The 141,481-nt window shown below is 48.1% G+C and overlaps 5 protein-coding genes and 1 long non-coding RNA gene across 14 annotated transcripts in view; 3 read left to right on the forward strand and 3 right to left on the reverse strand.

The window, feature by feature from the left end:
* LOC123021048 (tigger transposable element-derived protein 1-like) overlaps positions 1-7,880 on the forward strand; it is a 19,213-nt gene extending 11,333 nt beyond the window's left edge. Inside the window, exons 8-11 of the mRNA XM_044425428.1 lie at positions 750-845; positions 1,301-1,402; positions 3,360-4,952; positions 7,525-7,880. Coding sequence (XP_044281363.1) covers positions 750-845; positions 1,301-1,402; positions 3,360-4,952; positions 7,525-7,880 — 2,147 coding nt within the window. The remainder of the gene's footprint in view (positions 1-749; positions 846-1,300; positions 1,403-3,359; positions 4,953-7,524) is intronic.
* A 9,330-nt stretch (positions 7,881-17,210) lies between these two features.
* LOC123021054 lies at positions 17,211-78,339 on the reverse strand. The gene is made up of 14 exons (XM_044425449.1): positions 78,239-78,339; positions 77,452-77,563; positions 70,198-70,807; positions 69,590-69,716; positions 67,543-67,616; positions 65,366-65,492; positions 61,287-62,639; positions 58,020-58,070; positions 41,530-42,413; positions 39,829-39,955; positions 36,109-37,169; positions 23,865-24,623; positions 20,960-21,089; positions 17,211-18,760 (listed from the first exon to the last, which is right to left on the reverse strand). Exons 2-14 carry the CDS (start codon positions 77,532-77,534, stop codon positions 17,700-17,702), a joined length of 6,447 nt encoding a protein of 2,148 aa, XP_044281384.1. The 5' UTR covers positions 77,535-77,563; positions 78,239-78,339; the 3' UTR covers positions 17,211-17,699.
* On the forward strand, positions 50,754-55,412 carry LOC123021052 (zinc finger protein 79-like). 3 transcript variants are annotated; one of them, XR_006414249.1, is made up of 5 exons: positions 50,754-51,663; positions 51,928-52,004; positions 52,444-52,570; positions 54,249-54,662; positions 54,794-55,412. XR_006414249.1 is itself a non-coding variant. In XM_044425447.1 (4 exons), exons 2-4 carry the CDS (start codon positions 52,537-52,539, stop codon positions 54,841-54,843), a joined length of 498 nt encoding a protein of 165 aa, XP_044281382.1. In that variant the 5' UTR covers positions 51,852-52,004; positions 52,444-52,536; the 3' UTR covers positions 54,844-55,412. The 3 variants fall into 3 exon arrangements, 2 of the variants coding, with proteins under 2 accessions (XP_044281382.1, XP_044281383.1); XM_044425447.1 differs by lacking the exon at positions 50,754-51,663 and having other exon boundaries at positions 51,852-52,004; XM_044425448.1 differs by lacking the exons at positions 50,754-51,663; positions 51,928-52,004 and having other exon boundaries at positions 52,242-52,570.
* Positions 78,340-83,378: 5,039 nt separating the features above from the next.
* Positions 83,379-97,943, reverse strand: LOC123021050 (zinc finger protein 665-like). Of its 5 annotated transcripts, XM_044425435.1 has the most exons (7): positions 97,766-97,943; positions 93,990-94,618; positions 91,680-91,878; positions 88,918-89,000; positions 87,359-87,485; positions 86,316-86,456; positions 83,379-85,050 (listed from the first exon to the last, which is right to left on the reverse strand). In XM_044425435.1, the coding sequence occupies exons 2-7, from the start codon at positions 94,434-94,436 to the stop codon at positions 83,663-83,665; spliced, it is 2,385 nt and encodes a 794-aa protein (XP_044281370.1). In that variant the 5' UTR covers positions 94,437-94,618; positions 97,766-97,943; the 3' UTR covers positions 83,379-83,662. The 5 variants fall into 5 exon arrangements, with proteins under 5 accessions (XP_044281370.1, XP_044281371.1, XP_044281372.1 ...); XM_044425436.1 differs by lacking the exon at positions 97,766-97,943 and having other exon boundaries at positions 93,990-94,873; XM_044425437.1 differs by lacking the exon at positions 97,766-97,943 and having other exon boundaries at positions 88,918-89,046; positions 93,990-94,124.
* Positions 97,944-120,176: 22,233 nt separating this feature from the next.
* Positions 120,177-141,481, forward strand: part of LOC123021049 (zinc finger protein 883-like) — a 58,006-nt gene continuing 36,701 nt past the window's right edge. For 2 of the 3 annotated variants that reach the window (XM_044425429.1, XM_044425430.1), the window contains exons 1-7: positions 120,177-120,253; positions 123,513-124,062; positions 125,841-125,946; positions 129,194-129,273; positions 131,641-131,767; positions 134,654-134,764; positions 137,602-138,323. In XM_044425429.1, coding sequence (XP_044281364.1) covers positions 123,601-124,062; positions 125,841-125,946; positions 129,194-129,273; positions 131,641-131,767; positions 134,654-134,764; positions 137,602-138,323 — 1,608 coding nt within the window. In that variant the 5' untranslated portion in view covers positions 120,177-120,253; positions 123,513-123,600. Of the gene's footprint in view, positions 120,254-123,512; positions 124,063-125,840; positions 125,947-129,193; positions 129,274-131,640; positions 131,768-132,811; positions 132,969-134,653; positions 134,765-137,601; positions 138,324-141,481 lie in introns of those variants that run through there. The other variant, XM_044425431.1, reaches the window with a different exon arrangement.
* The window catches only part of LOC123021053, an 11,136-nt gene continuing 8,121 nt past the window's right edge, over positions 138,467-141,481 (reverse strand). Inside the window, exon 3 of the long non-coding RNA XR_006414250.1 lies at positions 138,467-138,817. This is a non-coding gene — a long non-coding RNA (uncharacterized LOC123021053). The remainder of the gene's footprint in view (positions 138,818-141,481) is intronic.

A 141,481-nucleotide genomic window follows, 5' to 3' on the forward strand; every position in this document is an offset into this window, starting at 1 on the left:
AGTTGGTGAACCGAGGCACCACTCTATTTTAAATTACTCAGTGTTTAAAAGCGATGCACCTTGCATTTTTAAGTTGAAAAACGACCCTAGAAGGAGAGGTTTCATGGGATGGCATGGCTGCCAGCCAATCGGGGGTGGGCACAGATGCTAGCCAGTCAGTGTTATCAAAGCCCCTTTCGGGTTCAGTCTTGCAGAATTTGTGGTGCCTGAACTCAATCCTTTAAAAGAAGATTATCCCTGAGCTGCTGCAATATGGCACAGAGTGAGTTTTCCAGGAAGGAACAAATCATAGATTTTGCCTATATCCTTTCCTGCCTTGTCAATCCAAGAAAGTGATTGAGTGCCTGGCATCCGGTTCATTGTATTCTTCACCCACCACACCCTTCAAGCTCAAAAGAGCCTACCTCACAGGGTTGTTGTTGTGAAGATGAAATGGGTTCCTTGCAACAGGAAGAACAGTGGGATATAAATGCAATGTGGGGATGAGGATAAGGTTCAGGATGAGAAATCTTCTCCCAGTCTCATGATTTTTTATTTTATTTTATTATTTTATTCTACTGTATATATTTTAATTGTTATTGTTTTAATTTATTGTGTATTTTATTCAATGTTGTGAGCTGCCCTGAGGCTTCGGCAAGGGGCGGCATAGAAATGTTTTAATGAATGAATGAATGAATGAATGATAACTCTGGATGCATTAACAATGTGTGATTTGCTCCGCTTCTTCTCCAATTTGCCCTCCTGACCAGTCCTGGAGCTCACCAAGCCAGACGTGATCTCTCAGCTGGAGGAAATGGAAGAACTGTGTGCTAAAGATGTGTACCATTCCAAGGAAAAAACGGGAAGTATGTCATTCCAATGGAATTGTTGCACGGGAGAGGGAAATCCCACAATAACCTGGATTGGGACAGATCTCGAGATGGGTTGTGACAGCTGGTCCCCCACCTCTGGCAACCCTATGAAGGAAAAGCCTCCACGTGGCCAGTAGAATTATGCAATTGTGAAGTTGGAGGGGTCCATGGAGGTCACCTATCCCAACCCCCTGCTTCGCGAAACAATCCAGAGCCAGAGTGAACCCGACACATGGCTGCAATATCGATGTAACAGTACTGTCCTGCCTTACAGGGATGTTGTAAGGATTAGAACAAGATATTCTCACAAGCGTCTTGAAACAAAAATGGAATTGTCCCCAGTATACGGTGAAGTTGCTCCATTTTGCTGCTTCTTCCTCATAAGTATGACATCTCATCTCTCCTGCACCTCATTTCTCTCCCAATGTCTCTTCTTATTTCTCCTTTAGCCCTCCTAAGCCCGGATACGTTTTCTCCCTTGGACCAAGTCAGCGAGTTCTGGAGGCAGGAGGCTGTTTGTGGTTTGGAGGAGACCCCGAGCAGGTGTGCAGGTGAGGTCCTACAAAAACAGAAAACAGATTTTTTTGACTTCAGGGACAGGATACAAAGGGTCTTGTAGATGTTATGTCCTACGGTTTCCACTGTTCCTCACAGATGGTTTGCTGGCACAGGGCTGCGGGGGGTTGTCGTAGGCCAGAATATCTGGAAGGCCACCAGGTGTTTGAAAGTCTTTTTCAAATTGTTTAAAAGTCCCTTTGAAACCCGTTTTAAAGCCCTGTTAAAATGGAAAACTTATAGCCGGTGGAATTTGAAAACTTTTGTGAATTAGGCATGGAGTTTTACATGGAGGAGCCTGACCTCCAGTGATTTTTGGATTAAACTCCCGGGCAGGGGAGAATGGGTTCTCACTCTTCCCTCTGAGGCTCCTCAGAAGAGACATGATCAAGCCAAAGGTCCGTTTGGTCGTTTTCCTGATTTGCACAGTGGTGAATCAGATGTTTCTGGGACATCCACCGAGCAGGGCAAGGCTGAGGTGACCCTTCCAGGTTGTTTGACCTCCACAATTTGGCATCATCATCATCATCATCATCATAATCATTATTATTATTATTATTATAACATTTCTATGCCGCCCCTTGCCGAAGCCTCGGGGCGGCTTACAACACAATAAGATACATTGAAATACAATAGAACATAATAAATTACCACTAAATACAAAAATACAAAAAATACACTGAGATACAATAATATAAAATTAAAATTAACAGTATAAAATAAGTAAATAAAGAATATAGGAGGAGAAAAGAGAAGGAAGAAGAAGATACACCGCTCCTGTATATGGAAGTTCCATTGCAATTGTTAGAGCTAGTTCCTCATTATCTATTGCTTAACAATTTGTTTCATTTCTATACTGTACGATAGCTGAATAGCTATTACAGCAGTCCATAAAAATAAACCATAACATATGATACAGATATTTAAAAAATCATACAGTTGAAGCAGCCGTTAAAAACAAGAATAGAACAGCTAAACACAGTAAAAATGACCCTGTAAACATACAACACCCGGGATGAGTAATTTCCTCAAGCCCCTGGGGAACCAAGTACAGTGGTACCTCAGTTCACGAACTTAATTCGTTCCAGATTCTGGTCACAACCCAAATTGGTCGCGAACCAAGTCAAATTTCCCCATAAGGTTCAATGTAAATAAGGTTAATCCATTTTGTAACCAGTTTTTAATCACAAAAATTTGAATCAAAATGACAGACAACTTATCCCTGCACAAGCACGAATGTGATCACGGCCATCTCCCCTCCCAGCTCGTTCGTGGCCATCTCTCCCCCGCTCCCCGAGCACAACTATGATTGCACCCATGCAGGGAAGGGGGCGCGGTCATGATCATCATCTGATGCAGAGTTTGCGACCTCAGGCAAAATTTTTCTGAAATTTATGTGCACAACCTGATTTGGTTGTGAACTGAGGCATTCGTGAGCCGAAGTACAGTGGTACGTCGGTTCACGAACTTAATTCGTTCCACGATTCTGGTCTTGACCCGAATTGGTTGTGAACCAAGTCAATTTTCCCAATAAGGTTCAACGTAAATAAGGTTAATCCATTTATCTTCAGTATCTGGCCTTCTAAAGAGCAGTCGGGGTTGATCTTCTCTAGGACTGACCGGTTTGACCGCCTTGCAGTCCAGGGGACTCTCAGGAGTCTCCTCCAGCACCACAATTCAAAGGTCTCAGTTCTTTGGGGCTCAGCCTTCCTTATGGTCCAGCTTTCACAGCCATACATTGCAACTGGGAAAACCGTAGCCTTGACTATACGCACTTTTGTCAGCAGGGTGATGTCTCTGCTTTTTAGTATGCTGTCTAGATTTGCCATAGCTTTCCTCCCCAGGAGCAAGCGTCTTTTAATTTCTTGGCTGCAGTCCCCATCTGCGGTGATCTTGGAGCCCAGGAAAATAAAATCTGTCACTACCTCCATTTCTTCCCCATCTATTTGCCAGGAAGTGAAAGGACCGGATGCCATGATCTTAGTTTTCTTAATGTAGCACATACAGTACTGTACAGTATTATTCAATCCAGCATGGGCCTGCAGAGCGTGCAGAGCGATAATGAAGGTGACAAAAACGTGCAGAGCGGTAATGAAGGTGACCAGAACGTGCAGAGCAAGAATAGTAAGAGGAAGGTTTCAAAGAAAATAACCATTGAATTGAAAAAGGAAATTGTAGAAAAGCACGAGCGTGGTATTCGTGTGACTGATCTGGCCTTGGAGTACAAGATGGCGAAGTCGACCATCTCGACTATTTTGAAGCGTAAAGATGCCATCAAACGAGCTAATCTGGCAAAAGGAGTGACGCTGTTTAGCAAGCAGAGGACTCAAGTGCTGGAAGAGGTGGAAAAACTTCTGTTAGTGTGGCTGAATGAGAAACAGCTGGCAGGCGATAGCGTTACTGAAGCGATGATCTGTGAAAAAGCCAGGAAATTGCACAGTGATTTACTGCAAAAAACCCCCACTAGAAGTGCAGGGAGTGTTGAATTTAAAGCCAGTAGAGGGTGGTTTGATAATTTCCGCAGGAGAAGCGGCCTCCGCAGCGTGATAAGACACGGCGAGGCTTCCAGTTCTGACAAGGCCGCTGCAGAAGCCTTCAGGAAAGAATTTGCGGAGTTCGTGAGGGCGGAAGGATACGTCGCTCAGCAGGTGTTCACCTGTGACGAAACAGGCCTCTTCTGGAAGAAGATGCCAAACAGAACCGATATCACACAGGAGGAAAAGGCGCTGCCGGGGCACAAGCCCATGAAGGACCGATTGACCCTTTTGCTGTGCGCGAACGCAAGCGCCGATCTGAAGATTAAGCCACTGCTGGTGTACCATTCCCAGACCCCTCGTGCCTTCAAGGAGCAGAACGTGAACAAGGCCAGGCTGCCCGTCATGTGGAGGGCCAACGCAAGGGCTTGGGTCACGAGGCAGTTGTTCATGGAATGGCTGCACGAGGTGTTCGCGCCCACCGTGAAGAAATACCTTTCCGACAACCAACTACCGGAAAGGTGCCTCCTTCTGATGGACAGTGCCCCGGCCCACCCTCCAGCCTTGGTGGATGAGATGGATGCCGAGTGTGACTTCATAAAGGTCAGGTTCCTCCCCCCCAGCACAACCCCTCTTCTGCAGCCCATGGACCAGCGGGTGATCTGCAGCTTCAAGAAGCTGTACACAAAGGCGCTCTTCACCAGGTGCTTTAATGCCACTGAAGAGACGTCCTTGACTCTGAAAGAGTTCTGGAAGAAACATTTCAACGTCCTCCACTGCATCGACCTCATTGGCAAAGCCTGGGAAGAGGTCACACACCGGACCTTAAACTCAGCCTGGGGGAATCTGTGGCCAGAATGCGTCACTGAATGGGACTTTGGAGGGTCTGACGCGCAGGTCGTGGAGGAGATCGTGTCCCTGGGCAGGAGTATGGGTCTGGATGTCAGTGGAGCAGAGATAGAGGGCCTCGTCGAGGACCAAAAGGAGGAGCTTACGACGGAAGAACTCGCTGAACTGCAGAGCGAGCAGCAGAAGGCGCTTGTCGAGAAGCATTCCACCGAGGAAGAGGAAGGCAGGGAGGAGGTTAGCAGTGATGTGATACAATCCATTATGGGGAAATGGAACGAGTGCCAGGATTTCTTTGAGAAGCACCACCCCAACATAACTGTGACGAACAGAGTGTTGAATCTGATGAACGATAACGTGGTCTCTCCTTTCCGGAGAGTTGTGCAGCGCAGGAAAAAGCAAGTGACATCAAATGGATTTTTTGCCAAAATTTACCCTGCAGCTAAGAGACGAAGAAGAGAGGAAACCCCTGAAGGAGATCTCCCCGATGTCCTTATGGAGGGGGACTCTCCCTCCAAAAAATAACCTCCCCCCACCCAGGTTAGTGTTCTCTCTCTTCAAACTGTACTGTACTTTGCTTCAAATTTTTGTGATTTAAAAAAAAAACCACAGATGGATTAACCTTATTTCCATTGAACATCATTGGGAAAACTTGATTCGGTTTGTGACCAAAATCGGTTTGCGGCCACGTTCGTAGGGGTCAGAACGGATTAACTTTATTTACATTGAACCTTTCGGGTAAATTTGACTCCGTTCCTGACCAATTCGGTTCGCAACCAGAAACATGGAACGAATTAAGTTCATGAACCAAGGTACCACTGTATTGCAGTCCCAAGCCATGTAAGACTTTGTCGGTTAAAACCAGCACCTTGAATTGGGCCTGGGTGCATACAGGCAGCCGATGAAATGGGCCAGAACATTATGTGTTTGGAACGATGGGTCTCAGCTATTAATCTGGCTGCAGCTTTCTGTATCAGCCACAGTTTCTGAACTGTCTTCGAGTTTATACTCTCTTAGGCGCCAGGCCAAAACCTTTTTATTTAAACAGTATTTTAAAATGTAGCAGCTTTTAAGTTTAGGTGCGCTGTTTGTTTTGTGATTTATTGTTTTGTTCTGTTCTATTATTTATTGAAATTGTTGTTTTAAGTGTTTTTTTAAATACTGTAAGCCATCCTGAGATCTTGTATAATAGGACGGCATACAAGAGCTTTTAATAAATAAATACAATCAACAAGGGCAGCCCCATGTAGCGCACCTTGCAGTAGTCTAGTCTAGAGATAGCCAGCCATAGATTACTGAAGCCAGGCTAGCCCTGTGCAGTTAGGGGCACAGCTGGGCCACCAGAAGAAGGCACTCTGAGCCATCTGGGCCCCAAGTGACAAAGACGGATCAAGGAGTACCCTGCTCCTTCAGGGGGAGTGTGACCCCATCTGGAACAGGCTGGGCACCCTTCGTTATATCTAATAATCCCCTCTGTTTCTGATGTTTACACATCTCTCCCGTTGCTGATGTAGCAAAAAAATGGAACTGCCCGAGAGGGAGGTGCAGAACAAATTCAAGGGCGAAAAAGATGCACAGGGAAGAATCCCAAAATAGCCCAGGGAGGAAATCCGTTGAAGGAGGGAAGGGAATGGAGAAATGGGTGCCGGGGTAACGTAATGGAGCAGCCTGGAGGAGGGCATGGCTGGCAGAGCGAACTGTAACCACCACTGGGTCATTTGGCAGTTCTGAAAACAAAACGTGTGGTGGGATATTCTGGAGTCGCTCCGACATCTCCTGGTTCCTGCCTGCCGTTCTAGTGGGATGAGGGTGGGGTGGTTTGTTACATGCCTCCGTCTGTTTCCACTACCATCAGCACACATAGCCCTGGACAGAATTTCATAGGCAAGAAACGTCTGGACAGGTCTCTGCCTGCAAGGAGTTTACAGTCTAAAAGGGACACTGACAAACCAAGAAACAGAACATAAGGGTCCTATAACCCATGTGTGGGATTGGTCTGATTTGTGTCCTGCTTTACACGTCAGAAGCCCTACTTTCCGCCCCTTAAGCTGGTGGTATAGATATAGGATATAGGATATCGCTATACTGTACTATACCTCCTCCTCCACCACATTTCTAAGTAGCCAAAGTTTTCTAGGTGGTAAATGAAAGATTAAAACCTTTACAAATACAATATAAATACAATAACAGGGAGAGGGCATTGTCCAGAGTGGCCCCACACCGTTGTAACTCCCTCCTCAGGGAGACACATGGTCACATCATGGCCAACTTTCAAAAGCGAGTCAAGCCAAACCAAACCCTGAAGACTCGCTTATTACAGTCTTTGTTTGGTGCCTAAAAATCTTTAGTTGCACTGCTGCAACTTGAGTCTGTTCCACTTTAATTCGAGTGCTCTTGTTTTTGAAGTATGCTAAGCTGTCTTGAATTAAAAAAAAAAAAACATTTTTGATGAGTCATTAATACTGAATTTCAGATAGGTGTTCAGGGTGTCTCCTGACCAGATGCCAAGATATAGTCTCTTTCTTCCAGGAGTTGCTGAAAGAGTGAGTGAAAACAAGGAAGAGAAGCTCCAGCTGGAGGATTTTGAGTTGGCGGGGGCAAATGGGACATTGCTGAGAAACCCTGAAGAGGTGATACCCCAACTGCAGGAAGAGGAGGGCATCCCCGAGACTCTCCTCAGATCCAAGAAGGCACAAGGAAGACATCATGGGGAAATAGTGCACGAAACAGTGATTTTTGTGGGCCTAAGCAAGAATGTGGGGCATGAAACTCAAGAGGTATGCTCTGTGTGGGGGAAGGGATTCAGCAACCAAGCAAGTCGGTTAGACATAAGAGAATCCACACCGGGGAGAAATCCCACACCTGTATGGACTGTGGGAAAAGCTTCTACAGGAGAACTAACTTAATTACACATCAAAGAATCCACACAGGAGAGAAGCCGTACAAATGTGCAGATTGTGGGAAGAGCTTCAGTTTGAGCTCCAGTCTTGACAGACACCAGAGAATTCACACTGGGGAGAAGCCCTACCAGTGCTCAGTCTGTGAAAGGAGCTTCAACCAGAAGCCCTCCCTTGCTGTGCATGAGAGAATACATAGGCAAGAGAAGCCATACAAGTGCTTGCTGTGTGAAAAAAGGTACAGCCACGTGACATGAGCCTTATTGCTCATGAGAAAATCCATCGTGAGGAGAAGTTGTACAAATGCATGGAGTGTGAGAAGAGGTTCCGTTTCAGCTTGCAGCTGATCACACACCAGAGAATCCGTGCAACAGAGAAGCCATACAAATGCTCTGTCTGTGAGTGAGGGTTCAGTTGGCCATCAGGTCTCATTGTTCATGAGAGAATCCACACCGGAGAGAAGCTGTACAAATGCACCAAGTGTGAAAAGAGCTTCCTCTCGAACTCAAATTTGATTAGGCACCAGCTCACCCACTTGGGAGAGAAACTACACATGTACGCGGATTGCAGGAAGAGTACCAGCCGTCCCATAGGGAGGATCCACACTAGGAGGAAACAATCTCAGTGCGCAAACTGTGAGACACAGTTCAGCTTGGGTTCAGACCGTGTTTTGGGAGAGATTCCTCCCAGGGCGGGGAAATCCTGTGGCAGACCAAACAGCATCCAGCTTTGTGACATCAAAACTGGAGTTCTGGCCCAGATCCACACGGAGGGTGCTGCCTTCAGACAAGGCTTACAGCCTCTCCATTACCAAATTAGCTACATAGGATGGGAGTGAGGCAAAAAAAGGGAGGCCGAGAGGTCGAGAGGCACTTCCATAGAACTGAAGGGGAAACATGCTGGACGATGCAGTTGCTGCACCGGCGTTCATTTCCAGGGTGCTTGAGCCACAGAACTTTCCGTTAGGTTAAACTGGAAGCCAGGGGTGGGGGACTCCATTTTCCATCATCCCCAACCATTGGCCATTCTGGGGCTGTTAAGTTGGCAGGCCAACCAGATATGGGGGGCACAAGTTTTCCATGCATCCTCCACTCTTAACGCTGCAATCCTCTTCACACTTTTCTGGGAGTAAGTCCCAGTGAGCTCAGCAGCGCTGGCTTCTGAGTAAACTTGTGTAGGGTTACAGTGGAAGTGAGCAACACGTGTGTTACAATAGAAAAAAGATCTACTCCCAGCATGCCCCAGCCGCTAGCTAGGGCATGCTGGGAGTTCTAGACCTTTTTTCTGCTTAATCATATATAGGACTGTACGCTGAACCTTCACCGCTACCCCTCTTGTAAGTCCTCTAGCAGAGGCACGGGGAGGAAAAGCAAGCGAGCAAGGTCATTTCTGGATGTGGGCATATTGTGATAATTTCGATTTGGGGAAGACTTTCCTTGGTAAATGGTGATGTAGGAAATGCCTTCTCCCTGGAGACATCCAGTTTGGTGGTCATCTCGGTTCTGGGATAGATGGATGTCACAAGAGAGCCGCTATTGTTTTATTGAAGAGAGACTGCAGTTTTGAAATGAGATGACATGGGCTAAGAAAATTCGAACTTACAGATTATCTGTCTACACAGACGCATTCCCAACCCAGAGAGACAACAGTGCCTACATTGCAAGGTCTTGCCTTCCTATCTGATGCGCTGTTACTTTTGCATGTGAAAGGACACCCTTTTTCATGCACAAGGGAGGTGTCAGCTGGTCTGGGAGAATCCCACCTTTTCCAGAAGTACACTTTGTAGAGGGAAAGACCCTCTAAGGGTGTTGGGCCAGAGCAAGCCCCTCAAATAGCTTTAAAAAGACCAAGATATTCAGTGGTCATTTTAAACTGGCAGCACTCACTTGACTTGGTACTGCAGTATCTTGTTGCAAGACAGGCCTCTACGTGCAGACCTACTGTACAGCCTTTTTAAACATTTCTCTTTACATATCTCAGGTTTCCAAACTTCTCCAGTCACTCTGGTGTGATGCAAAGTATTTTTCTCATCCACTCTGACTCTGTGTTCAGTAGCCTTGCCAGGCGATTGATTTCATCATCATTACTAATTTTTATACACTGTCCCAGTCCCACAGGCCCTTGGCAGTTTAGAAGAATGGGACAGCGTATAAAAATTCGTAATGATCGATAACAAAATCAATCAGTGTACATGGCGTTTTGCCAAGGGATGCAAACTGCAGAGATCTTCAGTGTAAGGCTGGGAGAGAAAGCTGGAGATTCAAACAGGACAGGCCACAGTAAAATTTCCCCTTTACACAGCCAGCGAACATCAGAGGGGGAGGGACGAATCTAAGCCAGTAGGAATCCTCAGAATTTGGCCAACCTCGGGTCCCAAAATGGGGTGCACAGTTTAGGAGTGCTCCTCGATCCAGAGATGTCCCTGGAATCCCAGGTGGCGGTGTGGTGAGGGGCACTTTCCTCCAGCTTCGGCTGATGCATCAACTGCGCCCCTATCTGGATGGGCAGTGCCTGGCAGCGGTGACCCATGTGCTGGTAACCTCCCAATTGGACTACTGCAATGCGCGTTACGTGGGGCTGCCCTTGAAGATGGTCCGGATACTTCAGCTGGTCCAGAATAGAGCCACCAGGTTGTTATCAGGGACTGGCAGGTATGAACATACAATGCCAGTCCTTTTCCACCTACACTGGCTTCCAGTTGAAGCCCAGGCCCAATTTAAGGTGCTGCTGATGACCTATAAAGCCCTAAATGGCTTAGGGCCTGGTCACCCGAAAGAGCACCTCCTTCCCTATGTGCCTGCCTGCCCCTTGAGATCTGGGGCAGAGGCCCTTCCCCAGGAGCCCTCCTTGAAGGAGATTAGGAGGGTGACTACCTGGATAAGGGCCTTCTCTGTGGTGGCACCCCAATTGTGGAATTCGCTTCCCAGGGAGGTTCACCTGGTGCCGTCACTATTCTTTTTGGCTCCAGGCTAAATCCTTTTTATTTTTCCAATGTGTTAACATTTGGTTGTCTTAATTGGGGTTTTATGGTTGATTGGAAATTTTTTATTGGGATACTGTATTTTGTCTTACTGTTAAACTTCCCAAGACCACGGTAAGGGATGGTCTAGAGTTTTAAATAAATAAAATAGCCCTCTGGTGTTCATCAGGTGTTGGAGCAGCTCTTCTATGATGAAAGAGTACAACTACTGGGAAAAAGTGAAGGAAAACATGAGTGGTGTATGCGATCAGTGGCTCATGACCATATGATTCATCCAGTATCAGAGCCAGCATACGTGTGTAGAACTGTTGCTGGGGAACGTGGGTGGGGGAATACTGTTGCGGTCACATCCTGTTTGTGGGTTTTCCTGCACAGCTGGCCATGTTCTTATGGTCTGAAGGCTGTGTGCATTTCCCATTTTGCTTATACTTAAGTCTGTCCCCTCTCCTTTTCAAAGCATGATTGTACTTCTGGTTACTCTGAAATAAATTCCATGACATTCACCAGGACTTACTCCTTGCATACTTATTTTGGATTGTGCCCTGTCTTTGTTCTTAAGATGAGCAATATTTCCCCACCCAGGGATTGTAGAAAACAACCGGGCACCCTATTAATGTGTTGGCCATGCTGGCTGGGGATGGTGGGAGCTGCAGTCCAACAAATCTGGAAGGTGTTGGCTGGAGAGCGCTGGTAGAGAATAACCTGGGAAAATTCAACACACTTAACCAACTCAAGGCTTTTATTTAAAGGAATTCCAGACCAGAAGACAGAAGAAGGCATTTAGAAATAGAGAATATCTAAAACAATACCCTAATCCCAAGACTAATAATACTTATTTGCCAAGCACTTCCCTGTAAGTGCACAATCCCCTTCACATAGATTTTTTCAGAAGTCATACAACGCTCCTGTAAGGTAGGCCAAGTATTACTGACCCCCGTAGGACAAGCACAGGGCAAATACCCACTGGCTAAGATTTGAGCAGGACTGTGCCAGCTCAGGGCCCACCGTTTTAACTGCCACTCCGGACACAACATTCCTCCAAAGAACACACAGTCTCTTTTTTCAAACCCAGCCTAATTCTTGGCTCAAAAGAACAAAGTTTTCAGAGTCAGAAATGCTGCCAGTCATTCCCTGCCAGTCAGATTGGGAGCCAGGCTGACAAAAGGAAATTGTCAGCTTTTTTCTGTGGCTTCTGTTTGTTATAATCTCTGTGAGCACATCGGAGACTATTTTAATCTTTTACCGGCTATGTAATTTTATGCTTTTGCAATGACTCTCCACATGTCTGCCGTGTTTATCAGCAGATTCATTGGTTGACAGCAAAACTCAGCAATCAGATCCACGTGGTCAGTAAAACCTTCACATTATGGGGAGTAGTTGTGGCCTTGTATTGCCCATAAGGCCTCCGGCAATTGTGGTACCCCCCCCCCCCAAAACTTGGGTGCTGCCTTGCTCTGAGGACCCTTCAGGTTAGATGCTGGGGAGCCTGCAAATGGACCGAATGTGTCGAATTTGCACGTGCGGTTGATGTACACAGTCACACAGCATCCTTCAACCAGCTTGGCGCATTAACTCCCCTGCAGTGCCTCTGGGCTTCTAATGGTGAGGCTTACCAGTCTCACAGATACGATGAAGGAATTTCAGCACAACTTTTCGTAAGACTTGCCTAGATGGGAGCAGAAGGGGGAAATTGGCAAATGCAGCCGTTTCATCACTGTGTCCAGCCTTTGGCCAAATCGGTCATTCTCTGGCGCTAGTATCCCCCGAAAAAGCTGAGGTCACTGCAAACCCAACCAATTCCACAGCTGCTTTAAAAGTCATCCTAGGCTTTATCTGCCAAGGAGGGGGAAATTAACTTAACAGTTTACTGAGCTGAGCAGGGTTGAATTGGAGTCTTCCTGACTCAGGACATGGGGATTCCAGGACAAACCTATTCGGCAGTAACCACTGATCCCCACTGCCCCACAAAACACTTTGAGGGGCACAGTCCCTGCTGCAGCTGCCTGCTCTAACCCCAGGAGGCGTTTCTCTGCCTGCAAAGGAAGGTCCAAGAACTTCCATGGCTCCTAGGAGCCCTCCCTGGCAGGATGGGATTTCTCCCTTAGGATATGATCCAAGCTCTGTGAGGAATCTGCATGTGAAGATGGAGGCCGATCTGCAGAACTCAGTGCAGAGTGCAAGGCTGAGAAGCAGCGATCTCCACTGCTGCTCACCCTGTGCCTCGCGTTTCATTTGACAGACACGCTTGGCTATCTAGATCCATCAGTCTCTCTCTTTAGTTTGATTTTTTTATATACCACCCCATTCCCCTATGCACCAGTCAGTTTGCAAGAGATGAAAGCCAGCAATTCAAAATTAGACTAAAAACAAGCATACTCACGAAAACTAATCTGGGAACTAAGCTGGGAAGGCTTGTTGGAAGAGATACACGGTTGGTTAGCTCCCTCTGGAATCTAATCATCTGGGATAATCATCTCTCCCAGCAGGCTGTTTCCTAGTTTAGGGTGGCCACTGAGAAAGTCCTCTGTGTAGTTGGTATTAATCTTGCAGAAATAAACTTCAGAAGATTATTCCCAGCAGACCTTAGCAGACTAGGTGGAATAGGTGAGCAAAGGCACTCCTGTAGGACTCCTGGACCCATTTTAGAGGAAGTGTCCTGGAGAGGGGTGCTGTTCTGCTGTTGTCTCGGCCTCCTCCCCTCCCCACCAGCAGCACACCCTTTTTCCTCCTCTCTGAGGTTGATTTCTGACCTCAGAGAGGCTGAGGTTTGGCTGCAGGAGCAGGGCAGGAACTCCAGTCAGAGATCTCAGAGCTGGGATTCCAAATAAATTCTGCAGGCAATGTCGGGAGGCTATAGGACTGCACCCTTTATCAGTTCATGTAAAGGGAATATATACAATCCACTAAAATGAGGGCAGATTTTGCATCATCAATTCAAATGGAGACTTGCAGGAGACTGGAGTTTGGAAGGGCAGTGCTGAAGGAACAGATCACCCAGGGCGAGGACATTCCACTGGAGGCGAAGGCCAAGATCAGCTGCACTCTTGCGTTCCCAATCACTACAGTTGGGTGTGAAAGCGGGACATGCAATTGGTAGGCATGTCATGAATGGAGCTGGCTGGAGTCGGGGGTCAGACTAGATGGCCCAGGAGGCCCCTTCTGACTCACTCTATGAAAGTTGGGCAGTGAAGAAAGCTGACAGGAAGAAAACAGATGCATTCAAAACATGGGTTTGCAAATACCCTGGATGGACAGACAGAGGAACCAGGGACCAAATCAAGCCAGAACTTTCCTTAGAAGCAAACATACGGAAACTGAGGCTGTTGGGCTTTGGGCTCCTCGTGAGAAGGCAGGATCAGCTGGCGAAGACCATCATGCCAGGGAAATTCAAAGGAAAGAAAGAAGAGGAACTTGTGAAGGATGGACTCCAACGAATCCACAGCCTCGAGTTTGCAAGACCTGAGCAGGGCTGTCCAGGATCGGACATTTTGGAGGGCACTTGGTCATTGGCTCGCCGTAAGCCAGAGATGATTTGATGGCACGAAACCACAAGGACAAGGTAGGCAACAGATAACCCTGCAGGTATTGGGTACCACTGCCTATCATTCTTCACCGTTGCTTAGGACTAGTGGGAACTCCCGGCCACAAAATACCTTTGGGTTATTTAACTGGATGATGGCCCAGCCAATCATTATTCGACCATTTCCCCTAATTAGTACAAAAGCAAGTCTATGGCAGATGCCAGAATTTGAGGGAAGGACCCAAAGGATGAAGAGAAAGGTGTAGAAAAGGGGCTATGAGAGGAAGACAAGTTTGTTTTCAGCCATGGTACCCACCTTGTGCAAGCATTAAATGGATTCCCCACCCACCTTGACACAACCTTGTGTATGCTCTGTCAGCTTACTTATAGTTCATAACTTAAAAACAAAAACTCTCAATCAGCTGTTTTCAGGGATTCTGCACCCAGCCCTTGGCTGTCTACCATGCCAACAGCTAACCGTTAAGTCTCTGCCCCAAACTAAATACAGTTGCTTGTTCCTACATAACAAGTTAAGAGTGATGTACCACATACAGAAAAACATGCCCCTATAACAAGGGTGGGGAATTTGTGGCCCTTCACAGGTTGGACTAGAATTCCCATCATCCCAGACATTCAGCTAAGCTGGCTGGGGCTGATGGGAGTCAGCACCTAATGAACCTAAAGGGATCAAACTCAATTTGAGAGAATTTCTCAAGGACTACATTCTGGTGGGAGGCGGGGCTGAAAGCAAAAGGGGCGGGGCCAGACCATCAGCATAGCTTAATTTAAACGCTCCTACCAGGAGCAGTGTTAGGGGGTCCACCGGGGCTCCGACTCTCTGGAGGGTCCTCTGCCCCCTCTCTGGGGGGTCTTCTGCTCTGTCCATGGACATGTGCTGAAATAAAGCTATGGGGACATCGACAGTCTCTCCTGAACCCGATCCTCCTGAATTGGTTGTCATTTGCTCACACTTCCTGCTAATTCCCTTTCCTGAAATGCCTTCTTCTCCCATCTCTACATCCCTTTTGACAACACTGGTCTACACGGAGAAAGCCTCGGAAACGAAAGTAGCTAAATTTTACCAGAACTGGGTCACTGACAAAGGAAAACTAAGCCCTGAGAATGAATTGGCTCCAGTTTCCAAGATACAGCTTCAGGTCAAAATTGCATCGAAATAATTCAAAATTACCATCTTTATCATCATCTAAGTCTAGAGAATGGGGGTCTGGTGGATCTGGAATTTGCAAGTCCTCCCTACGGGGTACAGAACGCAGTGCAGGTGGAATGTTTGGCTATTCCACGGTCCACTTCTTTCTTGAGATCCCTTTTGCAATTGGGGGAACCATGGAGGGTGGAGGAGGGCTTTCTCAGCGGTGGCGCCTAAGTTATGGAACGCGCTCCCCAGAGGGGTTCGCCTGGCGCCGTCGTTATTTGTTTTTCGGCGCCAGGCGAAGACCTTTTTATTCAAGCAGCATTTCAAATGTTAGTATTATTGAATTTTTCTGGCCAGGGTGGCTTATTTTATATTGTATATTCGTAATTTATTTTAATGTATATATTTTAAAATGTTATTTAACTTATTTGTTGTAAGCCGCCCTGAGGCTTTGGCGAATGGGGCGGCATAAAAATGTTTTAATAAAATAAAATAATAAAAATAAAAATAGCAGTCGCCACTATGATTGGTGGGTTCCCTCCGCACCACTGGGATGGCGAAAGGCGTAGACCTTTTCTTCTTGTTTAGCCAACGATGCAGAGAAGTTGCACATGGAACACAGCCATAATGAGAGGCCCACCTCTTGTCCTGATCCCCCATTTTGCATCCAAAATAGAGGTGGGATGCCTTTTTGACCACTGCTGTCAGACGGCACTTTTGAGATGCAAATGTAATACCACAAATATAACAGAAGTTATCTGCATTGTTTACACAGTTTGGAGGCGTCTTGGCTTCTGAGGGAAAATATCACGCAACTGTTCCTTGGAAATGTTAGGCAATGAGACTTTTGCAAGCCACCAGATGTAACTGTATGATGCGTGGATCTGACCAAGACAAATGCACCTTGCAATAAAAGAACAATAAATTAGTTAGGTAATAATCTTTAGTCTCAAAGTGAAGATAAATGTATACACTTCCACGTGGTAGCATTTTCATTGTTCTACTATACTTGCTCGGGAAGTTACGAGGCATCATGATCATCGGACACCTCCCACCCTTGGAGGCAAATATACTCACCTGTGTATAAATCTTTATTGCAAAGTATCTTGAAAACTTTAGCCAACCAGCACCTTTATCATCTGTTTTCTAATTCATCTAATCAAAATATGAAAGAATTAGCACATTTTATCTCCACAGTCCATAATTTCCCAAAATTTGTAGACCAGTGTAAGAGATATGCAGATAATACCACTCTACTGACAGAAAGTGAAGAGGAACTAAAGAGCCTCTTGATGCGGATGAAGGAGGAGAGTGCAAAAGTTGGCTTGAAATTCAACCTCAAGAAAACTACGATCATGGCATCAGGTCCTATCACTTCCTGGCAAATAGATGGGGAAGAAATGGAGGTAGAGACAGATTTTATTTTCCTGGGCTCCAAGATCACCGCAGACGGGGACTGCAGCCAAGAAATTAAAAGACGCTTGCTCCTTGCGAGGAAAGCTATGACAAATTTAGACAGCATACTAAAAAGCAGAGACATCACCCTGCCAACAAAAGTGCGTATAGTCAAGGCTACGGTTTTCCCAGTTGCAATGCATTGGTGTGAAAGCTGGACCATAAGGAAGGCTGAGTGCCGAAGGATTGAGGCCTTTGAATTGTGGTGCTGGAGGAGATTCCTGCAAGTCCCTTGGACTGAAAGGCGATCAAACCAGTCAGTCCTAAAGGAAATCAACCCTGACTGCTCTTTAGAAGGCCAGATACTGAAGATGAAACTCAAATACTTTGGCCACCTAGTGAGAAGGAAGGACTCCCTGGAGAAGAGCCTAATGCTGGAAACAATAGATGGCAAAAGAAGAAGGGGGCGGCAGAGGATGAGGTGGCTGGATGGGGTCACTGGGGCAGTGGGTGTGAGTTTAAGTGGACTCTGGGGGATGGTGGAGGACAGGAAGGCCTGCAGGAATGTTGTCTGTGGGGTCGCGATGGGTTGGATGCAACTTTGCGGCTAACAACAACAACACCCTCTTACTGCTGATGATCCAACCCCGAAGACCCAGGCCAGCCTTCCCGATGTCAGCTTTTAAGAATGATTCTGCGTGGATAAATGGCTGGGAAAAGCCCAGAGACCTTCTGCTCTTGGGTGGTATAGAAAAGAGACAAGTTAAAACAATGATGACAATGGGAACATAAATGTTTTCAAGCCAGGACACCACAAGGGTGCTCTGCAGGCTACACAGTATCAGAGGGCCACATCTGGCCTATGGGTGTGAGGTTGCACACTTCTGGTCTACTCTACCCCACTGTGGGCACACCAGAGAGAAAGACCCTATGGGCCACTGGCTCAGCACATGTCTAAACCCGCACTCTATGAAGTTGCGACGAGTCACCTGAAGCTACATCCGAGCCACTCCTGAAGGGACTGAGCTTTAGGAGGCATCGTTTGGCTCTTCCTCCAGCGAAAGGATGTTGAGAGCTTCCCTGGTGTGGATTTTCTGATGTCTAACAAGGACAGCTCGGTGGGAAAAGCTCTTCCCGCAGGTGGCGCACTGGTGTGGCCGCTCCCCCGTGTGGACCTTCTGGTGCCGAATGAGGACGGCCCGGTCACAGAAGCATTTCCCGCAGGTGGCGCACTTGAAAGGCTTCTCGCCCGTGTGGATCCTCTGGTGCACCATCAGAATCTGCCTCTGGCTGAAGCTCTTGCCGCACTCGGAGCAGGTGTATGGCCTCTCGCCCGTGTGCACCCGGTGGTGCTTGACCAGCTGGGAGGACGTGTTGAAGGATTTGTCACAGTCCGGGCATTTGAAGGGCTTCTCGCCCGTGTGGGAGCCCTCGTGGATCATGAGGCTGGAGCTGCGGCTGAAGGACTCGCTGCACTGTGAGCATTTGTACGGCTTCTCCCTCGTGTGGACTTTGTGATGGTTGAGAAGCTGCGTCTTCCGGCTGAAGCTTTTGTCGCACTCCAGGCAGTTGAATGGCTTCTCACCGATGTGGATCCGATAGTGCCGGGTGAGATCTGAGCTGACGGTGAAGCTCTTCCCACACTGTGAGCAGGTGTAAGGTCTCTCCCCCGTGTGGGTCCTCTCATGCGCCACCAGGGTGGACTTCAAACTGAAGCATTTCCCACAATCTTTGCACATGAACGGCTTCTCCCCAGTGTGGGTTCTCTGATGTGCAACAAGCACTGTGGTCCGGCTGAAGCTTCTCCCACACACGCCACAGACCTTTTCTCCCCGGCTTCGGCGCCTTCTCTTGACAACAATTGTTTGATTCATTTCCCCACTTTCTTCTAAATATGGCAACAAGGCATCCGCTCTGGGATCTAGGCAACTTTTCCTTCCTTTCTCAGACCCCTCCTGACTCGCAGAAGCTTCTCCATCTTCCTGGGGCCAAGGGAGAGTTCCCCAAGGGGTCCCACAAAGTTTCACTGTTTTTTTCTTCTCTAACTGGGGTTTCTCCTCTTTGCTCTCTGTCATCCACCCATCACCTGCTGGAAAACAGAAAATGACACTTGAGAAGTTAAACCCTAAAGATGGAAAATATCATCTATGATTATCCTAGCAAACAAACCCGACTTTGCATGGGAAAATAGAGAAGATTTTCATCAACCCAAGTAACCACAACTGGTAGATGATGCCACAATAAACATGCCAGGCTTAAACATTACATGAGACTCTTTATTGCTTCCCGGAAAGACAGAAATCTCAGGAAAATCTTCTGCGTATGTCGAAAACTGGTGTTCAGAGATTATGGGTTTCAAAGAAGGCATGAGAAATTATAAACCCTAGGTCAGAAGTTGGAAACCTCCAGGGACAGAGGGCTGCACCGCTGATGCTAAAAAGCACCAGTTTTCCAGGTTTTTGACAAAGCCATCCTGTTCCTTAATTCCCCACACCTTGTTTTAAAGAAAAGCTGCCTAGCTTTTCAGATTGCTGATTCTTTGTAATGACATTTCCCTCCTTCATATTATGTAACCTCGAATCCAGCCGTGTATTGGTCCCTTAGCAATGTATGAACTAATCAAGCCCCTGGATGGATATAGAAAATGCTGTTGTTTAGTAAAAGAGATCTGTGAACGTTGGTCTGCTGTGGACTGGCATGTATGACCTTCTTTCATTTTTAATCCTTGAATGAATGTATGCAAAGAGGTGAGCTCTTGTATAACCCTGGAGGAGGTACTGAATCTCAAAGCTTCTTGTAATGACCCAGAGAGAGTTTGGCCTGCAATCATGAAGAGAACACGATGTTTTCACAAAGAAACTGTGGTAAGGCACCAGAACATGGTCCAGAATCTAGATTGGGTGCCACAGGAACAAGCAACTATAAAGACAGCATGGGTTTTTTTAACATAAGAACAAGGCCAGCCCAAAAGCAACTGGGAAGTTTGAGCAGGAGGACTGAATATACCGGCGCACATCAAGCTGTTTGCACAGAGATATCTGCCCACAGCTTCACAGGGAAATGGGTTTAGGGAAGAAGGGAGGGCTAGGTGAGCCCCGGCTTCCAGCCCCCATGAGTTCTGGGTCTGCCCTTGCCCTAGGAGACTAGGGGGAGGACCAGGGGAGCACCCACTCCTTACCCTATAGGGTCTGAAGAGTCTGGGTATGCTCGCACCACAAGCAACGCTGCGCAGCTACCACAGTTCGTGGTTCTTGACCATGATCTACCAGACAATTAAGTGGTTTCTGCTTTATCATGGTTTCTCTCATGGTTTTCGTCCTCCCTGCTCAGTCCTCCAACTGTTGGCACATATCCCATCAGCCGCCATGCCTGAAATTCAGCCCCAGGATGCATCACTCCCTGCCTCTTCCTCATTGGTCCCCCCGCAGTTGCCACTCTTTCCAGAGGACTCTGTGGTAGTTGCATACCAGGACCATGGAAACCATGATCCTGGGTTCAGACACAGCAAGTCAAGGTGGCAGAGGAACCACAGAACAAACCATTGTTTCTTTTTGTGGGTTTTCAAGACCAAACTTGCTGTGAAGAAATACCAGAGCTAGGTTCAGACAGCACAACAGACCAACATGGTTTGTCAAGTTGTCTGAACCCAGTCTGTATCTTTTCTGTTAAAAGAACTGAGAGTTTAGGTCCACATGGGACATCAAAATCAGTGCACAGACAAGGATGAGGGTCGGTCTGCTGAGCATCTTTTCAGAGAAAGTTTGCCTTTCGCATTTACTGTTCTTCCAGTCCCATCCTTGTTTTGGTCCCTAGCTTTGTCTTATCCGTGGCTGGATTATTGTTTGGGACCAGGAACTCTGTGGGATCTGAAAATGTGCGTATGCTAACCCTCAGGGATCCACACTAGCAATTTGTCCTGCGGTGTTTCCATTTGCTGGAAAATTCTTGATCTGCTTTTCTTCTTCTTGGGTCTTCCCTCCGCACAGTAAAATGGAGTTCAGTAATAACATTTAATTCCCTTTCTCTCAAATGTGCTGTGTCTCTTATCCCCACTCCAAGAAGATTCTGTGAAAACTGAGCATGATCAACTGAGGTTTTCTGGTTGGAATAAAAAGCGGACATCACCCCTCCCTCCCCCTGCAAAAACAACCAGGGAAAAGCATGTGGCACATGGGTTGCGTGTTGGCCATCCTGATACGTGACAGGAAGAGAGCGGTGTGAGAAAAAGCCATCTGGGGTTCGCAGGGCCGTCAACACCGCACACATGCGCACGCAGGGAAATCCTTACTCTGCAAGGTGCTCTCGCCATCTCTCTCCTGGCTGGCCTCAGAGGAAAGTCGCTTCTCTTCGGGGATGAATGGAGGGTGCTCTCTCCCCTTGAAGACACCCAATGCCCCTTCCTGCACCAGGGCCGAATCCTGAAACAAGAAACAGGGTCCTCACGCAAGGAAATGGAGCAAAGCCAGGCGGGCTTCCAAGAGGCAGAGGACGTCTCTTGGCTCTTCCCCCTTTTTTCGCCTGGAGCAGCGTTCTGGGCAAATACGAGGAAATTGATCCATTTCCCCCAAGCGCTGCCCTGGAGGCCATCCTGTTCGAAGGGCCCAGCTTCTAGAACCCTTCAGCAGGGAGCAAAGAGGAGAGAAACACCACGGCCAGCGAGAGAATTTTCCAGTCGTGAACTGTGGAATCCAACCCACTTTCTTTTCTTAGCAATTATTACTTACGTTATATATTCCGTGCAGTGCTTTAGAAATAAAACTTTTTCAAATCAGTCGATCGGATCACCATGTTTATATGCCACGCAAACAGAAATTTAGTCACGTAGAATACAAAGGGACAATCACAAATGCTGAATCAAAACTAATCAAATGTCTGTTTTGGCATATTTGGGCCGAAAAGAGTAACCAGTAAAGTACTCAGTCAAGAGAAAAATGCTGGGAATTGTGTGACTTTTTCTGTCCAGAGACACATAGGATTGTGCCAACGTTGTATTCCTTCCGGCGCCAGGTAAAGACAATTTTATTCAACCATTATTTTAATAATCAAGGGGTTTAGATGTTTTACAATTTTTTCTTTTTCTCTCTTCACAGTCACATTTTCTATTTTTTCCTTCTTTTTCTTAAGTTCATGATGTTTTTACATTGTTTTAATAACTGAGGTTTTACATTGTACTTTTATATATTTTGTAAGCCGTCCTGAGCACTTGGCGGAAGGACAGGATATAAATGCTTGTGACTGATTGATTGACTGATTGATTGATTGCAGCTAGCATAGAATTCCATGCATATTTAGACGGGAAAGAAAATTCCCAGCCAGCTTGACTGGGAGTTGCAGGGCTTTTGTCTACCTAGACAGGCATAACTTTGTGGTCTAAATGCCCTTTTTGTGTGGCCATTGGAAGATTCCAAGAGGCTTCTGGGATGCAGAAAGGCCTCCCTTTAATGACCGATACAAACAGGCAGGAGTGGATGGGGCAAGGGCGTTGCTCAAATAACACAGTCCAAAATTATTTTGACCTTTGTATATTAATACTACAAACTCATTAAAGTTACCCTAGTAGCATACCTCTACTCTGGCATCCATGTTCACACAGTGGCCAATCAACCGCTTTGAATACTGGAGAAAGCAGGTAACCATGAGGACTAGCAGTTCTCCCTTATTTAAGCAGCTGGTATACACACGCATACTACCTACGCTCTAATTCTATATGTACAGAAGCCTCTTTGAGCCATTATTTTATTTTTATTGTATTTTAATATCTGTTTTATGGACTGGTGTCAACTGCTCAGAGAGCTTCGATTGTGGGATGGTATAGAAATGAAGTAATTATAATAATTATAATTAAATTATTGAATTTTATAATTCTATTATTAATATTTTACATCTGGCTCTGAGTGGTAGACCTTGTGGCCTACTAGTTCTGCTATTAAGAACTAGTGTTACCTAGCAGTCACAGCAGTGGGTTTGGGTAATGCAGATTCTCATCAACACTCAGCCAAGGAGCTCACTGGGTGACTTTGAGTCGCTGGGCGACTCTTGACCCGGCCTACCTCACAGGGTTGTTGTGAGGCTAAAACAGAAGTGGAGGGAAACTATGCAAAATTATTTCCTCGCAGAAATAAAGGTGGGCTATAAACAAAATAAATACAGGAACACAATACAATAAATAATAAAGAAAATAGCATAATTAAATATAGCCATCAGGTCCAGTAGGTGTGGATAGCCTCCTCCTCCTCCATGGATTTATCCAAATTTAATTGCCCAGGAAGCTTTGGCTATGGGGCAATATGGAAATGAAATAAGTAAGATATTCTGTAACTGGCTTACAAAGATCGACCTTGAATTGTTAAGGAGTCTGAGCATAACATAAAAGGGCTCCAAGTTTTTGTCTCCATCCTTCACCGTGCTCCCAAGCCTGTGATCCTCTGACTCCCAGACTGGGCCCTGTCCTACAGGAAGACCGATACCTACACACCCTTTCGAGCAGATTTACCTCTCTTCACCCAAACTGTTATTTTCGAATGCGGCTGTTTTTCATATGCCTTCTGTGCCTTGCTGTCCCATGATTCAGGATTGTGGGGTGTGCATAGGATGTGGTAAAGATGAACCCCCATTCCCTGAGCCCCAAAGGAGTCCTCCAGGATGGGAGAGCCCTTGTTTCAGCTGAGATGGGGGGAACCATGGGAGCAGATCAGCTGCGCGATGGTTTGTCCCTGCTGGAGGCAAGGGCATACCCATCTCCTGTCATGGTACCCATCACTGCAGCCTGTGACAGCCAATTTCACTATTTAACCACATACTGTGTGAAAGAAAGCTTCCTTTTATCTGTCCTGCATCTCCCACCCATCAGCATCACAAGGAGGACCCTTTCGGGTTCTCAAGGTACACAGGAGAGAAAAAAATGTCTCCCTATCTGCTCTTTCCATAAGCACGATCGTTTTGTACACCTCTAGCGTTTCTCCCCTTAGTTACCCTGTTTCCTAGGCAAAGCGGCCCAGGAGATTTGCATCTTTCCACACCGGGGAGTTGCTCCCCTAAATTTCCTGGAATCACCCATGAGAATCACAGCATCATAAAACAGGAGAGCTGGAAGGGGCCGGAAGCCACCAGGTCCAACCCCTGCTCAGTGCAGGGAGCCAAGTGAAGCCATCCCTCTCAGGCGGCTGTCCAGCTGCACCATGACATGTCCTCACCTCCAGTTCTGGCTGCCCGGGGCCTTGCCGCCTTAGTAAGAAGTCTTCTGCCAGGGCCACCGCCTGGTCGCAGGTCCGAGGGCAGCCGGTCTTCACCCAGCTCTGGATCTCCGAGGGCAGGATGGCCAGGAACTGCTCCAGGATGACCAGCTCCAGGATCTGCTCCTTGGTGTGCCGCTGGGGCTTCAGCCACCGGTGGCAGAGGTACCAGAGGCGGCTGCAGGCCTCGCGGGGCCCCTCGGCCTCCTGGTAGCGGAACTGCCGGAAGAGCGTCCGCTGCACGTCCATGGCGGCCGAGTCCTCTCTCCAGTCGTCCTCCATCTTTGGGGCATCCATCTTTGCAGGGTCTCCTTGGGCTTCTCTAGTGAGCTCAGACAGTTCTCTGGAGCTCTGATATGCATTAGCCACTCCCTCAAGGGAGGCCAGGAAACCCTTATTATTCCCCCAAGCTGGAGGTCCAGGCAGCTGGGGGCTTCCCCACCCTGACTGTGGGAACTCTGTTCCTTCCTGGGCATCATGGGATCCCAAACATTTCACCTGCCTCTCACCTGAGTCGCCTGCATCATGTCCCGGGACCTCCATCTTTAGAAACCCTTGGTCATTCTCGGCTTTGAATTCACGAGGAGCCCTTCCTACTATCTCCATGGCCACCCCAGGTTTGAGGTCACCCTCCCCTAAATGTTCCCTGGCCTTCATCCCCTGCTGCAACAGAGCCTGGAGCTGCAGACAATCCCTTGCCATTTTCCCCTTCTCAGCAGCCATTTTGTGTCAGATTTACCTCAGGACAAGATTAGAAAGAAATGACGGCTTTAACTGGAAGGGCCACTCTGGCCTCCTAAAAGGGCTGTAGACCTGGCTTAACTACCCAGGCCTTTGCTGGGTCCACAAAATCCACGGGGCATTTTCGGTGGTGTTGGACAACTGGCATCTCTAGGCAAAAATGCAGTGTTTCATGGGAACAGCTGACCAGGAGGGCTCATCCTGTGAAAGAGAAAGTCATTCGCAGAAGGAAAGGTTAGAATAAGAGACAAAGGGACATTCAAACTTCAGTATTTTGGTCAATCAAAACATGCACTGTGCCTTCTCAGGTGGGAACAATACCTAACTGTCTGCCTTCCTCTAAATACACCCAGGTGACTCCTATACTCCTCCAAGGAGGCCCCACTGGTCCTTCCACAACCTGCAGAGGGTGGCCAAGTAACAGCAGGCCTTCTTGGTGGTGGCACCAGTCCTCTGGGGCAGCCTCCCGTTGTTCAAGAAGCCGCAAGTGTGCAGAGCTTTAAACGTTTCTTGAAGGCATGTTAATTTATGCAAGTCTCCCCTGCCTCACGGTGGACTATGCCAATGCCCTAGTTTATTACTGCCTTGTTATAATGTTTTTAAGTATTTTTGTTTTGATCGTGCTTTTTAAAAGATGATAATGCTAGAAGTTGAAGATAGAAGAAGAAAGGGAAGACCGATGATGAGATGGATCGATTCCATAAAGGAATGGAAAGGTCTTGTAAACCCAAGAAGGTCTGTCAAGGTTAGAACATTTTGGAGGACTTTCATTCATAGGGGTACCATAATTTGGAGACAACTTGATGGCACATAAATGTATTGCTTAAGAAAGATGCATGTGTTATGAAATTCCAAATAGAACCACTGATGCAAAATGTTTTGGGTTGCCTAGGAAAACGGCATCAGGTCCTCTCACTTCCTGGCAAATAGATGGGGAAGAAACCGAGGTAGTGACAGATTTCATTTTCCTGGGCTCCAAGATCACTGCGGAAGGGGACTGCAGCCAAGAAATTAGAAGACGCTTGCTCCTGGGGAGGAAAGCTATGGCAAATCTAGACAGCATACTAAAAAGCAGAGACATCACCCTGCCAACAAAAGTGCGTATAGTCAAGCCTATGGTTTTCCCAGTTGCAATGTATGGCTGTGAAAGCTGGACCATAAGGAGGGCAGAGTGCCGAAGGATTGAGGCCTTTGAATTGTGGTGCTGGAGGAGACTCCTGCGAGTCCCTTGGACCACAAGGTGATCAAACCAGTCATTTCTAGAGGAGATCAACCCTGACTGCTCTTTAGAAGGCCAGATACTAAGATGAAACTCAAGTACTTTGGCCACCTAATGAGAAGGAAGGACTCCCTGGAGAAGAGCCTAATGCTGGGAACAATAGATGGCAAAAGAAAAAGGGGGCGGCAGAGGATGAGGTGGCTGGACAGAGTCAGTGAAGCAGTTGGTGTGAGCTTGGGTGGACTCCAGGCGATGGTGGAGGACAGGAAGGCCGGGAGGAATGTTGTCCATGGGGTTGCGATGGGTCGGACGCGACTTCGCAATGAACAACAACAAAGGGAAACTGAGTTGTACCCTGGATGATTGACAGGCAAAATTTTCTAGCATCTTTCGTAGTGAGTAAATCCAGTACAATCTACTCCAACTGCCTTTATGTATGTCTTTCAATATTGTGAGCACTAGTGCTATTTTTTTTTAAATCATCTTATGTGAAGCCTTGAAAATCACATCTGAAAGGCAAGAGAGGAATATTTCTCAATTTGGCTGGATTGAATTTTTATCCCAAGCTTCCCCACAAAAGAGTCCAGGGCCGTTAGCAAGCTATAAAAAACTCAATACCACAGTTAAACAACATTACAAGCTAAAAATCACAAAAGTATAATGCATGACAACCAAACCCATTTATGGAATTAATCTATCCAAAAATAAAAATAAAAAGGGTGATTTCCTACATACATCTCAAGAGCCTGCGCAAATAGGCCTTGATCTAATGCTTCAGCAACAGTAGTGAGGCAGACAAACAAATCTCTACACCAAGAGATTTCCAGAGCTAGGAGGCCACCACCAAAAAGGCCTGACCATATGTGGTTTTCCTAAGGGGGAAAATTTTCTACAGAGCCACACATTTTAAATACTAGGATGGTCAGAATTAGGAAAGGTAATCTGTAAAATATCAGTATTTTGAGCCAGTGCAGTGGCACTACCGATCTGTAATGCCGAAGCTCCTTTAACAGGGATACAGGGGATTAAGCCCTCTACAGCAGAACTAGGGTTTTTCCACATAATTTCATTCAGACCAATCAGCTTAAAAGGGAAAAAAAGAGAGATTTTCTTCACTCCCATTCATTTACCTCTTCTAGCCCAAAGGCCAAATTCAGTTTTGGAGAATAACTCCAAATCCTCCAGAAAAGCATTTCAGCATTTTTGAATGAAGAAAAAAAAACTGCACAAAAGCTTGGAAACCACCAGAGAATGCCAGAATTTCAAAAATAGAATGATTATTGCTACTTTTTTTCATCGCTAGTCCACCCAATAGCCAAAACTCTCTCAGAGGGTTACAATACTGCATAAAACATTACAATAAAAACAATAGAGCCAGTGTGGTGTAGTGGTTAAGAGCATGGGACTGGGACTCAGGCGATCCGGGTTCGAGTCCCCGCTCAGCCATGGAGCCAACTGGGTGACTTTGGGCCAGTTACAGACTCTCAGCCCAACCTACCTCACGGGGTTGTTGTTGTTGTGGGGATAAGATGGAGGAGAATGATGTAAGCTGCCTTGAGCCCTTTGTAGGAAAAAGGAAGGATATACATCGAAAAATATAAATAAATAAATAAATAAATAAATAAATAAATAAAATACCAGTAAAGATCTTAATCCCAATAATTCAACTGTAGAACTATTTCTACTCCACCAGGGAGGAAGAGAAAACTGGGAAACCACCAAATGACAGAGGTTGAAGAAACGGCACTGGGTCACACTGGAACACCGGAGAGAGACACTTTGCTACCAAGTGGGCCAGATTTGGTCCACAGTTCAAAACCTCCAGTTCTGAAAAAGTGGTTCTGATATTTCGCCTTCGTCCTGGACCAAGGGAGGTTCCAAGCGTCCACAAGGAGCTGTCCGGACTTGTCATGGTACTGAATTCCTGCAAGGGGAATCTTCTAGGCTCAATCCTAGCAGAGGACTGGAAAAGTTTCTGAGGAAGGCAACAAGGGTGATCCAGGGACTGAAAGAACCGGGCATGTTTAGCCTCGAGAAGAGAAGACTGAGGGAAACAGAATGTTGTCATTATGTGTCATCATGTTGTTTTGGACCTATGGTGACACAGAAACAGCGAGTCAGAAGGGGTCTCCCGGGACATCTAGTCTGACCCCCGGCTCCAGCTGGCTCTGCTCATGGCATGTCCCTATGAATGAAAGCCCTCCAAAATTCCTCTCCATGACAGCTCCATTCGGCTGTGATATGATGGCACTTTTCACATCCTTGAAAGGCTGTCACACAGAGGAGGGCCAGGATCTGTCCTCAGTCATCCCAAAGTGCAGGTCATGGAATAACGGGCTGAAGTTACAGGAATGAAGATTTGGACAGGAAGAACCTTTGGACTGTTGAGTGGTAGGACAAAGGGACCCATGACCCAGGAAGGTGGTGGGCTCTCCCACACCAGGGACATTCAGAAAGAAACTGGGCAGCCATCTGAGAGGGATGGTTTAACTGGGAGCCCTGCACTAGCAGGGGGTTGGACTCAATGGCCTTCTAAGCTCCTTCCAACTCTAGGATGCCATGAAACCAAGGTGAGAAACCCCATTTGGACAGAAAATAAAGTTTACAACCAATTAATGCAATCTTAATATTGATTCCTCAATTAAACCTGGAACATGAATTGATTAAACCTTACCAGAATATGCAAATAGAAAACCCTACAGTTTTGGAGAACGAAAGATCAACAGTTTTTCAAGGGCTAGACTGGAGAAGGCCCCATCTTAAGATCTTCTCCTCATATTAGAGACAGAAAGGCTCTTTTGTGAGAATGAAAAGGGAGTGCATTTTATCAGACTGTTCCAGCTAGCAGCCAACTTTATAAGTGCTTATTTTAATAGCAGGTTTTAAAATGCATTGTTGAAGTAGGGATGTTACCCTATGCATGTTAAAGCAGGAAACAATCCTACAATCCCGACGGCTGGGAATACTAGGACTTTTGACCTTTTGGCCTACGATAATATTTTGCAAACTGAAGATATATTTGATGGATGATATTGCAGTCAGGTTAGTAAAAATAAGGTTAAGGCAAGTGAAGGCAGCATATGTCATTTGAGAAAGCCGAATTGCCAGTTCTTCGGTTTTCTAGACATGTAGCTGTAACATAAGAAACATGTAATCAATATCCCAGTTTTCCCAACTTTGGGTCCTTGTCACATGATGTTGGACTTACAACTCCCACTATCCCCAGACAGTAAGGACAAAGATTTGGGGGTGATGCGGTTTGTCGTCCAACACTGTCTGGGAGGGACCCAAAGTTGAGCAATGACTGGTAGTTGCAATGGACATCAGAATTTCATTAAAGGCTCTTGAAGACTCTACCTCTGGGTGTGCTTGAACATGCATGAGATTTCAGTATCTAGACAGCAGGGAGGGCATTCGCTGGATAAATGGGCACCTCTTTGAGTCAAGAATTCTGTTCATGCAAACATAACATGTTTGGAAGGAAGTTATAACCTTGGCCTCTGACTTCCATGCTAGCTTTCCACAAGCAGGGAGATGTGTGTCCTTTTCTTGAAAAGCAAATAGTCAATGGAATGGACTGAAAGTTATGGAATGCGCTCCCCAGAGAGGTCCGCCTGGCGCCGTCGTTGTTTGTTTTTCGGCGCCAGGCAAAGACCTTTTTATTTAAGCAGCATTTTAAATGTTAATACTATTGAATTTTATTTGGCCAGGGCGGCTTATTTTATTCTAATGTATATATTTTAATTGTTATTCTCTTAATTTATTGTTGTGAGCCGCCCTGAGGCTTCGGCGAATGGGGCGGCATAAAAACGTTTTAATAAATAAATAATAAAAATTCAGTGAGCCGTTCCTTCCATTCTCTAGTGACCCGGTCCCAGAATGCCTGGCCTACAGAAGAGCTGAGGCTTTTCCAGCCTGAGAGCTGGATTCCACTTTGGAAAGGTTGCCGTAGGCAAAGCAGTGGGAGCAAAACACCCTAAGTACTACTCTGTTTTAGTTTAAAGAAAGCTCCTCGGCCTGTAACTAAGCCCTAGGAGAAGAATTTCAAGCTTCGAGAACGGGGGAAACGGCACAAAAGCAGGAAAACCACCAAACGGTTGGTGGTCAGAGGAAAAGGGGCAGAGCTCACCAGTAAACTCTGAAGGGCTGGGCTCCTTCTGGGCTCTAGGTTTGGCTCCATAGCACAAATAGGTGCACCCCATGTTACCATGTGTGCATTATTATAATTATATTTATCATTATTATTATTATTATTATTATTATTATTTTATTATTATTATAACATTTCTATGCCGCCCCTTGCCGAAACCTCGGGGCGGCTTACAACATGATAAAATACATTGAAATACAATAGTACATAATAAATTACCATTAAATATAAAAATACATTGATTTACAAATATAAAATTAAAATTATCAGTATAAAATAAAAATATAGGAGGAGAAAGAGAAGGAAGAAGAAGTTGCCCTGGCCAGATCATATGTTTTAACAATTGAAATGATGTTTAAATAAAAAGGCCTTTACCTGGCGCCGAAAAACCAGTAACGACGGTGCCATAATAATAAATACTTATACTTATTTCATATCTACACTGCCTCATAGCCAAAGCTCTCTGGACAGTTTCTGAACATGCCCATTTCCTCTTGACTCCGAAGATGTGATCCTAGAAGCACTTTCTTTGGGGTAAGGCTCATTGCACTGAATGGGGCTTTCCTCTGAAGAATGCCTAAAGTGCATTTAAGCACTTCCAAGGATTCTGATCCTATTTACATTTTATTCATAATCCCCCACTTCTTATCTCTGAGTCAGAGTGAGGGAGAAGAGGCAGAATTCATACTTGGGGTCTCTTCTGCATTAAAGAAATCTTGAGATGCAATTGCAGGCAAATCTAGGCAGAAACAGGCCGGGAAAATGTAGGTCTTTTTCTGTTTAAACTTGCCTAGGATGGTGCTCTTAGGAAATTAAGCACACATCCATCTGTCCATTGGTTTCTTCTGCAGTTATTTAAAAATAATTGTAAGGAAATTTAAATTGTGACTTTAATATGTTTGCATCAATTAATTAAGGAACAAGCAGCCTGAAATTTTAGAGATACACAGCTGGATCTAAGAAGAGGTTTTCTCTCTTCCACACACATGTGCGCATGTCCACCCACACAGAGGAGAGGATGCCTCTTCTAAGAGGGTATTTGCCCTCTTCCCATTCCTAGCTGGACCTGCATTAAAACTGTTTTCATACACTTTTTTCTAACTCTACTTTTCAAGTAAACGAGGGGCACATTTTTAATTGGTCAAAAGCGGTTTACACGATACAATCCCAGGCCAGTCTACGCAATCGTCACGTCCACCAAGTTCAATAGGGCGCCTTCCTTGCGCATATACAAGACTGGATATGGGTTGCACCTGGCCTCCGGCGATGCTGGCTGGGGTTGATGGGAGTTGAAGTCCCCAATGTCTGCAAGGCTGCGTTAAGCTCCGGTGGGCATTTCTCCAGGCCCGCCAGCGGCTTCCTTCCCTCACCGGCCTCCTCTCCATTTTCCCCGCCGCCAACCTCCTGCCACTTGCAACGTGCGAAGCGGACACAATGGCAAGGCGGACCCGAACCACAGTTGAGCGTAGCCCGGCGCCCTTCCCTCCGTGCATCTACCCAAACTAACGCCCGCCCGCCGGTGAGATCCCATAATCCCCGGTCACCGGCCCTGCTGGCTGGGGCTCATGGGCGCTGTAGTCTGGAAGGCCCTAGGCAGGGACGGGCGGGCCATGGGCGGATTTAACCAGGACATGCGACTCTTACCCAGCACGCGCGGCCGCCCGGTCTAGTCTAATCCAGCCCAGCCTAGCTAGCCCAGCCCAGCCCAGCCCAGCCCAGCCCAATTCTCCTCATTCTTTGGATATTGCTTAATAGCGTAACCAGCGCAAGGAGATCTCTTTGCCCGCGCCGGGGCCCAGGCGGTGCCGCCGCCGCCGCCTCCTTGGACCCGGGCAGGGCGAAGCCGCGTGCACACAAGCGTCTCGTCTGCACACTCACCCGAGGAAGCCGGCCCGGCCCCGGGCCCCGGGCGCCCCCTGCAGTTCCGTCCCCGGACCGAGGCGCGCACGGGCAAGGCGGGCCGCCCCCGCCGCGATTCCCGAGCCAAGAGCCCGGGGCCGCGCGATCCCCGGCAGCGCAGAAAGGAGCGGCGGGAGACACGCGAGCGCTGCCGCTCTCACGCACAAAAGACACGCGCAGCCGCGGCGCCTCCACGCCAAGCGGAGAGGCGCGCCCGGGCACGCACCGCTCTCCTCCGGCCAAGCGGCGCGTCCACTCTGGGAATCGGAGCTCTGTCGGCTTAACCCTTCCCAGAGCGCCTCCCAGTCCAAGAACAGCAGGAGGAGGAGGACGACACTGAGGACTAGCCGGCTGCTGTTTGTCTCCCGATCTGGGGCTGCTTTTCCCGATGGGCCTTGGAGCCGCTGCGCCCCAGAGGGAGAAACGCAGCCCCTTTGCCGGAGCTGGACAGGCGCAGCGGGTCCTCAGCGTGGCGCCCGCGCAGCTCTCCGCTCCCAGTCCCAGTTAAAGAAAAGTTTTTCTTGTTTAACGTAACATCTTGACAAATATAAGCCCTCTTCCTCTCCTTTTGTGGTCGCTCGCCCGGATCTTTCTCTCCTGTCTGCGTCTCTGCCCTGCAGTTTTCCTCTCCCTTCTCCATCCCTGCCAGTCGTTTTTCCTTTTCTGGTCTCTACGCCGGGCTCTTTCGCTCCCCCTTACCCCGCTTTCTGCCTGGCTCCTTCCCTTTCCATCTTGTGGCACTTTGAACGCGAATAAACTTGTGCTTACTTTTCTATAGACCGTGTAACCCGCGTTCATCGGATCCTTGGAGTATAGTGAAGAGCCGTGCCTTTCCGTTTATTTATTTAAAACTTTTATATCCCGTCCAACACCAAGGATCCCAGGTTTAAAGAGATGGATTGTTTTAATACTGCGGCATTGCTCTGTTTTAGGAGACTTTTAGCAAGATTTCATCTGTTAATCCCTCTGGGTCTCATTTTAAAATGAAAAACAGGATGGACTTTTTCTGAAATACAAGAACGGGGAAGAATTGGGAAGAGTATCCGGGAAAGCTGCTCCGCATTTAATAGATGCATAAAGCACAATGCAAGAACAGCTGATTTTTCCCCCCAGTGACAGGGTGGGTAAGCCAAAACACAACTGGCAGAGCAACAAAATGAATATGTCCAGGGACTCAGGATGGGAGCTTTGCAATGATGGTAGGGAGGTTGCCAAATTTTTTCCTGGCAGGGCTGCTGCGCCTTCTGCAGAGGGAGGGCTCCAAAGCAGGGGCAAGAGGGCAGGAGCTGGGAGCAGAATTGTGTTGGATTTCTTGTGGGGTCATCTTTTCTTCCCAACATGGCCATGCTAATCCAAAGACAGCTGTGCTAGGTAGTTATTCCAGGTTGCCTTAAGAACTGTGCCTTACCCTTATTCTTTGATTGTAACCATGCTGTCCTACACAGGTCTACTCAGAAGTAAATCTTGCTCATCCCACTTTTAAGTAAACCACTCAGAGAGCTTCGGCTATGGGCGGTATAGAAATGAAATGAATAATAATAATAATAATAATAAATCCCACTGGGTCAGTCCCACTGCTCGGCTCCATGCCACAAACATTTTAATACAGCAGGGTTCCTGCAATTTATAATCAATATTTTTTTTTAAAGGAGAAAAGTAAAACGATCAGCCCAGGACAAAGAAAGGGGCAGAATCCTGAAGTTACAGGGTGAATCCTGAAGCCAAGAAACACCTAGTCATGTAGAACAGAAATTCAAGAGTTGGGAAATCAACCCCAAAGATCTCTTTGCTTGCTCTAATCCTCCACACCAGCTATCTACCATGTTTATGTAACGATCCTAATTATTCCACACCCATTAGCCATGGTGGATGGGGCTTCTGGGGGGTGGGGGAAGGCTATACAAGCCTTGAGAAACCACTGTGGGGGGGGGGCGGAGTGGGAAAAAAGCAGGGGTGTGAGGGACCTGGTTTCTGGGAACGGGGAGAAGAGACACTTGTGCCTGACTCTTCCCATATTATTGTAGGGATGGCAGAATTCCCCAGTGAGTTTCCGGCCTTCCATGGTAGAATCATGGCAGGGAGGGCCTATCCCAGCGGCAGCAAATCCAGCCCTCCGGGGGCCAAACCTGCCCCTCCTTGGTTCTCGGGAAGGCTGTGCCCCCTTTCTGACCCCCTTTTCCCCAGTCATTTGGTGGCATCTCAATTCACCTGCTTCTCCTCCTAAGTTTTAGGTCTCGGCAGGTAAACAGCTTTAAGCAAAAGCACGCAGGTCCTTTTGACCTTTCTCGTCTTCCATTCCTGTCCTACCTTTGCTGTTCGTTCTAGTGTTGTAAACCACCCAGAGCGCTTTGGCTATGCAATGATATAAAAATGAGAATGCCTTCTCTGATCCTGAAAAGTTCGTGTTTTTGTCATCAAGCATTGTGTCTTGCCGAGTCTCTTTTTGCTCTTGCCGCTAAAAAGTTAAGAACTAGGACACTCTCCTGAATCACACCCGGTCTGTCTTTTAGTATTATGTTTTAATATGTTTATTGTTTTGTTAATTCAGTGTTTTACCTTGTTAATTTGTGATGGCCTATGGCTTATGTTCTATTGTATTTCAATGTATTTTATTGTGTTGTAAGCCGCCCCGAGGCTTCGGCAAGGGGCAGCATAGAAATGTAGTAGTAGTAGTAGTAGTAGTAATAATAATAATAATAATAATAATAATAATAATAATAATAATAATAAATGCAATAAACTGATTGGCTAACTGATATAAAAAATGAAATCATTAACGAATTTGTAATATAATTCTTGCTTGTTTATAATAATGTAGACTATAGCATTATAATCATATTATATTATAGATGGATAGTTATTTCTTGCAAAGAACCCAAGGCAGCTTATATCAATATTCCTCCTCTCTACTTTTATCTTCACTACAACCATACAAGGTAGGTTAAGCAGAGCCTGTGACAGGCCCGAATAACTGGGTAAATTTTGTAGCCAAGTGGAGACTAGAATTCTCATCACAGCACCACGCAGAAATTTCCCTCAGAGCTTCTCTAAAAGGGAACTTGACCCATGGGCTGGAAGAAGTCCAGCCCCCTGAGATACGTTACCATAAAGGTTCTCCTGCTAAATTTGTCAAAAAGCATTTCAGAGATGCAAGCTTCCTGCACTGACCAGGATCCCAGTGTGATGACTGCCAAGTTCCTTTCCGACCCTTAGATTCCATCATTCCTTATAGCTCCGATAACTGGAAATGATACCCAGTCAGTCCCAGGAGCAGAATTTCCCAGTATCCTCAGCATCTCGGTTCCACCATTAATGAACGCAGCAGGCACAGGAAATCCTCACACAGACAAGATCCTGATTAGGCACTTCTCATTTTTAATTCATTTCTATGATATACAGTGTCTTCTTATTTAAGGATTAGGAGAGCAAACGGGCTGGTGCCAGCCCCTAGAGCCAGAAATTAAGAGAGAAATTCCACTCCACACAAGCAGGATGGCACAAGGACACAATGAAAGGTAGAACTGAACAAAGAAAAAAACCCTAATGCCTTTTTCCTCCCCTTCCTGTCGAAATATACTACCTACTACGAGCCAATGCACATGCATAAAGCCGAAGGACTCGCTTGCCCCCGGTTAAAGGAGTCTTCATTCACCAAAGTGCATAGCTTCAGGACGTGGACCCCCAAATGGCTGGCGTCGCAGATGGACCCCACAACCCCGCCAGCCCTTTGGTCGCCAAGCCGAGAGTTGCTGATGGGGGTGCGACGCGGAACCTCTTGTCTCACGGAAACGGGGCAGCGGCGTGTGGGGACTTCGGAGGCCGAATCTGCAGGGTCCAATCACAGGTGGAAGAAAGAACGTTTTTCTGCCGCTGCCGCCGCCCTGCTCAGAGCTGGGAGCATGATGCGGCGTGATCAGCGCGCTCGTGTGCACAAGCGCATGCCCCCAGAGGCCTCCTGTGGCGTGACAAGCTCACACTGCAGCTGGTTACCCTGAGGTGTGGAACATGCGGCCTGCAGAGGTCGGTGGACTACACGTGCCATCATACCCAAGCACTACATCTCCCATCATCTACTGGCCCTCCAGGCTGAAAGGAGCTACAATGCCAGATTATTTGTAAGGCCACATGTTCCACACTCTTTGAGTAAACGGCTCGCCTGTGGCCAACCTCCCCCCCCCCCGTCAAGGATTTTGGGAATGCTCCAGGACATCCGTGGATGATGGTGGTGGTGGTGGTGGCTGCTGCTGCTCCTCCAGTCGGAGCAAGTTTAGCGCTTCCCTGGCGTGGATCTTTTGATGCTTAACCAGGACCGTGCGGTGGGTGAACCTCTTCCCGCAGGTGGCGCACTGGTGCGGCCGCTCCCCCGTGTGGACCTTCTGGTGCCGGATGTGGACGGCCCGGTCGGAGAAGCATTTCCCGCAGGTGGCGCACTTGAAGGGCTTCTCGCCCGTGTGCGTCCTCTGGTGCACCATGAGGATCTGCCACTGGCTGAAGCTCTTGCCGCACTCGGAGCAGGTGTACGGCCGCTCGCCCGTGTGCACCCGGTGGTGCTTGACCAGCTGGGAGGACGTGTTGAAGGACTTCTCGCAGTCGGGGCACTTGAAGGGCTTCTCGCCCGTGTGGGAGCCCTCGTGCTTCTTGAGGCTGGAGCTGCGGCTGAAGCCCTCCCCGCACTGGGCGCACTTGAAGGGCTTCTCCCGCACGTGGACCTTCTGGTGGTTGAGCAGCTGCGACTTCTGGGTGAAGTTCTTGTCGCACTCGGAGCAGCGGAAGAGCTCCTTCTCCACGTGGACCCGGTAGTGCCGGGTGAGGACCGAGCTGACGGTGAAGCTCTTCCCGCACTTGTCGCAGGTGTAGGGCCGCTCCCCCGTGTGCGTCCTCTCGTGCGCCACCAGCGTGGACTTGAAGCTGAAGCACTTCCCGCAGCTCTGGCACATGAAGGGCTTCTCCCCCGTGTGGGTCCTCTGATGGGCGGCCAGCACCGTGCTGCGGCTGAAGGTCTTCCCGCACACGCCGCAGGTCTTCTTGCCCCGGCTCCTACGCCTCCTCTTGACGACGACAGCCTGGCTCGTTTCCTCGCCCTCCCCGGCCGGAGGAAGGTGGCCGGCCACCCTTTGCTCCGGGCAGTCCTCCCTCCCCGAGCCGTCCTCGCAACTCGCCGAGGGCTCTCCGTCCTCTCGGGGCCAGCGGAGCCTTCCCCAGGAGCCTTCTGTCAGCGGAGGGTCCCCTTGCCTGGTTTCCAGCATCCACTCATCCCCTGTTGGGGGAAAAAAGACAGTCAAGGGGCCAAAAAGCCACAGGAAAGCTGTAAGGACAGCCCTGCTCCATCAGGGGAAAGTCCCTTCAGAAACGGCTGAAATCCTCTCAGGGTGCCGAAAGTCAGCCCGATGGGGGGCTTGTCCAAGGGACCCTCGTCCGGTCCACCAGGGCTTGAGTGGCCCAAGCCCTTTTCCCCCCACACACTTATCCTTGGTTGCGCCCCAGCTTTTCTCCTCCCCCACTCCGAAACCTTGAAATACCCCTTTTACTATAGGGCATGAACCCACCTCTCTAACCAGTCAGTCCTAGAGGAGATCAACCCTGACTGCTCCTAAGAAGGCCAGCAAACAAAGATGAAACTCAAATACTTTGGCCACCTAATGAGAAGGAAGGACTCCCTGGAGAAGAGCCTGCTGCTGGGGAAAATGGCTGGCAACAGGAGAAGGGGGCGGCAGAGGATGGGGTGTCTGGATGGGGTCGCTGGGGCAGTGGGGGTGGGCTTGGGTGGACTCTGGGGGATGGTGGAGGACAGGAAGGCCTGGAGGAATGTTGTCCATGGGGTCATGATGGGTCAGGCACAACTTTGCAACTCAACAACAACAAATGAACCCATCCAGGTTAGACAGGAAAAAGCCCCACAACTGCGTATTCTCCAGCTAGACATAGAAACATGGAAAAAAGTGAGTCAGAAGGAGTCTCCTGGGCCATCTAGTCTGACCTCAGGCTCCAGCCGGCTCCGCTCATGTAACCCCCAACGTGTGGTTGTCCAATCTTTTCTTGCACCGATGGCCCCCCCCCCCCCACACCTCCCTTGGGAGCCCATTCCATCTCCTAGGGGTCCTAACCATCAGGAAGTACTTCCTGACATCCACCCTGAAGCCCGGTTCCTTGAGCTTTGCCCCACTGGGATGTGTCCTGCCCTCCACCATGGGGAGAACAGGTCACGGCCCTCCTCCACACGACATCCCCTCACATACCTACAGGTTGCTAAAAGATCCCCTCTGAGTCTCCCCTTCTCCAGGCTGAAAAGACCCAGTTCCCTCAATCCCTCCGGCTACCAGTCTTGTGACCCTGCGCAGAACCGAGTCTGACCTAGCTAAGTCTCTCCTATAATGTGGAGCCCAGAACCGGATGCAGGACTCCAGTTGTGGGCGCACCAGAGTTGTGCAGAGCGGTATCAACACCTCCCTAGATCTGGAAGCCACACTTCTGGCTATGCATCCCAGGGTCGCTTCCGTTTCCTTAACGGCTGCTCCACACTGCCGGCTCACACTCAGCCTGCAGTCAACAAGCACCCCAAGGTCTGTTTCACAAGTGCAGACAGAAAGAAGGTCCTACAGCTCCCAGCATCCCCCAGCCAGCCATGAATGGGAGGATGCTAGGAATTACAGGACATTTGTCTGTGTCAAAATGTACTGGATTGCACCCTGAGATGAATTCATGTGGGTTATTTTTGCTGTTGCGGCTTGCCCTGCCCACCATGGGACTAGGATCCCTGTAACCCAAGCACCCATTTCCTACACTAGAAGCCCCTCAGCTGGTCTACAAACTCTGACCGGCCATGGCCAGGCCGGGTTCTTGGCCAGCATCTCTGGGTGCAACCAAATGAGGCTGCCATCCTACTTCAAGTAAGTCACAACCCTCTTGGGTTTTCCCACCGCTGCTTTGTCTTTCTTTGGACAACGGGCAACCCGTGCGGCGAGAGAAGACAGGAGAACCGCGCCAGGTTGATTCATTGGCAGTGTCACGATAGTCCCGTCTGCTCGCCTTCCAAGCTCTGTCTTTTGACTGCAGGCTACCAGAGGCCTGGGAGCAGGCGGGGAGAGAATCCCCCTTATTACATCCAAGCACCATCCTTTACTGCTCAGGTCAAGTGCTAAGAGGAGCATTTCTGGCTTCGCCTAGTTGCAAGGTTGATCTCGGAAGCACCAAAAAGCAAAGCTCTTTTAAATGCAGAACTGGGGAGTGCTTTTTGGGGGGGGGGCACCGGGCAGAATTTATTCCAGATGAGCACAGCGGGGGCAAGTCCACCCCACTAATGGTATATGAACATATGATGCTACTGCCAACACACCCACACAAATATTCATGCATCTGCACACACGGCCATGCGCTTCCCCAATGCATGAGGATTCATAAGCCAGACATAACTTGGTTTAAAGCTGGCTTATGAATCCTGGCTTGTTTGGGCACAAAGAGCTATCAAGAGTCATTGGATAAAACGCCAAGCTATCCCAGCCACTCATACAAGTGGGAGGAGTAAAGCTTATTTATTAAATTTATAGCTCACTCTTTTTTCTTACAAAGAACTCAAAGCGGCTTACATCATTTGCCTCCTCCTGCTCACAGTCTTAGCCCCACAACAACAACCCTGTGAGGTAGGTTGGGCTGAGAGTCTGTGACTGGCCCAAAGTCACTCCGTTGGCTCCATGGCTGAGCGGGGACTAGAACCCAGATTGCCTGAGTCCCAGTCTGGTGCTCTTAACCACTACACCACACTCTCTCCTTAAGAGCAAAAAAGCACAGATCAGAGCTGTGAGAGAGTTGCTTACCAAGTCCAGCTGCCTGGCTTAGCCTGTTCGATGTGACCAAAGACAAAGCCACACCCATAAAAACCAGGAGAGATCCCCAAAACGAAGTGCACAGGGAACCCTTACCCTCCGATTCGATATCACCATCACATTCCTGTTTAACCTCAGAGCAAAGCTCTTTCTCTTCCACAACCGACGGAGGCTGCTCGGCTGTGGGGAAACTCAAGGCCACTTCTGGGAGCAGTCCTGGCCCCTGAAAAACAACAAGGTTTGGCTGTGAATGCCCGCTAGTCCTCATGAACATACACTACCTCCAGGGATCAGAGGACATGTAAGCATGTACACCAGTTACCAGGGAAAGGGGGTGAGTGGGTGGCCACCCTGGGAAGAGAAGGACTGGTCCTCAGTGTGACCCCACATGCTGCTGCTTCCTTAAATCTTCCATGTAGCCTGAAGTGCCTGATCCTGCCTAATCTTGGAAGCTAAGCAGGGTCAGGCCTGGGCAGAAGTGGGATGGGTGACCTGAGTGTATGGTTCTATGATTATTGCTGTCAACTGCCTAGAGAGCTTTGGCTATGGGCAGTATAAAAATGTAATAATAATAATAATAATAATCTTCTCCTGCCTTATCACCATTTAAATTATCTCCTGGCTGCTTGATTTCTCCTCCTTCCCTAACACTAGAACCTGGGGTCAGTCTGGGAAGCTAATGGGTAGGGGTGTATTTTATTTATCTATTTAATTGAGTAATATATGCATTTATATGCTGCCCTTATATTTATACAGAAAAATTTCTTATCTCATATTTCTATCCCACCTTTCAATGAACTTCAGGTGGCGTGCCTCAAGCTCCTCCCTCTCACCATCTCATGCTCATAACAACAGCCCTGCGAGGTAGGCCGGGTTCACAGCCTGTGCCTGACCCAATGTTGGTCAAATAAAAGGATGGGGCAGAACTAAGTTACAGGATTCCCTTCCATGAGATGGAGTGACGGCCACCTATTGGGATGAACTCGACAGGACTCATTCCCTATCAGTCGCTACTAGTCCTTACTGACTATGTTCTATCAGAGGCACAATGCCCATGTGCACTGGGGATCATGGGTGGGAGGGTGCTGTTCTCTTCCCACCTACTTGTGGGCTTCCCATGGGCAGCTTGTTGGCCACTGTATGAATAAACTGCTGGACTAGATGCATGCTTGGTTGGACCCAGTATGGCTCCTCTCATGTATTTACATAAGGAAAAGCTGCTAGTCCTCATGGCTATAGACTACCTCTTCTATCAGAGGCAGTACGGAGCTGTGCACCAGTTGCTGGGGAACATGGGCAAGCGGGTGCCGTTGTCCTCCTGTCCTGCTTGTGGCTTTTTCACGGGCAGCAGGTTGGCCGCTGTAGGAACCAAATGCTGGACTGGACGGCTCCTCGGCCTGATCCAGCTTTCGAAAAGCCTTTTTCCCAGCCCTGCTCCTGGAGACGGCAGGAACGGAACGAGGATTTGTGTGTGAGCTGCTCCACTGAGTTCCTGACTAAGAAATGTGAATGGGAGATCCCACTGTTCAGGCTGAGGACTTCTAGAGCAGCTAGCAATCAGCATGCAGGAGCAGCACTTAACAACCACATCGATAAATGAAAAGCTAAAACACAATCACGGACTCTTCGCCCGGAGGAACGTCCATCGGATGCCGTCATCCATCCAGGCTCCTTGCAAGTGAAAAAACAGGCTGCAAAGGAGAAACAAGGCCAACTAGGGAAGAGCGAATTAAAAGGAACGCTTTCCAAATGTTACTTTCCCCCCACCCCCGGTTGGGCTCAGGAAATCTCCCTCACCTCTGTCCCTTGCTGTCTGGGGAGGAAGTCCTCTGCCAGGGCCACCGCCTGGTCGCAGGTCCGAGGGCAGCCGGTCTTCACCCAGCTCTGGATCTCTGCTGGAAGGATGGCCAGGAACTGCTCCAGGATGACCAGCTCCAGGATCTGCTCCTTGGTGTGCCGCTCGGGCTTCAGCCACCGGTGGCAGAGGTACCAGAGGCGGCTGCAGGCCTCGCGGGGCCCCTCGGCCTCCTGGTAGCGGAACTGCCGGAAGAGCGTCCGCTGCACGTCCACGGCGGCCGAGTCCTCCCGCAGGATCTCCTCCACCCCGGGGGCCTCCGCCCTCCTGCAGCTGCCCGTGCTCTCCACGCTGAGGTCGGGCAGGCCCTTGAACCTCCGGTACGCTTGGGCCGCCCCCTCCAACGAGGCCAGGCACGCCTTGGCATTCTCCCAGGGCTCCGATTCCAGCTGCTCCAGCTTCCCCCATCCAGAGTTTCGGGACTGCGCCGCCTTCAAAGCGGCACGTGGATCCAGGTATTTCAACCGCCTGTCCCCGGGTTCACTTGTCCAGTGCTCAGGGCCTTCCTTTTTCCTGAACTCCTGGTGATTCCCGGCCTCGGATTCTGGGAATGCTCCCCTTGCTGCCCCCCCCCCAGGGCCACTCCGGGTTCCAGGCCCATTTGGCCTTCCTCCTTCAGCCGTCCTCCTTCTTGCAGGTTTGGTTCCAACATTGCCCGGTCCTGAAAATCTGTGTTTGGACTCTTCCCCTTCTCTGGCACCATTTTGTGCTTCATGACAGCCCTCTCTCAGTCCCCAGAGATGCTCTCGCTTGGACTGAACTTGGAAAGGGCACACGGCACACACGGAGGCCAACACAAATCCTCGGGCTGAATTATCTGCCCATTCTCAGGGTAGTCCAACAAGATTGGCGGGATGCTTTTGGGACACTGGAGAACCCCGGAACCAAGTTCATTCACAAGAGGAGTTGGCGGTGAGAAGGGCTTTTCCTGAGAGACAGACACACAAAGAAAGAAAATTCCAAAATTCCAATCTGCCAAGACCAAAAATGAAAATTCAGCTTCCGCTAGGGGCCAGGGATGGGGACAACAGGAAAAACGGGGTGGGGAGACCCTCATTTTCCTCCAACAAAAATGACCTAAGAAAAGCAAGGATCTTCCCCAAGTTTTTCAGCCGCCCGAACACCCATTCATTTTGGTGGGTCTTCACATCTCTATGAAGGCATTGCTCTTCCAAGGGAGCCACCAGACAATTCTGATAGCTTGAAAGCCCATTTGAGGAGCTGTATGCACAGCATTTGGACACACCACTTCCACACTCGAACTATTTGGACCGCTGGGCCCCTTTGGAAATTCGAGGAGCTGCTTTGGGTACCACGACCTAATCAGCGGAGTACCTCTCTGGCACCCGTGTGTTACATCTATACATCTTGGGCTGGTCTTATTCAGCAAAAAATTTTGTTTTATGTCTATTGGCCATGGCAATGTCTCTCTAATAAAGGATAGTTTAATTTAGCTAATTGCTAGAGGTGCAATGCAGATAATGCTTTTTTTAAATGTATGGTCTGGCAAAACCCAGCAGTAGCTTCTTTTCACGGGGAGCTTATGATTCAGATAAATTTTGAACCAGAACAGCCTTTAACATTCTCTGATGTACACATTCTTTTAAATGAGTTTTTTTCCCCCTATGAAATTAGCAAATGGAAGGGAAACAGATTCTTAGCTAAAAGGCTGATGTTATGTTTGGGAAAGTCAAAGGTAGAAGAAACGGAAGACCAAATGAGTGATGTGTTGACTCCATAAAGGAAGCCACAATATCGAATTTAGAAGAGCCGAGCAGAGCTGTCAGGGATAAGACTTTTAGAGGGTTTTTGTTCATGGAAGCATTGTAAGTTGGGGACAACTTGGTGGCCCATCATGATGCTGTGGCTGATACTTTGGCGAGCCTGGATCATTGGGTCCAGCATGACCTTATGCAGACCCTTTTAAAAAATAAATAAATCCAGAAGCCATGTTTTGACCCTAGGCAGCCTCTGGTGGCCCACTGTGGTGGTGGCGGTGGGATGCCAGGAGTATATCGGAAGCGGCCCAATACAGAATCACACTCTGGGCCTATCGATTCCAATATTCTGCACTTGGACTGGCAACAGGAACGCGTGCTTTCAGGCCAGACTCTTTCCTCGCCCTCCCCCAGAGATGCCTGGAATTAAATCTGTGTCGTACCTGCATGCAAAGCAGGGCTCCACCAGTGAGCTTTTGTCCTTCACCTAAAATTTAAAAATAAGTTTCCAGCCCTCATGGTTCTGAATAAAGGGCTGAGGCAGAACCTTGCAATATCCTGAGCAGACAATCTGTAGTCCATCTTGGCCACTGTTGCTGACACTGGCTGGCAGCTGTTTTCCAGGGATTTCTACCCAACCTGAGAAAGCCAGGGATTGAACTGGGACTTGCATATACAATGCAAAGGCTTAGCCACCAGGGCCGGATCAGAATGACTTCTGGGCTGAGCCAGCAAATCTTTCCTTGCCTTCCTTCCTCCTAAAATTACAGGAAGAGACTTGATCTCATGCGAAGGCTGCATGCTGTGCTGGCACAAGTTCCTAAATTCATACTCTGCCATCTCCAGATTAGTTCTGGTGCTGTTGTTTTAAAGGGCCAGGCAACAGTGCTGGCAATTGATCACCACTTCACAGTCACCCTGGAGAGGAAGCAAATGGTATTCATGGAATGAAAATGCCTGAAGGGTATCTCAGAGGTCATCCAATCCAACCCCTCTGCTACAATAATTAGTCCTCTCACATTTCTTTCTCTCAGTCTCTCAAACATATCCCTGTGTGTCAATACATTGTTGTTATGTGGCATCAAATTGGCTCTGAGTTAAGAACCCAGTGAGTGAAACCCTTCCAAAATGCTCTGTCCTTCACAGCCTTGCTCAGCTCTTGTAAATTCAAGGATTTGGCTTCCTTTATGGAATCAATCCACCTCTTATCTAGCCTTATTAGATTTCTATCCCACCTTTTTTTTTAAAGAACTCAGAGCAGCTTAATTCTCCTCCTCTCATAATTCTCATAATTCTTCTGCTGCTCTCCATTTTATCCCAACAACAACCCTTGAGGTAGGCTGGACTGAGAGTCTGTGACTGGCCCAAAGTCTCCCAGTTGGCTCCATGGCTGAGCGGGGACTAGAACCCGGATCGTCTGAGTCCCAGTCCCATGCTCTTAACCACTGCACCCCCCTGGCACTTTTACTTTGCTGCCTTTGACTTTCCCTAGCAAGATTCCTCTCGAGAAAGTCTTGCCTTCTCATGATAAACTTGAAGAAAGATAGGTTAAGTTTTGTCAATTTTGCTTCTTGGAAAAGTTCTGCTTTGAGCTGATCAAGACTGCCCCGCCCCGCTGTGATGTACAAGCTATATACATAAATAAAGATATATGTAGATGAAGCATTCCTGTCCAGCATGTATTTAAACACCTCTAAGAGAGTCCAGCACCTTTGGAAGAAAGCCTTTTTCACTGCAAAGCAGATCTTACCACCAAGACGTCCCTCCTGACCATAGAATCGGATGCTGCTATAGAATTCTGGCTAATCTGATGTTCTGCTAATCTAACAGAACAGAATCTTCTGTTTCACCAGAATTGGCTCCTGTGTCACTTGGTCCTGGCCTGGCTGTGCGGAAAAGCATAGGGCAAAATTTGGGGTGGGGTCCCAGTGGTCTTTCAGAGGCCGCTGTCCCCTCAAATGAGGCCTGGCCTCACTGGGAACGGGTGGCAACCGAGTGTAACACAAAATCCAGAAGACCTCTAACATACCCCACTCCTGGATAGGACAAACCACACGTCTGCCCTGGAATAAGAGTTCTTCTGATGCACCTATTAAACATGTGCTGTTAATGTTATTACACTACATTTCCATGCACCCCCTAACCAAAGCTCTTTGGGCCATTCACAACATTCAGGTCACCCATCCAGATTTCAACCAGGCCTGACCCTGCTTAGCTTTCCAAGTTAGTCAGGATCAGGCACTGCAGGCGATATGAAAGCACTGCCCTGCCCACGAAGCTCCCTTCACCCGAGAGCACCGATTTACGACGGCTGGCGCTCCCAAGCTATTTTTCACGGCAGGGCATTTAAGCAGGGATGTGTGGAGCGCGGGCAGCCCTGCGCCAGCTGAGCAGGTGCTTTGCCCTCTGCCGGCCATTCCCCAGCCCGGATGCTCGGGGCTTCGGCCCCCAGGCCCTCTCAGGCTGGAGCGGACGGGCGCTCACATCTCCTCGCAGCGATGCTTTGAGCTGCAGAAAAACCCGGCGCACCGTCCCGCCCGCTCCCCAGGGCACGAGCGGCTCCCGGAATTTCTCTAACGCAAAACCGCGCAGATGGACACGCCTCTCCCCAACCGCAAAAAAAAGACTTCGCTTCCACCGCGCATCTTTTAGATGCGTCCCGTCACGCATCCGAAGACACCCGAAACGCCCGGGCGGCACCGGAGGGCTCAGGACCCCGAGCGGCGGCGGCGGCGGCCCGCCCCAGAGGCGCTTGCCACGAAGGTGCCCCGGACGCGTGCACGGCGCTGCGCGCCCCGGCGCAACCTCCCGGGCCGCGCAGCGCAAGGGCGCGCTTACCCGGGCATGTGCCGCAGCGCGGGCGGCCAGCGATCCCGAGGCCGAGTGCCTCCCTCGCCCACAAAAAGGAGGAAGAGGAAATGGTGACCTCTCCACACCAGCCCGGCCATGCGCACCCTCTCCCACCGGCTTCTCTGGGAAGCGCAGCTCTGTCAGCTTAACCCTTAAATATCCCTCTTGCTTCCTCCTCTTCCTCCTCTGCGGAGCACAAAGCGGGAGGGGGAAACCGAGCGGGCTCGGTCGCCGCAGCTGCGCGCTGTTCGAGCCATTTGTTGAGCCTGCTGCTCGCGGCGCGGCGCCTGCGCGCTGGAAAGTTTCCAGGCGGGGATTTGGCCGCCGAGGGGGTCCCTCGCCACGGGGCAGGTGTATTTTCTGGAAGAAGGTGAGAGCGGCGCGCAGCAACACGGTTCTGCCCCCGGTGCGCCTGGTGCCAATGACATCCCCGCCGGGTTGCCAACTTTCCGCACCTGCTGGGGCTCCTGCGCCTTTCGCAGAAATGAGCAAGACGGCAGACAGGTGCGCAAAGCAGGGGATGGAGCGTGTTTCCCACGCGCTCTCCTCGCACGGGAGCCCAGGTCCGTCGGGATGAAAGGTCTGGCGATTCAGGACTGAGCATCTTCTGCATCCTGACTGCAAACGCAGAATGCCAGGAGATGTGGCTGAATGGGGATGGGATACGACTGTCCATTCCTGTACCTGTCCGTTCTCGTGACGGCCCCTGAATACCAGTTGTGGACAGGGTGGCCAGATGCAAAAGAGGACTGGGCACCTGCACGGGTAATCACGTGAAGGACCAGCTTCCCTAAACTCGGCACTAGCCAGACCTCACCTGGAGGGCTCTATGCAGTTCTGGGCACCTAAGTTTTAAAATGATGCAGAAAAGCTAGAGAGGGCACAGGGTCTTTTCCATCCAAGAAGGCCCCCAAGGCAAATCCAATAAGGTTTTCCTCTCCATTTTATTCTCACAACAACCCTATGAGGTAGGCTAAATGGAGAGACAGTGACTGGCTACAAGTCACCCAAAGAGCTTTGTGGCCTAATGGAAACTCGAACTCAGATCTCCCAACTCTGAGTCCAAAATTCTTAACTGCTATGCCACACTATTGGTACCTTTTTTCTTTCTTGCAAAGAAGTGCATATATAATTTACATAATTTACAATCATTGTTTACACAATTCTTCCCATCTCCATTTTATCATCGCAACAACCCCATATGGTAGGTTAGGCTAAGAGTGAGTTATTGGCCCAAAGTCTCTCCCATTGGGCTTTGTAGCCAAGTGGGGATTTGAACCCAGTTCTCCTACACCCCAGTTAAACACTGGAACCACTATGCTGCTGGCCATATTCCTGAAGCGTGTCCAAAAATGCTCTTGCATTGAGTCATATCACCGCATGCTTCTAGCAGCTTTCAGCTTCCCCATCATAACCAATTTTTATTCCGGCTTAATTGCCCATCTAGACCAAGTCATTCCAAAAGACTTTGCATTTCCACAGCAAAAAATACGCTGGAAAATCCACCCCTAGATATTTTGAAGATTGCCCAAGTTAAAAAGAGGGCTCCTTATCTATTTATTTAATCAATTTAGTGATAATTTATTATGTTCTATTGTATTTCAATGTATCTTATTGTGTTGTAAGCCGCCCCGAGGCTTCGGCAAGGGGCGGCATAGAAATGTTATAATAATATAATAATAATAATTTCTATACCACCCATTAACCAGGACAGGCTTGTCTGGGCAGTACAGAAATTAAATAATGTATGAGAGGCAGAAAGCGTGGCCCGGAGCTGCGGCTCCACAGGGAGAACATTCCATTGGGGAGCAAAACAGGGAGAAGTCTGCTCATGTTTGGTGCTCACATCCCAGCTCTGTGCAAGTTACTTTGTTTTCAGACCTTTTCTGAGCCACAGCCAATCGAGTCTCAACCCACAAGGGAGCCTGCAAACTTAGCACAACACACCACTGCGAATTCATGTACTCTTTCATCAAGTTTGTGAAGCTGAAGCATCCTGTGATCCTCACAAATCAACACCTGGCAGGGCTCACTTGTATACCCCTGACAAGGACCAGCTGGATGTTCAACAACTCGCAGACAAGATGCAGACTCACAAGACCTCTCCTAGCAGTAATTTATTTATTTATTTATGGCTTTATTTCCTGCCTTTTTCCTACGAAGGGCTCAAGGCAGCTTACATCATTGTCCTCCTCCATCTTATCCCCACAACAACAACCCTGTGAGGTAGGTTGGGCTGAGAGGCTGTGGCTGGCCCAAAGTCACCCAGTTGGCTGCATGGCTGAGCGGGGACTAGAACCCAGATCCTCTGAGTCCCAGTCCCAGGCTCTTCACCACCACACCACACTGGCTCATAATTAGCCTGATGCGTGTAGCAATGTCCATTTATTTTTATTTATTTATTTAGAATTTTTGTATCGAATGAGCCTTGGGACAGCTTACATACAATAAATAAACATAATACAAATAGTGCAATTAAAATCCAGATTCACCCTGGCTGCAAATTAAAACCTATAGATGATATTAAACATTGTTAAAATATTGTTTAAATGAAAAGGTCCTAGCCTGGCGCTGAAAAACAAATAACGACGGCGCCAGGCGGACCTCTCTTGGGATCATAATAAATAAATATTGGTCCATGTTCTTCCTGCTCTCAAGCACCTGACATTTATCACATGTGGCTCTTTCATTGAGTGAGTCTTTGAGACTGTCAGTAAAGATGTAGACTGGAATGATCTGAGATATATTTTTTATGTGGACTTTCAAAAGCTTATTGACAAAGTCCCTCATCAAAGACTCCTTAGTAAACTTAAGACACAACATAAGAAGAGAAGCTGTCTTATGGATCAGTAGCCGATTAGAGAACAGAAAACAAAGAGAAAGCATAAATTATAAATTCTTCTAATGGAGAAATATGGAGACCAATGCTTTTCAGATTATCCATATATGATCTGAAAATAGAAGCAAGCAGTGAAGTGACTAAAATGATGTCACCAAAATATGCAGGGTGGTTTAAAGCAAAAGGAGGTCCAAAGGGATCTCTCCTAGTTGGGAGAACAAAATTGCAAATAAAATTCAATGTCAACAAATATAAGTAATGCATATTGGGGCAAAAAAAAAAAATCCCTACTTCAAGTATAGGCTGATGGGATCTGACCATAAAAGGATCTTGGAGGACAGCTGAAGAAAATTTCAAGGGAGTGCACAGCTGCTGTGTGAAGGACACTCCCTCCATATTAGGCATAATTAGGAAACACACTGAAAATAAAACTGTCAGGATCCTGTTTCCTTTATACAAATCTAGGGTGTGACTGGACTTGGGAGAATGTATAGCATTCTAGCAACCACAATTAAAAGATATTGTAGAGGATCTGGGTTTGAGTCCCCGCTTGGCCATGGAGCCAACTGGGTGACTTTGGGCCAGTCACAGTCTCTCAGCCCAACGTACCTCACAGGGTTGTTGTTGTGGGGATAAGATGGAGGAGGAGAGATAATGTAAGCTGCCTTGAGCCCTTTGTAGGAAAAAGGCAGGATATAAATCGAAAAAAAATAATAATAAATAAAATAAAAATAGACCTGGGGAAAGGCAGCTAAATAAACAAAGGGCTGGGGGAAAGATAAGTTGTTAGAAATAACACAAGGAAGGTGTGACATGATCAAAGCATACAGAATTATGCACAGTGTGGAAAAAGTGGATTGGGGGACTTTTCCTCCTCTTCCCTAATCCTAGACTGTAACGGGCTCATCCTATGAAATTGAATGCTGAGAGATGCAGAAGGAAGGACTCCTTCACGCAGGGCAGAGTTAAAATAGGGAATTCGCCGCCACGGAAACAGTGCCGGTCACCACTTTGGATGGCCGAGCAATGGATTGGGCAAATTCATGGAGACTCAAGTGATCAGCGCCAGCTGGTCCTCATGGCCATACGCTACCTCCGGTACCAAAGGCAGTGTGCATATGTACAGCAGTTGCTGGGGAACATGGGAAGGAGGGTGCTGTTACACTCACCTCTCGCTCGGGGTTTGCTTGTAGGTAGCCGCTTGGCTACTGTGGGAACAAAACACAGGACTAGAGGGACCCTTGGTCTGATGGAGCAGGGCTCTTCCGATGCTCTTAAATAAGGACAAGCTACTAGTCCTCATGACCATATGATACCGCTATAGAAGAGGCAGGATGCTTATTTATACCAGTTGCTGGGGAATGTGGGTGAAAGGTGCTGTGGCACTGATATCCTGTTTATGGGCTTTCCGTGGCCAGCTGGTTGGTCCCTTCGTGAACAACATGCTGGACTTGATGGACCCTAGTCTGATTCGGCACGGAGGGGAGCAGTGGCCCCACAAGTCGCGAGAGCGCCACGTCGGGGAAAGCCGCGTCTCACCGCAGTGCCAGCCCGCGCAACGGCAGAGCTCCTCTACGCAAGCAACGGCGACACCACGGCGGGGTTAAAACCAGCGAGTGTGACCGCCTAGAGGTGTAAAGGAGAAAGAACAGTGGCGCCACTTCTGGCCCCGCCTCCTCTTCCCCGAAAGCACCGCCGACTGGCGGAGTCACGTGAGGGCAGGGTCAGCTGATCGCTCCTGCGGGCCCGGGGAGCTGCACGTGGGTTTGAATGCCTGGGAGTCTCGCGGCTTAAAAAGGCCTGCAAAAACAGGCGGGGAAAAGTGACGGGCGTGGACGGTGCAATCTGCAGAAATGCGTTCCTGCCTGGATAAGCAGCTCACACGGAGAGGGCTGACTTGGCCTTGCGTGTCTCAAGTTGTCCTTTCCATCCGCAACATTACGGAGATGTTACCATGAGATGAAAATGCAACTTTGGTTATCTTGGAGCAGAAGATGCAAACGGAGCCACGCTCAGCCAGCCTCATGGCAGAAGAAGCCCCGCATGGCATGAAGGCTTGAAGCAGCTGGGACCTCTGGGATGGCAGGGTGCAAAAGGTCCTGCGTAAGGATGCTTTTGTCTCAGATGCCCACCTGTTTCGCTACCAGGAGGCCGGGGGCCCTCGAAAAGCTTGCAGCCGACTCCATGATCTTTGTAATCGGTGGCCGAAGCCAGATCAGCACACGAAAACAGAGATGCTGGACCTGGTGATCCTGGAGTAGTTCCTGACCCTCCTGCCCGCAGAGATGCAGAGCTGGGTCAGGGGATGTGGGCCAAGCACCATGTCCCAGGCAGTGGCCCTGGCAGAAGGTTCCCTTTTGAGTCAGGCAGAGGGGGGAAAGCTGAAGAAGCAGCAGGTCAGTAGGTTTCCAAAGTTCTTCAGAAGGGGACCAGATACCCACCATTTTGGGAGGAAACTGCCCATGGAGGAATTGTCCCAAGCTCTGACAGCCTTTCCTCTACGGTGCTCTGTTATTTCCCTGCTCCCAGTCTGAGATCATCAGTGCTGTTTCAGGGCCACAGACCACTGAGGGCAAGAGCAGGTCACTCACCTGCTATAGAGAAGGAGCCATCAGACAGCCAGGAGGCAATTCCTTGCAGGTGGATCATTCAGGAAGATGCTCAAGCAGGTGAGGACTAACAGGTTGCACTTTACATATTCTGTCTGGTCTGCTTGATATCCAAGTCGAATGATTGCAAGGCATGCCAGAGATGAAAGCTCACAAGGCCCAGACATTGCATACAGTTTGCATGGGCTAATATATGGCTGTGTATGCAAATTTATGTTGTGGGGAGATGGCTGAAGCAGCAAATACAATACTTGAGTGTACACATTATTGTTAAATGTATATAAAGGGTAAGTGATTGTCAAGTCATCCTTGTGTCCCTTGCAGATGGTGGAATTGTACTGACAGTGTACACAGGGTTGTCAAATGGCAAAGCAGAAGCATCTTACGAACAGACTGAGAAGGTAAAACCCCCAACGAGAACAATAGATGAGGGGCAGCTTAGGGCTGTGGACCTTTGCCATGCCTTGCTGGGTACGGAGCCAATCTTGCTACATCACCATTTTCTGGGCTTCGCTCCCTGAATCTGCCATTTCTCCTCCCAGAGTCTTTTAGGAATTAAGATCAGTTCCATAACACAGAATTTCTCCCAGGTATTTTCTTTATCTGTGTTACTGTGTGTTCCCTTTCACTTCCATAACTGATAAGTTCTCCTAACCATTAAAAAAATCACAGAGATGCATGGAAAGTACAGGAGATGCTCTGGAGGAATTTTTTAAAATTTTATTCAGGGCAATGCACTGATTTCCAACCTCGGATCGGAAGATTCGGATGGCATCTAGTCGCTGGGTGCTTTTTCCCATCAGACTTCACTTAGAATACTCTTTTCCCCCTTTCTTTCAGCATCCGGTGACCTTTGAGGACATTACTGTGTAATTCACTGAGGAGGAATGGACTCTCTTGGGTCTGAGCCAGAGGGCCCTGTACACTGAAGTCATGGCAGAGAATTATGGGGCAGTGGCTTCTCTGGGTAAGGCTCACTGGGTAGCTTTCAGCCTTCCAGATCCTCTCCTTCTGGCCTAGAAATGCTGACCCATTGAAGGTGGGGAACTGAATCGCCCTTCACGGAGCTCTCTGGATGACGGCAGTGGAATTATTCATTTAACTTCATTTCTATACCACTCAGCTGAAATTTTCTTGGTGGTGTACAACAATTGACCAAATATGAAAGATACAATAAAAATGCAAACACACTCAAACACAATATAAGATTCCAGTATGCAAAACAGCTAAAAATTCCAATATACAAAAATCTGAAAGTTTAACATCTTAAACATTTTTAGTAAAAATGAAACCTAATTAAAGCTGCAGCTTTAACTCATCATAGGCTATTAAATGCCTGGGAGTAGAGGGCAGTTTTGACCTGAGGCGGAAAAGATGACAAAGTTAGCACTAGGTAGGCCTCGGTGGCAGTACCATCCTGAATTGGGAGGCCAGCACTGAAAAGGCCCTTCCCTTTGCTGCTGCTTTCTGGGCCTCTCTTGGAGGCAGCAGTTGAAGATCTCAGATGAAGATGGCAGGGTCCGGAGAGGAGTTCCATCTGCTATTGTGGTCCCAAGCTGTGCAGGGCTTTGTAGATCAAAACCAGCACCTTAACTTACATTGCAAGTCCATGCAAGCCAAGGGTCAGAATTGGGGTTACTCATTCGGACCTTCTGGTCCTTGTTGTTCTTCTGGCTGCCACATTCTGCACCAGCTGCAGCTTCTGAACAGCCTTCAAGGGCAGCCCCACGTAGAGTGAATTGCAGTAATCTAGTTTGGAGTTTACCAAAGTGTAGGTGACTGAAGCTGGGTTATCTCTGTCTAGATGGCATAACTGGGCCACCAGCTGAAGGTGGTAGGAGGTGCTCCATGCCCAAAATCACCTCCGAGAGCTCCAGCTGTGGGGTGGGACAGAAATTACAACAACAACAACAACAACAATAATAATAATAATAGACAAAGGCAGACCCAGGAGCATGATGCCGACCAGCATCTTGCTCTCTATTTTGTCTTTTCCTGACATCACAATCTTGGCCTTTTTGCCTTTTTCAGTGCTGAGAGGGCACAGCACAAGGGGCTTGGCTGGCACAGGGAGGAAGCTTCAGGGTGCTTTGGGGAGCTGTGCAAAGACTCTGTGGAGTTGCCTGTGGGGCCAGCCCAGCTCATCCTGGTACTCGGCGGAACATCCCACACCGATTCAGAAGAAGTCGAGCTGGTGCCCAGTAAACACCCAACCCCGTTCGTGGTCCTTGTGCTGATGTATACAGCTCTCCACAGGTGTTGGCTGTTCAGACCACACAGGAATATTCTCCTGATGGCTTTGCATTTGCCAGGAGTTCAGTATGTGGCATCCTTAGAAGGTATTTTTGACCTTCAGTTGAAAAAGTTTCCAGTACCCATATAGAATCATCCAGAAAAATAAAACAGGCCCTGCCCACTGAATTTACCCTGCCCAAAAGACACAGCACACAAGGAAAAGAGGATTAGGAGGGTAGAGGGGGAAAAAAGTAAATATACTTTCATCCTTCCAAGAATAGCTAGATCTGCCTCCATTCTTAACGGGAGTGACAGAGCTGAACAAAAATCTTTCATCATGCCTGTTTCCTGTTTCTATGCTGTTTTTTTGTTTGTTTGTTTGACCTTTGCAATTTCCAATCTTATTCCAGAGAGCAGTGAGTTGAAGAGTGTGGATGAAGGAGAGCTGTGCAGAACGTCATTGGAAAGAGTTGGTTTGGATACTGAAGGATGGTGGAGAACAAGTACAGATGAAAACAGGAGGAATGAACTACTCGCGTTGCACAGTGGCAGTTTCTGTGAAGTGGACAGAGAGAGGGAAATAATTCATTGCCCCCTGTGTGGGAAGAGCTTCAGTTATAACTCAAGTCTGAGTTACCATCTGAAAACTCACACAGGAGAGATACCTTTTCGGTGCTCGCGGTGTGGAAAGGGGTTTGTCCGGAAATCAGAGCTTAGTTGTCATCAGAGAATCCACACTGGGGAGAAACCCTTTTTCTGCATGGAATGTGGAAAGAACTTTTCTCAGAAGGCAAGACTGATGCAACATCAAAGGACACATACAGGTGAGGAACACTTAAATGATGGAAATGATGCATACAGGTGAGGGACTATTGTCATTGCTGCATATGGAAAGTATCCAGCACTAGGCAGACGGACTGTTCCTTCAAACAACTCTCACAAAATCTCATTCCAGGTACGGTCATTTTTGGAACCTCGTGGATTCCCAAAGGTTTCCTTTGCTGAGAGGCATGGCGGCAGAGATCAGCTCGTAGTTTGGACCGACGCGCCTGTGCGAGTCCGTTCTCTCAGCCGTGAAACTGCTCACATCAGAGTGCGGAAGGCAGCTGAGCGACAGGGACCTGGGCAACTGCGTGCGAGCTGCCTTCTCCCTCTACACCCCCGATTACAGCAAGCTTGCCAATGACTCGTGGTGTCTTCTGGGAGCTGGGGCACAATTGGAAGCACAGCACCGCATCGCTGCATAAACTGCGACTGTCGGATCAGTCAGACTGAAACCAAAAATAAAATATGTGGAAAGTAGACGGAGTTGCGTGCTGTGAAGCGCAAAGCCGGCCGGTGTGTAACAATCGAAATGGGGTGGAATCCCTAGAGCACCTCCAGAGATTCTACTATCCATCTTAAGTTTATCTAATCCTTGTTTATGTTTCCATTGACTATCTTATTTTTGCTTTAGTATTCAAAGACTAGAAAGAATATAAAGCCCCATGCAAAAGAATATAAAATCCCATGCAAAACAAGCATAAACTTTTATGGATAGAGAAATAAATATGAATCACTGTGAATTAGCTGGTTGGTGCATTATAATTTCCTGTAAAATAGGTTAAATTCTAGATGCAGAGATACTCTTTTTTTAAAAAAACTGCCTCAATTGGTAGATATTTTTAAAGTATTTTGTAGATACAGAGTTATCTTTTAAAAGAGAGATCCCATTATTATTATTATTATTATTATTATTATTATTATTATTATTACATTTCTATGCCGCCCCTTGCCGAAACCTCGGGGCGGCTTACAACATGATAAAATACAATGAAATACAATAGAACATAATAAATTACCATTAAATACAAAATACAAAAAATACATTGGTTTACAAATATAAGGTTAAAATTATCAGTATAAATTAAGTAAATAAAGATATAGGAGGAGAAAGAGAAGGAAGAAGAAGTTGCCCTGGCCAGATCATATGTTTTAACAATTAAAATGATGTTTAAATAAAAAGGTCTCTACCTGGTGCCGAAAAACCAGTAACGACGGTGCCAGGCGGACCTCTTTGGGGAGTGAATTCCATAGGTTGGGTGCCACCGCAGAGAAAGCCCTCCTCCGAGTACTTACTCTCCTAATTTCTTTCATGGAGGGTTCCCGGAGAAGGGACTCCCGCAGATCTCAAAGGGCGGTCGGGCATATACGGACGTAAGCGCTCGTTCAGGTAGCCAGGACCCAAGCCGTTTAGGGCTTTGTAGGTCATAATCAACACCTTGAATTGGGCCCGGGCTTCAATGGGCAGCCAGTGAAGCTGACGGAGGACTGGAGTCATGTGAGCATAACGCCCCGTCCCCGTCAGCAACCTGGCAGCTCTATTTTGCACCAATTTAAGTGTTCGGACTGTCTTCAGGGGAAGCCCCACGTAAAGCGCGTTACAGAAGTCTAGGCGGGAAGTCACCAGCGCGTGTGTCACCGTCGCCAGGCAGTCGTACTCCAAGTAGGGGCGCAGCTGATTAATCAGCCGAAGCTGAAGGAAGGCGTTCCTTGCCACCGCTGTCACCTGAGCTTCCAAAGAAAGCTCCGGGTCAAGGAGTACTCCTAGGCTGCGGACCTTATCCCTAAGAGGGAGTGTTGCACCATTCAGGACCAGGTCAAATCCACCCTCTCCGAAACCCGATCCACCAACCAACAGGACCTCCCTTGCCTGGTTATTGTGCTCCTTGGACGGCATGTCCCTGGTGGTTCCATATAGACCTTTGGAACTCCCCGCCTCTAGAATTCAGGCTGCCAACATCATCTTGTTTTTGTGCCTCCTGAAAACACTTGTCTCAGGATGCCTTCCTGAAACGAACCAGCAATGGCTTTACCGATCCCATTTTTGACAGTGTTGTATTCCTGTATCTGTTTTCCCTTTTCTAATGCACCGCTCCACAATCTCCCTATCAGAATAGGAAGCCGCACATAAATTTGGTAGAGCAAGCAAACGACTAACTGAGCTGTAGTTCTTTTAAACATAGTTTCATGCTCATCTCATGACAGCAAAAGCATTGATAGGAGGAGATGCGGTTCTTCACCAGAGCAGCTTTGGTACGTGGCAGGCGGATGCCGATCTTCGGGAAAGATCTGTGGAATCCCTCCTACCACCCCTTTCCAGCTACTGCAGGAAGCTCAGTGGCAGCACCTTCTCCAGAGGTTGGGATTCCAGGCTCGAGAACAGAGGAAAGCGGAAAGTTGGGGTGGTCCGGTTAGCAGGCTGCGACCGGCACTCGTCCCACCAAAACCAACCATTTAGACGAGCGCAGGAGCCCCTGGCAAAAGAAATGCTCTTCAGAAGGTTGGAGAAGTTTGCAAGGCTTCCATCCTGCATAGCCGGTTCTGAGCCCTGTTGGATTTTGGATGGAGACAGGGCTCTGGGGCTGAAACCGTCAGTCCTTTGAGCAGACAAGCGCAGGATTCCCATCGGACACGTTAATATTGTGTCTTAACCCAGGGCATCTTTCCAGAGTGCTCCACAAGCACTCCACCAGAAAGCCTGCTTCTAAGGCTTTGGTTCTTGCTGTGAGAACATGAAGCGAAAATATGTTTTCTGGCATATGGGCCCTGCCTCTACAGCCCCGTCTCCTTTTATCCAGCCCTGCAAGAACTTCTGCAACATTGAATTCAGTGAAGGTGCGACAGAGAATGGAGGGTGGCCCCTTCTTCCTGCAAGAAAAGCAGGGGAGCAGCAAGAGATAGAAAAGACGGAAGCACGAAGGAGATATTCCTGCACCTGCGAGTCAGAGATCAGGAAGGGAACCCGGTCGAGAGGCGCACAATGCCCATCTTGGCTTGCTGGGCGGCCTGTGATAACTCCCCGTTGCACCCAACAAATCCTGCTTCGCCCTCTCGGCCTCCTCCGAAGCTCCCCTTCTTGCACAGGCTGGATTAGAAACTTCTAAAGTTGCTTTACACCGACGCCGCACACAGCTCCATCTTGCTCAGATTCATCCCACCACCTCATTTAACTGCTTTCTGCTTAAAGGCCGGCAGTTCCACCATTGCAAGCTACCTTGAAACACACTCAAATCCCCTCTGAATCCACCCCCCGCTTTTTATTGAAGTCAGACCTGTGCATCCTGAACCCCCACAGTTCTATCAGCATAATCACCTTTAAATGTCTTACACTGCATATTGTGATGCTTCTTATGGTTTACCAACGTTCAGGGACCCTTCTCTGATGTAGCGATGGCCGCCAATTTGGACAGCTGGAAAAGGAGATCGTGCAAGTTCGCAGGGGTGAAGAACGGCACAGCTCCTTCTAGGGCCGTTTGCTCCCTCTGGAATCGGTCTCCCATGTTCCCCAAAGGCTGGGGAACTTGGGCGGGGGGGTGCTGTTGCTGTGGGGAGGATCCTGTGGGCAGCAGGTTGGCCACTGTGGGAGCAGATGCCCAGCATGGCCCTTCTTGCGTTTTCATACAGGGGGCTGTGCAAATCCAATAAATGCCTGCATGAAATTTAAGAGACTGTTCCAGCTTTTGCAGAGAGGAAGAAAAGAGGCTTGCTTCGCACCCCTAACTAGTGGCCCTCCAGTCCCACCTCACCTCAGCCTCCTTACACCAGCCTTCCTCTTGCCCAGAGAAGTTGGACAACAATGTCCATGATCCTCAGCCAACATGCATGCTGGCTGGGGATCATGGGCATCGCCGTCCCACGAATCTGGGGCCCCAAGGTGAGACGGCCTTCGGCTTCTCGCGCAAGCATTGCTCTCGGGGGCCCTGCTGACTTCCCCAGTCTCCTGTCCCCGCTTCCGGTGGGAGGTAACTTGCCCAGTCCAGCTGCGAGGCAAAGCACCGCCCGATCGGTACAGCAGGGCCCCAGAGAACCTTTGTGCACACGAGGCCGCCTCTCTAGGAAGCGCGAGTCGCTGCTTTTCATGGAATTAATTTATTTTAATAAATTATTACATTTAATCCAGTTAATTTAAATTCAATTAATGATTCAATTAATGATTAAAATTACAAAAAGAATTATTTCTAAGAAGCCTTTTTTTTTTTTTTTTTACAAGGAACAATACAAACTTCAAGACAGACGCTATGGCATGCTAGAAAGAGGCCTTTTAGAAGTGAAAAACATCCCTAATGCAAAAGAAAGACAATTTTGGAGGTGATCCCATTAAATTCACAGGTATATTACCTGAGGTTGGGGCCAAAATAGTAATTGTGATATAAGGAAGACTGAAAAAAAAAACAGGCTGAATAACAGGCAGATTGTACAGAAGAATCCTATTACAGAACAAAAAGTCCTACTGTGAAATGACGCTTACTCCAAAGTAAGCGTGTGTAGGATTGCACAGATGGGAACACTGCCCTCCATCAGAAAGACCGCTTGCCTGTGCCAACTGTAAAGACATTGTAATTGTTGAAGATTTTACAGCGCTCAACTCAATCATCAATTCAAAGGGAGATTCCAGCAAAGAAATTAGAAGAAAACTGAATCTTGGAAGGGCAGCCCTGCAGAAACCAGACAAGATCACTCAGTGTAAGCATGTTTCACTGGACACAAGTACTGGATTATCTGCACTTCTGTATTCCTGATCTCCATGGATGGGTGTGAAAGCTGGAAAGTGAAGGAAGCTAATAGAAGACAACAGATGCGCTCAAAACACAGCGCTGGAGGAAAGCTTTGCAAATACGCTGGACCGACAGAAAGATGGACAGAAATCAGACCAGAGCTTTCCCTAGAAGCAGAAAGGATGAAACTGAGCCAGTGGGGTGTTGTGGTTAAGAGCATGGGACTGGGATTCAGACGATCCGGGTTCTAGTCCCCGCTCGGCCATGGAGCCAACTGGGTGACTTTGGGCCAGTCACAGACTCTCAGCCCAACCTACCTCACAGGGTTGTTGTTGTGGGGATAAGATGGAGGAGGAGAATGATGTAAGCTGCCTGGAGCCCTTTGTAGAAAAAAGGCAGGATATAAATTGCAATATAAATAAATAAAATAAATAAATATAAAGACTGTTATACCTCAGACACATTCTCTGAAGGCAAGACTCCCCGGAGGAGACCATCATGTCAGGGAAGATCGAAGGCAGAAGAGAAAGACCTACTAAGGGATGGATGGATGGATCCCATAAAGGACGCCATGGCCTTGAGTTTACAAGAGCTGAGCATGGCTCTGAAGGCCAAGGCATGTTGGACTCTTGTTTATAGGTTGTCCATCAGTCGGAAACCAGCAGATGGCCTGTAACAAGAACCCCCGACATAGAGAGCTGTGTTCTCTGCACAACGGATCTTTATTTTGGTAGCCTGAAATGGCCACGTTGGGTTGGCTGGCTCAAACAAGGCTCATAGTTAGTTCTTTGGGCCATTCTTTTCAGGAAGAACTTACGGAATGCGCTCCCCAGAGGTCAGCCTGGTGCCGTCGTTATTTGTTTTTCGGCGCCAGGCCAAGACCTTTTCATCTGAGCGGTATTTTAATTGCTGATTTATTTATTGGTTTTAAATTATTTTGCCTGGATGTTTGCAGGTTTTATGTATTTTTTATGTATTTGTATTGATATTTATTTGTTGGAAGCTGCCCCGAGGCTTCTGCGAATGGGGCGGCATACAAGAATTCCAAGTAAATAAATAAAATAAAACCACAGAAGGAAGATTCGGTTTTTGGACAGTGCCTTCTGCATGCTGGCTGCACATGGGGGATGCTGAATTCATAATTCACGGGAATTTGTACACATCGCTAAAGGTGTGATCCGGTGTCATGGGGCAGCGCTGGGGGAAGATCCATGGGGGCTGGAGCCCGAGCCTTTCATTTGGAGACTGCATATCTGGGAGGCGAGCTGCCCCGCTGCCCCACTTTCCGGGGGCATGTACCAAACCACGCCCGAGGATGCTGGCTGTCTCCTATCCTCTTGGATGAACCAGCTTGGGCCCACTTGGGCGCCCTCACCTGGATCTTTTCAGTGCTTGGCATCACCCGTTAGACAGAAGAAGACCCTGCAACCCCCTGCGTGGCCCAACCACCCAGGCTGACAGGGGCATGCTGGGAGTTGTAGGCCTTTTTCCTGTCTCAGCATGCGTGGACTTGTCCCCTAAAATAATTAAACCGTGTTAGTACAACCACTGAAGATCCGTCCTGTATCAGGCCCAGAGTCCATCTTGACCACCGTTCTGAGACCACAGTGGCCAACCCGCTGTTCACATGATACCAACAAGCAGCATATGAATGCAAGAGCACCCTCCTACCCAGGTTCCCCAGGAACTACAGTGCCACCAGGTCTGGCTACAGCCATCAGGACTAGTAGCTTTGATAGTCACAGTACTGTTCTACTTTCTCCGTCTATAACCTTTCTATTGAAATGATCATTTCTTGTCAAATGTAGACATACCCCTTCTGTTTTATTTCAGCTTTATTCATAAGTTTATTTACAATATTTACCTTTTTTATGATAAGTGTGACCAATAAGGTTTGATCATCTGTTCTCTAATCATTTAGAAATATTGTAAAACACTCCAAACTTTCTGCTGGATTAGAATTATGGCTGAGAGCATTCTGGAATGATCTGGAGTCCTGGGAAACTGGGACACACTCTGTATTCAGAGTGTTAGGAACCCAACTACTGCTTTGAGGATCCTGGTTCCAATACTCCGAGTGGATCTTTTGATGGGAAATCAGGTTTCTTTTCTCGCTAAAGCTCTTTCCACAGTCCAAGCATTTGTACGGTTTCTCTCCAGTGTGTGTCATGTGGTGTCTAAGGAGGTGCGCTTTTTTACGGAAGTTTTCCCCACACTCTGAGCATTTAAATGGCTTCTCCCCTGTGTGGATTCTTTGATGTGTAACAAGGTTTGTACTTGTACAAAAGCTCTTCCCACACTCGGAACAAGTGTATGGTTTTTCCCCCGTGTGAATTCGTCGATGTGAAGTAAGGCTTGTGCTTGTACTAAAGCTCTTTCCGCACTCTAAACATGTATATGGTTTCTCCCCTGTGTGAGTTCTTTGATGAAAAATAAGACTTGCATTCTGGGCAAAACTCTGTCCACATTCTAAACATGTAAATGGTTTCTCACCCGTGTGGGTCCTTTGATGTGCCATAAGGGTTGAACTGTGACTGAAGCTCCTTCCACACTCCAAGCATCTGAATGGTTTCTCCCCTGTGTGAGTTCTCTGATGTAAAGTAAGGTTTGTATTCTGACTGAAGCTCTTACCGCATTCTAGGCATTTGTATGGTTTTTCTCCTGTGTGAACTCTTAGGTGGGAAGTGAGCTGCGATCGATGACTAAAACTCTTTCCACATTCCAAGCAAGCATATGGTTTCTCGCCTGTGTGAATTCTTTGGTGTCTAACTAACGTCGTCTTCTGACAGAAGCTTTTTCCACACTCCAAGCATGTGTAGGGTTTCTCACCTGTGTGAATGCGTTGGTGTGTAATTAGTGCTGCACTCTGACGGAAACTCTTCCCACACTCCAAGCAAGTATAGGGTTTCTCTCCTGTGTGGATTCTTTGATGTCTAATTAGACCTTTCCTCTGAGAGAAGCTCTTTCCACAGTCTGAACATTTAAAAGGTTTTTCCTCCTTGTGTGTCTTTGAATGAGCCTTCAGGCTTGATTTACAACTGAAACTTTCCCCACATACCAGGCACTCACTGCCTTCCTTTCCTTTTTTTTGCTTTTCTTGGACTGAAATTTCACAAATGTCCCCACCCTGAGGAATAAAGAGTGCATTCGTCTGTGTCTCTTTCCCTTCGCTCTTCTTGCTCAGCTGTTCCTCTTCTTTGCACGTTACTCTTTCCAACAATAGAGTCTGTGCTTCTCCCTTTTTCTGGCTCTCCCAACCATCACCTGTTGGTATAAAGAGATAAAACTGATAAGAGCCTAAAACAGAACCCCAAGTCACAGAATAACACCCATTAAATCACATTTTGAGTGGTGGAATAAAGCAATTGCAGTGGAGGTAGATCCTGCCCTATTACACAGAAATTCTGTTGACTAGGACTTAATGACAGAGTTGGAATAGGGCAGTATAATGTTCCTGGGAACTTTCCACTGCTCTGAATACACAGGGATTTGATTTCATAGAATCCTAAAAGAGAAGAGTTGAAAGGGATCAGAGGGCCATCAGGTCCAATCCCCTCCTCAGTGTAGGAGGGAGTTAAACCATCCCTCTCAGGAGGCTGTCCAGTTTCTTCTTGAATGGCTGTCCCCAGTGCCAGAGAGCCCATGACACTAAAGCAACGGGTTCCACTGTCATGGTGCCCTGACAGTGAGGAAACATTCCTGATGTCCAGCCTGATTCTGGGTTGTCCTGAGTTGAACTGATGATTCTGTGTCCTACACTGTGGTATCAGCAAGAAGAGACCTTGACCTTCCATGTCCTCCGCTCTGGGTGATCCTAGCCATCCTCTTTGGGATAGCCTTTCAAATACTTGAGTGCTATCCAATCTCCCCTCAGTCTTTGCTTCTCAAGGCCAAACCTGTCCAGTTCCCTCCTCACAGGCCTTTGTTTCCCATCCCCAGATCATCCTGGTTGCCCTCCTCTGAACCCTTCCCAGCTCTTCTGCGTCTTTCTTCAACTGTGGTGCCCGGAACTGGACGCAGGACTCAGATGAGGCCTAACCAGTGCTGAGAAAAGCAGATCTAGGACTTCGTGTGATTTGGAAGTGATGCTCCTGTCAATGCATCCTAAAATCACATTTGCCCTTTTTGCAGCCACATCCCGTTGTCGATTCCTATTTGACAAGCCTGGCTTACATTCAGGCTCCAATCCTATACACACTTTCCTGGGAGTAAGTCCCACTGAGCTCACTGGGGCTTACTTCTGAGTAAATATGTATAAAATTGCACCTCAATTTTTTTTTTAAAAAGTATTCTGATAGACAGAAAAAGGCCTGCAGCTTTGCAGTTGGCAGGTTCATGCTGGGAGCTAGAGGGCTTTTTTCTATCAAAGGATACATGCACCTTCCTTCCTTCCTTCCTTCCATCCATCCATCCATCCATCCATCCATCATATATTTTTGCCCTGCCCCCTTTCCTGCAAGGAACCCAAGATATAATCCTCCAATTTTCCATTTTATCACCATTATTTATTTACATATTATAGATACCGTGTTTCCCCTAAAATAAGACCTGGTCTTAAATTAATTTTTGTTCCAAAAGATGCATTAGGGCTTATTTTCAGGTGATGTCTTATTTTTTCCAATCTACATTTATTCATGTACAGTCACATCATCTTCTGGAACATTGTCGTTAACTCTCCAAACCCCGAACTGTGTTGCAATGGATGTACTAAATGAGTCCATCTGGCTGACGATCTTAACTGGGTCTTATTTTTGGGGTAGGGCTTATATTACGAGCATCCTGAAAAATCATGCTAGGGCTTATTGTCTGGTTAGGTCTTATTTTTGGGGAAACAGGGTAGATCCCAGCTTTCCCCCACTGTGGAACTCAACGTGGCTCCGTGTGATTCCCAGGTGGTCTCCCCTCCAGGCTCAGGCCAGCCCTGGACCTGCTTAACTTCAACAGGGTGGCTGCCCCCCCGAGGCATTTTATCCTCCCAACAGCCCTAGGTTAGACTGAAAGTCAGTGACCGGCTCTAATTCTCAAAGGGAGCTTTAGATAAGGATGTGTGAGGAATCCATTCTTGGGGAGGGAATCCATCAGATTCCCTGGGCTCGGCTTATTTATTTATTTTATTTATTAAAATATTTCTATGCTGCCCCATTCGCCGAAGCCTCGGGGCAGCTCACGACATAAATTAAAATACAAGAGATAACAATATAAAACAAGTCGCCCTGGCCAGATAAAATAAGCGAATAATACTAACAATTAAAATGACGCTTAAATAAAAAGGTCTTCGCCTGGCACCGAAAAACAAATAACGACGGCACCAGGCAGACCTCTCTGGGGAGCATATTCCATAGATTGGGCGCCACCGCAGAGAAAGCCCTCCTCCGAGTAGCCACCCTCCTAATTTCTTTCACGGAGGGTTCCCGGAGAAGGGCCTCTCCCGCAGATCTCAAGGGGCGGGCGGGCATATATGGATGTAAGCGTTCCTTCAGGTAACCAGGGCCCAAGGTTTCCCAGACTTTGCTGTGGCCCCGAGGCTGAATTTCACCAGCATTTGTGGGCCCCTCACCAGGAATCAAGCCCCCACTGGGCAAGCAGCCTCCTTCCTCCACACCACGGCAGCTCTTCAGCCAATCCATGAGAATTCGCAGACCTCTTCTAGGCCCGGCCTGCTGTCCAAGACTGGGCCAAATAATTGAGAAAGTCCACAAATGCTAAAGGAATCAATTCTTCTAGGAAGGCCTCAGCAATTATAGGCAGCCCATAAATATATGCAAATAAACAAACAGATAAATTCTAAGCCTAGCTTTTGATCACACCCTTTGTCATTATGGGCTGTATCTGAAACATCTGACCATTAGCTGAACAGAAATATTTGACCAGGTTAAAAAAACAACCCAGGAATTTACTCTTAGTATATGGTTTAAATGTTATATTCAAACAAATTTAGAGCTTGACTTAGAAATATTTTTATGCAATGAAACACAACAAGGGAGCCCTACCTAGAGAAGCCAGATTCTCGCAATTTTCCTCCATCACCTCCACATGCAAGGCTCTTTCGACTGGGCCCAGCAAGGCCCACTCCTCATCGGTGAAATAAACAGCCACGTCCTCAAAGATCACAGGCGCCTGGAAGAAAAAAAAGCGGGGAAAACTTAGACAAAAATGGACAGGCAGGGGAGAGGCATACAGTATGGAAACCGTTCACAGTGATCCTTTTCTCTCCCTCTCTCATACCACCAGCAAAGACCTCAGAGTCTTTGGTCTGCCCACCTGCAGAGCTGGGAAAGTGTATCAGATACAGAGGATCAAAATGGCGGCTAGTCACCATGGTTATTTGTTTTTCGGCGCCAGGCGAAGACCTTTTTATTCAAGTGGCATTTTAACTGTTAACATTATTGGTTTTATCTGGCCAGGGCGGCTTATTTTATACTGTATTGTTGTATTTTAATTTAATATTTATATTTTTAATTTATATTATAATTATTTTAACTTAATGATGTGAGCCGCCCCGAGGCTTCGGCGAATGGGGCGGCATAAAAATGTTTTAATAAATAAATAAAATAAATACTCCAGGATTAAAGGCGACAGAACAATTAAAAGTGGGAAACAACAGAGGGGCAGGCAATTGACCTCACATCCTTGTGGGCTTTGTGGCTCCATCTGGTGGGAAGAAGGATGGAGACTAAGGTGAGCCCCTGATCCGACCCGACAGGGATTTAGTTTATCCTCACACTCAAGTGTCAGCCTGGGACGAGGGAGATCCGGGTTCCAGCCCCACTTGGCTGTGAAGCTCACTGGGTGGCTTTGGGCCAATCATGTAGTCCCAGCCTAGCCTACCTCACAGGGGTGTTGTGGGGATGAAATGGAGAGGAGACGGGTGGCGTGAGACACCTTGAGCTCCTTGCAAGTGGAAAAACGGTGAGATTAAAATATAACTAAGACCAAGGTGGCATTTTGGGAAGGTGACCGGCTTCCCCCAAAGGGGTCTAACTTTTTGAATGGCCTCCTCACTTGCTTTACTGAAAGCAGAGAGAGAGAGAGAGAGACGGCGAGAGAGAGATGGAGAATGAGAGAGAGAGTGAGAGACGGAGAGAGAGAGAGACAGATGGAGAATGAGAGAGAGAGAGAGAGAGATGGAGAGAGAGAAAGATGGAGAATGAGAGAGAGAGGGAGAGAGACAGATTTATTTATTTATTTATTTATTTATTTAGGAGGCTTCTATGCCGCCCCATTCGCTGAAGCCTCAGGGTGGCTCACAATAATAAATAAACACAATATAAAAACAATATAATTTTAGTCGACAAATTGAGTCGACAATTCGCTGTTTATATGCAGCCTCTTAGCTATACATACTGTGTATTGTAAACGATGGGTATTGCTTTTTTAAAAAGTTAATGCTGATTTCTTCAGCTGGCTAATAATTTATGTCTTTTGTACTAATGCTACATTGTTTAATGTTGCTTGCTAAAACTGTAATGAAATGTAAAACTACAAAAACCACAACACTGATGGAATCTAGACTTCATGGTCCACTATAAGCATGAATCATTCGGGACCAAACCTTTGCTTGCACCACTACAGATTTGAATTTGCAAATGAGTGCCAGCTTTTTCCTTCTTTACTAAACAATTTACCAAATCCAAAGATTACATAGATAGAAAAAGGTACACTGTACGTTTCTGCTCGCACACATCGTTCACTGTCTTAACCAGCCTTCTCCACCACGTGCTTTCCAGATGTGCTGGACCGCTACTCAAGAGAGGGAGAGAGACCTGCTTTGCATAGAATGGAAAGCCACAATAGGGCAATATCCATGCAGGTGTTTTGCTGCAGCCACTGATGCCACTTTGAATACTTGAGCCACGGAGGGTAGCTTGTTGTTATGTGCCAATCTGGGCAAGGTGGGTTGCTGGCAGGGCTGACGAGGCACCCAGAGCCCACGGGCTGTTCTAGGGTTGTGGGTGACTTGCGGAGCGACCCAGCCACCCAGGTTCGCACGTAACGGGAAGCCCTGGGGTGCGCCCGCACGGCTGCAATATTGAAAATGGGGGACGCACGCGCTACAAAAGCTGAGCAGCGCAACTCATCCTCAGCGGCGCCTCACTGTGGAGCCAGAGAGATCCCTCCAAGGCCTGGCCAAGACCCACTGCCCCCTGGCCAAGAATTGCCCCCCTACCTGTTCAGTGCTTCTCTCCACTCCAGTACTAAGAGGAGACATCCAAGAATACCTCCCTGGAGTCGTTCCACTGCCTGTGAGGGACACAAAGGCGATGGGAAGGTTTTGCTTCTCTTCACACAACACAGCTCAAAAAATAGTATGTTTTCGGTTCCATAGCAGCCTTCCCCTAACGGCTGGACTACAACCACCAGCATCCTCAGCCAGCACTCATTATAGCATCACAGAGAATGGTTTGCAGGGGAAGCCAGATGAGGTGGGACTGAGGGAACTGGGCCTTTTCAGCCTGGAGAAGAGGAGACTCCAAGGGGATCTGTTGGCGACATACAGGTATGTGAGGGGATGTCACACAGAGGTGGGCAGAGACCTGTTCTCCCCTGCAGAGGAAGGTAGGATGCGCTCCAACAGAGCAACGCTCAGGGAACCAAGATTCAATCTAGATGCCAGGAGGTACTTCCTGACAGTTAGGACCTCTAGGGTGTGGAAAGGGCTTCCACCCCATTGATGAGGGTGATGCACAAGGATAGGCTAGACATGCACATGGTGGGCATGTCGTGAGCAGAGCCGGCTGGGGCCGGGGGTCAGACTAGATGTCCCAGGAGACCCCTTCTGACTCGCTCTGTTTCTGTGTTTCCAAGCAGAAGCCAACAGAGGAAAACAATGCTGCTTTACAAGCCAAAAGACCAAAGAGTGATGTGGGTGAAGGGAGCTGAAGACCTATGTAGAATATTTCAGATTTGGAAGGGACTGTAGAGGTCAACTAGTCCAACCTGCTGCTGATTCTATGATCTTGTAAGAACAAGGGTTTGAGCCTCGTGAAAGAGAGTTGTCACGAAACTGACAATGACGGGACGCTCTTCTCAAGGCAAGGAGGCTATCAAGCACCTCCCTCGAGGTGGGTCTTTCCACGGGGACACCTCCCAGCCCACAAGCTTCTCAGGCTGCACCACACTTAGGAACACAGAAAGAGAGCGAGTCAGAAGGACCCTCCCGGGCCATCTAGTCTGACCCCCGGCTCCAGCCGGCTCCGCTCATGACATGCCCACCACGTGCAGCCCTTCCTTTTCACCAGACTTTCTCCCTGATTCCTCTCTGTTTGGAGGCTGCGTGCCTTTGCCTGTCCTGAGAACGCTTCGGCGTCCGCTCTGCCCCTGCTCTTCTTGCCGAGCTCTTGCTCCCACATCTCGGCCCCTGCCCAACCCCTCTCCACCCCCAAGCCCACTCAGAATCAGTTCCTATGTCGTCTGGGGACCCATCCGCAGAGGTGCTAAGCCCCAAGCTTTACATTAAGGCAGCCTGGCATGTCACAACTTGATGTGGCACCAAAATTAAGGCCAGCCACGTGGAGCGGACGAAGGAATTCGAGGTCGTCGTGACTGGGATTCTGGAGGAGGAGGAGGAGCCTAAGATTTGGAGAGGGGAGCCCAGGGAGTGCACAGGCCTTTGAAGCACCTCCAGGGTCATGGTCCGCAGGTTCCAAGGCTGAGCAGAGAGCAGGGGTGTTTTGGGAGGGACAGGATGGGTCGAAGAAGGGGAGGAGGGCGGGCCACTGCCTTGCCTGGTCCCTGACCCCCCGATGAGGCCTCGGGGAGACGAGCTATCCAGTTGGAGGGCTTGTGCTGCCCCCACTGCCTGGCTCTTCACCCACGGGAGCCCCAGAATGACCGAAAGGGAAGGATTTGGGGGAGAGGGCCCCAGTTCAGGTTCCACTTTCTTGTCATGCACAGAGGCTCAGTTTCCAAAACCCCCTGGAGGGCTTCTCAAGTTGCTTCATCACGTAGCTTCGAAGTGCCTATCAAGATCTGCATCGCACAGAGACTGCCGGGCGTTTTGGAGCTGCGGGCGAGAGGGGAAGCGCTGGGAAACCTCACAGGGCAGTTTCCGCACGCAGCCGCCAATCAAGCCTCCTCTTCCACCGGTGGGGAGAGAAGCGTTGGAAGGGCAGGTCCAGATGGACAGGTCCCCCGTCCAATCACTGAAGGGCGTGGACCCTGGGCGTACGAGAGAGAGGGAAATGCAGGGGAGATACTGCCCCGGGAATCCTTACCGAGTGAGGTGATGGCTTGGTCACAATCCTCAACGATCCATTTGTACAGCGGTCTCTGCTCGGGGCCGGAGGGCGTCTTCGCAGCCTTAAAGTGACTGGAGCCCAGTTCTTCTGACAGTCCCCACGCCTGCAACAGAAGGGAGGAAAAAGTCCTTGCAGAAAACGGGGAGCAGGTTTTACCAAGCGGAACAAACTGCTCGGGAGACCCCAGTTTGGGATCTTTAAAAGAAAAGGTGCATTGAAAGGGAGTCTTGGGTCTCTGTTCTCTGACCCTTGAACTATCCAGATTTATTTATTTAAAACTTTTGTAGACTGTCCCATTGCTGAAGTCTCGGGACGGTTTAACAATAAAATGTAAGAAAGAAAAATTAATTGAAACACAGCGTCTGAAATTTTTGCAATAATAAAAGCCCCACTTAAAACAGTCAGATCTTAAAACATTGGGAAAATAAAAAGGGTTTGGCCTGGCAGCAAAAAGAATAAAGTGACAGCGCCAGGCAAACCTCTCTGGAGAGCGAATTCCACAATTGGGGTACCACCACAGAGAAGGCCCTTCTCTGGGTAGTCACCCTCCTAATCTCCTTCAGATGAAAGGGAAAGGGTCTCACCTGCTTTTCTTGCTGCTTCTTGTCCTCCGCCTGGCTCAGGAGGAAGCCTTCGGCCAGGGCCACCGCCTGGGAGCTGGTCTCTGGCCCGCATTCCCTCACCCAGCTCTGCATCTCCGGGGGAAGGACAGCCAGAAATTGCTCCAAGACCACCAAGTCCAGGATCTGATTTTTGGTATGCCGCTCTGGTGCCAGCCACCGAAGGCAAAGATCACGAAGGTGACTGCAAACGGATCGGGGCCCCTCGGCCTCCTGGTAGCCGGAGTGCCTGAAGCGTTGGCACTTCACATCCAAGCGAAGGCTGTCCTCTTCCCCCAGGATGCCCCGCATACTTCTTCCCAAGAAGCCCTCCTTGCTATTTGTGGCACCAAGATCTTGTTCTGCTTCTGGCCCAGCGGAGTCTTGGACTTCCATTTTCGATCCGGGCTCCAAGGCAGCCCCCTTTGGGGCTGGAAGATCGTCTCCCTCTTCTTCCACTTGCTTCAAGGCAAAAAAGCACCCTGAAGTTGTGGGAAGCCAAGTGGCCTGGCTTGCAAAATATGATGCTACTGATGTGCTAACGGGATCATCAAAGCAGAGGCGTACGATTCCAGCAGGCAGGTGGCTCTTCTCCCTGAAGGAAAGCCAAGGACACACGAGATTTCTAAGAGGGGGTGGGGGGAGGTGGGGCCTTCAGCTGAGGGCTGGAGAACAAAAATCACACCGTGCCCCATTCCTCCCACTGGCGTGTCCCCAGAAAACCTTCCCTTCCATACTTTCCTCTCTCTTCCTGGCTCAGCAGCATGTGCCACATCCAGGGGTGACCCGTGGGTTATCCGTGGTTTGTTGCTGAGCTGTAGGTTAATGTGTTGTCTGAACCCAGCTGACATGACAAAGCATGGCGAACAGCCCACAGTTCAAACAACCCAGCCATGACTGCGTTTGCATGACTCCCTAAGCCATGGTGGCTTCATGTGTTGTCCGAACCTGGTGGCACTCTTGCCGGACTCGAGCGGATGGCACGCCTCCCCAAGCTTCAGATGCACTTCAGAAAGGCATACGTGCCAGCGGAGTCGGCCACTACCGATCCTGGCAGAGCAGGGCTTGCCACTGGTGGGATCAGCCTGCAAGACACAGGCAGGACAAGCCATGCTGGGGCCTCTGGAGGCTGAGCACAGCACTGCTTGTCCTTCATCTAGCACAGAGGCCCAAAGTGTGGCATAGCGGTGAAGAGCACGGGACTGGGACTCAGGCGATCCGGGTTCGAGTCCCCGCTCGGCCATGGAGCCAACTGGGTGACTTTGGGCCAGTCACAGTCTCTCAGCCCAACCTACCTCACAGGGTTGTTGTTGTGGGGATAAGATGGAGGAGGAGAATGATGTAAGCTGCCTTGAGCCCTTTGTATTATTATTATTATTATTATTATTATTATTATAACATTTCTATGCCGCCCCTTGCCGAAACCTCGGGGCGGCTTACAACATGATAAAATACATTGAAATACAATAGTACATAATAAATTACCATTAAATATAAAAATACAAAAAATACATTGATTTACAAAAATAAAATTAAAATTATCAGTATAAAATAAAAATATAGGAGGAGAAAGAGAAGGAAGAAGAAGTTGCCCTGGCCAGATCATATGTTTTAACAATTGAAATGATGTTTAAATAAAAAGGTCTTTACCTGGCGCCGATAGGAAAAAGGCAGGATAGAAATCGATACATAAATAAAATAAATAAAAAATAAATAAAGTGGCAGGCAGGTTCAACAGGGGAAGAGGAGACTGATCCAGCAAGCCAGCTGGAGTGATTGCCTCTTCCCTGACAGCCCGTGTGCTGTTATTAGCTTCTTCTGGAGGAAGCTGATGACGGCCACCCCTCTCTCCACGCACCCAGAACTGCCTGGCCAGAGCAGCAAACCTTCTTCTCCTGTCGCCTGGACTTCTTGCGTCCTCTGGGTTGAGGAGATGCGGCAAGTCCAAGCATGGCTAGACAATCCTTGGTTACAATGGGGCCACCCTACAGGCAGGGGGCTCTTGGTTCAGGCAGCATGCTATAAACTGGAGTAGCATGGAAGCCATGGTGGTTTTGTATGTCATGCAAGCGCAGTCTAAAGGTCAGGAGCAAGCGAAGCTTTCTGAGGAGGCCAGGCCAAAATTGGGGGTCAAAGCCGAAAGGGCCATTCCCTGATCTGAAGGTCGGGGTAGCTAGAGAAGGGCCTCAGATTTTGATCTATCTATCTACCATATTTCCCTGAAAATAAGCCCTAACTGAAAAATAAGCCCTAGCATGATTTTTCAGGATGCTCATACTATAAGCCCTACCCCCAAAATAAGCCCCAGTTAAGATCATCAGCTCAACGGACACATTTAGTATGTCCATTGCAAAACACAATGGACGTATTAAATTATAAAATAATATTAATATGCAATTAAATATAAATAAATGATATTGCTGACATTCATACTTAAAATAAATGATAATGTAAATTATAACGAAGTATCTGTAAATACTGAAGCGGGCGCCTTTGGACAAGAGAACGTGGGACTTCTTGCCAAATGACCAATCCGTGTATAAACACAACGCACAAATAGCATGTGCACTTGATAATGAACAGACATGTTTCATAATGCAATACATCATGTCCGTAACGGATATACAGTGGTACCTCGGCTCACGCACGCCTTGGTTCACGACCAAATCGGGTCACGAACAAAAAATTCACGAAAATGTCGATGTGGGTCATGAACGCCACATTGTGTGGTGACCAAGATCGCAGCCACCTCCCCACCGCCCCCCCCCCGAGTGGGGAGATGGTCGCGATCGCAGTTCCGTTCGTGCAGGGAAGGCGTGTGCGATCACAGGTGAGCTCCTGCAGGAAAGACGGGTGCGATCTCGGCCATCTCCCCCCTCCTGCTCCCAGCCAGCACGATCGTGGCCATCTCCCCACCCCACCGGCGTGCCCCGTTCGCGCCCGTCTCCCCCCATCCCCAGCACGGTGGGATGACGGGGCCCTGCAGGGATGACAGGTGTGATCTTGGTCGTGCTGGTGGGGCGGGGAGATGGCCACACACTTTGTTGTTCTTTGTCACCTTGCCTCACATTTTTTCTGATTAAAAAAATGGTTACGGAACAGATGAACCTTATTTACACTGAACCTTATGGGGAAATTGGACTTGGCTCACGACCCATTTGGGTCACGACCAGAGTCTTGGAACGGATTAAGTTTGTGAGCCAAGGTAGCACTGTATTTAATGCTCTCGTGTGTTGCCACTCCTATCTTGTAAGTCTTCAATTAATACTTGATTTAATGGTAGATTTAAAGGGAATAATATTTTGACCCCAAGACAAGACGAGTGCAAAACGAAAGATCTATTCCATCAAGTACAAGAAAGGAATTGTGGAGGACTCTCGGGGCAAGAATCTTACAGCTTTTGTAAGAAAAAAATAAGGTATCACCTGAAAATAAGCCCTAATGTGTCTTTTGGAGCAAAAATTAATATGATCTGGTCATTTTCGGGGAAACACAGTATCTATCTATCCATCTATCAATCATTCAATCAATTGCGATTTCTAGGCCTCTTTTAAGAGTGGAACATCGTATGTTGGTTGGTTCTTTGTAGATAAGCAAGAGCAAGTTGAGCTGAAATAGGACCCCTCTTTCGACCACCTCTCTCTTTCAAAATTTCAGTTCTCAGATCCAGAAACCTGTTTCACCCCAAACTGCACGATGGCAGCCTTATAAATAAGTCAGCAAAAATTCCTAGCTTCAAACATTTTAATTAGAATATTTAATTAATATCCTAAATTACTTGCTTCACTGACAAGTCCATTCTCGTTGAGACGATGAGAAATCTAGCAGTTTAAAATTATCACCACTGCACATGTTCTTGGAAGTAAATCGTATCTGCTAAAATTATATCTTTGCCTGATTTTTCTCTTTGAAATGACAGGACGTAGCTTGCTCTCCCTACAAAAGTTTAGTGTTGCAGGTTTCTTACTCCAGCTCTGTATTTAGTCAGATGTAGCCTAAAACACCCTTTGGCACAATTCGAAAACTAGCTCACATTGGTCATTCCTCAGTCTTTCTTGGCTTAAAGTGGGGCTCAGAATGGGTTGTCTTCAACCTGATCTCTGGACAGCATTCCTGGCATATTTTCAGGGGCTGCTATTCCGATAGTTTCCCCGCAACTAATTCCACTGTGGATTTATTTTTCAGATAGTTCATTTGCTGCATCGGAAACCTGGGACCAGTTCCACCCTACGACAGCTTTGAAATTCACCCCAGCTGTGAGGAGTTTTGGCTTTTCTCCTGACAATAACGCCTGACTGTTCCACATGCCTAAACCACAGGCACTTCCGGGTTGTGCCATCACATGATTTCATTCACAAAATAGAGCTGCCAGGTTGCTGACGGGGACGGGGCGTTATGCTCACATGACTCCAGTCCTCCGTCAGCTTCACTGGCTTCCCATTGAAGTCCGGGCCCAATTCAAGGTGTTGGTGATGACCTATAAAGCCCTAAACGGCTTGGGTCCTGGCTACCTGAACGAGCGCTTACGTCCGTATATGCCCGACCGCCCCTTGAGATCTGCGGGAGAGTCCCTTCTCCGGGAACCCTCCATGAAAGAAATTAGGAGAGTAAGTACTCGGAGGAGGGCTTTCTCTGCGGTGGCGCCCAACCTATGGAATTCACTCCCCAAAGAGGTCCGCCTGGCACCGTCGTTACTGGTTTTTCGGCGCCAGGTAAAGACCTTTTTATTTAAACATCATTTTAATTGTTAAAACATATGATCTGGCCAGGGCAACTTCTTCTTCCTTCTCTTTCTCCTCCTATATTTTTATTTACTTAATTTATACTGATAATTTTAATCTTATATTTGTAAATCAATGTATTTTTTGTATTTTTGTATTTAATGGTAATTTATTATGTGCTATTGTATTTCAATGTATTTTATCATGTTGTAAGCCGCCCCGAGGTTTCGGCAAGGGGCGGCATAGAAATGTTATAATAATAATAATTTTGCAGGGGGTTGTTATTATTAGTATTCTGTCTTCCATTTCTCTACTGCCCAATAGCAGAAGCTTTCCAGGTTGGCCCATAATACAGAAAAGTTGGTGTCTCCCTAGATGTGTTTTCCATGATGGCATTTTTTTCTTTACCAGTTTTTTTAAAACCACATATTAAGGAGGAAAAGAAAAAAAAGACACAATAGCCATACAGTGCTTTTCATTCTAAGTAGAAAGGGCCCACCCTCAGACCCGGAAGCACTCCCGAATTTGAGATAAGGTTGACTCTGTTTAAATTAAACTCCATTTGAAAGGAACCACTTAGTTTTGCAGACAGGAGAAAAGTTAATATCTGATTTAACAGTCACAAAGTCCACTTTCCCCAGCCCAACACCTTCTAGATGTGCTGGACTGCATCACCCAGAATCCCCCATCCAGTGCAGCTTGACACGGCTTGGGAACAGAAGAAGAGCCCTGCAGGATCAGACCCAGGGCTCATCTTGTCCAGGCTTGTATTCCCACAGTGGCTAACTGGTCACCCACAGGAATCCCACAGGCAGGATAATTCAAGACACCCTGCTATTCACGTTGTTCCCCAGCAAATGGTGTTCAAAAGCCTCCAGTGCTGGAGGAAGAATACGAGGTGTGTCCAGACAGTAATGAGAATGGAGTCCCCATGCCGGAGAAGGGCTCCGCGAAGGAAGAAGCTGGCCCAGGTCCCTTGGGGTGGGGAGCCAGGCGTACGTTGGAACAATGATCAGTTGCATTCCAGCCCCGTCAGAGTCGAGATTTTATCCTTTGTGACACCCTGTTTATTTATTTTATTTATTTATTTTTCGATTTATATCCTGCCTTTTTCCTCAAAGGACTCAAGGCAGCTTACATCATTCTCCTCCTCCATCTTATCCCCACAACAACCCTGTGAGGTAGGCTGGGCTGAGAGTCTGTGACTGGCCCAAAGCCACCCAGTTGGCTCCATGGCCGAGTGGGGACTAGAACCCAGATCCCCTGAGTCCCAGTCCCACGCTCTTAACCACTACACCACACTGGTTCAAGTGCCTTGTGTTAAGAAAAATGCAAGCGAGTTTGGAACAGCCATGCACAATAAAATTTTGTGCGAAACTGGGCAAAATGCACCAGAAACTTTGGAAATGGTGAGGAAAGCTTATGGAGAAGCTGCGCTATCATCCGCACGAGTCGCGATCGGCTCATCGTTGGATCCTTCATCACCACAAAGCACCGAGTCACAGTGCTTTGGGTGCCAGAGAGTTTCTGGCTGAAAAACACATCGCGGGGCTTCCCCACCCACCTTACAGCCCTGACTTGGCTCCTTGTAACTTTTTCATCTTCCCAAAGATGAAGAACGGTTTGAAAGGACACCATTTCGGTAGTGTGGATAATGTCCAAAGAGCCCCTCCGCAGGCTCTGGACGCCATCCCACTTGGAGATTTCCAGGGATGCTATGAAGAATGGAAAAATTGCTGGGAGCGTTGTGTACACTCACCAGGTGCTTATGTTGAAGGAGACAACGCCAACATTCAACGTGAGCTGATTGTTCCGTGTCCTACGCTCTGGTATCAGTGAGAAGAGATCTTGACCTTCCAGGTATCAAGAGGGATACGATGTCCCCCCATTGGCTTCATGTTCATTCCTCCTATATTCTTTATTTACTTATTTTATACTGTTAATTTTAATTTTATATTATTATGTTTGTATCTCAGTGTATTTTTTGTATTTTTGTATTTAGTGGTAATTTATTATGTTCTATTGTATTTCAATGTATTTTATTGTGTTGTAAGCCACCCCGAGGCTTCGGCAAGGGGCGGCATAGAAATGATAATAATAATAATAATAAAAATAATAATAATAATAAAAATAATAATAATGATGATGTTGTGACAACCCAGATTCAGGCTGGACATCAGGAAAAGCTTCCTCACTGTCAGAGCAATAGGACAGTGGAACCAGCTGCCTGGAGAGGTGGGGGGCTCTCCCACACTAGGAACATTCAAAGGGAAACCGGACGGCCATCTGAGTGGGATGGTGTAAACTGGTGTCCTGCAACAGCAGGAGGTTGGACTCGGTGGCCTTCATGGCCCCTTCCAACTCTACTATTCTATGATTCTATGAATGTTCAATTGTAAAATTTTTCAATATTTTTTTTAAATACCATTCTCATTACTTTCTGGACACACCTCATATACTAATGAGGATTAGTAGCCACTGCTAGCTCCCTGTTTCATGAATTTATTTGTCCACTTGCCTTTTAAAGTTGGTCAGATTGGTAGCCATCACTATATCTCGTGGATGTGAGTTCCATAGTTCACTTTCACAGATCATAGCCATTCAGTTTCATGGGATGACCTCCTTCGGGTCTAGGATGATGGCAGAGAAAGAAAAATATCTTCCTCTTCAATTTTCCATACCAAGCCTAAGTCTGTATTCATCTAGCAGCTCAACCCCTTACTTGCTTTTCTCCCAAGAGAAACTATCTCGGCTTGGCACTGGTTTAAGGAAATTCCAGTTCAAAGGCAACCTCCTCACTTTGCAGCAGGAGAAAAGAAAACCTCTGATCTGAGCACAATGACTTCTAGGTCAGCCTCTCCCACTTGACAGTTTCCAGATGTATGATATCTCCCAGCATAGTTGGACACGGCTTGATACTAATGCAAAACAACTAGAGATCAAAGGGAGCCTTCCTAGTTTTGCCGCAGTAGAAAAGACAACCTCTTCTCTGTGACCTCCTTTGACTGCTTTTTTTCCTAATAAGACGCTTTCCAAATGTGTTGGACTATATCCCCCAGAATCCCCCAGCCAGATGCGCTGGGGCACACCTCCCAGAATTCCCCAGGCAGGTATGCTACGGGGGGAATTCTGGGAAATGCCATCCAATGCAGCGTGAAGGTGAGCCAAGGAGAGGCGGCGCAGGGCAGGGGCCGCCCGTCCAGGTCCTCTCCGCCCCTTCCCAGTCATCAGACCTCCCCGCAGCCTTCTCTCTCCATGCCTGGGCTGGGCATCTCCCTCCCCGCCCGGGCTTTCCACCCCCGCACCTCTTGCGCACGGATCCCGCCAGCTTCCCGTCCTCCTCTCTCCATCCTTCTGCAACAGGGCGCACGCCGCTCACCAGCTGCCAGCCGCCCACGGCGCGCGGAGCCCGGACAAAGGCCACTCTTCCCCGGGAAGGGAAGGGAAGGGAGGGGGCGGGGCCAGGCGCGGCTGTCACTCTCCCCAAATTTTTCCCTTCCTCCTCGCCTCTCTAGGACCGAGGACTCGACGGATTTAACCCCGAGGAGCCCGTGCGGGAGCGGCCGAGCCTAGGCAGCAGCTGCGCCGGCGAGCGATGCCGTCGTGCGCGCTGGAGCCCGGCGAGCGATGGCGACGTCCGCTTGCACGCGTGGCTGCCAGATCTGCTTGTTCATTTGATTGCTTCTGGATCCACTTCACAGCGATCGAAGCTCTCGGAACGGTGTCCGATAAAACACAAAACAATATAGCAATGCCAGGTGCGGTTGCACCGGTTCTTGTCCTGATTCTGCCTACCCACACATTTGCAAACTGGGGGTCCAATGCGGCTGTCCGCCACCGCCCCGACTTCTCCTCCTGGATCGGTGGCTGCCAGCTCAGATCAGGAGCCGAGATTTTTCCGGGTGCAAGGGGACAGCCACGAAATGCTGCCCAGCCAGCCGTCGGAGAGGCTGGACTCCCAGCTTGGGGGTGCACGCCGAGCGCAGAGCCGGGACTCGGCCCCCGAAGCGCGGCACGCAGCCAGCGCGTTTCTTTGCCAAACTGCAGCCGCGAAGCGACTTCGGAGAAGCGCAGGGGGCGGGAAAGCGGGGTGGGGGGACCGAGGCTCCGTTGGGACACAGGGGATTGTGTCAGAGAGATCTGCAGCCGCATGGGTCCCTGCTGGCACCCCCTGTTGGAGACTCCAGCGCAGCCACGACTCCAGGGGAGCGGCCTTTGCAAGAGGACCCTGCATGGTGGGCCACTTGCGGTCGGCCAGACGTCCTCTCCACGCTCCGGCATCGTGGGCTGTGCTGGTGTCAGAATCCCGGAATCTCAATTTGAGAAGAGGGAATAAAACTCGGGTTCGTGGGAAAGACCAAGCGTCCAGACCATCTGAGGCTTTATTGTATTTACCCCAAGGTTCCCACGGTAGTCACGATAATGAATGCATTACCGGGCAGGCAGAGGTGAACTCTGCTGCCAAGCTTCAATACCATTGCAGGGCATTTATAGGTACAATTGATGACAGAACGCAGAGATTACAATAAAATTCTGAGGTCTTCACATGCAGAACAGATAAAGAAATGTCAGTCTGTCACACTGTAGCAATGAGATTAAAATATTTCTAATTGCCTGTATTGACACTTTAGTTCAGTAGCTTGAACCCATCTCCAGGTCTGCTTGGACATGTAAATTCAAGCCACTGAAACTGTGCATGAGCTCAAGACTCTTATCTAGACTCGAGACATTCTGAATTGGCCAGGGCACATGGAGCCTCTGGGCTAGGAAGAAACTTCCATGAATTCCAACAATGATTATTTACGACGTATATTTGGACTGAATGGCCTGTCCACTGTAGCCCACAGCTAAAGGTGAGAGAAAGGAGCGGGGGATGCCATTTTAAACAGTGACTGCTTGGTTTTGAGAAGGAAGACAGGATTTGATCCCACAATGCAAAGGCACACAGGAGTAATGCTTTTCAGACAGGATTTACCCAAATTTTCCCCACACTGGCTAGAAGGGGTGGGCTACACGTTGCCCACCCCTGCTCTGGGCAGGGCGAAGAGTCCCCTGGATCATTCCCTCCATTGACTTGGGGGGCCCTGGTTTTCTGGAAGTTGGTGATGTGGCTTTGCATGTGTTGAAACCTTCAAGCAAAGTTAGGGAGATGTTAAGACCTGGGGATGTTCTTGCCAGTAAAGCCACCATCAAGGGTGGAGGGGGCCTTCAGGGGGTCAGAGCACCCCAATTATTTTGGAGAGAGCCCTGGGGGGGGGGTCGCTGGATCCCTGAAGCCAGGGTCCCTCCCCTAACACAAAATGATGTAGCACCTGACACCTTCCCAATATTTTGGACCACCACCCCCATCAGTCCCAGCCAGCACAGCCAGTGAGGAAGGGTCTGGGCCTGAGAAGGTAAAATCATGCCTTTGGACTACAAGTACCATCAACACAGCCAGTACACCTTTGTGGCAATACTCACAAAGGCAACATAGGGCAGCACCTGATGCCCTCTAGATGCTTTGCACTACAACTCCCATCAGTCCTGCTAAGTATACCTAGTGAAGGATCTGAGTCCTCCAGACACTTTGGACTACAAATCCCATCAGCCATAGTCAGCACAGCCCATGGTTCTGTGGTGCAACCCACAGCACAGGGGATGGGGGTCTCACCAGACCACCTCAGGGGGAGAAAGACCAAGGACTTTCCTACAGAAGGTGGGGCAGGGCCTTATCCCTGCTGGCCCTGGGTTCAAGCAAGACCTGGCTCCAGCCTCCTCCCACAAGGCACCTGTGCAGCCCCCAAGCAGCAGGCTTCTCCCATCCAGGTGCCAAACCAGATGGGGCAGCCCTTTGCCACTGGAGGACCCCATCCCCTGCCCCCCCCTCCTCAGCCCCAGTTCCTTCCCCCTCTAGGAATCTGTCTCTTCTCCTTTTAACCCTTGGAAGACCAAGCCGTGAAGGGGTGGGGCCCACCAGGTGGTCTTGCGCACCTCCACTCAAAGGCAGATCTCCCACTGGGTTCAGCATTGTTATTATGACATGGACTTTACGTCCTGCCTTTTCTTCTCTTCCGCATGTTCTTCTCTGCCCAAGGCAGCTTCCAAAGCGCCATGTTATCCGCACAACATCCCTGTGAGGTAGGCCAGACGAAGAGGGAGTGACTGGCCCCTATTCACCCACTGAGCTTCATGGCCGAGTGGTGATTCGAACCCGCATCTCCTGGGTCCCCAGCCCAGCACTCTCACCACCACCACCACCCCGGCTTTCCAACAGAGCCAACAGCTTTGTTTGCGAAGATGCCAGCCCAGAAACCAGGAAGCTTGGCAGGCGAAGTGCAGAAAGTGACGCGGGGGCCAGACAGACAGACAGACAGGAGGTTACGCAGCTGGGCAGGCTGCATCTCCCCCTCCCCCCAATGCAACAGCCATTAGAGTTTGCCTGGATATATTGGCAAACCTGCACCAGTTTGGCGTAGTGGTTAAAAGCACAGGACTGGGACTCGGGCAATCCCGGTTTGACTCTCCGCTCAGCCGTGGAGGCCACTGGGTGGCTTTGGGCCCATCACAGACTCTCAACTCGGCCTACTTTACAAGACTGGTGTGGGGATAAGATGGTGAGCAGGAACAGAATGATGCAAGCCACTTCGAGTTCTTTAAAAGACAAAAAAAGGCGGGATATAAATCTAATAAATAAATAGATAAAAGAAATACATATAGTCTGCCTTTTTTCCTGCAAGGAACATAACTGGCTGATCTGGTGTCCTGTGTGTTTTCTAACTGCAACAAACTTGGCTGATTTATGCTGGATGACAGAAAAGATCTGTGGATCACAACACCCTGTTTCTAGCAGCACCAAAGCAGGCTCTTCTGAGACAAGCCACTTCTATTATTGGTGAAAAAATGTTTCCCCCAGAAGTCCATGCGCTGCAGTTTAAGCGTCCTGCAGCATTCTTGCTGTAACCTGTGTCAGAAGCTCCTTTGCAAATATTCATCCCACATACGGTATGTTGCTCTCTAGCTCATTCATAAGCGACCCCATCATAGGCTCACAATATGTCCCTAAAGCAGCATATGGAATATGCTAACAGTCTCATATTCCGTTTGAATCAGTCTAATTCTAGCACGGATGCTTGTGTTCTTATTTCCACTGATCTTTCAGTGTACTCTTGGTGAAACATGGAAAAATTAAGATGACAACCTTGTTTATCTCATGTTTTTACCCTGACTGGAAGGTCTGTGAAAGTTACAAGCTAATTCCCTCCTAAACTCGGCGAAAGCAAAATCAATGCCTCAGAAAAGCGGTTTGCAAAAGGGACAGCTGGTGAAGCCATTTTATTAGCTATGGTAAACAGTCTCTGTTCATGGATTAAATAAGCAAAGATGACATGAAATACTTCAGAAGCACAACAGCCTCATTTTCACTGCCAGGGCAAGTTGTGGCTTGATTTGATCTTGGACCCGTTTGCCTTTGTGTTGGTCGAGGGCATTTGCCAAGGTCTCCGCCAGCACCGTGTTTCAAACCACATCCATTTTCTTCCTGCCCACCTCCTTCCCTGTCCAGCTTTCACACACACACACGGTGATCAGAAATACAAGGATTCTGGATGATCTTGGGCTTGATCTCCAGGGAAACATCCTAACACTTGATCATCCGCCCTTTCCAAGTCTCTTCGGATTTCTTGGCCTGTGGTCTCCTTTCAAACTGATGACCGAGCCGAGGTACACAAAAATTTTCACCACATTAATTTCTTCATTCTATTTAGGATTTACAGTTCTATTAGTCAATTACTAATTATTTACAGAGATTGGTCCCCTGTCAACCTCTTCCTCTACAAGACATACAATTAATTTAGTAAAAACGAAAGACTTCCTATGCAAGTGTCCACTTTGCCTCTGATTGGAAGTAGAGGAGAAGATGCTCTGGCAGTGGAGAAAAATATTATTCTGGGCCACCATTGCACCCACTTAGGGGGCTTGAGAAAAAGCTTGCGCAACTATTCAGCATGCTGCAGGAATTCCTGTATTTGCTTTTTCAGATGTGTACCCGTTGGCTTCATTGCCCTCACTTACGCTATAGACCAAGGAGCTGCTGGTGCTCTATTAAATACAAGTACCGTAAAACCTTGGATTGGGAGTAACTTGGTCTGCAAGTGTTTTGCAAGATGAGTGAAGAGTTTTTCTAAATTTTAACTTGATAAACAAGCGACGTCTTGCAGTGTGAGTGTTACGTGGGCTTCGCCTGCTGAGCGTCATGTCACAACCGAGCGCCGGTTCTTCACTCTCTTGCTGCGGGGGTGAGCACAGCATCGTCTCCCCCTCCCGAACACACCATCACACCTGCCTCCCCCCCCAAGGGTGCCCATGATCGTGCCCACTCCCCCCGCAGTGCACCCATGATCACACCTGTCTCCCCCCCCCCAAGTGCACCCACTTCAAATTTTTGTGATTAAAAAAAAAAAAAACTTACAGAACGGATTAACCTTATTTACATTGAACCTTATGAGGAAATTTGCTTTGATATACAAGTGCTTTGAATTACAAGCATGTTTCCAGAACGAATTATGCTCACAATCCAAGGTTTTACTGTATCCGCCCAGTAGCAATTGTGTCAACTGCTCAGCTCATTCCACAAATTAAGCAGGGCTTTGGACCAGCCATACTAGGTCAAAACTTCTCCAAACCATAATTTAGACAACTGTGCCATGCAAACATTAAAGAGTTAGCCATACAGAAGCTCTTTTCGCATTCTAAACTCCTACTCCATTTTTCCTTGTGTGAATTTTTTGATGTTCGATAAGAGAATGTTTCCCAAAGTAACTCTTTCCACAGTCTGAACATTTAAAAGGTTTCTCCCCTGTGTGGATTCTTTGGTGTTCCACAAGGTGTGAACTCCGATTGAAGCTCTTTCCACACTCCAAACATTTAAATGGTTTCTCCCCTGTGTGGATTATTTGATGAGAAGTGAGGTATCTCCCAAAACGAAAAGTCTTTCCACACTCCAAGCACTGAAATGGTTTCCCCCCCGTGTGAATTCTTTGGTGAGCCCTCAGCTGTGAGTTCTGACTAAAGTTTTTCCCACACTCCCGGCAATTAAAAGTTTTTTCTCCTGTGTGGATTTTTTGATGGGAAGTGAAGTATCTCTCAACAGGGAAAGTCTTTCCACACTCAAAGCATTTAAATGGTCTCTCTCCTGTGTGGATTCTTTGATGTGCCATAAGTTGTGAACTCTGAGTGAAACACTTACCACACTCCAAGCAATTAAAAGGTTTCTCCCCTGTGTGAATTCTCTGGTGTGCCATAAGTTGTGAGCTCTGACCAAAGCTTTTTTCACACTCCGAACATTTAAAAGGTTTCTCCCCTGTGTGGATTCTCTGGTGCGCCATGAGATGTGAGCTCCGGCTGAAGCTTTTTCCACACTCCAAGCACTGAAAAGGTTTTTCCCCGGTGTGGATTCTTTGGTGTGTTATAAGCAGGGAGTTCCATCGAAAGCTCTTTCCACACTCCAAACATTTATATGGTTTTTCTGCTGAGTGGATTCTTTGGTGTGACAGAAGGTTTGAGCTCTGAATAAAGCTCTTTCCACACTGCAAACATTTAAATGGTTTCTCCCTTGTAGGGGTTACATGATCAGGAGTGAAATGTGTTGTCCCAAGGAAAGTCTGTTCGCACTTCAAGCATTTAAATGGCTTCTCTCCCATGTGAGCACAGTGATATAAAGTAAGTGACTCAGCCCAACAGAAGCTCTTTCCGCACTTCAAACTAGTGAGTGGTTTCTCCACTGGGTGTATTCTTTGATGAGAAGTGGGATGTTTCTTAATCCTGAAGAACTTTTGACAATCATAGCATTTGAGAGATGTGTCTCCTGGGTGAGTCCTCATAAGAAGATTAAAGTTGGATGGATCACTGACTTGTTTCCCACACACAAGGCACTGAATTCTTGCTTCTCCTTCATGTGTAATTTCTTGGACTGGGATTTCACAGACGACAACATTTCCCAGTGAAGCACAAATTCCATCCTGCTTTTCCTCTTTAGCATCAGCTGATGCGTGCTGCTCTTCAACCTTTCTACATTGGGCTGTTTCTAACAACATCCTGCATGGATCGCCTTCATCTTTCCTGCCCCGCTGATCGTCATCTGGAAAGAAGGAGGACAACAGGTAAGAACCCCCAGAAGAAGTGGGATACGAAGGCAAAGGTCTAACACTATTAGAGACCGATTCTGTTGCCCTTAGATTTCTCCAAGGGGCCAAATAATATTAAGGATGCCGCTCGCTGAGATGGGAGGCTGTGCTCGGATCTCAGAAGGGTGAGTGGGAGACCCAACCTGCTCCCCCAGCCTCTTCCTGCTAGTGCAGAAAGAGCGGTGCTGCCTGCCCTCCAAGGTTGGGCAAACAACCTGGGGATGATGGTGGTTGTGGGAATGGGATGCTCAGGCGAGTGAAGAGTGCAAGAGGCCAAAGAGACATGAGTGTCCTAGTTCCTTCCCCTCTGAAGTTTTTGTCCTGAGCTGGGCTTCCTCCTGGTGCACATTTCAAGCCACAGACCTTCCTTGCAAAAGGTTCTTTCTTGAGCAAAGTGTTTTCCAGAAGTACAAACACCCAGAATGGATCTCTGAGCATGCATGGAGTAGTTTGTTGAGCCCAATCAAGTGTTCACCCTCAGGAACTCTCCTTGTGAGCATGCCTGGGCCCCATCCCTTCAGGAGGGGCGTACTGAAAGCGAGCATGCCTCCTTTTCCTGTGCCAGTCCTCTAATTGGGCCACCTTCCTCTGCTGAGGATGCCTCAGGGGGGCAAGAGCCAAGGCCACCTTGCTTGTGTCTGGGAAACTCCCCTGCTCCAAGTCCCCTCCCTCCAGCTGTACGTCTTGGTTATTCTCAGAGGCCACCCACCCACCTGGGAGTCTGCCCTTGAGATAAGTGTCTCCACTTCTCCAATCTCATTCCCTGGCCTCCTCCCACACCTCTCTGAGTCTGAGTCTGATGGATTCCGAGTCTGAATCTGATGGAGTCTGAGTCTGATGGAGTCTGAGTCTGAGTCTGAGGGATTCTGAGTCTGAGGGAGTCTGAGTCTGAGTCTGATTGATTCTGAGTCAGTCTGAGTCTGATTCTGAGTCTTTCTGGAGCCCATCCAGCAGCTCCAGAGAACGCACCTCTCAATAGTTCCATTGCTAGACAGGTAATAAAGCTTGTGTAATGGCAACTTCAGGGAGGAAGAAAAGCAAGGCAAAGACCATTCTCATGCTGGACTGGAGGCCTGGGCACCTCCGAGTTAACTCTCTCCTGGCTCCAGCGATTTCATCGGGCAACCGCAGAGGGAGAGGCGCGATTACACATTCGCTGGCATGGCTCTGCCAAGAGACCAGCTCTTCCATGAATGCTTGTAGGTAGAAGAACTCTTACCCAGGACCCCCTGCATGATTCTTTTGCAGAATTCCTCTCTTTTCTCAGCTGGGAAGGCATCAGGGTTTCTTTCCACTTCTGGCTCAGATGAGTTTTGCTCTTCCATTTCCAATCCGCGTTCCATGGCAGCTGCAAACAGGGCTGAAAACAAAAGAAGAGCCAGGATGAATGAGTCCAAAGACCCATGAAGGCTAGTATCGTCTTCACAAAGTGGCCAACTAGACGCCCCAATAGGAAACCAACGGGGAGGAGAGGAGCACAGCTGCACCCCACCACTCATGTCCCCCCAAAACTGGCATACAGAATAGTTTTGCCCCGATAACAGAACGGAGTTCAGTATTTCGTTATGCAAGCAGGCATTTTTTGACTGAAAAATGTGGCAGTGGAAAATTTTCCACCACACATCATGGCCTCCCACTTTTATGAAGCTTTTTAAAAATCTGGATGTTTATGTTATCCATCCTAAGATCTGTTATTCTGGCAGGAAGTAAATAAATTAAGAAGCACCTCTCAGCTCAACATTAACTGGGAAGCCTTGACTCATTATTTATATATTTATTTATTATTTATTAAAAGCTTTTATATGCCGTCCTATTATATAAAAATCTCAGGATGGCTTACAATGTTTAAAAGAACAATTAAAACTACAACAATTTCTAATAAATAAATTGAAATAGAATAATATATAAGACAAAACAGTAAATCACAAAACAAAACGAGAGCGACTTAACGTTAAAAGTTGTTGATTTTAAAATACAGTTCAAATAAAAAGGTTTTGAGCTGGCGCCGAAAAGAGTATAAGCTTGGCACCAGGCATACCTCTCTGGAAAGTGCATTCCAAAGTCTGAGTGCCACCGCAGAGAAGGCCCTACCCTGAATTGATAACCTTTTTACCTCTCCTAGAGAGGGTTTCCAGACCAAGGCTTCTCCCGCAGATCTTGAGGGATGTATGAGGGCGTACAAGCAAGGAGACACATTTTATAAATACTTACTAGTTTGTTAACGGATTCTCAAAGATTGTTAACAGATTCTCATTAACTTACCCAGAGAAGCCAGATTCCTGAGGTTTTCGTCCATGACTTCCCCGTGCAGGGCTCTCTGGCCTGCATCCAACACTGCCCATTCCTGGTCAGAGAAATACACCGCCACGTCCTCAAAGGTCACCAGGCCCTGTAAGGAGAAGGAGCAAATGCCTTATCTTTTAAACTTTTAGATAAGAAGGGAGGCACAATGGAGAGCTATAAAATTGAGCCTGGTACGGAGATGATGGAGGGAAAAACTCCCTGGAGAAGACCATCCTGCTAGGGAAAGTTCCAGGTAGAAGGAAAGGAAAGGAGGACCAGCTAGGAGATGGAGTGACTCCCTCAATCCGGTACGGATTGGTGGTTAGGAGCCAGGGAGAGCCAGTGCGGTATAATGGATAAAAGCGCAGGACTAGGGCTCAGGCGATCCGGGTGCTAGTCCCTGCCCGGCCTCGGTGCCAGCTGGGAGACTTTGGGCCCCTCGCAGACGCCCAGCTCAGCCAACCTCACAGGGTTGTTGTTGTGGGGATAAGACTGGGAGCAGGAGGGGGAGAATGAGGCGAGCCACTGTGTGTTCTTGGTAAGACAAGAGGTGGGACATAAATCTAATAAATAAATAAGGGCAGCCGCAGACCCGTGTTTGCAAGAGCTGGGCATGGCCGTCAAGGACGGGACATTTTGGAGCAGCAAAGAGAACCCAGCCAGGGGCTTGGTCGAACCCCCTCCTTGTCTGAACATCTGGCTCAGAGCTGCGGGTGATGCTGACCGTCCCTTCCCGCTGTTAGGAGCTGTGCTGCTTGATTATCAATCAAGAACGTGCTAGCTTTGGAAGTCGATTCAGTTCATCCATAAAGAAACCTGAGCTGACGTAACATTTTCCAGGGATTTCAAAAACCTTCCGGCCCACTGCAACTATAGGCCTGAACCCTGGAGAAATTAATGGAAGCTTGTAAGATTATTATTATTATTATTAGGGCTCAATTTGGATACCAGGACGTACCTCCTGACCATTAGGACCCCGAGGGAGGTGGTTGAAGCCCCATCAATGAGGGTGTTCAAGGGTAGGCTGGACATGCACATGGTGGGCATGTCAGGAGTGGAGCCAGCTAGAGCTGGGGGTCAGACTAGATGGCTCGGGAGACCCCTTCTGACTTGCTCTGTTTTCTATGTTTCTATTATCAAGGGATAGTGGACACAAATGCTGACGACGCCTTTGAAGCCTCCGCTGTGGGAGGAGGTAGGCACGAGTCTCTTGCCCTACTTCTGGGCTCCCCAGCAGCAGCATCTGGTGGGGAAAAGGGTGCCAGCCAAAATGCGCCTTATAAAAGTCGCTTATGAAGGTCGTAAACTGGGACAGGATGCAGGCGATCCAGCAGCCACTCCACTTCATAATCTGAAAGTGTCGTCAAATCAAATGCTTCGGGGGATTTCCTAGAGGGATGCTAAAACTCTGAATATGGCTTCCTGGCATTTCCAGAGAATCCTTTAATTAACGCAAATGGGGGGAAAGAAATCCTTTAGGGCCAGGCCTTCTCCTGCCCCCCTGCCTGCATCCCCGCCCCCCAAGATCCCTTCCCTACCTGATCGGGCTGCACCACAGAGGTCTCTGCTCCAGCGCATGCCGGAGGCCATTGCGAATGGACCCCTGATGTCATTCCATTCCCTGTGAGGGGCACAAAGACGATGGGAGAATCTCCCTTACGCAAAGGCTTTTAAAAGACAAATAAATAGATAAAGGCTTTAAGTTTCAGTTCCTGTTGTGAACAAGAGCCCAAAATATTTCCCCATGCTGGCTCTGGAAGCAGAATTCCAAACGGACTAGCTTAGCTCTTCCACCCAGCCAGAAAATGGTCACTCGGTGCCCCTTTGAGAATTCTGTTGCGACAACGGAACCGAATCGGAGGGAGGGAACGAGACGAAGGGCCTTGAGCTCCCCGGAGAGGCTCGCCTCGTGCCCTCTTGATATGCTTCTCAGCCTTTTTATTTTGCAGGTATCTTAACTGTTAAGCTGTTTTAATTCTATTTTAACAGTGCGGGTTACCTTTTATGAAATCACCAATTCTGTTGTTGGGACGTGTTTTTACTGCTTTACTGTTTTATTGTAACTTGCTCTTTTGTGTTTTTATGCTGTTTTATATGGTGTTCAGCTTGTGAACTACAACAATTCCAGATCCTTCTCACTTGCAGTATTGGTGAGCCAAGTATTCCCCGTCTTGTAACAGTGCGGTTGGTTTCTTTCTTCTAGATCCAGAACCTGGCATTTCTCCCTATCAGATTTCATTCCATTGTTTCCAGAACGCTTTGATAAAGGAAGAGAATTTTCAGCATTCGCACATATACAGCGTTTGTGTGCCTAACGACAGTGACACATGTACAGGTAACCTCCTGGTTGGACTATTGTAACGTGCTCTACGTGGGGCTGCCCTTGAAGACGGTCTGGATACGTCAGATGGTGCAAAACAGAGCTGCCACGATGCTGTCAGGGACCGGTCATTGTTCTCATATAACGCCAGTCCTCCATCAGCTCCATTGGCTTCCCATTGAAGTCCGGGCCCAATTTAAGGTGCTGGTTATTACCTATAAAGCCCTAAATGGCTTGAGATCAGGATACCTAAAGGGACGTCTTTTTCTCTACATGCCCTCCCTCCCCTTAAGATCTGCAGCAGAGGCCCTGCTCCGGGCACCCTCCTTGAAGGAGATTGGGAGACAGACTACCCGGAGGAGGGCCTTCTCTGTGGTGGCGCCCCGGCTATGGGATGCGCTCCCCAGAGAGGTCCGCCTGGCGCCGTCATTATTTGCTTTTTGGCACCTTTTCATTTACCCAATCATTTAATGTTTAATAGATTTTAATTATTTTTATTTCAGTCATGGGTTATTTAGTTTTATTATTGTTGGGGTATTTATAACAAGACGTTGATATTTATATTTGTACTGTTGTATTTATTGATTTTGTCACGAGCCGTCCAGAGACTCAGTGTGATTGGACGGCCTAAAAATACCCCAGATAAATAAATAAATATACAGAGTTCAGCTCTTCCACTGAAGCGATCAAGCTATGAGCCTGGCCATCCAAACATGCCCACTGGAAATGTGCAAGCATTTCTTATTCAGCAGTTCTACGGGACTTGCTCCCTCTTCAGTGCATCTCTAGAAACAGTCTCTCTTACAGCCAAACGCTCTTAGGCAGTTCCTCCTAAGGATCACCCCAAATCCCTCCTGCAAAGTTTCACCCGCTGCTTCTAGTCCTTTCCCCTGGAGCGACAGGAGCCAGTCTCGCGCCCTCTTCTGTGTGTCCGACAGCCCTTCTGCTATCTATGACACCGCTCCTTAAACTTCTCTTCTCCAGACTTCGACTAGAACAGAAGGAAACATTCGATGGCTAACTGAGCTTTATACAGTCTGATGGCTGCAAACCTATTATGTTGTTAGGATGGCCACAGAGTAAATTACAGTGATACCTCGGCTCACGAACGCCTCAGCCCACGACCCAATCGGGTCGCGAGCAAAAATTTCACAAAAATTGCGACTCGAGTTGCGGACACCGCATTGGGTGGCGACTGCGATCACGGCCGTCTCCCCCTCCCCGCTGCGCAGGGAGGTGGCCAGGATCGTGCTGGGGGCGGGGGGGAGATGGCTGAGATCGCACCCATCTTTCCTGCAGGAGCACAGCCGTGATCTTGGCCAACTCCCCCACCAGCAAGATTGCACCTCTCCCCCCGCCGCCAGCATGCCAGGATGATGGGCCTGTGCAGGGATGATGGACGCGACTGCGGTCGTGCTGGGGGGGGCGGGGAGATGGCCGCGATCTTTGTTGCTCTTTGTCACTTTGCTTCACGTTTTTCTGATTAAAAAAAAATAGTTACAGAATGGATTGCTCTTACTTACATTGAATCTTATGGGGACATTTAACTTGGCTCACGACCAATTTGGGTCACGACCAGAGTCCTGGAATGGATTAAGTTCGTGAGCCAAGGTACCACTGCATTTCCAGAGGGATAGCTCTGTTAGTCTGTTGCAGCAAAACGAACCAAGCAAAAAGCCATCTCAAAGAGTGTCGCAGCACCTTAAAACTAACACATGTATTCCAGCAGAAGCACGTGTTCCTGAATGCCTGATGCTGCCTTATCTTGGAAGCTAAGCAGAGTCAGGTCGGGTTGGAATCTGGATGGGAGACTTAAGCCTTGCATGGAGCTGGGGGCTGGACGGGAAGGCCTGCTAGGCCCCTTCCATCTGTTCCTCTCAGGATGTGTTTTCCAGCCCATGGATCTTCCTTAAGTATTCTACCATCTGCCTGAGCACTTCCAGAGAAGGAATACCCCTAAATAGTAGCAGTGATTCTTACCCAGGAAAGTGGCCGCTTGGTCAAACTCCTCCAGGAGCCACCGGAAGAGCGATCCTTGCCTGGTGGCTGGTGGAGCTTTTGCTGTCTTGTCATAGGGGTGCCGGAAGGTCTTCTGACCCTGGGCCGAATCCTGCGTCGAAGAAACTCCCCGTGGCTTCATTCTGGCAGAAGGTGGAGCAGCAGATAAAAGTAGGCTGGGCTGAAAAAAATAATTCGAAACAAACTCCCAGTTTTACAAATGTAGGCTAGAAAGCAGGTCTGCTCAAAAGCAAGGGCTCAATAGCAGTTTCAGATAACATGCCAGAAATCAAGCCTCTTCAGGTCTACTCAGAAGCAGCTGTTGGGAAAATTCAGATAAATCCTGGCAGAGAAACGTTGCTTATATGTGCCTTTGTGTTATAAAATCAAAGCTGCACCCCTTTCTCAGAAGGCACCAGAATTCCAAGCCAGGTCACTGTTTAGTGCTGAGGCTGTCCTAAGAAGATGGCATTCTTAGGAAGACTTAGAAGCTGCTGGAGGCTGATACTATGAGTGAGGAAATACCTGTGTTCTCATCAGCTGCAGAAAAATGGTGTCCCTTTGTTTCTGAATGGACCCACCTAAGCATCTAGTCCCACAGAGGCAAGCGCCTGCACACGGCAGCTGCCAAACCAGATTTCCTGAATGGTTCCTCCATCAGACACATCTGCATGTTTAAACAGGATCCAAACTGCAAAGAGGTCTACTCAATGGATAGGTGAATAAAGCTATCAGTAATGTTTTCCATACTATTGTTACCAGCATTTCTGACTGGTTTAGAGCATTATGTCACGGCTAAAGGCATCAGGATGCTATTGTACTAAGATTATCTGGAAACTTAACCCTCTGCATTGGTGTATGTAACCAGCAGGTTATAAAAGTGTCTGTACATGGGCTGAGATTTTGTAGTTGAGTTTGCCTCTGCCTAGTCATATATTATCATTAGTGACTGCAGGTACTGGGCCACCGATCAATCAAGCAGCAGAGGTTCAAAGGTTTGATCTTTCCCATGGACCCAAGTGTTCATTTCCTCACAGACTGAAAACTGAGATTCTGTCACAGCACGAGGTTCGCAGGTGAGGCTCAGAAGAAAGCAGGACTAATTCACTCCGCATCTCCTGCCCAAGAAAAAGTTTCTTCTCCAATAAGCAGCTGATGGGAGAGAAGAGCTTTATCTTGCGCAGAATTGATCAATGGAGCCTATTCACTGTAAAAGAAAGGATATCTTTTTCCATGCTACTCAAAAGTATCTGCTGATTTCATCTAATTTTGTTGATTATATTCCTGGATCTCCCAACATCTGGTGGTTAGAAGGATTAAAACACCTGAGAGTCCATGTGGTATAGTGGTTAGGACCGCTGGGCTGGGGGATCTGGGTTCGAGTCCCCACTCAGCCATGGAGCTAACCAGGTGTCTTTGGGCGAATCAGACTCTCAGCTCAGCCTACCTCACAGGGTTGTTGTTGTGAGGCTATGATGGAGAGGAGGAGGAGGAGAACTAGCTAAGCTGCCTTGAGTTCCTTGAAAGGGAGAAAGGGCAGGCTATAAGTATAAAGAATAAATAAATGCAAAACCTCAAAAATAAAATAGGCTAATATACAAACAGTTTGCAAAAATATAAACTATTTAAAAATCAGCACTATATCCTTGGACCCAAGTAACATGTTAATTCAAGGCCTGAAAACAGGAGGACACTTTAGCCTGGCAGCAAAAAGTTGACCGTGCTTCTTATCATGGGTTCTGGGGTATCAGGGCATGTCTTTCTGTTGGGAAGAAACTGCTGGACTGGATCAAGAACCCCCACGGCTGTCTAAGGGTGCACAGGATGAAGGTTTCATGTTCATGGGGATCAGGGGCTGCTTTTGCTAACAGTCCCACACTTGAAACAGAAATTGGAACGGGTCCTAAGCGGGGAACAGGTGGGAAGGGTGGGAGCAACGTTCTTGAAATGCCTTTATCAAGGGGACGTCAAAATAAAGGGCAAATAATAGGGACTGAAGAGATTCCTATTCACATTATTATTTTATTATTATTCATATTATTATTATTCATGTTATTATTATTCATGTTATTATTATTCATGTTATTATTATTATACATTCTAGTCCCTGCTCTGCCATAGAGCCAAGTGGGTGCTTGGCCTACCTCACAGGGTGGTTGTTGTTGTGGGGATAATCCTGAGAGCAGGAGGAGGCAAATGATGTTCTTTTTTTTTTTAAGGGCAGGATATAAATCTAACAACTAATTAGACAACCCCTTAAAGCTATCTAGGTGACTTGTTTCTGTTTCTTACCTGCTGCTTTTCCTGCTTCTTCTCCTCTACCTGGCTCAGGAGGAAGCCTTCGGCCAGGGCCACCGCCTGGGAGCTGGTCTCCGGCCCACATCCCCTCACCCAGCTCTGCATCTCCGGGGGAAGGACAGCCAGGAATTGCTCTAAGATCACCAAGTCCAGGATCTGAGTTTTCGTGTGTTGCTCTGGCTTCAGCCACTGAATACAGAGGTGGTGGAGCCGGTTGCGAACTTCTCGGGGCCCCTCGGCATCTCGGTACTGGAAATGTCTGAAGTGCTGGCACTCGGTATCCAAGCGGAGGGCGTCCTCCTCGCCCAGGATCTCCTGGATGGTCCTTTCCCAGAATTCACCCCCACCCTCAGCCAGGAAGGCATCAGGGTCTCTTCCATCCTCCGGACCCACAGAATCTGGCTCTTCCATTTTCGAGCCATGCTCCAAAGCAGCCCCCATCAAAGGTCCCCGTCCTGCTTCTTCCCCTTTCTTTCTTTTCTTCTTAAGACAAAGCGTTCCCAGATCAGCAGGCCGTCTACATTTTGGAAAACCAAGCGCTTCTGCTTGGAAAATATTCACACCCTGAAAGCAGCATGGGATTCCGTAAGTGGGGGATTCCAGCTAGTGCCTAGGTCTTCATCCTGAAAGAAAGCGGGGCAAACATGTTGTAAGCCGCCCCGAGGCTTCGGCGAATGGGGAGGCATAAAAATGTTTTAATAACTAAATAAAATAAATAAACATCACAACCTGGTAGGCACAGTCGCCGCGGTACTTGTGTCTGTCTAAACATGCCAAGAATTAAGTCCTCGGAAAAGTCTCCGAATCTATATTATGAACCAAACAGCTACTTTTCCCCTTATCCCACAATATTTATTTATTTATTTCATACTTTTCTAGGCCATTCCTTACTGAAGTCTCGGGACAGTTTAACAATGCAACAATGTAAAAGAAAACACAGCATCCTAGAAAATTCAACTGACAATAAAAACCCAGTTAAAACAGTCAGGTCTTAAAACATTGGGAAAATAAAAAGGTTTTAGCCCTTCTCCGGGTAGTCACCCTCCTAATCTCCTTCAGGCAGGGCACCCAGAGAAGAGCATCTGACCCAGATTTTAAGGGGCGGGCAGGCACATATGGAAGGAGACGCTCCTTCAGGTAACCAGGTAAAGACAGTGGTACCTTGGCTCACGAACTTAATCTGTTTCAGGATTCTGGTTGTGACCCAAATTGATTGTGAGGCAAGTCAAACTTCCCCATAAGGTTCAGTGTAAATAAGGTTAATCTGTAACTTTTTTTTTTTTTAATCACAAAAATTTGAAGCGGGCACGCTGGAGGGGGAAGGAGATGGGCACGATCGCGGGTGCGCTGGGGAGGAGGCAGGTGCAATCACAGGTGTGCTGGGGGGGGTCAATTTTTTTCCGATTTGGTCATGAACTGAGGCATCCGTGAGCTGAGGTACCACTGTATTACAATTCTTCCTGAAACTGGTGCCTTCCAGACGTGCTCCACATTTCAGCCCGTTATTCCAAGCCATGATAGCCAATGCCTGGGAATCGCTGGTCAACACATCTGGAAATCCACAGGGCAAGAAGTGGTGAATTATAAGGTAAAGATCCAGTGGGGTGTAGTGGTTAAGAGCATGGGACTGGGACTCAGACGATCCGGGTTCTCGTCCCTGCTCAGCCATGCAGCCAACTGGGTGACTTTGGGCCAGTCACAGACTCTCAGCCCAACCTACCTCACAGGGTTGTTGTTGTGGGGATAAGATGGAGGAGGAGAATGATGTAAGCTGCCTTGAGCCCTTTGTAGGAAAAAGGCAGGATAAACATTGAAAAAATAATAAATAAATAAATAAATAAAGGTCGAGGTTTCCCCTTGACGTTAAGTCCAGCCATGCCTGACTCTAGGGGACGATGCTCATCTCCGTTTCCTGGCCGAGGGAGCCAGCGTTTGTCTGCTGAGTTTCCGTGGTCAAGTGGCCGGCATGACTAAACACCGCAGTGCGTGGAGCGCTGTTACCTGCCCACCAAAGTGGTACCTTTTCATCTACCTGCCCTTGCATGCTTTGCAAGGTGGGCAGGAGCCGGACGGAGCAACGGGAACTCACCCCGTTGTGCAGACTCGAACTGGCGACCTTTCGATCAAGCAGCCCAGCAGCTCAGCGGTTTGAACCCCTGCGCCACCCATGGATCCAAATCAGGAGCACCTGCTGTACATGCTGTGCTGGCCTAAAACCTTTATTTGTCAAGAAACCTCAGTTTTTCAGACAGGACATCTCGCAGGGCCTTCATTCAAAGGGTCACCACGAGCCAGAGAAAACCTAACAATAACAGGGAGTCTGGACTATGGGGCAGTCTAGAAATATGACCCATACACAGTGCTTTTTCTGCCATAGAATGCACCGGAACAGAGTTCCGGCACCTTTTTTCGACAGATTTTCCAAGTTTTAAAAATAACTTTTGAAAATTTGATGTTTGCTCAACGTGGATTTGAATCGCCCTGTCGAGCGTAGCAGGTCGGCGGCAAAATCATTAAAACTGTGCATGTGGGCTGCTTGTGTGTCGAATTCAATGCATGCGTACTTCACACTGGTTGTGATGGTGCTGCTCAGCTTGTGATCGGTCGTGTGGTCGCACGACCGTTATGTTTCGTTACACAACTGACATGTGTGGGTGTGTGTACCGTGATTGACTACATGCGAAAGGTAGAGACCAGAGAGCCAGTGTGGTGTAGCGGTGAAGAGCGTGGGACTGGGACTCAGGGGATCCGGGTTCGAGTCCCCGCTCAGCCATGGAGCCAACTGGGTGAGTTTGGGCCAGTCACAGACTCTCAGCCCAATCTACCTCACAGGGTTGTTGTTGTTGTGGGGATAAGATGGAGGAGGAGAATGATGTAAGCTGCCTTGAGCCCTTTGTAGAGAAAAGGCAGGATATAAATCGGAAAATAAATAAATAAATATTTTCATGAGCTCCGGCACCTTTTTTCTTACACAAAAAGCCCTGCCCATACATCCATAAATAACCACTGGCAAAACAACAGATCACAGAACTGGGCGTGTGCGAGAGATCTCCGCAGCTCTTAATTGTGCAATAAATAGTTCAGGCCACGCAGGAGGGGAGCAAGAGGAAGTGGAAAAGAAGCCGTGAAGTCACCGGATGCCGGAGCCCCAGGAAGATCGGGAGGGGAGCAGGGAGAGAGCGGGGGATCAGCAAACGCCCCAGTGTGGTGTAGTGGTTAAGAGCGTGGGACTGGGACTCAGGGGATCCGGGTTCGAGTCCCCGCTCGGCCATGGAGCCAACTGGGAGACTTTGGGCCAGTCACAGCCTCTCAGCCCAACCTACCTCACAGGGTTGTTGTTGTGGGGATAAAATGGAGGAGGAGAATGATGTAAGCTGCCTTGAGCCCTTTGTAGGAAAAAGGCAGGATATAAATGGAAAAATAAAAATAAAATAAATTCATCCCAGGCCCCACAGCTCATGTCGGTTGCAGGTCCGGGCTGGAGCTGCCCAGGGAACGGAGCGGAACAAGAGAAGGGAAGCTGTCGGCTCCCCAGGTGGGAGCAGCAAGCCCAGCTGTTCCCAGCTGTTTTCCTCCTTGAGCAAAGCGGAGGCGGCTCCAGCTTCGGGGGGGGGGGGGGCTCCTTGGGCAAGGCAGCTGTGGCCGCCCGCTCGGCTCCTGCTCATCATTAAAACGCTTTAATAAAATAAAAATAAAATAAAATAAATCATGCCCCCTTGTTTGACGGGCAGAGGGGACGCGATGGGGCGGCAGCTCTGCGCCAGCCTTACCTGAGGGCCCCAGCTAAAGGAATCTGTTGCACGCAGTGCGGGGGGGGGGACACCCCGCTCCCCACATCGGGTCCCGCCTCCTCTTCCTCCCTGCAAGGCCTCCTCTTCCTCCCTGCGAGGCCTCCTCTGCCAGCTCTTCCCGTCTCCAGCACTCACCGGATTCCAGCCAGGCGAGCCAAATGCTGGGTCCCGAGCAAAAGACAAAGGGTTTCTTTTCCAGGAAAGGGAGAGGAGAGGAGGGGGAGGAGAGGAGAGGAGGGGCGGGAAGCATCAGTCACTCCCCCTAACGAGTTTCTTCCTCTTTGCTCTCTAGGAGGCCAGAGAGACTCTCTGGCCTTAACCCTGAGAAGGTTGTCTTCAGCCAAGGATGCTTCTAGGTGAAGCGGCCATCTATCCGTAGCATTTCCAACCTCTTCTGAGTGGAAAATGCAGTGGGGGTGACACAGATCTGTCATTCGACTTCCTTCGCTGGGACTTACAATCTAGAAAAATGACACGACATACAAGGAAAGGCGATTGGGAGGGAGGAGGAAAAAGACAGCACTGTAGTGATGGCTTGAAAGATACCTGTTGTGCGTGGAGCTGGTGGCGCTCAGGTTTGTATGGGATCTGTTATTCTTCTAGGCTGGCCTCAGCCAGCTCTGTAAGAAAATAAAGAAGCGTAAGAGGAACTCAGCTTCATTGGCCCAGGGGCCCATCAGTCCAGCTGTCCATCTGCACTGCATTGCCGATCAACCAAGAAACATTACGCACCAGCTACGACTTCCTTCCTTAACAGATTTTCTGTGCATGCATCCCAATTTAATTTTAATTAATTTAATTTAAATAAAACATTTATATGCTGTCCTTTGCAACAGCCTCAGGACAGCTTACAGAAGATAAAAATGACAATAAAAATAACAGTATAGTAATATAAATATCATTAAAAACATTCTACAATAAAACAAATCAACAACAATATCTCATTTCATAACTAGAGAAAAGAAGGAGGAAAAAGGAAATAAAAGAAAATGAAGATGCAACTATATACAATTAATGATATTATTAAAATTAGTAATATTAATTATTTAAATGATGGGTAAACAAAAAGGCTTTCGATCTGTAATTGCCCTACTCTGCCCAAAAAATTTTGCAGGCATCTGGAGAGAGGCAGGTGCTTCCAGAAGGAAAATTGTCCGCCTGAAAATTTATGCTTGACTGGGGACTGGAACCCAGGTCGTCGGTACGGCACTCTCTCTGCCATGCCATGCTTGTGGGAGGGGGGCTTATTATGGGCTGGCTTCACATTATTCACAGGATTTTAGAAGGGGGGTGCCTTCCATGAGTACCCAGCAGGGACTGGTAGCATTCATCCATTCCAGATTTTATATCTGCTCCAGTTTTTACCTTAAAGTTTTAAAGGAGTTATCCGTGATGCCAAGCCGGTGTGGGCTTCAGTTCAGCTCCATGAAGAGCACCTTTAAAATTCTGAAATCCAGAATAGCCCATAGCTCCGCTAACTGCAGAACCACCGGCCACGTCCCTTCCCCCTGCCCACCTCCTTCCATCTTGTCTCAAGATACAATCTTGTAAGGAACTTTAAAAAAAATGTCCAGAGATGTACTTTTGTTGTGGCTTGGGTTATTTTATTATTGTTTGGGGTCAGCCCATCACTTTATGGATTTAATCCACCCCTCTAAATTGGCTGGTATTTCCATCACCCCTCCCTGCCCTGTATGGGAGAATTTGGAGAGCGAGTATCCCAATGTCGTCTTCTTTTGACCCTAATTTGTACTAATTTTGCTAAATCCTTTAAGTGAGACATCCACAATGTGGAATCCATGTACACCCCCAGTAATACCTCTCTCGATCTACAAGCCACACTTCTGGCTACACAACCAAGGGTGGCGTTTGCCCTCTTGACCACCGCAGCACACTGCTGGCTCATGTTTGGCCTGCAGTCAACCAGCACCCCAAGGTCCCTTTCACAAGTGCTGCTCCCCAGCCACTTGTCCCCTAACCTGTACTTATGACAGCTATTCCTATGCCCCAAGTGCAAGACCTTGCACTTACCCACACTGAACGCCATCCTGTTGTCTCCTGCCCACTTCCATAGTCTGTCCAGATCCTTATGGATCTGGGGTACCTGCTCCTCAGTTGTGGCCACTGCTCCAGTTTTAGTATCATCTGCGAATTTGATCAGCAGATTGTTCACCCCTTCTTCCATGTCATTTATGAACAGATTAAACAGGATCAGACAGAGCCCTGGGGGACCCCGCTTGTCACTGGCTGCCATCCCGACTATTCCCCACTAATGGTTACCCTCTGTTTTCGGTCAGTCAGCCCTGCCCTAATCCACTGGACAGTGCTTTGGTGTATCCCAAAACTCCTCAGTTTCTCCACCAGGATATCATGGGGCACTTTTTCAAAGGCCTTGCTGAAATCCAGAGAAACCACATCCACTGCATCCCCTCCATCTAGCCATCTCGAAACCTTGTCATAGAATTCCATGAGATGGAAAGGCAAAGAAGCAAGAGACAAAGAGCAGGGCTAAAAGCCAGAGGCAGGGAGAAAAAGAGAGGCTACAGCCTGGAAAGAGAGAGAAATCACAGGTTAAAAGGGTGAGTGGGAGAGAAAAGGCAGGGCTGCGGGAGAAATAATGAGGAAAGGGGTTGGGGGAGAGGAATAGTGAGTCAACAGCCGGGAAGGATGAGGAAATAGAAAGCATTTCTTCCTGGCAGTGACTTGTGAACTGGGCAATGTTTGCTGCAACTTTATCTTTAGCACGGTAGTTACTTCCCCTTGTGACACCCACTTGGAATTATGACAGAAGCACAGTATGCATATAGAAATACAATGTTTGGGAAACACGGGCCAGCTGCACTTGCATAAACACACAACAGCAATTCTTGCTTTCAGAATCTCTCAGCCATCAGGAAAGATTACCCTGAGAGATCAGATACCCATAATTCTCCTCCAGCACTTTGTCCTGAAGGGTCTCCTGGTCTCGTTTCTCATGAATCCAGCCAGATGAGCAGTGGCAAATGCTTTCATGTCCAGTAGTACCCAATATTTCTCTATTGATTTAGAATATTTTTATCCCGTTCCTCAGCCAAATGGCTCTCTGACATAGTTCACAATGCATTATAACTGCAAACACCCTCAATCCCAACCAAAATCAACATCTCTCAGCCTGTTCACCTCAACTCTGAATATTGAAGAACTGTTTTTGAATATGTTGGGAAAATTAAGCGAAATCCTGGCAGAAAAGGGGTGCGTATGTGTCTTTGTGTTATAAAATGCCAGCACCCCTTTTTTGCAGGAAGCATGCAAAAAGGGAATCCTAAGTCAGGTTACTGTTTGGCATTTGCTGTTATTTTAAGAAGTGGGATCTGATGGCTTCCCCAGGAAGCTGCCAGGGCTGCTGTTCTGCCGATTGGCAAGAGCGGATAAGGCTGCCCGGTATTGCAATCACCCTTATTTGCATGCCAAGACTCACAATAGTCCCACGATCAATTGTTACTCAAATGCCATTGTATTGATCCCCCTCTGCAGACATCTCACCTTCTTCTGACTGTGTTCACCTTGTTTTCTCATCAGCTGCCCGGCTGCTGGGCCCATGTGACTCAGGATCTATAAAACACTCTGCATATGTTCTAGAAGCTTGTAGTTGGCGGTGGGAGCCACTACTGCATGCTGTTGTGAGAAGCTGCGGGGGTCTTGGGTGATCTTTCAGTAAAACTGCTGAGGTTCAAGGCGAGAGAGGTCTTTCTTGACTGAACCTGGTTTTCTTTGTTGCCGCTGCCATTGCGGCTTTCCCCACAAATAACATAGTTTTTCTTAAAATAAGATCTCAGATGTTGAGTGGGAAGAACATCCTGTACCAGGGTCCACCTCAAAGCTTGGAAATGTGCCAGCGTAGAAGCAAGGCGATCAAACCGGTCAGTCCTAGAGGAGATCAACCCTGACTGCTCCTTAGAAGGCCAGATCCTGAAGATGAAACTCAAAATACTTTGGCCACCTAATGAGAAGGAAGGAAGGACTCCCTGCAGAAGAGCCTAATGCTGGGAACAATAGATGGCAAAAGAAGAAGGGGGAGGCAGAGGATGAGGTGGCTGGAAGGAGTCACTGAAGCAATTGGTGTGAGCTTGGGTGGACTCCGGGGGATGGTGGAGGACAGGAAGACCTGGAGGAATGTTGTCCATGGGGTCACGATGGGTCGGACTCGACTTCGTGACTAACAACAACAAGAAGCAAGCGAAGTTTAGATGCTGGGGCTGAGGGACAGGCTTCTGCTGGAAAGATGTATGTACTAAGCATCCAAGAACACATGTAGGGCAGAAGTCATTCTGTCTGTGTGGGAAACTTCCCTTCCATCCAAGGATCCATGAGGAGAGGTGCTCTATCAAGGTTGGACAAACCACACGGTGATGCCGGTGGTGGTGCAAATGGGAAGCTCAGCTGAGTGCAAAGGGCGAGAGGCCAGAGAGACAAGAAGCGCCCAGCTCCCTCCCCTCCGCCTCCGAAGTTTTCGTCGCGAGCCGGGCTTCCTCCTGTCGCACATTTAGAGCCACGGTCAACGCCAGCCATGCCACCCACCGTCTGGAGAAGAGGGATTGCGTCACACAGGTGGGCCTTGGCTGCCTCGGGCGTCCCCACGGCAGGGCCTCCTCCCCGGCCTTCTGCAGGTGCTTTGGGAGAGTGCTGCTTGCAAGGCGGGACGCGGCCCACCTCCTGGCCCTGGTGGGTGCAGTGCGGCCGTACCAGTTCCTTGCAGGACACGCCAAGGAGCTGATCCGAGTCCACGCTGCGGGAGGTGCGCTTCCCGATGTGCACGCCTTCTCCTGCTCTGCTTCCACCATCTTGTCCATGGGCTTCTCCAGGAAAACCAGCCAGGGCAGTTGATGGACCAAGTTGCTGGGTTCGGACGACGACCTGCAGGCTACCGGCCGGGACAACTTCTTTTATATTGTTAATTTTACATTGTTACTTTTGTATTTTATTGTATTTTATTTTATGCTGTGAGCCGCCCCGAGGCTTCGGCAAGGGGCGGCATAGAAATGTTTTAATTAATTAATTAATTAATTAATACTAGTCTATACCCAGTCAGCTGGGTTTAGACTACACGCAACCCACGGCTGATCACATTCAGCGAACAGGATAACCCATCACTGGTTGAGGACAGGTTACCTGCGGGTTGTTCCTGCCAGCCTACAACTCCCAGGATCACCTCTGTTGCTTGGGAGATGCTGGGCATTGTAGTCCACTAGATCTAGAGGGCACTGGATAGAGGAAGGCAGCAAACCAACCTCTTTTCTCCTGAGCATTTGGAAGTTTAGCTTGTGCGGCTGTGATATGTATTTTGTATTCATTGCTTTTGTGCTGTTTTGTGCTTTATCCTTTTAGCTTTCTGTAACTTGTCCACAGAATGTCTATGATTGGGTAGATTAAAAACATAATAAATATTATTAAGTTTTATACAACCAACGGCCAAAGCTCTCTAGATGAATAAATTCCCCAGGCTTGGAGTCCTAGATGCCACATCATCCCTGTTCATGAGTGATGCTTGACCTGGGGATTGATGGGAATTGTAGTTCAAAATCACCTGGGGGCCCAGCAGCTGGTGACCACCAGAAACTAGGAAGGAGAAAAAAGAGCAGTCGACAATCAGGTCCTATTTTCTGCAGACTGATAAAGGGTAAAAGGGTAAATTATTTTATATTGTTAATTTTGTTGTATATTTGAACGTATTATATTTTAATTTTATGTCGTGAGCCTCCCTGAGGCTTCGGCGAATGGGGCAGCATAGAAATGTTTTAAATAAATAAATAAATAAATAAAACAAATTTTGAAAAAGAGGTAGAAATGGTGGTCATGCTGACACGGGGTGTATCTGCCAGTAACTTTCGAACAGAGTCCTTGTGTTGGAAAGCATCATTGAAATCACTTTAACATTTCCTTATTATCAGCACTTTCCAACTCTAAGTAGTAGTACTCTAAGATCTTACGTGTCCCCCAAATATCAGATTTATTTATTTCCTCCTTCCAGAGTTCTCCTTTCCCTTTCACTCTCACAACAGCCCTGTGAGGTCGGTGAGCCTGCGAGCCCACGACAGGCCCGTGAAGTCCAGGAGCGAAGCTCCCTGGTCAAAAGGGGGTTAGGCCCTGGAACGCCATGGTCTCAGTTCACAGCCTGTAATGCCCAGAACTCCCAAACCTCCCCTCCCTTTGCTCCTCTCGGCTTCCACTGGCCACCTCGGTCTCCTTCCCAACAGACCAGGCCAGCCAAAGGTCTATGACATGGGGCAGAGCAGGAGGAGCAGCCGGGCGTTGGTCTGCCTCCAACCAGCCACTCCTCTCTGTTTGGTGCTCTGGGTTCCCAGCTCCACTTCACCCTTTCCCACTTTCCGTGAGCCAGCAGTCATGCCTGGCACCGTCCCCCAGCGACCTTCTTCCCCTTGGGGTACACCTGCCATACCAGACCTTATCTGCCGTAAAGCTAAGCAACCTCAACTCTGGGTCAAGGCATGGCTGTCGCTCGACTGGAGAAGGCGCGCTTGGCCCCTTTTTTTGGCCAGCGAAATTCACATGCACAGAAAACCAAGACTTTGGATTAAAAAGCGCAACAGCACACCCATTTTTATCTGTATGTATTTCATCGCACTTTTTTATCATTCACTGTTACGTAAAAACGTCAACAAAACCAAACTGGAAAGAGGAAAGAGGAAGAAATATGGTTACGCACATGTGGATATATTAATTTCAATGCATGCAGACAAAAATACGTATGTGCGGGAATCTGTATGGAGAGATGCATGTGGAAATACGGCTCACCTTACACAACCCAGTCCAACCAAATCCACAACAGCCCTGCCAAGTACATTAGGCTGCAGTATACTCCATACACTTCTTGTAACGAGAAGCAATTACATCTTGCTTCTGAGCGCTGGAAGCTGCTGCACCTCTCCCACCTCCACAGCGGCAATAATCCAATAATGACACGCTTGGACAGGGAAAAAAAGTGTGCTTACAGTTCTCCCAACTCCCCCTTTTTTCTGCTCATTCGACAATAAATAGCTGTTGCCTTTTCCCTCCCCTTCCCACAGTCGTCTTGATGGTTTGGAGCCGGGGGTCAGACTAGCTGGCCTGTGGAGACCCTTTCTGACTTGCTCTGTTTCTCTGTTTTTCTCTCCTGCGCTTTGCTTCTGTTCGGGTTCGAAAGGGTCCCCCACCACCTGGCTGTCTGCACAGGTGTCTTTCGGGGCAAAATCCTAATGGCACTTGGGGTATCTCCTTCTGTCCAGGCGGACTTTGTTTCTGGTGGTCCGGGGAAGGCAACATTTTGTTCTGTGTTGTAACCCCCCTCATGATCAGGCATGATCATACACGTAGCCAGGGCACAGCTCATCACGAGTTAGAGGCATGATCAGAGTGTTCTTGTTCTCATGAGGACAAGAACACGAACACGGATGTGCACGCTATGCTAAGCTGACAACAAAGCAGGCTTCGCTCCAGCATTACCAGTATCACCACAGACGTTATGCCCTTGTACCCATGCTTGCTTGCTTTTGCATGATAAATGGGCAAAATGTGCTCTCCCCTATTGTTTTTCTGTTGTTCCCCTATTGTTTCTCTGTTGTTCCCCTATTGTTCGCTGTCATTCAAGCATAAGTGTAAAAGAGTATAAAAATCAAATGTCTCCCCTCTGCCTGCCACCACACTCTCACGAGTGCATGGTCCCTGCCGGCAGGTAAAAATAAATCTCTCTCGATAATTCCAACCAGTCTCTGGTCTCGTCCGTAAAATCTCGCCATACAACATTCTGGAGAACAAGGAGGAGTAAAGATACATCGTCATAATTTTCTCTACTCATACCAACGTTCAGACCACTCACTGGTTTGGCCAGCCAAATGTGCCATCGCCATGAAGGTTTAGACCGAAAAAAGCCCTCCAAGGAAGTGCCCTCCTGGAGCAATGCTGGAAATTGCTGGGCATTTTTCTGTCCGGGTATGAAAGGACTGTGGTCTGAGCTCTGTGGGCTATTTAAGGCTCAATCCTACACAAATTAAGACAGACAAAGTCTTAGATTGCAGCGTTCCTCAGCTTTCTGTAGGAATTTTTGCTGCCTGAACCTGTGTAGGGTTGCATCTTAAACCATGCAGCCATAGGTTTACTCAGGACACTCAGCTGTGGATCCCTCGCTCCACCCGCAGTTGTCCTGGCAGTCTGCTTTTTAACTCTGCAGTCTTACACCCATTAAGACAGAAAAAGGGTCAAAGAGCACACAACTCGCCAGGGAAGGTTAGGAGTTGTAGGATTTTTCTGTTTAAACATGGGTAACGCTCTGCCCCAAACCATTCTTCCCATACACCAGAGGAGACCCAATTTGGAAAAGCAGCCATGGTCAGGTCCCTAGAATGATCTAGGGCAGTGGTGGGGAACCCATGGAACTCGCAGAGCCCTCTCTGTCGGCACGCGGGCAAGGTCGCCCCAGCATCGCCCCGGCGTCTGAGCATTGGATAGCAGCGCACAGAGGGGCCATGCGCCTGCTCAAAAAGTAGTAGTGGTGCCAGGCGAGGATGCCACGGGCCACGACTCATTAGCCGCGACTCGCCCGAGCTTTTGCATGGCCGGTCAGTGCGCTGCCAAGGGTGTGTGTGTGTGTGTGTTTGCTTGGACTGGCCGTGAGTTGTTTTCTCTAAACGAAAACCTCAGTATTCAGGTTTTATTGCAGTGTTGGCACTTTGCGAAAAATAAGTGGGTTCTGGGGTGCAGTTCGGGCACTTGGTCTCTAAAAGGTTCACCATCGCTGCTCTAGGGTAAGACACTGGTGCAAATCTAGGGGGAGGAGAAGAAACACTGCTGCTTGGGGCACCAATGGATACACAGTTCAGGTACGGGGTGAAGCTGGAAAGACAATTGTGCCCGTCCAAACAAGAGCTGCGTCTTCATGAGTATTTCTAAGCAGGATTGTCCAGAGCTGGACACTTTGGAGGGAATCCCTTCACAGAGTTGCCATGAATCAGAGATGATTTGATGGCCTATCACAATGACATCCAAACTGAAGGCTCAAGGTGGAAGGCCAACCCCGTCCCTCATCCCAAATTGCTTTCTTGCTTCAGGCCACAAGGTGAACGGCAATGGAGCAACTCTACCTCAAGTGCTTTTATGGGGATGTACATCTTACTATGTTCCATCCAGGATAAAGTCAGTGTTCTCTCCCCTCCCATTTATTTATGTTTCATATTTATATTCCATCTTTTTTCCTTCCAAAAAACCTCAAGGTGCTTTACATAATTCTCCTCCTCCTCCTCCTCCTCCTCTCCATCTTATCCTCGAAACAACAACCCTGCAAGGTAGGTTGGGCTGAAAGTCTGTGACTGTCTTACTCTTGCCCTCCTTAAGGAAGTTTCTGCAGTAAAAAAAAGACCCAGGGAAAGTGCTGAGGGTTACAAATGGATGATGTCAGCTGCAAACACCACGACATGGCCGTTGCACATTAGAAATCCCTTCTAGAAGCAACAGAGCGTTCTAGCTGCTTCCCCTTTCCTAGTCCTCTGGATTTCCCAGCTATCCAGAAATACCCACAATGGCAAACTTCAGACCCACAGAGTTCCCTAATCTGGCCCACAAGGAATTCCAGGTCACTCCTGATCTCCTTCTCGTCTCAGCTAAGAGGGAAATGAAATGGGTTTTTCACTAAGCTGAGCACATGTTGAACCTCAGCTGCAGCTAGACTTTTCCCTCAAATTTCTCAGGCACATAGCTCAGTGCACGCTTTGCCCGTCTGAAATCCTCTCTCATGGAAAAAGGTTTTTAGGAGATGTTGGGTGATGTAAGGTTCTCTGATGTTTTATAAGGGTTGATTCATCACAGAAACTCTTCCGACACTCTGAGCATTTAAATAGTTTTGCCTTTGTGTGAATGCTTTGATGGGAAGTAAGTTTATCACACCGACGGAAGGCTTTTCCACACTCCAAACACTTAAATGGTTTTTCCCCTGTGTGTATTCTCTGATGTGATGTAAGCGTACTGCTCCGACTGAAGGTGTTGCCACACTCCAGACATTTAAATGGCTTCTCTGCTTTGTGAGTTTTTTGGTGGGCATTAAGGTATGTGCTCTGACTAAAGGTCCTTCCACATTCCAGGCACTTAAATGGTTTCTCTCCTGTGTGGATTCTCAGATGTTTTATAAGGGCTGATTCATCGCAGAAGCTTTTCTGACACTCTGAGCATTTAAACGGTTTCAACTCCACGTGACTGCTCTGGTGGGAAGTGAGGTTCACCCTCTGACTGAAGGCCTTTCCACACTGGAGGCACTCAAATGGTTTCTCCCCTGTGTGAATCCTTCGATGTGCAGTAAGTTTATCCCGCCGACGGAAAGCCTTTCCACATTCCAGACATTTAAATGGTTTCTCCCCTGTGTGAATCCGCCGATGTGCAGTAAGTTTATCACACCGACGGAAAGCCTTTCCACAGTCCAGGCATTTAAATGGCTTCTCACCTGTATGTATTCTTTGATGTGAAGTGAGAGTACTGCTCCAGCAATAGCTGTTTCCACAGTCCAGACATTTAAATGGCTTTTCGCCTGTGTGTATTCTTTGATGTGAAGTGAGAGTACTGCTCCAGCAATAGCTGTTTCCACAATCCAGGCATTTAAATGGCTTCTCGCCTGTGTGTATCCTTTGGTGTGAAGTAAGTGTACTACTTCTACAATAGCTGTTTCCACACTCCAGGCATTTAAATGGTTTCTCCGCTTTATGAATTTTTTGGTGGGAGGCAAGATATGTACTCTGATTGAAAGTCTTTCCACACTCAAGGCATTTAAATGGCTTCTCCCCTGTGTGGATTTTCAGATGCTTTCGAAGCGTTGACTTATCGTAAAAGTTCTTGCCGCACTCTGGGCATCTCACGGTTTTCTCTCCTGTGCGTATTTTCAAATGAGCATTTAGACTTCTCTGCTGTTTCCGCTCTGTATGACTAGCTCTTTCTAGGCATTTTCTGTATCTGTCTTCTGCCTTAATCCCTGGGACATCACTGTCCACTGCAGAGAAAGAAATGGAGTTTCAAATCAGAGAAACAAAACTGTCTTGCCATGGCAGAAGCGGAAAGCTGCATATGAGACCTGTGACCCCATCCAGCCCTCCAACTCCCTTGAAAAGAACCCCGTACTTTGCTGTACTGGAGCAGGAGAATGAAGAGTGTTGAATCACACCCGACTCACAAAACATAACGAACAATTTTAGCATAGTTATGCCTGCATTTATTAGGTTTATGTCGTGCCTTTTTCCATAAGGCAGACTCTGCCCAGACTCTCCATTCTGTCCTCACAACAACCCCGTGAGGTAGGACAGGCTGAGAGTCCCAGCCGAACAGTCAAACTGCTTGGGATCTCCTGAATCCCACTCCAATACTCTAATTGCTACACCGTGCTGTAAAACGAACTGTTTTTCTCAACCCTTGGAAAAAGCAAAGCTCACCCAAATAAGCCACATTTGCGAAATTCTCCTCCATGACTTCCCTGTGCAGAGCCTTCTGCCTCGGATCCAGCAGGGCCCACTCCTCCTCGGAGAAATGCACAGCCACCTCTTCGAAAAGCAACAAACCCTGAAACAGGAAGAGGAAGAACAAGAAAATAATAGGTCTCTAGTTCCAGTATTATGATTCTTCTAGAAAGGGGTCTGGGGAAGGTAAGGAGCTGCTCTGTGCTCCGTAGGACCACTGATCTCTCTAACCCTGACGGACCATGGCTCTTCAAGCTTTCGGGAAGATTTTTTCCCCCAGTCCCGCTACTTGGAGAAGCTGCAGCTTAAACCTGGGATTGTATGTCTGCCAATCATGTGTCCTACCCTGAGCTTTTATTCCATTTCTATGCCATCAAACTCTTTAGGGTTTACACAGATGCCTTAACAAATGCATTATAAAACACTGCGTGCACGTGCACACACGCGCGCGCACACACACAAAACACACAGAGAGACACCCACATATCTAAAAACAATTTTGAGCAACCAACACACCTAATTCAAGACTGGATTAAAGCCTCGTCACACACTCAGAGAAGAAACGCCTGAGAGAAGAACGGCAGCCTGGTGCCAAAAAGACGATGATGTTGGCACCATAAGGGCCTTGCTGGGGAGAATATTCCGAAATTGGGGGCCCACCACTAGGAAGGCCCTGCTTCTCACCGCTGCCCCCTCAGCCACCCTCGGAGGAGGGAGCTGGAGGAGGGCTTTAAACGATGACCACAACACACGGGCGCGTTCATGCCAAGAGGGGCACCCCATCAGGTATTGTGGTCCTGAGCCATGTCAGCCTCTATAGGCCAAAACCAGCACCCTGAATTGGGCTCAGAAACATACAAGCAGCCCCAGGCAGCCCAGGACTGAGGTTCTGTTTTCAGACTTTCTGACGTAAGCAAAGGCAAAGCAGTGGATCCGAGGAGATGTGTGTGTGAGAGAGGTCCCTGGACCGCCCCCAGCCGATCTCCCCCGCGATTTCTCCCCTACCTGATCCAGTGGGATGGGAAGCATTTCACCTACACCCTGAAGAAGTGATGGCTCCTTAGATACATGTGGCATTTCATCACCTGAGGAAAAGGGTTGAGAAGATTTTTTTTACACTCGTTTTGGATTTTCATACATGTTTTCTGCCTCAGCTGTGTCGGGATGAAGTCGGGGACAACTTATCTCACACTGGTTCTTGGAAACGATTCCGGTGGCTGGCATGCATAAAATCTGATGGACGGAAGGATGTGAGGAATCTGCGGGTTCCCTGGGGGTGGCTCCCCAGACTCCGGTCCACTTTGCAGCAGCCCAGAGTCCATGGTCCTGGCGGGCACCCCAGGTGTTTGTGGGGACCTGGCCCAGGAACAGAGCCTCATGCACTGCACAAACAGCACCCCTTTCCCTGTGCACTGTTGCCGTGGCAGAAGCCCAAAGGGAAGAAGGCTGGCCAGCAGGAAGGGTGCCTGGCGGGCCCACTCTGGATGGAGAAGGTTGCTGTTGACACAACCGTGGTCTCTGAGCATCCATAGACTTCCTCTTGGCCTGGCTCGTTTGGCAGGACCGGGCCGAGTGACAGAGGAGGCCTGCAGAGGCTGGAGGGGTGGATTCTGAGAGGGCTCGTTCCAACCCTCGCTGGAAGCCCAACCCACTTTGAAGGGTCAGGCTGAGAACCCTCTTTTTCGCACCAGGAATGAGGAAAGCGTGGCCCGTTAGATGATGGGAACGGCACCTTCCATCGTCCCTACTCTCAGTTGTGAGGGAAGATGGGACCTGCAGTGCTCCAACATTTAAAGGGACATGCGTGTCTGCCATCCCCACTTTCCACACACTCGGAGGAACGTTTGCCGTGATGCAGCATCTAGTGGTATCCGACGTGTGGCAGCCCCAGGAAGGAAAGCGCTCCAAATGCTCCGCCCTTGACAGCCTCCTGCAGCTCTTCCAAGTCCAACGCTGGGGCTTCCTGGATGGAGTCCACGGATCCCATGTCTGGTCTTTCTTTTCTTCCTCTGCCTTGGACTTTCCCAACAGGATGGTCTTCTCCAGGGAGTCTGGTCTTCTCGAAGGACAACAGCCGCGGTTGTCTCATTTTTGTTCCCAGGGAAAGCTCTGGCTTGACTTGACCCAGGACCCACCTGTCTGTGCCTCTGTCAGCACAGGGCGTTCGCCAATCTCTCCCCCGGAACCATGTTTCAGATGCATCCATTTCCTTCCCATCTGCTTATGGAGGAACCGGAAAGCAGCTGATCTATCTCTGGGATATTCAGGAGGAGGAGGCCAGGCTGAAACGCTTTCCTCGCATCCTTACCCGGCAACATGGGGCTCCTGTCGACCTTCTGCATGGTCCCCATGAACAGCGGCCTCTGTCTGGTATCCGATGGACTGCTCTTTGCTCCAGAACTGCCAGGGACCCCCTCAGAAGAGGAGTGCTCCTACAACAGAGGGCAGCATCACAGGAAAGGGTTACGGACTCAGAAAAGGAAACAGGGAAGCAAACACCAGGGTGGACGGGGAGAGCTGGGACACCGATCTGTTGGATGATGCACCACAAATGTAAATGTAACCTCCCGGTTGGATTAATGTAATGCGCTCTACGTGGGACTGCCCTTGAAAATGGTCCGGATACGTCAGCCGGTATAGAGCGGCCAGGAAGCTGATGGGGACCAGTCGTTATTCTCATATAATGCCAGTCCTCTACCAGCTCCACTAGCTCCCAGTTGAAGTCCGGGCCCAATTCAAGGTGCTGGTTTTGACCTATAAAGCCCCGAATGGCTTGGGACGGGGGTACCTGAAGGAACGTCTCCTTCCGTATATGTCCTCATGCCCCTCAAGATCAGTGAGGGAGGCCCTGCTCTGAAACCCCTCCCCCAAAGAAGGTAAAAAGGGCATCTACTCAGAGTAGGGCCTTCTCTGTGGTGGGAAAAAGACTCTGGAATGTGCTCCTTGGAGAGGTTCGCCTGGCACCGAGCTTACACTCTTTTCGGCACCAGGTCAAAACCATTTTATCTAATTGGTATTTTAAAAACTAGTATTAATGTAACAGTCGCGTTTTATTGCTTTTACTGCTGGATTGTTTTAATGTATGTAATTTTATTGCTTTAATGTTTTGACTGTGAGCCGTCCCGAGATGCCTTGCATGAGGGACAGCATACAAAAGTTTTAAATAAGTAAGTAACAGCGGGATATATTTTTGGCCCCTTGGATCGACCAGGGTTAAATTTATTTACTTATTCACATGCACAAACATTAACTTAAAAGAAAAAACAAAGTTAATTGGCTCAAAAGCATAGCGACAGAACAGGGATAAAATGGGATCCATGAAAACAAAGTTTAAAAGATAGATTGTGAAAATGCTGGGAAAATAAAAAGGTCTTCACCTGGTGCTGAAAGGGATGCAGAGAAGGTGCCAGGTGCACCTCCCTGCAGAGCTCATTCCACAACCAGGGTGCCACCACCGAGAAGGCCCTCCTCTCGTTAGCCACCCGCTTCACTTCCTTTGAAGGGGCTCCCAAAGAAGGACCCCCAAAGAGGACCTCAGATTCAGGTAGGTATTTATGGGAGGAGGTGATCTTTCAGGTAAACTCTCTCACCTGTTGCTTGTCTCACGTCTCCCTCTCCTTAGTGTTTGCTTGCTTGTTTAGTTATTTATTTAATTTATAAAATTTGTATGCCGTCCAATTACTTGCGTCTCTGGACGGCTTACAACATAGATAAATTGACAATCCACTCTGTAATCCAATACAACAATAACATTCAGTATTAAAACATATTAAAATATTGATTAAATGAAAAGGTCTTGACCTGGCGCCGAAAAACATATAATGACGGTGCCAGGCGGACCTCTCTGGGGAGCGCGCGTTTCCATCCCTACACCCACCTGCTTTCCTTCCCCCAAACTATGACCCAGACACCCACTTTTACCGAACAAAGACATTCCCCCCGAAACTGGAAGCAGCACAATCTGAGTGAACAGAAGTCATTCAGCTTGGCTTTTTCCCTTTTCAATCACAGAAAATATATGCAGTATATAGGAATCTATAGGTCTGCCCTGCAGGAATTGTTCTCAAACCATTTGGGAAGCATCACATCTGCACCAGAACTGTGACGAGGGAGTATCACTCCTCCGCCCACCTCCTTGGTTCAATCATTTGGGGGTGAGGAGTGGGGAGAACGTAAAACGTAAGAAAAGCCATGCTGGATCAGAACCTGGGTCTGACTAGTCCAGCGCTCTGCTCACACGGTGGCCAACTGCTTGTCTATGAAAACCCCACAAGTATATCATGATAGAATAGTAGAGTTGGAAGGGGCCAGAGCACCATCGGGTCCAATCGCTGCTCAGTGCAGGACTCCCCGTTAAACCATCTCTCTCAGATAGCTCAAATAGGACATGACTGATTGATTGATTGATTGATTGATTGATTAAAAGCTTTTCCATCCCATCCTTTCACCAAAGTCTCGGGATGGTAATACAATAACAAACCACAGCTTCAACATCAACAAATGAAACCCATTTTAAAACAGCAATTAAATCTTAAAATATTGGGAAAACGGAAGCATAGAAACAGAGTGAGTCAGAAGGGGCCTCCTGGGCCATCTCGTCTGACGCCCAGCTCCAGTCAGTTCCACTCATGACAAAAAATGATTTGAGTCTGGCGCCAAAATGTGTCAGCGCCAGGAACACCTCTCTGGGGAGCATGTTCCACAGCTCGGGGGCCACTGCAGAGAAGGCCCTTCTCCCGGTAGCCACTCTCCTGATCTCCTTCAAGGAGGGCTCCCAAAGAAGAACCTCCGATCAGATCTTAAGGGCTGGGCACGTACCTATGGAAGGAGACCCTCGCTCAGATACCCAAGGGCAGCCTCCTGTCCATGTTCCCCAGCACACAGGCATACTGTCTCTGATATGAGACCGTATAGCTACCAGGATCAAAAGCCATGGGTAGCCTTCTCCTCTAGGAATCCGTCCAATCTCTTTTCAAAGTTGTCCAAATTGGTGGTCGTCATGATATCCTGAGGAAGCCAAGTCCACCGTTGAACTACATGAAGAAGACCTTAATGGGAGATGCCTTGAATTTCTCACCCATCCGCTTCACGGGACGAGGCCTTCAGATTCTAGGATTGATAAGGACTGGGGAACAATGTCTCCCTGATGAATTCCTTCACACCAAGCATCCCTTTGCACAGCTCTATCGCATCTTTCTTCTCAGCTGAACAATCCACAGGCTGTATCCTTTCCTCGTAAGAAAGCTGCTTCTTGGCCATTTTAATCGTCTCTTTATGCCCTTTTCCCAACTCTATAATAATACCCCCTTTTAGGTGCAGTGACCAGAATCATTTACGACTGTTGTAAATCACCAAGAAAGCATGGCCTATGGGTTGGTATAACAGTAAAACAAACAAATAAATAATGAGAAACAAAATTCTAGGTGTGGTCGCACCTTAGATTCGTATAAGGGAAGTCGGAATTTGGCAGTTTTATTTTTAATTTCTTTCCTAATGACCCTTAACATGGACTTTGCCTTTTTCACAGTGACTGCTCACTAGCGATGCACAAATCAATAGGTAGAACTTTCAATGGTTAAATCATGCAATCATTGACACATAGCTAGGCCAGAGAAAAACCCTCTTTTCTCAAAATCAGCGTGTGTGCAGTCTCGAAATGTAACTGACACTGACCAAGCGCCAGTCCAGAGAAAGCCAGTTGGCCCTTGGCAGATAACAGCAACGCAAATAAAGGGCAGTTCACACCAGCCCAGCCCATCCTTCTCCTCTGCTAAGTAAGAGCACCCCAGTCCCTTTGGAGCATCTTCTTTGGTATGCAAGTAGGAAAAATCAGCCTTGCAACTCTTTACTTCTATAACTTAGTGGAAAGTGCTAACTGTGCTACGTGTAACCCTTTAATGATCTATGTATAAAAGAACCACGTGAGGGTTGCTCAGCTGCACCATTTGGAATGATTTGTTGGTAGCTGGTTATTCTGGAGAATAAATCTTTTAAAAGAAAACCTTCCCCTGTTGTGTATTTTGGGCATTTGCACACGAAGTCATGGACCCTTTGGTCACCACTGGCTTGCCGTTTTCCTTGAGCTGCTATCACAACCCCAGGATCTCTTTATTGGTTAGGCACCACTAACTCAGATTCCATCAGCTTATACCTTGGTCTTTTTGCCCCAAAGTGCATCATGTCTAATTTGAAAGGTGGCACCATTTTTTTCTGTCTTTCCTGAATCTCCCAGCATTTCGCTTCATTGGATATGCCTTGGTGTGCTCTAATACTACAAGAAGAAGGAAGAAGAAAAAAATCAGTCTATTCATGGTCTCAAAAGAATATCAGAAAAGCCCTGTGGGACAGACTGAGGGTCCAACTAGTCAGCCGCTCACAAGAAACCCATGAGCAGAACCAGAATGCCACAGCTTCCTCCCTCCCACATTTCCCAGAAACTACATAAACACGTGGCCTGAGATATGGGACAAAGGATCTGGCCATGAGGACTAGTAGCTATGTCGTATTTAAATTCATAAAAAGAGGATCAGACCATAATCCAACATACTGTTCACACCAGGACAGAAATGCCCCAGTACCCTCTCACCCATGTTCCGCGGCAGTTGCTGCACATAGGCAGATGGCTTCTGGTAGTGCAGGCTGCCTATGCTCATGAGGACTAGTAACCCCTGCCAGCTTTAGTCCCTCAGTGCCTCCTCCCATGGGCACTTCTGGGGTCTCCCCCTGAGCTCTTCCACCTCCCTCTTCCAGGACTGCCAGGCACCTCACCGCCACCCCTGCAGTGCAGTCCTCTTTCCCCTTGGCCCAGAAGGCACTCACCAGATCCTCCCCCCGAAGAAGCTGAGGCACCCCCAAATCCTCCTCACAGCCGGAAGTCTCAGTTTCCCCCGTGACAGGTGGGAGGGAGCACAGCCGGAAGTGAGCTCATTATTCCTGTCTACTGTTTGCCACTCTAGGAAAATGGAAACCTGATTGTTTCACCATAAACCTATGAGAATTTAGACTTGCCCACTGCGCCCAGAGTCTGGGTCAAGTTGGCTTTTTTTTAAATCTCTTTTTTTAAGCGATTCCAGGGAGCGGGCAAAATTTGCCTGCAAAATTGAGCTCTGCAAAATTGAGGCCGGGAGGGTCGAGAGGGTGAAGTCAGTTCTATTCACCTTTGCTGCTACCCCAAGGATGTCGCAGTTTTTTGTCTGGAAATGCAAACCAGTGGGCGAGTTTTGCTTCGGGCAGTGAGAAAACCTGTAGGAATTTATTTATTTATTTATTTATTTATTATTAAAACATTTCTATGCCGCCCCTTGCCGAAGCCTCGGGGCGGCTTACAACACAATAAAATACAATAAAATACAAAAATAACAATCTAAAATTAAAATTAACAATATAAAATAAATAAAAAATATAAAAGGTTTTCCAAAATCAGCTTTCTCTTATGCCAGAAACAGAGCTACGTATTCATTTGTTTATTTCCAGCCGTTCTGCACTTCTGCTTGTTATGGTGAACAATCAAAGCCAGAAAGAATAAAATCGTGTATCTGAAGCTTTTAAAAACGATGTGATGATGAAAACAGTGGCAGGTCCATCAAGGGAGACGCTTCGAAATAAAGCAGTTTTTCAGCAAGTGCACGAAGCAGTGCCAGCCTGAAGACTTTTCTGCAGGGGAACTCCAGGAGCTACGTGGAACCAGCAAGAGCATGGCCTCCTATAGGCTCCTGTAATTGAGCATACAAACTACACAATCTCAAAAAGCAAAGGCAGCCAGGTTGGACAAAAGAAAAATGCAGGGAGGTTACACCGTTATTGGATCCACTCGAAGGCCACCGAAAGCCGCACAGGTTTTTGATCTTGTGGATCAAAGATCTCCAGATCTTTTCAACAGATAAAATGGTACTAGGGGAAAAAATGTGTATTAGGGAATAGCTGATGCACAAGCCAAAATGGATTTCTGAATTTTTATTTAGGCCAGCTCAGCTGCTGTTTTGTGTAACCTGGGGAATGCCAGGTTACAGCTATGCCAACAGCTGGATTTTTCACTTGTGGGAAAAGACTTTCATACCACCTGTGAGGTGAGATGTTATTTTCCAGCTACAGGGCAATGTTTTGGCTTTGATTTATTTATTTTAAAGCATGTTGTATTGTTGCTTTTTAAACCTAGCATACCAGCCTTCCTAAACTGGTGCCCTGCAGGTCATTTGAGCTACAATTCCTAGGATTTCTGACCATGGTCCATGCTGGCTTTGGCCAATGAGAGCAGAAGCTCAAAGGGATCATGCTGCAAAATTCCTCCAGTTTTAGTCCATATCAGCACGTCAATGATCACGCATCCTCTCTACTGCCTTGTGTATTTATCTGTATCTTCCTCTGCTTGTGCCAAATATGTATGTACCTTCTGCTACTGTAATTTCTTGTGGTGGTGGGAGAAATCTAATCTCACACAAGCAAAACTCTTCTTGCATAATAGGTTTGCCCCTTTTTCCTCCTCCTTAGCCCAAAGCTGCTGTAGCCTTCCAGAGTAGATTTTGGAACTCTGTGAGATATTTTAAGTAGAACGTCAATAGCTGGCCCAAAGTGAGCTTCAGGAGCAAGTGGGGACTAGAACCTGGATCTCCTGAGTCCTGGTCCAGGGCTCTAACCATATCAATAAAAACTGTTCCACCAGCAGGAAAGTTAATTTGACCCATTTGTCTGTGACCCTAAGAAACATATTTAGGATCCATCCCCTGCTTTCTTTTAAAGACATCATCTTGCCAAACAATATTGCATTTTTGGTATTCTTCAGTGTGAAGTAAGAATGCCAGTTTGACTAAATGTCTTTCCACGCTCCAGGCAGCCAGAGGGTTTCTCCTCTGCATGAATTCTTTGATGTGAAGTAATTTTATCTCTCTGGCCAAAGGCTTCTCCACACTCTGGCATTAAAATTATTTTTCCCTTCTTTGAATTCTTTGGTGTGAAGTAGCTGTATCACTCCAACATAGGCTATTTGCAGGCTCCAGACATTTAACTATTATTTCCTTCATTTGAATTCTTGGATGAAAAAGAAGTTTATCACTCTAACTAGAGGTCTTTCCACCTGCGGCCTTTTAAATGGTTTCTCCCATGTGTGAATTCTTTGATGTGAAATAAGGTTATCATTGTGATTGAAGGTTTTTCCACACTCCCAGGTTTCTCAATGGTTTCTCCCTGTGTGACTTTTTTACCTGGTGTCATTTGCATAGTGGGAGGAGCAACCCAGTGAGAACTACCTGAGGGATAGGGAACTACCTATTGTTTCCCCACTGCTTTCGAGAGTGCCAGGGGAAAAAATTGATGGCTGTATAGGTATTTTCTACTTCCGTTCCAGTTGTATCAATTATTATTACTGTCGTTGTCATCATGATTATTATGAATTGCTGTGAACTACGAAAACTCTTTGGGTGGTTCACAGCAATTCATAACAGTTGCATAAGAACAGAATAGATTATAAAGCACAAGCAGAACTGAATGCCGAAGAATTGAGGCCTTTGAATTGTGGTGCTGGACAAGACTCCTGAGAGTCCCTTGGACCACAAGATCAAACCGGTCAGTCTTAGAGGAGATCAACCCTGACTGCTCTTTAAAAGGCCATATACTGAGGATGAAACTCGAATACTTTGGCCACCTAATGAGAAGGAAGGAAGGAAGGAAGGAAGGAAGGAAGGAAGGAAGGAAGGAAGGAAGGACTCACTGGAGAAGACCCTGATGCTGGGAATGATTAATTGCAAAAGGAGAAAGGGACAGCAGAGGTTGAGATGGCTGGATGAGGGAGGTGGGTGCAGGCTTGGATGGACTCTGAGGGATGGCGGAAGACAGGAGAGCCTGGAGGGATGTTGTCCGTTGGGTCGTGATGGGTCGGGCATGACTTTGCAGCTAAACAAAAAACAATCATAAAATACATGCAATAAAATACGGGATAAAATTCTGATATACAAAATAGGTTGTTGTTAGTTGTGAAGTCATGCCCATCGCAACCCCATGGACAACATTCCTCCAGGCCCTCCTGTCCTCCACCATCCCCCGGAGTCCACCCAAGCTCACGCCAACTGCTTCAGTGACTCCATCCAGCCACCTCATCCTCTGCCACCCCCTTCTTCTTTTGCCATCTATTGTTTCCAGATACAAAATATAAAAAGATGCAAAACACTAAAACAATTTCAGTAAAAAGCTAGACCTGTTAAAACACGTATCGTACGCCATTAAACAGTTATGCGTAGCAATAAAAATGAAGCCATCAAACATCATTTTAATTGTTAAAATATATGATCTGGCCAGGGCAACTTCTTCTTCCTTCTCTTTTCTCCTCCTATATTCTTTATGTACTTATTTTATACTGTTAATTTTAATTTTATATTATTATGTTTGTATCTCTGTGTATTTTTTGTATTTTTGTATTCAGTGGTAATTTATTATGTTCTATTGTATTTCAATGTATTTTATTGTGTTGTAAGCCGCCCCGAGGCTTCGGCAAGGGGCGGCATAGAAATGTAATAATAATAATAATAATAATAATAATAATAATAATAATAATAATAATAATAAAAAATGGGTAGCTTGAATCGTCTGGATGTGTCTTCCACCACGAACCTTTAAAGTCTGCGTGGAAAAGAGACGCAGCAAGTGCTTCGCATTACGCACAACACATCTTCAAAGCTGTTTCCTCTGGAAAAGGAGAACACGGTTCCTCTTGTCGCCCTTCTTGGGGGATTTTACACAAAACTTGTCTAAGAAGGCGGGAGCGGAGTGTCCATTTCAACACCCCGCTTGCAAACAGACCGCTTTGCATTCCCTTGACTCCCGCCTTGCCTCCGGGTGGGAAAACCCGCTTTGCCCAGAAGCGGGCGTGGCGCTCTAACGTTATTAGCTCTATGCGACACGCATCTCCCGGTCCTCCTCTTTTGTGTCTTTTTCCCTCCCCTTTCACGCCTCCGAGAGACGGACCCTTCCTGGATGTCCTCGCTCCTCCGGGGCATCGGCGGCCTCCTGGAGAAAGGTATCTGGGGCAATCGCGTGCATCCCCTCATGGGGGGCAGGTCGGGAGCGGAGCCGGCCGGAGCCGGGGGTCAGACTAGATGTCCCGGGGAACCCCTCCTGGCTCGCTCTGTTTCCATGTTTCTGTGCGCTGTGCGCTGCGCACCAGGTGAGGGAGCCGGTGCCAGGTGCGCCTGGCACACCTGGATTCCTCGCTCCACCTGCCCTGAGTGGTCCTGCAGGCTCGGGCCAAAGTGACCGTAGGGGATTGGAATGACCCAGAGGCTGGACAAAAAAAGAGATGTTGGGGCTGTGCGGAAAGGAGGCGTGCTGGGGGTGTCCGGAAGGAGGCCCAGTGTGGGAGAAGTGGGGAAGAGACCCCCCCCCCCCCGCCACCACATAATCCAAGACTCAAAGGGGTCATCCGATAAAGAGCTGGTGAGTGGGGCATCTGGGACAAAGCAAAGGAAGGGCTTCCCCACCCCCCCAGGGCATAATCAAACTGTGGAATCCATTTCCATGAGAAGTAGCAGCAGCTGCCAAGTTACATGGCTTTAAAAGGGAATTGGACAAATTCATGGACATGGTGGCTAGTGGTTCTAGTCCTCATGACTGTATGTTATGTCCAGTACCAGAGGAAGCACCCATTTGCTTGGGAACATGGTGAGGAAGGTGCTGTTATGCTCATGTTTCGCTTGTGGGTGTTCTATAGGCAACTGATTGGCTGAAGTGTGAACAGAGTATTGGACTAGTTGGACCTTGGGTCTTGTAAAGGGCAAAGCTACTAGTCCTCATGATCAGAGTTTCCTTCACTATTTCTTCTCATAGTGAAGAAGGGTATTTACCCTGTGCCAAATTCCCCGTTTGTCCTGCATTTATCTGCAATCCTCCCAGTAGGGTCTGGTGTGTGGAGTGTGTGTGAATTCTCCCAGCAATGGTGCAGTTCTCCTTCTTGTGATGTAAAATATTTCGGGGCGGACAATTTCAGCCCTTCTACTTTCCAAAAAGCCTTGCTGCCGGCAGGTGAAAACTCCCAGGAGTGGTTTAATCTGGACAAATCCACAACCTGTAGTCTTGGACTTTCCTTGGGGTTTTGGATAGGGGGACTCCTCTGGGGAGCACCAACCAGCCTTCCAAATTCTCCACTGCCTCACTGGCCCCGATGGGTGTTTGGCCGAAACGGACAAGCGGGTGCCGTGGCAGAAGGTTGTAAAGGCGGCTGGTAGTTGCAAAATAGTAACAATAACAATAAAGGCCAAAACCTTTTTATTTTCCCAATATTTTAAGGTCTGACTGTGATTTTAATATGGGTTTTATTGTCAGAATTTGATTGGGATGTTGTATTTTATTTTATTTTATTTTATTTTATTTTTTGTCTTACTGTTAAACCATCCCGAGACTTCAGTAAGGAACTGTCTAAAACACTTTTAATTTAAATAAACAAACAACAACAACAGTTTTATTTCATCATCATCTTTGTATATCATATTAATCTGGCCTTTTTTCCTGCAAGGCATCCAAGGTGGTTTACCTGATCCTCTTTGTCGAGGGGGGCAGCCCTGTATGTAAACAATCCACACATTCTAGAGCAATAAAACTAAAGTCCTTTAATGCTAATTGTCTACAAGATTTACAACTCTATAGATAAGTTCCCTAATAGCAGACCTTGCTAAACAGATGTTAACTCTCTAATGGCTTCTCTTCCCAAGCCCATGTGGGATCATTCTCCCAAGTCACGCCTTTCCTCCCTCTTACGTAATAAATTTTGCCGCTGTTCATACCTGCGTAAAATACGTCTGTTCTGGGCCCTTGAAAAATCCACGACACCTGTTGTGTCTTCTGTTTCTGGCTCAGGGAGATCAGCATCAGGGGGGGAAGAGGCAGTTTGCTCTGCCTCCTTCTGAGTAGAACTTGCAGCTCCCTCTTTCTCGTGACTCCCTGTCTCTGATAAAGGTCCAGGCGTTTGCTCAACATGCTGCGGATCAGAGGAAGACGCAGCGGCTGGCTCAGCCGTCCCTGCGTTGGGTTGCGGGGTCGACTCTTGGGCACTGGATGTCAGATGCAAGGTCTCCTCGTGAGTCACTGTTTCTGTCGGAGCTTCATGCACGACACTCTTATACCTCTCCATTTTATCTTCAACCCTGTGAGGTGGGTTAGGCTGAGAGTCAGTAACTGGGCCAAAGTCACCCAGTGCGATTCATGGCTGAGTGGGGACTTGAACCCTGAGCTCCCAAGACCCAGTCCAGCTCACAAGCCGCTATGCCACACTGGCTCTCTACTCAAGGAGGACAACGCAGACTAGAAAAAGACAAGGAAAAATGAGAGACCAGCCCCTGGTGGATCTTGTAAATTTGAGCACTCACCCAGCAATTGAAATTATCTTCTTTTTCCTAGACTTCACAATAAATATGTCACAATATGTTTATTTTATTTTATTTTTTATTTATATCCTGCCTTTTTCCTACAAAGGGCTCAAGGCAGCTTACATCTCCTCCTCCATCTTATCCCCACAACAACAATCCTGTGAGGTAGGTTGGGCTGAGAGTCTGTGAGTGGCCCAAAGTCACCCAGTTGGTTTCATGGCTGAGCGGGGACTAGAACCCAGATCGTCTGAGTCCCAGTCCCATGCTCTTAACCACTACACTACACTGGCTCTCTCTCTTTAGTCCTGTCATTCAACTAAAAGTACCCAAAATTATGTTTTTCAAAAACCCATTTCTAGCTCTGTTTCCTTCACTCTGATAAAGTGGGGACCTATAGCTTGTATGCCATCCAGTCATCTCTGACTTATGGTGACCCTATCAACATGTTTTCCAAAATGTCAGCTCCTTGTCAGCCCCACTCGACTCTTCTGAATTCGGGGCTGCGGCTTCCTTGGGGGAGTCAACCCATCTCAGGTGTGGTTGTCCTTTTCTTCTTTTGCCTTCCCCTTTTCCTGGCATGACTGTCTTCTCCGAGGGGTCCGGTCTTCTTGTGATGTGTCCAAAGTAGGACAGCCTCGGTTTGATCATTTTTGTTTCAAGAGAAAGCTCTGCCTTGTCTTTCTTTGTCTTTCCGTCAGCCACAAAGCTCTCCTCTAACACGTTTCAAACACGTCTGTTTTCTCCCTGCCCGCTTCCTTCCCTGTCCAGCTTCCACACCCACTCAGTGACCAGGAATGGAAGAATGTGGATGGTCTTGGCCTTGGTCTCCATGGGAACAGCCCTGATTATTTTTTTCTGTCTGTAGAGTGCAGTCCCAGAATAGCTAGTTCTGATTAGGAATTATCTTTCTTTTTGAAGACATTAGGAATTACCAAAGCTCTGAGAAGATGGACTGAGGAAGAGGGGGCCCAGAGAAAGGACAGCTTTCTGCCTTCCCATTTGGAGGATGTCCCATTTCCGTTGTCCCAGCTGGTTGCTGTCCTCGAAGATGAAGGACCCGGGCCTGGATGGTCCGGGTGAAAGGACGGGAGCAGCCAAAGGCCTTCCTGATGCTCTGCAAGCTGGCATTTTGTGGGAAAGATCGGTGCACAAGATCCTGGGGGTGGACATTGCCAGCTCAGAGGAGAAGCGCCAGCGTTTCCGGAAGTTTCTCTCCCACGAGGCTGAAAGGCCCCGGGAGTTTTGCAGCCGGCTCTACAACATTGGCTGTCGGTGGCTGAAGCCGGAGCAGCACACCAAAAAACAGATCCTGGACCTGGTGATTCTGGAGCTCTTTCTGACTGGGCTGCCCCCAGAGCTTGGCAGCTGGGTCAGGGAATGTGGGGCAGAGACCAGCTCCCAGGCAGTGGCACTGGCCGAAGGTTTCCTCCTGAGCCAGGCAGAGGTTGAGAAACGGGGAGAGCACCAGGTGAGGCTGTTTTGTTGTACGTTCATTATTTCCTTTCCCCACCAAATCGGCCACCTGGACACAAAGTGGGTGGCCGGCCCATCCAACCAAGGATCTCCGTTTCTGGCTGATAACACTTCGACCTCTTCCCTGGCCCTATTTCTAAGATCTGGAAAAGCTGCACATTAAGAACATCTGGTCTGGGGGCCGAGTTGCCAGTCTTGCCCCCCACAATGCACGCGCCATAGTGAATAACCTCCCTGCTGGACTACTGGAATGCGTTTTGTGTGGGGCTGTCCAGGTTCACAAGCTGCGGCTGCTGCAGGAAACAACTCTGGCCCCAGAATGGCCGTTCTTACCCTGGGAGGGAGACACCAAAGGCAGAGGGGAGGGGGGACTGCCACAGAGAGGACGGACGGGATCTCTCCTCGCTCATTCCAGAGTGCAGGACATGGAATTATGGACTCAAGTGAAAAAAACGAGATTTAGAGTAGACACCAGGAAGCATTTCCTCACTGTCAGGGCAGTAAGACAATGGAACCTGTTACCTAGGGAAGCTGTGGGCTCTCCCTTGCGAGAGAGATTCAAAAAATGTCTGGACAGTTACCTGAGTGGGTTGCGTTGAGTTAGTCTCCTGCAGCAGCAGCAGCGGGTCAGACCCGGTGGCCTTCTGGCCCCTTCCGACTCTGTGATTCTATGCCTGGAGGGTGCGGGTGGCCACGGTTTACCCAGCCCAGCCCAGCCCAGCCCATCCTCACGCTTGGAAGAGAGCTTGTACGGCACTTTTCCTAAAGCTCCAAGCTCATCCAAATATTCACTTGCACACAGAAGAGTATCTTACACTGCCAGAACGTCGGTGCACCTACTTCAGCATCGTTGACCCGGTTCTCACGGCAAGATAAGTCTTTGTGGGCAGTCGGCCACAGCAAGTTGTCGTTTGGCCTGAACCCGGACTGTTGTGTTGTCCTCCACGGTGGCTCCTGAGAACTCACGGGCTGTTCTAGGAGCTGTTTGACCCACGATGGGTTATTGTATTGTCTGAACCTGGGCGACCGATGCCGCCGTGGGTTGCAGAAAGCAAGGAATGAATTGCTTGGCAAGAGCAGCAAGCGACCCTGGATGCGCTCGGTGGTCCCATCCACGCGGCGGCCAGGGGTTGCCCCTGCAATGCGCCCATGTGGTGACCCCCCCCCCGAATTGTGTCCCAGATGTGCACAATTGTCTCCACGATTGTCACTCTGTTTTATTGGAAGACCGTCCTGAGACCTTGGTAGCAGACAGTATATAAAACTGTTAAATAAATAAGTAAAAAAATTAATATGTTGACTTGCGCAGTTGTGAAGGGGCGCCATTGCATGGGGGTCCAAAGATGGGAAGTCCTGCCTGGGCACTGCCCCAGAACAGGGATTTATTTATTACTCCTTTAGGTATCGAGGCCCTGAGCTGTTTAGGGATCAAAGTGCGTCAGGCAGCAACCCTGAGTATGGAGCCAGAGCGGCCCCAAATAGGCTTCCCGCTGCCTCTTGGTCTCGCCCCACACACAGCTGTCAAATGGGGAGCTCTGATGGGAGAGCAACGCCGTGACGGATCAGATCTTTACTTGCAAAGAGGGTTGGGGGCTTTTCCTCCGTTGCCAACGGAAGGCTGAACTAGGCGGACGCTTGATCTGACCTCACAGGATTTCTCTTCTGTTCTTGCGTGCCCGAACGAGGAAGCTGGAGCCCCGGTGATGAATGCAGCCGGGCTATTTGGAGTGGGTGGCGCAAGGCAAAATCCGTTCCTCTGTTTTCGTACTCAAGGTGGCGCCAGATACCCCAGAGGCACAAGGGGCTCCGCTGGACACGAGCCAGAGGTCCCGTGCCGGGCAGATGGCACAGGAGCGAGATGCAAGGGCTGCCTTGTTGGGTAAGGACATCTGCTTGCGTGTGCTGAGGTGCTTGGGAAAGTTCCCTGATGCGTCTTCCCAGCAGCTTAACTGTTCACAGAAACAGGGTGAGTCTGAAGGGGTCTCCCGGGCTATCTAGTCTGACCCCCGGCTCCAGCTGGCTCCACTCACGACATGCCCACCATGTGCACGTCCAGCCTATCCTTGAACACCCGCACCGATGGGGGCCCAGCCACCTCCCGTGGAAGCCCATTCCACACCCTCGGGGTCCTAACTGTCAGGAAGTGCTTCCTGGCATCCAAATTGAACCTTGGTTCCCTGAGCTTCGTTTCCGTTGGAGCGCATCCTGCCCTCCTCTGCAGGGGAGAACAGGTCTCTACCCACCTCCGCGGGACATCCACTCACATACCTCTGTGTCAGCAACAGATCCCCTCTGAGGCTCCTCTTCTCCAGGCTGAAGAGGCCCCGTTCCCTCAGTCTCGCCCTCATACGGCATCCCCTGCAAACCGGCCACCAACCTTGTGGCCCTGCGCTGCACTGACTCCAACATGGCTATCTCCTTCCTGTAATGAGGGGCCCAAAACAGAGCACAATACTCCAGTTGCAGGCACACCAGAGTCATATAGAGTGGTAGTAATACCTCTCTCGATCTAGAAGCCACACTTCCTGCTATGCAACCAAGGGCAGCGTTCGCCCTCTTGACCACCGCATCACACTGTTGGCTCGTGTTTAGCCTGCAGTCAACCAGCACCCTGAGGTCCCTTTCACAAGTGCTGCTCTCCAGCCACTTGTCCCCTAACCGGTACTTATGGCACCCATTCCTATGCCCCAAGTGCAAGACCTTGCACTTACCCACATTGAACGCCATCCTGTTGTCCCCTGCCCACTTCCACATTCTGTCCAAATCCGTCTGGATCTGGAGTACCTGCTCCTCAGTTGTGGCCACTGTTCCCCTTTTAGTATCATCTGTGAATTTGATCATGATTTTATCCAAGTTAGATTATTACAGTGCAATCTACGTGGGGCTGCCCTTGACGATTGTTCGGAAGCTGCAGCCTCTGCAAAATACCACAGCCAGACGAATAACGGGGATCAGACAGCCTGGTCATAAACTCCAATTCTGGCCTCTATGCTTGCAGGCCTAAATCAAGGGGCTGGTTTTAACCCATAAAGCCCCACATGGCTTGGGACCACGATCCCTGATAGAGGGCCTCTCCCAACTTTTATCTACCCAGACACAACAGTCAAGTTCTGGGCCCTTCCTTTGGCTGCCATCTCTGAGTGGGGCTCTAATGGAGGCATCAAGAGGAGCCTTTTCAGTGGTCCTCCCCCACCCCAGTTCTGGAATCAGCTCCCCACTGAGCCCTGCCTGGTGCCAACATGACTCTCATTTCAGCACCAGCTATAGGCTGCCCTCAATTGGTGGGCATTTATTTTTATTATTATTTTATTAAAACATTTTTATGCCGCCCCATTCGCCGAAGCCTCGGGGCGGCTTACATCACTAAGTTAAAATAATTATAATATAAATTAAAAATATAAATATTAAATTAAAAATACAACAATACAGTATAAAATAAGCCACCCTGGCCAGATAAAATCCAATAATATTAACAGTTAAAATGCCGCTTGAATAAAAAGGTCTTCTCCTGGCGCCGAAAAACAAATAACGATGGCGCCAGAATTACTGAGGCCTGCTGGGAATTAGACAGGGTTTAACAGAGTCTTCTGAACTCATTATATTTTTTCCTCTTTTAAATTTGGTGTTAAATTTTGCATTGTTCGCCTTTAGGATGCTTGAATATGATTTAGTGGTCTATTTTATATTGTTTTTAAATAGGGTTAGGATTGGGGTCAGGTCGTTTTCCACGGGGGGCTTGTGTAGCCTTTCGCCTAGAGCTCCGAGCCCATCCAGGATCAAGCTGTTGTAGCAGGAACACAGAAAAGGTGCTTACCCTGGCAGAGCCTCAATCGGCCTGATTTGCATGCCAGGGCAACCCGTGGTGGGTAATTAGGTACAGTAATCAGCTGTCGCAAGTTGTCTCATTTTGTCTCAGTGCAGACTTTTGCTCTGGACAGTGGTCCCTGACATCTCCGAGGCTGTACTGGAGGGGTCCCACAGGGGGTCAGAGCACCTCCGTTTATTTTGGAGGGGCCTTCGTGGGGGCCACTGGACCCCCAAAGCCAGGGTCACTGTCAAGAGACTTAGTCTGGAGAGACTTCATCGTCCTGGTTCGTGGCCGGCAGCTGCCACGGTGTGAGGCTCCTGAGTGGAATGGACTAAGAAGGGGTGTTTTTCTGACAGTTTCCAACCATTCCCTGGAAATCTCTCTCTAGAGAGGCCGGTCGGGAATTCCACACCGTTTTTCTGTGACATGTTGCTCATGGCCAACCCTGTAGGTCATGCTTCTAGATAGGAACGGCCTTATTAATTCCACATTAGCCATTCTTGGAGATTTTTGTCTGGAAAGCAGGGTGGGAATGTAATTTTAAAACACCATTCATTTACAGAAAATAAGAAATAGCCTCTAGAAGCAGTCCTTGTTTCACCTTGCATTCGTTGCTCCGCAGAAATTTAAACAAAGCAACAAAGCTTATTTTTATTGTATAATCATAGGTCACGTAATCTTGGAAATAGTGTGGCTTTGGGGGCGTGGCTTTGATGGGGGTGTGGCTTTGAGGTATGGCTCTGCCTATCAATGAAGGGACCCCCCCCCAAATTTGCAAATTTCCTGGGCTTTTTTAGGGGTTGTTCAACCCATGATGGGCTATTGAGTTGAATAAAGGTGGGCCTTTTTAGCAGTGCCACCCAGATCCTCATGCAGTTTGGGAGGCAAAAAATGTGGTTCAGTTTGGATATCTGAAATTATACTTGTTCATCCAGGCTTACTGGGACTTGTAATTAAATTAATCATACCACTCCATTTCCCTTCTTGGTTTTGTTCTCCTTATTGTGATTGTTGTAATTAGTATTGATTTTTAAATGAATCTTAAATGTAATTTGAAACGGTGTATTTTAAAGATGATTATGATAGTGATCATTTCAATGTGATTATAAATAAGTATAAATAAATACATGTTGATTGGTCGGTGCTGGACAGGATACAGAATTTACGGGACTGAACCCCATACTTTGAATTGTGAGCTCCATGCATAAAGCAAGTAATTGGACAGCATACAAATTTGATCGATAGATAGATAGATAGATAGATAGATAGATAGATAGATAGATAGAGTTCTTTCTCACCCAGTTTTCATTCCTTGTAGGAGCTGGAACAAACTCACTGGAACAGGCCAGAGAGTCTCTCGCTGATGTACTGGCAACGGCTGCTGCAGATTCTGCTCAGGTGAGCAAGTGGGAGCGTAGCCTCCGCACCTTCTCCAAGGTGCCTTGCAACAGGACAGGATGGGATCCCATTCGGACTCGGATGAGGAGTGGGAGGAAGGCCTTGAAATGGCTGAGGGTTCAAGCTTAGTGCAGAATTAGGTAGGAATGTTTGGACGATGGTGAGCGTGTTGGACTGGGGACCTGGGAGATCCCAGTTCCAGTCCCAGATCTACCTGGACATCACACTCAGCTTCTGGGGTCTTCCTCCAGGTGCCAACCCCTCGGGAGGCTTGGAGGGTGGCAACCCAGGGAAGGGCCTTTTCGGTGGTGGTTCCCCATCTTTGGAAAACCTTGCTATGGCCTGCCTGGTGCCAAATTTGGCATCTTTGTGGTGCCAGGTCAGGACTGTCATCCATGTGGAAGCATTTAAAGACCTCCTGGAGGTCATTTAGGGGCCTGACATGATTAGCCAGGGGCCTTTCTTTTATTCTTGGCTGGGTCTTTTTCCTGTCTTTTCCTGTTTTAATGTTTTTATACTATTTTAAACTCGCGTTAAATTTCGTATTTGTTTTTATTGTATTTAATGTCTACCTTTTGTAAGTCACCCAGAGTGGGTGGTATAGAAATGTAGATGATGATGAAGATGATGCTTAATAATGAAATGATGATGATGATGATGCTTTTTGTAAGCTGTCCAGAGACTTTTGGTATTGGAACGGCCTATAAAAACTTTAAATAAATAAATAAAAATAGTTGCCACTCAGCTATTGCACTCACTGGGTGACTCAGGACCAGTCCAGGCTCTCAGCCCAACCTACCTCACAGGGTTGTTGTTGTTGTGAGAATAAGATGGAGAGAAGGAGGGATTAGGTAAGCTGCCTCGAGCTCCTTGAACGAAATAGCCCTGAAAGCATTTTTAGAACAGGGAGTGAAGCTACCCAAGCGGGAGGGAAGGGGGCCGAACTGGGGGATTGGGCCTCAGATGGGGAGGGGGAAGCGGCGGAAGGGGCTTGTCAAAGCCATTTGCTGTCTGAGGCTTTCCTAGTAAGGATCCCCCAATCGCTCTTGGTGGGCCTCTGAGGCCATCATGAAGGGGATTCTGAAACGAGGAGGAAGAGGTCTTGAAGACGCAGAGACAGGAGTTCTGGAAAGCCAGGGAGAGATGCAGGCCTTTGATGCTCCTGCACTTTCTATTCTATTCTGTTCTGTTCTGTTCTGTTCTATTTAAAACCTTTGTATGCTGTCCCCTTGCAAGGCATCTCGGGACAACTCACGGTCAATACATTGAAAACAATCAATAAAATCAAATACATTAAAACAATCCAAGCAACAAAAACATATAACCAATAAAATGCAATGGTTGCATTAAATACTAGTTTTTAAAATACCGGTTAAATAAAAAGGTTTTGACCTGGCGCCGAAAAGAGTATAAGCTCGGCGCCAGGCGAACCTCTCCGGGGAGCACATTCCATATCTGGGTGCCACCGCAGAGAAGGCCCTACTCTGACTAGATGCCCTTTTTACCTCCTTCAGGGGGTTCTTGGAGTATTGTTACTGTTGCTGCCCACCAGTTTCCGGCCTGGCCAGGAGGGTCGGGATGTTTTGGGAGGGACGGGATGGGTCGAAGAAGGGGAGGAGGGAAGGCCATTGCCTTGCCTGATCCCTGATCCCCTGGCAAGGCATCAGGAGACACAAAATGCCCAGCTGGGGGGCTCGTGCTGGTCACACTGCCTGGCACTTCACCCGTGGGAGCCCCAGAATTACCGAAAGGGAAGGATTTGGGGGAGAAGTCCCCAGTGAGGGTTGAATGACTTTTCTGACATGTGCAGAGGCTCAGCTTCCACAATCCTTGGAGGGCTTCTCAAGTCGTTTTGTCTTCTAGCTGTGAAGTGAAGATGGCGATAGCCTCGTGGGCGAGACGGCGAGGGCCGGGCTCAGGAGAGCATCGATTTTCATCTCTCAGGCTGCTTTATTAGCGATTAGCAGCTGCCATGCCGAATCCCGTTCGACCCTTTCATCGTCATCGTTTTCAACCTCACCGACTTCACAGCTGGACTGGCTGTTTTGCATTTTTCAATATTTACTTAGTTAGGTGTTTTGCATAAATGAATTGAGTTACTTGGAGCCGGGGCTCAGGGGAAGCGGCGGGAAGCAAACTGACCAAGCTGGTCAGCCAGAAATCATAGAGGGGACGCACCGGCGACATGTTGACAAGCCAGACGTTCCGCTCTGTTCCGTTTTCCTTTTGGGGCTGAAGGTTCTGAAAACCGTCCTCTCGCAACCCTGCGGAAACGGCACCCTGCCTGGCTCCTCCGTAACATTGTCCCCTTTTTGATGGCGAGACAGACAGGAGAATCTCTGAGCAAAGTGTGTGTTTTCGTTCCAGGGTCCAGTGACCTTCCCGGAGGTGGCTGTGCATTTCTCCGCAGAGGAGTGGGCACTGCTGGATCCGGGCCAGAGAGCTCTGTACAAGGACGTCATGATGGAGAATTACGGGATCATGGCCTCTCTAGGTAACCCTGCTTCATCAGAGCTTGACGTGCACCGGAGAAATGGCTTGCCAGTTCTCTGCTCTTGGCCTTTTTGCTCATTTCTTTTGGGAGACGCTGGAGGTCCTGACTCAGGGCCTGAGGTCTGTGATGGGCAGAGGGGGGGCGAAGAAGCGGAAGGTGTATCCAAACAAGGCAGAAGCATTGTTTAGGCACTTAAAGGGGGTTAAAAGCAACCCAAGAGGAGGAGGGACTCTCCAGATATGGCCAGTTTTCCTCCGCTTGTGAATGGCAACTGCTCAAAGACGGGGGCCCAAACACAGATGTTCCCACATTCTGGTTTGCTTGGGGAGCCTTCAGGAATAAAATGTTATTTATTCCCCGGAAAACGGGGGCATCTTTTGCTTTCTGTCTGCTTTCAGACGTTGGGTTTCCACAGGCTCTTGCCCGCTTGAGTGAGCCTCCCCCCTGCAGTGACACCTTCAGCCACTAGAGGCAGGCTTCCCTAGCCAACACCTCACCTTGCAGCTCATACCATTCAAAAGGGGGGGGGGGGGGCGGCTGAGCAAAAGTTGTATGTGTGCACTTTCCTCCCCCCATCTCCTCAGATTAATAGAATGGACTGTTTGGCCCTGCCAGGGAATCTCGAAATATTAGATGGGGGAATGTATGCTTGGATTCACAGGGAGATGGGTTTCATTACGAACCTCCACAGTTTATTTGATTGAGCACTCAGGTACCCTCTGCAGAGGCAAACCTTATGAACAACGCTGCCAGGTAGAGGTTGAGACCAGCTACAAGCTTTCAGAACATACACAGAGTGTTTTATAGGTTGTTAGTCACATGACATGCCAGCTGAGTAGGGGATGAGGAAATAAGGGGAACACAGTGAGAGATCTGCAGAGGAGACTTAATACAATGGCCTTGATTACAAGGGATTAACATAACAATCACTGAGGCACAGGGATTATGGTGGCTCTTGGCATGCGAATGAGGGTGATTGCAGTACTGCTAGAAAAGCTTGTCTGGCTACCTTATCAGTTTTGTTTGCTGTTAGCCCAAGACTAGCCAGGGGTTGACTTTCCTTGGAAGCCCCATCCTGCCGAGGCTTTTCCAACCGAAGGGAGTCGCCATCTCTTAAAGGAACAGCTTGAAAATAATGCTAAACAGAAGCCTGCCCTGGGATTCTGCCACTTCCTGAGAAAGAGGCTCAGAAATGCTGCAGGTGAGAGCTTATAACACAAAGGCACATGGAAGCAACCTCCTTCTACCAGGATTTTCCTGAATTTCCCCAACAGCCCCATGTTTTCCTTTCCTGATACTTTTTTTTTTAAAAAGAGCATTGTGGAGTTTTATTGTATCCAGATGAGTGACCACATGTGGAAACAGAACAAGGGGTTGGACTTGATGGCCTTCTAGGCCCCTTCCAACTCTACTCCTGTTCTGTTTTTTTTTAATCTGCTTGCATAGCTATGCATCAAACTAGCAAGTGTCAGTACCAGAAAGAAAAAACACACAGTCAAATACGCTGGGAAGTAAAAAAACGAAATCTCGGGCTTCATTCGACTGGCCCCCAGAAACACACATGTGTGTGTCAGACTGTGAGAGAGAAAGCCACAAGAATCTGCAACTAGCTGATGGTCTGCCAGAAATTTCTCCATGTTACAATGAATAACAGAAAAGCATAAAAAATGCTTCATCCTGTCCCCATCCTGTTTTCTCCTGTAAACAAACCTTGCCACTAAGAGCTAGGGCTAGCTCAGGGGTCGGCAACCGCGGCTCCGGAGCCGCACGTGGCTCTTGAACCCCTCTGCTGCGGCTCCGTCACTCAAAACGTGCCAGCACAGCCGCTCTGCTCGAAGTTTCAGGAACACAGTTAAGTAAATCAGCTAATTAAGTAAAGTTAAGTAAATCGCTACATTCCTCTGCTGAACAAGCTTCTGCAGGCTCTCATGTTACAGAAGGCTGCTGAAAGGATTCTCTTTGTCCCAATGTGATCTCCTTCATCTGAATGTTAAAGTCACAATTCACAGCACTTGACTGTTTATCTGCTAATCAGTCACTAAACACACCTATATCTCTGGTGTTCTGAGGACCCTCTGTGGACCCTCCCGATTTACTGAGCCCCCCCCCCATAGGCCAACCATGGACAAATCGAAGAAAAGAAAAGTTTCTGATGAAAACCAAACGTTTAATGGTACGTGGGTAGATTCATTTGCTTTTACTGCTGATGAACTTACGGGGTTTGCTGGTTAATGCATGCAGCCCTTTAGCACTGACTTTGACTCTTCAGGAAGCTGTTCTCCTTTTCAAAATATATGAAAGGAATCCTACTAGTTTATAATGTAAGATTAAAAATAACAGTTTTAGTGACTGAAGAAGAGCAGCAGCTCAATCATAATGAAGATATACGTAGCATTAAGGTAAAAAGCGATATATGCTGTGTTATCTTCATTTTAGATGTCAAAAGGGTTTTGCGGCTCCCGGTGTTTTCTTTTGTGTGGGGAACGGGTCCAAATGGCTCTTTGAGTGTTAAAGGTTGCCACCCCTGGTCTAGCTAATCTCAGGAGCCGAATTTACAGAATTTAGGCAGAGCAGTGGTTCTCTGCTCTGAAGCATTGAGCCACAGACAAGCTTCTGCCTTCAGTTCTCCGCTTCTTCTGTACTGTTTCTGATTTAATGTCCTTCCTGTTGCTTATTCCTGACACATGTTGAATCACCTTTGCTAAGCTGGAAAGGCGGCGGTCTGCAGCTGGAAGGGTGACCACACGTGGAAGCGGAGGGGGTTGGACTCGATGGCCTTCTCGGCCCCTTCCAACTCTACCAGTCTTCTGTTCTGTTGATGAAAATTTGTAAGAGGGCCAGGAAGAGGACCAAAAAGAATTCATCTGTTCTTAATTTTTTTCCAAGATGTATTGGTGTTATCCAAACCTGATCTCATCAGCTGGTTGGAAAAAGGAGGAGATAAATTTGTGGAAGATTCGTGTTTCTTTGACTCTGCAGAAGGGGAGAGATTGGCAGGTAGGTGCTTAGGGATTTGGTTATAGTATTTATATAGTGCCGTGTACCTAAGCAGCTTCTAGAGCAAATAACCCCAATGAAAGAATTACAAATGGGGTAAAAACAGACTTTCATTGAAACTGTGGCTGTGCAGCAAGAAGGCTTCCCGAACAAAGATGTGCTCAGCAGGTGCTGAAAATAATGCGGTGTTGAAGCCTTCCCAGCCTCCTGAGGTGAGGAGTTCCACAAAATGGGCCCACCACCCTGAAGGCTCTGCTCCTGGTGGACTCCAGTCAGACCATGTCAGTGCAGAAGCACCTGGAGAAAGTCTCTGCCGCTGCTACTGCTTCTCCAGGCTGGAATTGGATCCTTCCTCCCCTCAGGGAGGCTGTTATAAACAAAAGCCCAATAAAGAAGAGAAGGGTCAAGCATGTTTCTAGTCCTCAACACATGGCTCTTTCCTTTCTTCCAGCCAGGGGTGAATCTAGGTTTGTGGACTAGGCTGTGTTTCTTGGGAGGAAAACCAGACTGGTTCTTTTGAGCATGTCTGGCCAAAACACTGTAGTGATTGAGGTTGACCACCATTCTTGGATTCTGAGGAAGGAGGAGGAGGCCTTGAAGAAGTGGAAATAGGAGTTGTGGGAACCCAGGGAGCAGCCCAGCCCTTGGAAACACCTCCAAGGCCATGGCCCACAGGGTCCCAGGCTGACCAGGAGAGCAAGGATGTTTTGGAAAGGACTGGGAGGGGTGAAGGGACAGCTACTGCCTTTTTTATTCATTTTTATTTGTTTATTTAAAACTTTTATATACTGTCCCATCACTGACCTCTCGGGACGGTTCACAACAACAGCAGTACAATAAGATAAAGAAATAAAAGCAGTTCAGTGTCCAATAATAAATATAAAAACCACAAATTAAGGCAATTAACAATCAAAATAGTGGGGAAATAAAAAGGGTTTCACCTGGTACTGAGATGAAAAAAGCGTTGGCACCAGGCGGACCTCTCTGGGGTGTGCATTCCACAGCCAGGGCGCCACTGCAGAGAAGGCCCTCCTCCAGGTGCTCACTCTCCTAACCTCCTTCAAGGACGGTTCCCAGGGCAGGGCCTCTGCCTCAGTTCTCATGGGGCGGGAGGGCGCATGGGGAAGAAGGTGTTCCTTCAGGTATCCTGGACCCTAGCCATTTAGGGCTTTAAAGGTCATCACCTGCACCTTAAATTGGGCCTGGACTTCAATTGGCAGCCCGTGTAAGCGACAGAGGACCGGTGTTATATGTGAATACCTGCCGGTCCATGTTAATATCCTGGCAGCTCCATTCTGAACCAACTGAAGTATCTGGACCGGATTGCCTTGCCTGGTCTGTGATCCCAGGACGAGGTGCTGGGAAAGATAAGCTTCCCAGTTAGAGGACTTGCACAGGTCTTGCCAACTGGCCCTTCACCAGCCGGAGCCACGCAAGGAGTCCCAGAGATAATGAAAGGGGAGGATTTGGGGGCGAAGTGCCCAGTTCAGGCTCAACTTTCTTGGCATAAGCAGACGCTTATCTTCCAACTCTTTGGAGCACCCTCTAGAGCAGTGGTGGCGAACCTATGGCACGCATAGGTGCCATAGGTAGCAGAGCCCTCTCTGTCGGCACGCGAGCCAAGTCCCCCCGCATCGCCGCAGCAGCTGAGTATTGGAAAACAGCGCACACAGGGGCCATGCGCATGCTCAGAAAGGAGTAGCGGCGCCAGGTGAAGACATCAGGAGCTGTGACTCCTTAGCTGCAACTCATCTGAGCTTTCACATGACCAGTCAGTGCACTGCTAAGGAGAAAGAGAGAGAGAGAGATTTGCTTGGACTGGCTGTGAGTTGTTTTTTCTAAACTAAAACCTCAGTTTTCAGGTTTTATTGCAGTGTTGGCACTTTGTGATAAATAAGTGGGTTTTAGGTTGCAGTTTGGGCACTCGGTCTCTAAAAGGTTCGCCGTCACTGCTCTAGAGTTACTTTGCCTTGCAGCTGCAAAGCGACAATAAATATCTGCATTGCAAAGAGACTGCCTGGTGTTTCAGAAGCAAAGGGCAGGGAGGGGAGGGCCAAATAGGTAGGCCTGCCAAACCTTTAAACTCTCACATAAGGGCATCCAGCAGTGGTGCAGGTGAAACTTATTGCTGGCTTCCAAAATGGACCAACCTGCCTCTCCGAGGGGCAGGATGGCACAGCAGATTAATGATGCTGGAACTACCCGCCAGAAACGGTCGGCACTCCGGCGGTTCGAGCCCGGCCCCGCGAGACGGAGTGAATCTCCATGGCCTGCCCTAGCTTGTGCCCCCCTAGCAGTTTGAAAGCATTCCAACTTGCGAGTAGATAAATAGAGTCCGCCATTCTTTGGTGGGAAGAGTTGATTGCGTTCGTGTGGAAGCAAGAACCAGCGCTGGAACGACGTGGACACACCCCATGGAAGAATCAGTGGAGGAAAGCCCCAGATGAGCGGGCGTCCTCAAGAGCACTGTTGTCCAGCCGGTGTGAAGCTAGATTGTCACCCGCCCCCTGCCCCGCACCCGCCCCCAGTGCAAGAAGACTATCAACTGTTGGCTGCCAGAACATCTTCTGTGTGTAAAAAATTGGTCATATAACCCAGGCCATATATGCCATATGCTAAATAAATAATAACTGCTAGAAAGGTAGGGAGCCAATCAATCAATCAATCGATTGATCAATCTTCCCTTTGCCTTCCTACTACACCCATTGCTTGGTCTCTGTTGTTCTCCTCACAGTATCAGACCCATCATGGCTCCTGTTCCATCCATGTACTGTTCCGCCTAATCTCTGGTTTTAAGTTCTTACGCACCCACTTAGTAAATTTCTCTTTTCTTGCAGGAAGCAATATGGAGGGTGAGGACAACGCTGAGCAATCTCAGACATGGACAGAAAGAGATGAATATGAAAGAAAGAGAACAAGAAAGAAAACAGGGAGGAAAGCATCCAGTGGTTGTCAGGACACCACGGTGCATAAAATTATATGCTCAGAAGAAAAAGCAGAGGGTGAAAGCTTCTACCACAACACAAACTTTAATATACCATCAAGGATTCCTACAGCAGAGAAACACTCTCCTTGTCTTCACTGTAGAGAGAACTTTGGGAATAAATCAGCCTTTAAGAGACAGCAAAGAACCCAAACAGAGGAGAAACCCTACCTGTGCCTGGAGTGTGGAAAGAGCTTCTGTAGGAGTGCAAGTTTTATTGGACATCAGAGGATACATGCAGGAGAGAAACCATATCCATGCTTTGTGTGCAGAAAGAGTTTCACTGAAAATGGAAGTCTTCTTAGACATCAAAGAACTCATACAGGGGAGAGACCATACATGTGCTTGGTGTGCAGAAAGACCTTCAAGATGAAAGCACACCTTACTTCACATCAAAGAACTCATACAGGGGAGGAACCATATGAATGTTTTGAGTGTGGAAAGAGCTTCAGAGATGCTTCAAACCTTACTAGACATCAGAGAATTCACACTGGAGAAAAACCATATACCTGCTTGGACTGTGGAAAGAGCTTTAGTCAGAGCTCACATCTCACTTTCCATCAAAGAACTCACACAGGGGAAAAACCATATCACTGCCTGGAGTGTGGAAACTGCTTTAACCGGCGTGCACATCTTCACAGACATCAGAGAATTCACTCAAGGAAGAAGCCACCTTAATGCTTGGGGTGTGGACAGTTACGTACATCAGAAAATTCACACAGGATATAAAAGTGTTTTATTCAGTGATCCTCTGGATTCTGTATTCAATACATGGGTAGAACAGCTATTGACGAGTGCACATCCTTTAGCAACCATTCATCTGAAACCTTGATGAAAAAATCGAAACAATCATTTTCAACCCAGAGTTTCCATAACCACAGCCTCTCTGATTTTATAGTCATTGCAGCAGAGATGCCATCTGATCCATGAACACTGGACAAAAGAGACTTGACTCAGTCTAGAGGATAATATCCGATGTCGGTCGCATGCACACATTTTGGAATATTCCACCTTTGCTATTCCATAATTGCCAGCTTGCTTATAATACCCTTTTATTCCCATCAGAACAGCTGAAAAACAAGGAAATTGTAGCATTTTAATTTAAAATCTTAACATTGGTCACAACACGTTAAATATCTCTATCTACATCTTACTTAATTTCTTAGTGTTATTCAGATTGCATTTAGTATATCATACGGCCTTTGCTGGTATAAAGGAAGGGGACTTTTTGGAGGAACAAAGATAACTTCATCCACAACTAGTTGACAGATCTGTCTTACTATGTCACATGAAAGAATATTTACTATTGTTTGTGACCAGTTAGCAGGGAGGAACTCGGGCACTAAATGAACGGAGGCAAATTGATGTCCCACACTGAAGGGCTGAGGGGAGGTTGAATGTGGGTTGTCACTGAGCCATGAATTGCCTTTGAAATGTGTGAATTAATGTGTCATCCATGAACCCAGCTTTGCAAAACAAACCCTGGTTTGTTTTCTGTGAATAATCTATGATTTATTGTGGGGTTGTGAACTGTGGGTTCTTCATAGCAAACAAACCATGCTTTGTTAGCATGGCTGGGTTCGGACAACCCAACAACCCACCTGTCAACAATCCACTCTCAACCATGCTCAATGCTTGAGTGTGGGTTTTAATGCTGTCTGTACCCAATCGATGAGAAAAATCAAGTAGAGGCTGGATACTTGATCCTTTTCTTTGGGATTCTTCCTTCACAACTAAGGGTGGATCCAGATATGAGGTGGATCAACTGCACAGGTGGAAGTGAACTTCTCCAGCCCTCCTTTCCATGGCAGCCTCTCCAGCCCCTGAAAATGCTACATAGCCAGGAGACAGAGCCAAATGGACTGAACTGGAAAGTGCTTGCTAGAGGGGGGAACCCCAGTAATTGGGTGCAAGGATAAATACTGTGATACCTTGGCTCATGAACTTAATCTGTTCCAGGACTCTGGTCTTGACCCAAATTGGTCATGAGCCAAGTTAAATTTCCCCATAAGGTTCAGTGTAAATAAGATTAATCCGTTCTGTAACTATTTTTTTTTTAATCAGAAAAATGTGAAGCAAAGTGACAAGAACAAAGATCGCGGCCATCTTTCCCCCAACCCCGAGCACAAGCAGGACCATCTCTCCCCGCCCCCAGCACAACCACAATCACACCCATCATCCCTGCATGCACCTGTCATCCCAGCACGATCGCGGGTGCGCTCTTGGGGGGAGACAGGCGCAATCGTGCTGGTGGGGAAGAGGCCGAGTGCTGTTGCGCTCGTGCAGGAAAGACGGGCGCGATCTCGGCCATCACCCCACCGCCTGCCCCAGCACGATCGCAGCCATCTCCCCACTTGGGGTGGGGGGGAGATGGCCATGATAGCGGTCACCACTCAATGCAGAGTTTGCGACCTGAGTCAAAATGTTTATGTAATTTTTGTTTGCGACCCGATTTGGTGGTGAACTGAGGCGTTCGCGAGCCGAGGTACCACTGTATTTAAAATATTTATATATCATCCCTAATCCATATAGGATCTCAGGATGGTTTACCAAATGACAAGAAAATAACCACAAAATCCACAGCAGCACATAGAATACAATATATAGTGTATAACATATACTGTATAATAATATCCTTTGAGCTATTATACTGAGTAAATAAAAAGGTTTTATCCTGCACTGAAATGAATAAAGGGTCAGTGCGGGCATGCCTTTCTGGGGAGCAGATTCTGCAACTGGGGGGCTGCCACTGAAAAAGCCCTTTCCCTGTAAGGTAAAGGTAAAGGTAAAGGTTTCCCCTTGATGTTAAGTCCAGCCATGCCTGACTCTAGGGGACGGTGCTCATCTCCGTTTCCTGGCCGAGGGAGCCAGCGCTTGTCCGCAGACGGTCTCCGTGGTCATGTGGCCGGCATGACTAAACACTGAAGTGCACAGAACGGTTACCTGCCCACCAAAGTGGTACCTTTTTATCTACCTGCATTTGCATGCTTTCGAACTATTTATTTATTATTTTTATAAACTCTTCTTTAATGAATGCTCTCAGATGGAACCTTTCATCTTATGAAAGACAGATCCTGGATCCAATCCTAGCTGCTTAAATAATACTTTGCAAGATTATTTGCATTCGTGACTGAAACCCTAATGTTGGCTTTATTAGGGTTAGTCAGCTTGAGCACTGGAGAGGCAGTGTGCTATAGTGGTTAGAGCACTGGACTGGCACTTGGGAGCTCCAGATTCTAGTCCCCATGAAGGCCTGAAGCACAGTGGTGACTTTGGTCCAGTCACTTGCTCTCAGTGCAACCTACCTCACAAGGTTCTTGTTATGAGGGTACAAGGGAGAGGAGGAAAATCTTGCAAGCTGCTTTGGATTCCTCGCAAGAGGAAGGAAAGTGGAGTATAAATGCAATGTAGTAATAAAAATAACAATAACCAGAAACTTTTCTGGAACGTATTAATATGCAAATGAATAAAAGAAGGTTAACAAGGTTGTGAGAATCAGATCATTTATTTATTGATTGATTTTTCAATTTATATCCTGCCTTTTTCCTACAAAGGGCTCAAGGCACCTTACATCATTCTCCTCCTCCATCTTATCCCCATAACAGCCCTGTGAGGTAGGCTGGGCTGAGAATCTGTGACTGGCCCAAAGTCTCCCAGTTGGCTCCATGGCTGAGCGGGGACCAGAACCCGGATCGTCTGAGTCCCAGTCCCACACTCTTAACCACTACACCACA

This window comes from Varanus komodoensis, unplaced genomic scaffold (assembly GCF_004798865.1).
Source record: "Varanus komodoensis strain SLA01 unplaced genomic scaffold, ASM479886v1 scaffold154, whole genome shotgun sequence".
NCBI lineage: Eukaryota > Metazoa > Chordata > Lepidosauria > Squamata > Varanidae > Varanus > Varanus komodoensis.

What these genes read in the sequence shown, in the direction of transcription:
- LOC123021052 (XM_044425447.1), top strand. Translation starts at nt 52,537, where the DNA reads ATGGCAGAGAATTATGGGGCAGTGGCTTCTCTGG. An exon ending in TGGGGCAGTGGCTTCTCTGG is followed by an intron (nt 52,571 to 54,248) that starts GTAAGGCTCACT and finishes ATCTTATTCCAG; the next exon opens with AGAGCAGTGAGTTGAAGAGT. An exon ending in ACATCAAAGGACACATACAG is followed by an intron (nt 54,663 to 54,793) that starts GTGAGGAACACT and finishes ATCTCATTCCAG; the next exon opens with GTACGGTCATTTTTGGAACC.
- LOC123021050 (XM_044425435.1), bottom strand. Translation starts at nt 94,436, where the DNA reads ATGGGGGCTGCTTTGGAGCATGGCTCGAAAATGGAAGAGCCAGATTCT. An exon ending in CCAAGCGGCCACTTTCCTGG is followed by an intron (nt 89,001 to 91,679) that starts GTAAGAATCACT and finishes TGCCCCTCACAG; the next exon opens with GGAATGGAATGACATCAGGG. An exon ending in AATCATGCAGGGGGTCCTGG is followed by an intron (nt 85,051 to 86,315) that starts GTAAGAGTTCTT and finishes CCTTCTTTCCAG; the next exon opens with ATGACGATCAGCGGGGCAGG.
- LOC123021054 (XM_044425449.1), bottom strand. Translation starts at nt 77,534, where the DNA reads ATGGCTATGATCTGTGAAAGTGAACTATGGAACTCACATCCACGAGAT. An exon ending in AATCTGACCAACTTTAAAAG is followed by an intron (nt 70,808 to 77,451) that starts GCAAGTGGACAA and finishes GCTTTCCTTCAG; the next exon opens with GGAGAAGAGCCACCTGCCTG. An exon ending in AGAAGCAGCAAGAAAAGCAG is followed by an intron (nt 69,717 to 70,197) that starts GTGAGACCCTTT and finishes CTTCTGTTGCAG; the next exon opens with GCGTGGGGACTGTCAGAAGA.